General features: G+C 39.3%; 4 protein-coding genes across 4 annotated transcripts; 1 reads left to right on the forward strand and 3 right to left on the reverse strand.

The window, feature by feature from the left end:
• Positions 1-11521: 11521 nt before the first annotated feature.
• Positions 11522-77188, reverse strand: sik2b (salt-inducible kinase 2b). The gene is made up of 15 exons (XM_084716942.1): positions 76632-77188; positions 70586-70702; positions 62243-62306; positions 44947-45108; positions 35214-35338; positions 32531-32654; positions 27052-27278; positions 25909-26061; positions 25298-25456; positions 21484-21715; positions 20349-20642; positions 16840-16997; positions 15904-16017; positions 15603-15691; positions 11522-13924 (listed from the first exon to the last, which is right to left on the reverse strand). Exons 1-15 carry the CDS (start codon positions 76767-76769, stop codon positions 13279-13281), a joined length of 2802 nt encoding a protein of 933 aa, XP_084573068.1. The 5' UTR covers positions 76770-77188; the 3' UTR covers positions 11522-13278.
• Positions 77189-78481: 1293 nt separating this feature from the next.
• Positions 78482-90912, reverse strand: laynb (layilin b). The gene is made up of 8 exons (XM_084716943.1): positions 90541-90912; positions 86935-87241; positions 86529-86686; positions 84410-84454; positions 83798-83872; positions 83575-83692; positions 81432-81786; positions 78482-79111 (listed from the first exon to the last, which is right to left on the reverse strand). Exons 1-7 carry the CDS (start codon positions 90611-90613, stop codon positions 81471-81473), a joined length of 1092 nt encoding a protein of 363 aa, XP_084573069.1. The 5' UTR covers positions 90614-90912; the 3' UTR covers positions 78482-79111; positions 81432-81470.
• A 12703-nt stretch (positions 90913-103615) lies between these two features.
• Positions 103616-109631, forward strand: LOC146328097 (zona pellucida-like domain-containing protein 1). The gene is made up of 10 exons (XM_084716944.1): positions 103616-103740; positions 104224-104450; positions 104945-105135; positions 105282-105354; positions 107094-107191; positions 107326-107409; positions 107523-107694; positions 108314-108419; positions 108523-108546; positions 108658-109631. Exons 1-10 carry the CDS (start codon positions 103647-103649, stop codon positions 108813-108815), a joined length of 1227 nt encoding a protein of 408 aa, XP_084573070.1. The 5' UTR covers positions 103616-103646; the 3' UTR covers positions 108816-109631.
• A 1703-nt stretch (positions 109632-111334) lies between these two features.
• Positions 111335-113759, reverse strand: LOC146328098 (uncharacterized). The gene is made up of 4 exons (XM_084716945.1): positions 113674-113759; positions 113441-113499; positions 113264-113357; positions 111335-112416 (listed from the first exon to the last, which is right to left on the reverse strand). Exons 2-4 carry the CDS (start codon positions 113493-113495, stop codon positions 111564-111566), a joined length of 1002 nt encoding a protein of 333 aa, XP_084573071.1. The 5' UTR covers positions 113496-113499; positions 113674-113759; the 3' UTR covers positions 111335-111563.
• Between the last annotated feature and the right edge of the window lie 2419 nt (positions 113760-116178).

The following is a 116178-nucleotide window of genomic DNA, read 5'->3' on the forward strand; positions in this document are numbered from 1 at the left end:
TTTTGGCAATTTCTCTGCTACAGGATTAATAAATAATATCTACCCCCTTCATATCATAGTTTGTAGACAAAGGCAGTTATGGTAAATGCACTTGTACATTTATCCCATTCTTTAAAAAAACAGCTTAGATTTTGTCATGCCAACCATGAGTGCATAACTATTATTAAATCCTACCAAAATTCAGTATTGGCTTGGGGTCTGGACTCTGACTTGGCCATTCTCAGACTTAACATTGTTGTTGTGAAACCGTTTCTGTGCAGCTTTGGCTTCACGTTTGTGCTCATTTTCTTGCTGGAAAATAAATCTAGCCAGTCACAGCTGTCTTGCAGACTGCAGCAGATTTTCCTCTAGGATTTCTCCGTCTTTTACTGCATTCATTTTCTCCTCAATCTTCACAAGCCTTCCCGGGCCTGCTGCAGAGAAGCATCCTCATAGCAGGATGATGCCACCCCCAGGCTTCACAATGAGGATGATGTGTCTCTGGTGTTGTGCTTTCAGCAAACATAGTGTTTGTTACAGTGCAAGAAAAGCTTGTTGTTCAAAGTCATCCAGTATCAAAAAAGGCCTAATTATATCCTCTGTGACTTTGTGATATAAAACATGAAGTCCATGAATGGTAAATGCTCTATGGGCTTTGTAACAATCTCCTTTTAAGCCTAAAGTATAGCTTCTCAGCCTGTAGATGACTCAAGAAAATGTGGGATTAATTTTCCATGTTCCTGGTCTCATATTTGGTCAGCTCCAACCTGGCAGGCAGCTGCTGTGGAGATGAAAGCCCAGGACCTCCAGGCTGTTTTGGCCACAGGGAACCATGCAGAGAAGGGCAGGATCTGCAGCTGACACCTGCCCTCACCCAGACTACTGCTGGGGAGAGGAACCCTGCAAAATAAGGGCTGGGCTGGAAAAGCTTATTTGTCTTTCTCAAGCAAATGTAGTTTGAATGTAAGAAAACATGTTTACATCTTTTTGACCAACTTTTTAAGGGTTTAAGCAATGTTAAAGAGACAGTTCAGATACATTCAAGTGGGGTTACAGTAGACGGCGGGTGGCAGAAGGTGATGTAGGAAGCTAAGTAATGTACTGCCGGCAGGGTCAGCAGAAAAACAGAATTTAGCCACTTATAAACAGGCCACTTAAAAAAATGTAGATGGGTTTAAGTGTGCGCTGTAGTTTGAACATTTTCACCATTTTATTTTGCCCTCAGACAGCCAGACAGCCCCTGGCAAAAAGTAATTTTACCCCACACCCTTTACTTATTGTTTTTGTCTTAATTTTGGGAAAAATCAATAAACAGAATTTTCAAAAAAAAAAAAAATTACCCCACAGAACACAGGAGTTGCTGATCTACTGGTGCCTTGTTTGGTGAGATCGTGTATTTCATTATGTGACTTCTGTGAATCCAAACTAACTGTTCAAAACACAGAAGTGACACAATAACACAAACAAACTAACCAGGTGAGGCAGCAGTAGATCAGCAACTCCTGTGTTCTGCAAGGTTCTGGCTCTGGTTTTCAACCGTAACTCCTGAAACTCAGACCAAACAGCCAAACTAGGCAGTACTGATCGAATATGGCTTGGGATTCTGTTACTGTATCACCCGTTTCTCACCTAAAATGTTTTCTGAAACATTTTATTGTGTTCAGCTGTAATATGAGACATACACAGGTGTCTGTTCCAGACAAACGGAGAAGCTTGGATAGTAACAGTGTAATCTCATTTTCTGCTCAGGATGCCAGAACTCCACTATCTTTACATAGCAGTTAGTTGTTTGCAGACATACCCCACCTCAGAAAATCTGAACTATCCCTTTAACACTGCAAAAACTGAGCTGTACTTTGTTTTTTGCTGAGCAGATCTTAGATGCACCATGGTTTTTGGTAATTCCAAATGAGCAATCAGCAGAGAGGATTAGGGCAATAAATCACATGGCAGAGATCTTTATGAGAATCTCAACCTTCCTTTTTTAATCTCCTCAAATCTCCCATCATCCCTCGTCGGAGCCATGTGCCCTCCCAATCCTCCACCCGGCCCTTTGACTGTTTACCTCATAATGCACATACACTTGTAATGCACAGATTGATGTTGCTGATGTGTGTCAGCACATTTTGCTACAGCGAGACCACCTTGAGAGCTATTTAGAATATAGCAGCAGCTTCAAGGCAGGATGAGCTTTTCAAGAAAAGACAGAGAGAAGTAGGCGGAGGATTGATGGTCGATGGAACCTCTGGGACTGGTAACAAACCATACTTAATAAATGAGGAGCCTTTTTTTTTAAGCTGGTGATCTTGACGCAGGAGGAACATGCCAAGCTTTGAACTACAATTTTTCATACGACCTAAAATCTTCATTAAAACACGATTACTTGAGGGCGAGGGCTAATCCGCCCCCCCACTCTAAATCTACTAGAGTTCATGAGGCTGTAATGAAACAGCAGCAACCTATTTCTTTCTATTTAGATCCTGTTATTTGGGGGGATTTTCAGCAGCCAGAGCCCTTGACAGTGCTGAGAGCCCTGACGTCAATGCAGCTGCCTCCCAGGACTGTGTCATTTATAATGAAAGGAGTCAAGCAAAGCCCCCACGCAGCACGGCACACACACACACACACACACACACACACACACACACACACACATGCACACAGTTAGGTCAGATGCTCTCAGGGTGACAAATGACAAACATCAGTCGGGGAGAAGAAGAGCGTTGGCCCACTCATTTTCCTTAAGTCACCTTGTCACTTCAGACGCCCCCCTTCTCCCCTCCTCTCTTTTATTCTGTAATCCTTCAGCAATGCAGCTTGAGGTTTATAAACTGTACAAACTTTCTCCTCTAGATAATATCACAGCAAAACACTATCGCTCAAACAGAGTGTGTGTGACTCTTGGCTCGGCTTTAACATCCAGCTCCACAGCCTGCAGGAGCTGATTTTTTCCAGGCACTACTGGGTCATCTGTACTGGGATTTCTGACTCTGTCCATCTGCTGGCCAGCATGTGTGCAGCGTGGACTCAGAGACCAGGGACTGAAGCTGAATAATGGGGGGCAGCACATGCGTATGAGTGCAGTATGACCTTCAAAGAAGAGGTGATTTCATGTGAGAAAATCTTTTGTTTTGGTGGCAGCATTTGCGTCAGACTCACCTACTGCAAACCTACACGCTGCACTTGGCTTTGCAGTTTTTAAAATATTTTTTTGCTTTATTTATTGCAGGAAAGGTACAGCTTGTTATAAAAGTTATTTTTTTTCCATCTGCATTCAAGCATTTCCCTCTTTTTTTTTTTTTTTTTGCAGTTCTAATTCTGAACGGTGCTGTGATCTGCTGCTCTGAAAAGACGCAGTAGGATGTTGTCATCCACCCTCCTCCTGTTGTCATGGCAACCATTGATGTCATTACAGTATACTTTGGCCTGATGAGTGAATAGGGCCTCTGATATTGTGATATTTTAATGGGGAGAGAAAAGGAAGATTACCACTGTCTGTCCTAGTATCATCTTTCTTTTCTCTGTCTGTCTCGTCCCCCCAAAGAGTGTCTGTGACAGGCAGCCTGCTGAAGGTCTCAACAGCAGACAATGGCACTGAATGCATACTATAAATAACTGCATTTAACTGGAAAAATGCCAACGTCTCGCGTCTTGTAGGGAAATAATGCTACGAGGTCATACTTTTCAAGTATAGAATTAGAGCGTGTCAAAATACCCTTTATGTTTTATCTGTGTTTTTTCTCAAACCAGAGCAGGAGATGTTGAGCAGGGAGGAGAATGAGATTTATTTTTTATTTTTCCAGCAGAGCCACAGATAGACACAAATAGACTACATTAAAAAGTATCTTGTTACAAATTCTATATTACCAGTTTATAGGTTTCCTCAATATGAATCTGATCATAATCCACCCTACATAGAAAAAATGAGCTCTGCTGTTTCCCACATCATAGATTTGAAGTGGCCAGTCACAATATCTTGGAGGTGAGGCTGTGAATTCAGGGGTGCATGCTGGGTGCTTTCAGTCTGTCATTATAGACACATAAGCCTCTGGATTATACATCAGTGTCACTGCCATTTTTGTTAGGTCAACACTGATCTGTGAATAAATGCATATTAACGGGGCTGTGGTTGTTCTGCATAACAAGGTCTTTAGTTTTGTATAGTATTTCTCAACTGCTCTCAGTGAGCGGTGTTGTATTCAAGTATTTATGATCCAGATGGACCTACTTTGCGTAGATCATAAAACCTTGAGAATAACACCGTTCATTGTGATCGGTCAAGAAATAACGTAACGAAGCTTTTTATCCAGAAAGAAACACAGGTCCTCCATTTAAATGCATATGTTCACAGGTCAGTCTTGATCTGCTGCGTTGGTGTAATGCAGCAACAAGCCAAAATGGCCACTGTGGCATCTAAATATAACATGTCTATGCCTGCCCTCAACAGAAGAAAACAGCCATATAGGTCTTGTGTATGGGCATCTTATTTATGTTTATTGGTTGGCTGCACCTTGTAGCGACTGTAGTAATTATGACAGGAGCGGTATAAAACACAGGACTGTCACACAGGAGAACAGGCTTTGTGTCCCGTTTGGGACAAAAAGTCAACAATGACTTATTTAAACCCAAATCATGATGTTTTTGCTAAACCTAAGCAATACGTTTTGGTGCCTGAATGTAACTAAATTGCAGCTATTTCACAACAGTAACTATGTGAACATCCTGTGAGCAAGTCTAGTCTAGCCTGTCGCTGCTATTCACCAACAGTCATATACTGCAAGTCATTTTAGAATCATTGACAATTAATTTACTGTGCTGTTTAGGTATGAGAACGTGTTGGTGGTTTCTGTCCAGTAAATACAACCCAAACTCCCTTACAGTTGTGTAAAATGTAAATAAAAAACAAATCGTAGTGATTTGCAAAAACTTTATCAACTAATATTCAATTGAATATCGTACAAAGAAAAGATATTTAATGCTGATTAAAAAAAAAAAAAAAGATGAACTCAGTTGTTTTTGTAAATATACACTCATTCTGAATTTGATACCTGCAACACACTCCAAAGAAGTTGTGACGGGGGCTTGTTTCTCGCTGCGATACTTCACCTTTTCTTTTAACAACACTTAACAACACAAGTGTCTGGGAACTGAGGACACTAATTGTTGAAGTTGTAAAAGTGGAATTCTTTCTCATTCTTGCTTGATACACAACTTAAGCTGCTCAATGGCCCATGGACTGTTGCATTTTGTGCATCATAATGCACCACACATTTTCAATAGGAGACAAGTCTAGACCACAGGCAGGTCAGTGTAGTACCTGAAGTCTTTTACTGAGAACCCTCGCTGTTGTAACTTGGCATTTTGTTGCTGAAATAAGCAGGAACGTCTTTGAAAAAGATGTTGCCTGGTTGGCAGCATGTGTTTCAAATCCTGTATGTACCTTTCAGCATTAATGGGGCCTTCACAGGTATGATGTGATTTGTGAAAACAAACTGAAATGTGGACTCATCATGGCCACAGGACACTTGTCCACTCTGCCTCAGTCCATCTCCAGCTCAGGCACAGAGAAGTTGGCAGTTTCTGGATGTTGTTGATATATAACTTTCTCTTTGCATGATAGAGTCTTAACTTGCATTTGTTTATGCAGCAACAAACTGTTTAATGACAGTGTGTCACAGTGTTCCTTTATAGAGCTGCAGTGAGTAATTGCTTGTGAATCAATTATTAAATTAAAGCCAGTTATTTTGATAATTGATTAATCAATTTGAGTACTTTTAAAGAAAAAAGTAAAAATTCTCAATTTTTAAAATTTGGGTTGTGGATAAAATGTTTCTTTTTCCCCATATTTTTCAACATATTTGAGGACACCATTTTGGGTTTTGTAAAACGGCAAAATATCATTATCTTTATCAAATATCAAAATAATCAACAGAAGAATTGACAGTAAAAGTAATTATTAACAGCCCTGCTCCTTAATAAAATTGTTGGTTTTTAATGCAGTGCGACCTGAATGTTGGTTTTCAGCCTTTCTGCTTCTGTGCAGAGATTTCTCTGGATCCTCTGAATATTTTAATGATATTGTGTTGTCGATGGTGAAATCCCCAAATTTCCTCCAGTTCTGTGTTGAGAAACTTTGGGAGTTTTTGCCCATGCAGTGTTTCAGAAAGTGGTGAACCTCACCTCATCCATGCTTGTCAAAGACCGAGCCTTTCCAGGGTCCCCAATTATATTATAACCTGTTTCCAATAAACCTGTTTACCTTTTGAATGTTCCAGGTGTTTTTTGAGCATCTCACAACTTTCTCAGTATTTTGTTGCTGAGCAAAATACAAATTGCAAAATATTAAAAATTAATTTTAAATAGATTTAATTGAAATACTGCCCACTTTTGTGCAGAGCTCATGGGTGGTTCCATGGTCTCACAGCTCTTTTCACAGAATCATTAACTTTGCATTAAAGGCAACAAATGCAAAATGTGAGGCTCCATCAGTTGAAATCTGATCAGTATCAAGGGGGAGTTTTATGGACATGGTGGAGTGTGAGCCACCCCATGTTTCAGACTTATCAGTTTGGATCAGCCATACCAACAGTGTGGTGTGTACATGGTCTGATCCCAGGAAAACAAGTGAGACCCTGGTTTCCATGAACAGATTGCCCCCCCCACCTCTGGTGTGTATTAGTGGGATTAGCTGTTCTCTGTCTGAGTGGGCTGATTGGATTGACGTGTTCTCTCTACATGATCCTTTCCACACAAGAAGGACAAACCTCTGCTCTCACACAGTATTCAGAAGTCCTTTCATTCTCTAGTAACATATTCTGCCCTGAATGTATTTACAGAAACCTGCAGTCCTCTTCTTCTCTGGTGTGTTGCTGAGGTCAGCCAATCAGAGCTCAGCTCAGGACAAGCCCCCTTTAACCACAATTTACTATAAGAAAAGGTGTTTATCAATATTTATCAAATCAGGTGAAACGCAGATGATTGCCATGGTGATGGACTAAACGTGATGTCAGATCAGCTGCTGGTCAGAGCTTCAGTTCTTATCAGTCATGATAAATTATTCAGTCCCTCTTCTGTCTCAGTTCACACTGAGTATAAAAGAGTTCTGCAGAACACTGCAGTGGCTCACATCTGTTAGTACAAAAGAGAAGCAGAGTGAGTGGTTGTCTGCTTTATACGCGCATGGTGACGTGTGATTTTTATTTTTTAAATCGCAGACAGGTGTATTTTCTGTCTAGTAGTCAATTCACCCAAATTACAAAAACCCCTCACATTTCAGCTCTGCCCTCTTTAGTGTGCAGTCATCTGGTGGCAGAAGTATTCAGATCTTGTAATGTGATCTAATGAAATCTCAATGAGGCTTTTACCTTCTACCCTGCCTATATTTGATGGGTTGTGGGTAAAACAAGACATTTGAGGACATCATCTTGGGCTCTGGGAAACAGTGATCCACATTTTTTTTTTTATAAACCAAACAACTAACTGATTAATTGATGATGAAAATCACTGTCAGTAGAGCCACATATTGATGGATACACACATACACACACACATATGTATATACATATATATAAATATATATATAAATGTATACATGATCACTTTTTAAAAGCAAAATATGATATTAAGGACTCAGTTAGCGACTGAAATAACTCAAACATTCAATTTGCACTGAAAAATTCAACCTGTAACTTCAGGTGTCAAAAATGTGAAGTATAAAATACAGCATCTCCCTCTAAATTGCAGTTGAGTAGAAGTATAAAGTATCACCATTATATACCTTGAGTAGCTTCTATTGTGTTTTAATGTAAATGTGTATTAATGTGTCCTGTCTGGATGTAATGTGTTTTAATAGTAAATTTTTGCAAATGCAAGCAAAACAAAATTCAAGACTGAAGTATTTTCTCTTCTCTTCTAGTCAGAGCAGATGAGTTTACAACCTCAGTGGAATTCTGTCCAGGTACGCTGTCATTTACTGACAGGTAAGCACAAAGTCTTTTAAATACTTCCTCTGACTGCATTAACATGGTACTTACTCTTTTGTCATGAGTGGAAAACTGCTCATCTCCTGTTTATCTTTATTTCACGTTGTGACACCTTTACGGCTAGAACTCTATCAACAAATGTTTATGGTAGCAGTTTAACTCGAGCACGGCAGAATCTAAATATTTAAAAGATGCACCGGAACTGGTCCTGTGGCTGCTGCATGCTGGATTGGCCGCCTCGGGAGCTTTAGTTCTGGTTGAAATGATTTCAGGATCAGCTATGACTCAACAGTTTATATGAAGCACTCGGTGTGATTCATTTTTCCAGGTCATTAACCCACACCTACACCGTGCAACCCCAGGGTGCTATCAGATGGCTGCAGTTTGTAGTTACAGGACAATTGGATTATGTGGAGAAGATGGCAGAGTGTGTGGTAGAAAAGTGTCAGCTCTGTAGCCACGTTTGAATAACCGGTGTGAACACAAACAGTAAATAAATATTAAAGTAACACCACAACATACTGACGAGTACAAAAGAAAAAACCCACAATACTTTTTATGTTCAATAAACCTTTTTTAATCTCAACAGCAAGTTAGCTTATGTGTGGTCAACATCAATGAAGGTAAATATAAAACTGGATTTCTATTGATAGATTGATGTTTTGTTTTATCAGCAGGAGGTGAAATTATGATACTTGGAAACACGTCCACTAGAATCTTCATGACTTTAGTCTTCAACTAGAGAAATATTGCTATAATACTTTTAAATGGCATACACTGATTGACCAACAAGAAAAAAAAAAAGCACGGTAGAGAAGCTGATAAAGAAGCTCCAAAACTCCACACGGTGGGTCGTACAGGGAAACTTCTGAGGGACTTTGGTTTTGTACCTTTGTAAAACCTGGCTCTACTTTACTTTCGGAAAAATACAGAAAATAAAAGAGTAATAAAATAAATGGTAAAAGGGTCCAAACAGAAATAATGGCGCTATTCAAAAATCTTAATTTAGATTGAAAAAAAGTAAAAGGCACACTGAACACTTTTCACGTCCAACACAAAATTCACCTCAGTGCAGCTTGAGCGTGCACCGAAGCTTCACTACTCCTCTAATTTGTACAAAGAAAGTGTTACTCTTTCTTGGATGAAAATCAACAATCAGATAAAGTGTTACTGTGTCTGGTCTTTCTTTGAAAGAAAATGTGTTTTGTGTCCATTATTGGTGGGGAAGAGAGAGGAGAAAAGGTGTTTCCTACAGATTACGGTTCGTTTCATCTGCCAGGAAACAGCAGAGCAATACAAACCTTTTCCAACTCCACCACAGTCACCTCCTCCTCCTCTCTCGCTACATCTAGTCTTCCCCTTGTTGTCAAAGTGCTCCAGTATTCAACTTCAACAGTTCAGCCTGTAGCTCTTCTGGCCTGACCATTGACAAAATGAAACAATCATCAAAATATTCACTTAAAGGCAAAATCCATCCTGTAATGCTCTTACACTGCCATTCTATAAACTCCAGAATTATTTCTCATCTACTTCAGATCTGTATCTTTCTGAAGGACATTTACAACACGACCCACAAACTGGGTGTGAGCTTCTTCCTGTCAATAAAATGTGGGTGTATGACCACATAAACACATCCAGCTAACCGACTAGTTTGTAAATTTTAGGGTGGAACTATTAATGCAGCCACAGGACCTGTTTTGCAACATGTCTTGTGGCTGCAGTGCACTTTGGCCTATTGAGGCCATTGTTGCTGGAGTTATTAGTATCTCTGCTAAATGTCACAGATAAATCGTGACCTACTAGGCATGTGCTCCTAGATCCTGAGGGACTGACGTCAAAACTTGTTTTTGCCTCCATTTCAGGGCTGTAATTAAAGGATTTGTAATCTGCCCATTTTCTTCATGTATAATTAATTAGTCATTTAGTCTATACAAAGTAAAAAAAAAAAAGTGAAAACTTTTTCTCACAATTTTCCAGACTCAAAGCGATGTCTTCAATTACCTTCTTTTGTTCAACCAACAGTCCAAAATAAAGTATGTTGTCAGATATTTTTTATATGCCTTTTTTTTTTTTTTTTTTTTTTTCTAAGTTTTGCCTTTCATGTATATCTGATCTGTTTTCTTGCAATTCTTGAATGGATGTGTGTGTGTGTGTGTGTGTGTGTAAATCATATTGAAATAGTTACTACATTACAAAGAAAAACAGCAAATTATTTCTTTTAAGGAGCATTTTTGTTTGAAAAATGTCTTAAAACAATTGCTCGATTATTATAATAGTTAGCAACTAATTCTTTTGAGCAAATAATGAACTAATAATTCACTAATTGTTGCAGGTCAATGCCAGAAATATCTTAAGATGTCATATTGATCAGTTATACTGTGTATTGCCAACACTGTTAGTCTCTTCTTTTTTTTCTTTAAACGCAAAAGTAGCAATGAGTGACAGAAATTTGCCAGTTTGTTATTTTTTACTTTTTTATTAGAATGAACATGTTTGAGTTTTGGACTGTTGGTCAGACAGAACAAGCACTTTGAATACTTGGGCCTTAAGAAATTGTGATTGGTTTGTAAAATATCACAAAATAGTGACAAATGCTAAACAACCAATTGATCAGCAGATAATATGATCATTAATTGTAACCCTAATCTCTGTAAGAATATAATGTCCAGATGTAAGGGGGAAAAATGAGGAGAAAGATTAAATTAAATTTCAAATTAAATTGAAATGTCAAGAATAAAGTCAAACTCTGAGTATTAGTTGCAGGCATGAGAACATATAAATCAGAGCAGTACTGTCAACATTTCAACTTCATTATCAAAATGCAAAAAAAAAAAAGAATTTTTGTTATTTAGTTTTTTCTCATGCCAGGCACAAATACTAAAAGTCCAACTTTATTCTCAGGTTACTCTGACATCCTAGATTTATCACTGTTTATTGTTCATAATACTGGATGTAAAATCAAGACTTGCAATTTTTAATCCACTTAATGTGGCCCCAATACTCTCTTACTAATCTGTCGTGAAACAGTGTTAAAAATATTTTAGGGTGGATTTTTCCTTCAAGTCTCACACAGGACTGCACAGTTGGTCCATATTTCCTGGCCATCATTTAAGACAGTTAACTGCAACTGTAAAGACTCTGTAATCAAACCACTTCTGTACTTTAGAGTCTGAACTCTTAGATACATCTGCTCAGTCCAGCCTACGGACTGAGTGACTGTCTGAAGGCTAATCTGACCACAAACGCTGCTGCAGTTTAACCCTCGACCACCGAAGGTCACACAGTCCAATAATGTCATCTCAACGCTCTGATGTTTGCAGTTTTTTTGTTTTTAGATCATCGTCGTCTATCAGAGAAGTTACATCTGTGCGCTTCAAGTAGATTGAACACAGTCTAAGTGCTGTAAATAAAAAGATCTCTCGTCTTGTTGCTGGCGTGCTGTCAGTCAAAGAGCGGTGGTGAGCATGTAGTCAAAAATCCAGTGTCAGGTGACCGACGTTCTGCTGCTCTTCATCTCACAGCAGCGAGGAAACATTCTTTCATGAAACCTAATGCGGGGATCTTTATGGGGTCGTTCCATTATTATTATTATTATTATAAACAAGATTCTTCAATAAAACAACACAGAGGCATGACTGGAGCATTGAGGATGTAAACCAGAATTAATCTAAGAGCTACAACTGTTCCGTGAGAGGAAAAAAACGCAGTTTGTGTAATTCTGAATGGAGACGTCAATACAGTGTTTGTCTGTTTCAGTAATGACGACCAATGATTCGACAGATTTGAAGTATGAATTGTGCAAACAAACTTAATCACAGTCACACACACATCTACACCCGCTCACGCACACACACATCTGTCTCCAGGCTCGTCCCTGCATTTTCAGGGCGCAAGTGAGTGAGAGATTATCTCCTGGTTACATCATCAGCTCGAGTGATGTCACTGCTGACGACACTCAGAGGTCCCCGGGAACCAATCAGAGTTGGCTGTACAGGTGAGGCTTCCATTCATCATAATCCCTCAAACATTAAGGATTAATATTGCTTCAGTATTGCCACAAAAATAGAATAATATTGACTGTCTAACACCGCTACTTCTCAACCAAACACACGTTTAATTACATCAGCCCTCATTTATCAGGCAAACTCATGACCCACAATTCAACTGTTAAACAGACGTACAGCTATTTTGCCTGCAAAACTGGTAATTGTCCTCATCTTGAGTATAATGAGACTGGGCAAGTGTGTGCAATCGAATGAAAAAGATGGAATAGCAGTTCAGTAGTGTAAGAAATGAATGAGGATCAGTAGTTACAAGTCACAAAAAACACAAAGAAAACAAAAGAAAGTATTATTTATGTCACATAGCCTACAAAAAGCTTGCAGCTACAGATTTGTGTTGTTATCTATTATTTTCTTTAATCTTAGTCAGTTAAAAAAAGTAGCTTGGAGCGAGATTAGCGCCATTAAAAGCTCAACAAATGGTGCATTAGCTACTCACCACCATGGTGCTTCAATCAGCATGTTCAGGCAAATGACAAAAGTTCCCTGTTGTCTTTTTTGGAGGAATACTGTGTATGTTAGTGTTGAAATCTATTCACTCATGAATACGACCATCATGTTAGCCTTTGCACTCACATTAGTGCGTAAAGTGGACAAAAGAAAATCACTTTTAACACTTGAATTTGCAGTGATATTCATGGTACCGTGATAAATGAGGGCCATTTTCTCTTGTTCAGTTGTTTTTTATCTACTGAAATTTTAAAAAAAATGCAGAAAAGTGTTTTAAGAACCAGTCTATTGTTGTTGATGGTGTCCTATTTTAAATACAAAAAGAACTGCCAGCCATTGTCCTTTTGGTTGCCTGTCAGTCAGTCCTAAATTAGTTCACTTCCAAACCATTTCTAGGTGAAATGCTGCACTCCAGGATGTGCAGTATCCTCTCTCCCGGGCTGCACGGCGCAGTACTCACAGGTGGCACAACGTCCGTGACAACAGCAGCAGCCTCGCCAAGTCAGCAGGGCGAGGCTCACATTGTGCCACATATCGGACCTGTTCCTGCCTCACAGAGCGGATGAGAACGAGAACAGAGGAGAGGGAGACAGGGAGGTAGGCTAAGGGAGGATTTTGGTAGAAAGGTTGTCTGAGGTTCATCACAACTAAGAAATGAAGTTTGTATTAGTCGTACAAAAATTAACACTTCTCCTTCCCCGTTGCTACGCTTGTGGCCTCCACTTGTATCTCCACTCTCTCTGCTCTTAGTGCTGCATGGTTTCTCATTGCTTAATACTGCTTTCTATTTACCCCATCAGCTGGCTTTAGTTGACCAGTACAAAGCCATGCTGGGAGTCTACCGTCTCCATCATCTCACTGTCCAGGAGGGAGCTCTGCAACTCAGGCAGGCCCAGGCCCTCCGACTGCACCGCACCAGCCAAAACCCCACCCACAGCCCCGGCCTCAGGATCTCCTGGAGCAAGCGGGGGCAGCAGGGCAGGGTCCAGCGGGAACTCGTACTGGTCTGGGAGGAGACCCTCAGTGGAAGGCCCCAGGACCTGCTGCTCACAGCTTGCTTGGTAGCTGAAGCCCAGGCCACTGGCAGAGGCTTCATGAGGCTGGGGGTTGTGGAGCTGGTGGTGAAGGTGAGATCCAGGGGTGAGGTGTTGGGTGTAATGGTGGTGGCTCATGTAGGGATCATATACCAGACCCTCACCCGGTTCCATCAGTGGGCTCAGGCTGTGGGGGTGGCTGTAGGGAGGCGATGCCTGAGGGCTGCCCTGCTGCTGGGGCTGAGGCTGGTGGGTGGCAGCGGACATAGGGGGGCCCTGAGGGGAACTTTGAGATGCCGCCTGGTCCAGAGCAGGGTTGCCAGTCGGGTAGGATCCTTCTGCTATCTGCATCTGGTTGAAGTAGGCCTGCAGCCCCATGCCCTGTGACTGCTGCAGGTACATCCTCTTCTGGTGCAGTCTGTGGAGACAGAAGCAGAGCCCACTGAGGTCAGGACAATACATAGACTTTATTCAGACTGCAGGGAAATCAGATCTTTAAGACAGACTGCTTACACTGTTACTTGCAAGTAATCGAAGCAGATTTATGTGTCCAGATGTCACCAGTTTATCTGTATGGGTTGCTGTAGTACCACCATAGATGTCACTTGGGAGATATTTAAAGAGGAGGTTGTGGTGGATAAATCGATCAAGCCAGGAGTCTGGGCTTTATGTCGCTTGTGAAGCTAAATGTCAGTCTTATGTATCTTTAATGTAGTTGACTTATTATTTTCAGTTTTTTTGAAAAACTGTTTCCATTTTCAGTTACAGTTTGATTAAGTTCAGGAACAAAAACACTTAGGAAAGGAGGTTTAGGAAAAGATCATGGTTTAGATTAATATTATAGATGCACAGATTCTGATTTTCTTGGGTGTTTTAAGGGTCAGACATGCTGATTCAAACTTTGACTGATTTCGATTTTCAGTCTAAGAACTGTAATTGACAGCATTCACAAACATTTCTGCAACTTTTCTTAAAATTAAATTGGATGTTCATAATAGAACACTGACTATAAAATATTTAATAAATACTATTTTACATTTTCTCCAGAAGTCTCCAGGTTACAGCCAGGCCTTATCATAGTAAGATTACATACTAGAGGGAACGTGATCTTGTGAGATATTGTGGAATATCGTGGTATCTCGCAGGACACGATTTCACATGGTCTCATGTGGAAGCAGATGTAAACAAACTGGAGACTGATGCAGTTTAACAGTTTGCTGTAGTAAAACTTTGCAGTGAGAAAAACAGAAGCAGAAGTTAAACGAGTCTAGAAAGTGTACCGCTGTTTGGCAAAACCTTCAGCTGCTCTGTCTCATTGTAGACCGTCTTCTCTTTATCCTGTTCTTGGAATCTGTTGCTGACACCAACTTCATGCAAGCATGTGTCTGAGTGTGCGTCTGTGATCAGCGCTGTTGTGGGTGTAACATTACAGCCAGTTTGTCTGTGGGCATGATGTGACTATCATGCGGAGTATGTGTGTGAATATGACCACAACAGAATCAGATATGTGACGTCGCCTGAAAACCGTCCAGTTCTGGTTTCTGGCTGGTCGATCAGTGCATCCCTAGTTAAAACAGACCCTTTCACAATGTCAGAAAGGCTGTCTAGTCTTCCACACCATCTACTCTGATGTACTTGTCTCCATCTGTATTTGATATCATTGTCATGTTTTGAGTATCACAAAAGACACTTTTAAACTGGTTTGAGTGGCTGGATTGAGATGCATATATAGAAATCATAAGAGTCATATTTCAAACCAACTCCAAATGTGGCTCAGAGCAATGTGCAGTCTGAACAAGGACTTTGAATCAACACAAATGAGAACTAAAAGCTTACAAAATCTATGCTGAACTGATCGGCAAAATTTAGAATGAAAGTGGAATTGGGAACCCAAAATGATGAATTCAAACAGGTCTGTTATGCTCACTGATGGTTAGAAAAGCAGTCCACCAATCAGAGTTTAGCAGATGGGGACACCATCTTCCTACATAGCTAGCTTGCTACCTGGATACACCCATGAAAGTCTTTCATAAAATGGAGAAAAGAAGGGAATAAAAATTAAAATGGGTGGAGCAGACATTTACAGCATTATTTACCTGTGTTCCTGCAGCTGTTGCTCTAAACTTCGAGGAGTCTCCTTGCAGAAAAGTTGGCAGCTAGCAGGACTGTTAGCCAAGACGTTGGCCTTTTGGGATGAAGAGAGATTGGGTGTGATTATTGCCATGATAAAATTCATTGTTGTATCATTGTTGCATCTTTGGCTGAGCTGGTAATCCTTCAATTTCCAAATTATATCACTGAATTGAGGGAGGAAGACAATTCTGTATCATTAACTTGTATAAATCAGCTGAACATTGATCACATTCATGAGTGATTGTAGCTGGTGTTGGACTGTACCTGTAGTCTATGAGTGAGGTATTGTGTCTCCAAACTCTGTCTGCGGGATAGGAGAGGTGGATGTGGCCCTCCTTGGTATAAAGTTAGGCCCTCCTGCTGCTTTGAAGCCTCACCCTTCGATCAGAAACATAAAGCATTAGAACATTTATGCTCGCGCACGTACATATCCCAGATGCCCTCCCTCCCGTCGGTTAATAAAGCCATGTCAGGGTCTGGGTGCTTCATCGTGTGGTCTAACTGGATTATCCATGCTGTCTCCTGCCCAAATGCCTGTGTGGTGACTGATCAGCCAGATGCCTTTCTCTAAATGGCATGTACCGTAGGGATTACACAGTAGTTAAATGAAATGAAAGCAAATTAAAAGGATGATGGGGCCGGAGCATCATAACCAACAAAGAGCTGCATTATTGCATTATGAGAGATGGACAAAAGGAAAACAGCTAGATCTTGTCTGCTTCAGCAATTGATTTGGTTTGTTTTTCTTTTTTTATTTACAGGAAAGCCTTTGGATCTTTCCTCACATGGTTCCCCATGCAGTGTGTCTATGACTGTGAGATTATTTTGTCTATATGTGTGCTTGTCTTTGTGTGTGATTGCAGCTCAGGCCTATTGAGTGCCAGTCACTACTATGGTTAAGTCTGACTGACTTCAACAATGGCTGCATTCACTTTGGCCTAGGCTCCAGGCTCCAGGCCCCAGGGGGACGGGAGACAGTAAACAAGCCACAGTTGGCTGCCTCTCCTGGGGTTACACAACAGCCTGGGTGCCTGTTTTTTTGCTCTGGCCAACACGGGGTGAGGATAGTGGAAGGACTGAGGGCTGAGAACTGGTTTGGAAAGAGAAAGATCTTGAATGGGTTTGAGTGTGTGTGTGTGTGTGTGTGTGTGTGTGTGTGTGTGTGTGTGTGTGTGTGTGTGATTATGCAGTAGGACTGACCTCCAGGAGGTTGTGCAAGTGGTGCTGTGGTCCCAGGGGGCCCATTGCGGCCCCTTCCCCAGAGCCCATCTGCTCCACCAGCATCTGGACTTTGTTCAGCTCCAGGATGCCTTTGGTCCTCGCCAAGTTCTGGAGGTGCTGCCGAAACGCAACCAGACCTGAGAGCACAAAAGAAAAATCAAAACAATACTGAGTCTGTCTTGATTCTCAACAGCTGATCTATAAAATAACTTCTCTCTTCATCGGAGATGCAAAAACTGTTTTCATTACGGCCCGCTGGCAGACAAAAAATATAACACTCTTCAAAATGTACACCTTCACTGGGCAAAATAAGCAAACTGCTGTTGACGGTGGCTTTTATTGGTCCCAGACTGGCTTGTGAACACATACAAGTAAATGGGGGAGCTGTTGTTTTTTCTGGATAAAAAACACGATCATGTCACATTTCTCAACCAAATTCAATTAGTCATTTTTTTGTTCAAGGGTTCATGATCTACATGAAGTAAATTAGGAAAAAAAAAACTTTTTCCTTACATTTAGATAAATGATGTAATCTAACACAAGATGTTGAAATTTGGTTGAGAAATGTGTCATAAAACAACAGCTTCCCTGTTTACTTGTATGTGTTCACAGGCCAGTTTTGACCAGACCAATATGGAGGTGATGCTGGCGTATCACAGCAACAACCCGAAGTGGTCAATGTGGTGTCTGCATATTATATGTGGATGGATATTAACGTACATCCCTATTCTTCATAACAGGATGTCAGAGGCCCCATCCTGCCAGAATCAGGCTAAATCCACACTGACGTTAGCAAACTGGTTGACCGGTTAGCACTTTTCATCGCCTCTATTGCCAATGTAACTGGATGTACGTCATGAGTCTCTGTGGGGGTGTGTGCACATGTGACTGTATCTGTGTGTGTGTGTGTGTGTGTGTGTGTGTGTGTGTGTGTGTGTGTGTGTGTGTGTGTGTGTGTGTGTGTGTGTGTGTGTGCGCGCGCGTGTGTGTGTGTGTGTGTGTGAGCAGAACCAAGTGGCTCTGATAAGACCCATCCAGTGGTGACGAGCTGTGGCTGTGAACGACAAGACCTGACTCACTGTGATGGTGGGAGTTATTTAAAACAAGAGTCAGCAGTCTGACGCAAAAGAATCCACCGCATCAACACTCTCCAAAGAGGATTACGAAAAATAAATATATAAATAACTGCAAATACCAACTGGGAGTACACACACAGTGCAGGCTGTCAACGTAGAGCCAGGGAAGAGTAACACACATTTTTTAAGCTATAATTATAGTTTCTACTTGGCTAAAGCACAGGTGATTTACAACCAGCAGGCACAGAATAATGTAGCGGTGAAGAATAAAATGGAGAAAGTAGATAGGTTGGTTAATAGTCTCTCTTATATTTTGGCTTGTCTTTCTCTCTGATGTGGTGTAGAGACAAATCCCGCCTGTCGCAGACTGAAACTTTGAAAAGAGAAAGAAAATCAAGACGGAGAATGAGCAGTACACAGGGAGAAGAGATGGATAGAGACAGAGAGAAGGGGGAAGAGTGAGATATGTGGGCTGAAACCTTCAAATATCTGTGAATCATAACGTGAATCATCACTGTTGTAGTCGTCAGAGGGACTGAGAGGATGAGAGAAGGGAAGGGAGAGGAGGAATAGACGGGGAGAAAAGGGTGTGAAAAAGAGGAGGGGGAAGCAAATGACAGAGTGGGAATGAGGCACTTTTATCTGGAAAGCAGTGTGTGTGTGTGTGTGTATATATATATATATATGTATATACACACACATACATATGTGTGTGTGTTTGGCTGTGTGAAAGGGTGTGAAGGAGCAGCTGCAGCAGGGGTGTTGCATCTGTGTCATGAGAATCAATGCTCTTCCTCTTGACTGGTGCTCTAGTGCTCTGTAGATCGTGCAGCCTCAGACATATGCACTGTGACACTTTATACATCAAACTCTCCACAGCTTGCAGTGACCGAGCTTAAGGAGACATGTCGGATCTGGCATTTAATTGACATTTCACTCAACCTGTCCTGTTTACTTCCACTTCAGACAGTGATTTTCTATATGTCACAGCCATGTCTTTCAGTATTGTGTCTCAAGAGCACGTCTCAACTCGCTGCATTCATCTGCATAGATGGAACGATAGGGACTTTATAGCACCGCTGTCAAATGTCTCGTGACTGTATTCCATCATGAACTGCTGAGTATTGCACCGAATTAGCTTTGCAGTTCTGTAACACTGAAGTCAGTTTTAAAAGAAAATGATCCCACATGTATTCCATGTATTCTTCTTCGTCAGCACAGTTTGTATAAGAGTATTTTAATGTAGAAATGAAAGTAATGATGTAAGTAATTAAAGTAATGATGTCAGAATAAAATGGCCTATACCACATTTGGCACAGGCATGGACATGAACCTACAAGCATAGCAGGCTGTTGCACTGCTAACGTTGGCCACAATGTGTGGCAGCTAACGTCAGCTCCAGGTAAACAAAACTCAGACTGATCGTAGTTGGTCAAAAGAGTTGAAGCATTTTGTGAGTTTTTGTCATGTCAGGATAATGTGCAATGTGCAGAGTGCCTCACATATCAGAGGCATTTAAAATACAATTTGGTTATTGTAGGACATGATTAATAGCATCAAATGGTTCTGAATACACACAATATATTTTTGAACGATGATCAATAAATAAATTGTGCTCAATTTTAACCGTTTTCTGGTTGTTTTCTTACTCATAGACTAGTCAATCTGTACAAATTAAATTTGTTGTTTGATCTGCAGGGAAATTAGTCTCCAGGAACATCCCTACTGCCAACAATGCAACTCAACCTCCAACAGATCAGCAGGAAATCTGTATGCATTATGCTTAGGATTGGGTACCAAACCCAGTGCTAATATGGTCCCAGTTCCACGTCTGGCAGTTACCAGACCAACTTGAAACAGATTTTGGTGCTAAATGCCTGAGCTGTCTATTGAAATAGCTGTCCCCTGGTGCAGTTGTTACAGGCGATAAAAGCATATCACTCATAGCTATCAGGCAGAGATGAGGAGCAGATTCAACAGATTTCTCACTTTTTTTTTTTTTTTTTTCATCTTAAAACTTTTTAGTCTTCAGACCAAGCCAACACTGACTCAAGTGACATCACTTTTTCATCACAATTTATCAGACTTTCCACAACTCCATCTGGAGTCAAGAAAGGCTTTCTAAAATTATTTTTCACTTATGCAGTAAAACTCCTCAAACAGACTTATGTTATATTAGTGCAGGTTAAGGTGTATTTGTCTATTGCCAATGGTTAATGAGAAACTTATTTCCATTTTTCTTTGTAGTCTCCCATCATCTCATCTATTCAACTGCAGTGAAAATGTAATGTCACTTCATACCAGCAGTGAAATGTTCTATTAAGGCAGAAGGCAGTGCGTATTTTTAGAGAAGGTCCAAAGAGAAAAATGAATGAACATGGAGGAAAGAAAATTAACACTGGTGATTCTAACCTTGAGTGAGGGAGGTGTCAGAGGCACGGCGTCCTTCTCTAAAGCTAATGGGGGAGCGGTTGTGTGCCTCCCTGTGCTGCGAAGTCAGGGCAGCCATTGCTGGGTTGGCAGGCCGCGCGCTTAAGAATGGTGTAGGGCTGACACCGGGGGCAGAGCTGTTGCCTGGTACCACCTCACTGAGGGAGGGGGGGTCCTCCAGCAGGCCGAGGTCGCTATGCATGGAGCCCATGTCGTAGCCAATGTCCGAGTCCACGCTGCCCATGGAGGGGTTGTGGCCCAAAGTGAATAATTTACCTGCAAGACAAAATGTTTGTATTCAATTTCAAAGAAGTGATCCAGGAAAAACAGCATTAGATACTTCTTCATTAAAGACTTCTTTTGGCTGGACGAGTATGTGCTTTAGAAAAGCACAACCTTTTTTGTAGCAGATTTTATTTGTCAAGCTTGGGAGAGAAGGCAGAATATTCTGTTTAGGTCTGAGTTATAAAATGGACTGTTATTTTGTACTGAAAGGAAAGTATTTGAACACTGCAGCTGTATTTGGTGTTTTGGGCACTTTTTGTGCATGACACGAAAATGAAAGAAAATCAGCCCATCAATAATACAAACAATCATAATGATAAAATAACAACTTATAACATTACTCATAATTAGTTACAATTTCATTGCTTGTGAAAAATGAAGTAGCTATTAACTTAAATTTAATTAGTTTAATTAAAGCTACTAAAAGGACATTTTTGTATGTTGTGTATATTTTATTTATTTTTGTGACATTTGGTGCTTGCACCATAATAATCACAAAATGTAATGCCAAAAATGAAATTATCTAAATTAAAATTTCCTTATGCTTCTTTTTAACTGGCTTACACACTACTCACTGTAACTTAGCCTTGGAAAATGTAAACACAGACTTGTTTAATCTCAGTTCAGGGAGAATCCAACCTGCTGGCAGACATTAAGAATAACTATACAGAAATCACAGATCTTCTCTGGTCATATAGTGGCATCAGTATTAAGCTCTGACTGATTCATAACCTGTCAAAAACTCCTTGTAGCAGCTTTAACTATCAATAATGGTGTTAACAAAGCACGTGACAGAGTCTAAAGATGTGAGTTTGATCAGGTGACATCATACCTTGGTTCGAAGGCCCAGGCTGGTTGGTCACCTCAGAGAGGGTGTGTCGCCGCTGGCCGAACCGAGCTGTCTGATAGGCCGAGAGCAGGTGGGGTGGATCGTCCTCTGTGTCGGGCTCCTCGGTCTCAATGCCCTCATCAATCGATGTCTCCATCATGTTGCTAGGTGACGAGGTGGAGGACTTGCGGAGGACAGTCGGGGGAGGCAGGGGGTCCAGCAGGCAGCCGTTCACCTAGACGGGGGAGAGATCAAAGGGACAGAAAGAGAGAAATGAGAACCATACATCCAACATTTACTGTGTCAGGAAGAAAACAGCAGGAGTTAGGACACATTGGTAGTCAAATCAGGCATCTTAAACACTCATACACACAGAGGTTGCATACACACGAAACTAACAAAATCCATTCTCACTGGACCACTTGGACACAAGAAGGCAACCACCATACTGACAATCAGAGCTCCATTAGTCACTCTCCTCCCTCTGTTTTCCCTCCACTCACCACAGTTGATCTCATACTGGGTGTGTGTGTGAATTTATGTCTGTGTGTGTGTCAGTCAGTCAAAACTCACTTCCTGGCCCTGCATTCCTTTATCCCCACCCTCCACCTCTAGGCCAACACACACAGGCTTGTCTATATGCTGCAATACACGCACACATGATCATCTGCTTGAGTGACTGCAGTAACCGGAAAGCCTGGTGTTGGCCTAGAAAGAGAAACTTTGCCCAATTCCCCATCTGCTTTCTGTAGTGTGCTGGGATAGGAATGCTGTTACTCAACTCACTCACACACATATTCACACACAGAGGACAAGAGGGGAAAACGACATTGAGAAATCAATGATGAAAAGGAGTGGGTGCCATTAAAGAAGACTGAAGTTAAAGGAAGAGTTTATATTATTTGGCGTTGGGTTGTATGAGGTGCCTTTTGATAGCCAGTGTATTAGCTATAATAGATGGCAAAGTACCAGCATGAAGTTAAGCAATGAGGACAGGGTCAGCAGCAAAACTTAGTTTACTTTTCTTTTTTTTCTTACTTTTTCTCCTTTTTCTGACAGGAAACTGTCATTATATGAGCCAAGTATTGCTCTCTCCAAACTAACTGCACTCTGTAAGTGAAAGCAATAATTTTACCTTGCAGAACACAGGAGTTGCTTGACTACCATTTCCTCGATCGATTAGTTTGTTTGTGTTATTGTGTGACTTCAGTGAATCTGAACTATCCCTTTAAATCACCAAAGTCATATAATAACACAAACAATCTAACATACTGAGGCAGCAGTAGACCAGCAACTCGATTTTGCCAGTGGAGTTTGGTTAGTTTGGAGAGCGATATTTGGCTCATATAACAGTTTCCTTTATGAAAATGTTGTCTGATGGCGAGGTAAAGCGGTGAAAATATTCTAAATATAGTGTAGCATATAGATTTTTTTAAGGTGGAACTTTTTAATTTGCTAAAATACGTTTTGCTGTTGACTCTGTCCACAGCAGTACATTGCTTAGCTTCCATGATGGTGCCCCTCTCTGCTTCTCTAACCTGGGGGCATCAACCATCATCTACTGTAGGTAGTACTCTGACTATTGGTACATATCTCTTACAAATTTTCACTAAATGATCCAAATTGTCCCTTTGAAGGATACAGAACAGTGGAAAGAGAGGAGAAGAAGCTGAATTGAAAATAAAAAAGATAAAAGAACAGGAGAGCCAAAAACTAAAAAAGAAAAGATGAGCTGATGGGTAGGAGGGTCACAGCAGCGAGATCACTGGAGCAGCGCAGCAGCTTCCTGTCCATGTGTGTTCACTCAGCTTCGCATTAGGTCACATCATCATCATCACAGGACCGCTTACATAACCAGGCTCCATTCGCGCAGATAACGCACACTCTGTCTCCCAGTCAGTGCTAACCACACACACACACACACACACACACACACACACACACACACACACACACACACACACACACACACACACACACACACACACACACACACACACTCCCTCATTCTCTATTTATCTGCACCAACTAGCGACCTTTTCCTCCGGGCCTGTTGTTGAGTTGTCCGTTAGAGAACACAGACACCAGTGGTCTGAGCTGACGGCCTCACACACCTGCAGGACTACACATATTCTCACTTATACACACACACACACACACGTATGCACGCACGCACACACATACATATACACACATACATGCTGTATCATTCTTCAAGATTTCTTTTCCATCCCTCCCCCTCTCCTGGCTCCAATAAAGAGTGATGTGTACGCTGTTGTGTGTGTGTGTGTGTGTGTGTGTGTGTGTGTGTGTGTGTGTGTGTGTGTGTGTGTGTGTGTGTGTGTAAGCAGCGCAGGACAGGCAGCTGTCCTGTCTGATGTGAGTGCTGGCTGAGTTCTTACATAAGAGAACAAGTCAGCTGCACTCGGGCAGGTCGACGGAGCAAGCCAACACTCGAAACCTCAAAGGAGTCTGGCGTACACACACACAGACACAGACGCACGCATGCACGCGCACACACACACACACACACACACACACACACACACACACACACACGCACGCAGGCACACACACACACACACACACACACAGACACACAGACAGACACACACAGGCGTGCAGAGACATTTCTGATTCACAGTGAGTGGGTGCGCTTATCAAAACGAATCACTGTCAAGCTTATCGGGATCATTTTTCAGGACATACTTGTGCAAGCTGATAATGATCGTAATAACTACAACTTTCATAACCCGAAAGGCCAGATGTGAGTGAGCTGTCATGTGAGGGCAGAGGACAGACACACACATGAAAAGATACCCAGTCTGTTTTTTTCCTGGTATATTAGGGGTGCAATGGATCACAAAACTCACATGGATCATGTCCTGGTTTCCAGTCAATGATCTGATCATTTTTTGGAAAAAAGGGTTACAGTTAAATTCATTTTAAAATGCACTTTGGCTCTGATGTAGTTGCCTCTGTCCTCTGTAGTCACCACCATAACACTGTAATGCTGATAATAATAATAATGATAATAATAAAGCAGTATACTATAATAGTCTATATAAAATAAATAATTATATACACTTCAAAGTTTAATAATACTACACTCCAGTCTCGCGCACTGTCCTGCCTGTAGCAGGTTTGGTTAAACTTCACAAGTAATCGCCAATCAACAATGAAGGCGAAAGAGACTGCAACTGCTCTGGTGTCTAAGTTGCAATAAACATCATAATCTTAAGATCTGTTTCTATGATGACAAACATGCCCAATTTCCCAGTTAAACCATTGAAAATGCCTGAAGTCATGATTGGGATTCCACTTGATGGCGGTGAAAGAGACGTTACGTTACATTTACGTTAGCCTTTAACTAGCTTTAACTTCATGTGAAGATATATTCTGTATACTCTATTCTCATTTTTATCTTATTATTTTTCATCTATTTTAGTCATCTAATTTTACATTAATGATGGTATTCTGCCCTTGTTTTTAATGTTCATTCTGTCTTTTTATATGAAGCACTCGGTCCATGTAATTTCTTTGTTGTAAAGCATTTTGGGCTGCATTTCTTGTATGAAATGTGCTATACAAATTATTATTATCATTATTATAAAGTAACAGTGACAGTTAAGATGTATTTCACACCATGAGTGTTACATTTAGTCTACACATGTATATCGAACGGCAGAGAGTGATCCATATGGACCACAGACCAATTGTGTTCTGACCAAATATCTCAACACTGACATATTGCCAGCCCCCAGACACCCATGTCCCTGCACATCAACCTGTTCTTTTTTACTGGTATTGGACCTACTTTAGGCGTGTTGACGTCCTCCACCATGAAATTTTGCTCCAGGGGACATGCAGTCTGGGGGAAGGTGAAAGCATCGGTGGAAGCTTGGGGCACAGCAGGGGAGCGCAGCAAACGAACGCCCTGCGGGAGCAAACCCACCTGGGTTGAACCACTGGTCGACTGCAGAGAGAAGGGAGAAAACTGTCTTTGACATTACATAAAAAAAACCTGGTCCAGTTCATAGCCAATACTTAACAACTTCCTTGATAATAATAATGCAATTAGGACAAAATTGAGCTGCTGTGAATTTGACTTTGTAATCCAAATGAGACACAAAAGCCGGATCCTAGACGGTGAGGGAAATGAAAGAGAAATTGCAGGGTCGCTGAAGAAGAGACAGTTGGCAAAGAAAAGAAAATAATGAATAATGTAAGTGAGGGAGACGCATTAAGATCAAGGCTGAGGGGAAAAGACTGCAAGAGAGCAGGTGAAGACAGAACCTGGCTGGATAAATATATGAATGGGCCGTGTCTGTCCATTTGTTTGTTCCTGGGTGCAGGTGTGAATAATGGAGCTTTGATCAGGGAGGTGTGGATGGTAATCTCTGTACCCCTTCGTCACCCTGCAGTTACCTTGACGACAGTCTGCTCGGCGATGGTGCTTGGCCGTCGCTGGCGGGCGTCGAGCCTCTGTTCGACGGGGAAGCTACAGCGGTGGGCTTTGAGCCGCTCCACCAGCAGGTAGTAGATAGCAGCAAAGTGGTTGTAGCTTTTGTTCTGCAGAGACTGAAGGATGACAGACAGCATAAATGGTGGTATCTATAATTGACGTTATTACTGGAGGACTCCTCTAAGTTTGGATGAACTGTGACAGCTCTTAACATATGCTGAGATAATTCTTTATTTCTTTCTCCTGTGTGAAATTGGGTTATTGCAGCAGCTTAAGAGCAAGATGTAGATTAAAAATACAATAAATTGAATATATTAAATGAAAAGACAGGACATAGAACAAACTGCATATAAATCACAGCCTCTTCATTACACCCATAAAGAGCTTGAAAATATGTTTTCAATTAAATAGTGACTATATTTTCATTTTATTTTTCCAATCACATATGATAATGTGATTGGAAAATGTATTTTTGCTGAATATTGTAAAATAATTTTAGTGATAAATTAAGCACTGGGCTACCAGTTTCATTTATCATTGGAGTATGGTCCTAAATTAAAGCTTTAGATCAGTTTCTTGTCAAGATTTGAATTATTTTTGTTTTTATAATTCAATGTTCTTACAGTTTACCTCTTTGAGTGTCTTTTTGTTGCTTGTTTTGTGATTCATCTGTGACTTTGGTGATGTAATGAAGCAATTTTCCATTTGGATGAATAAAGTATATATCTATTATTGGGAAAAAATAAACATTTCACAGATGGTACTTTGTTACTTTCCCCCACTGGCTGGTCTAGACTGGGGAAAAGATAAGGCACAAGGAAGGCCCCATGCTTTGGTTTGCCTGGGGCCTCTACATGACTAAATTTGCAACAAAAAAGAGGACTTTATTCAACATGTTTTTTTCTAACTTTTATCAGTTTATATGTGGTTTAGTTGCACTGCTGGGCAATCACACCTATCGTTCTGCTTGGATGCACACAGTAAAGAAATTCTGCATGTGTATATTTATGCATAGCCACTGTCTGGTGTCTGACCTTTAACCTTCACCGCTTTTCTCCACACAGAATTAATAAAGCTAACTCACCCCCCCTCAGCTCCATCCTCACCTCTATAGTCTTGTGCTGGTCGATGCCAAGGCTGTGCATCAGGCGTAGGACCTGTTCACTGTATTCTCCCACGCCCGCCTCACCCTCAGTAGACAGAGGCTGTTGGTACAGAACGGGCCTCTGAACGGGAGCGTACAGAGCCATCCACTTGTGCTCCTTGATCTGGGCCACAGACAGACGCTTTGACGGGTCCAGGACCAACATCCTGCGGATCAGGTGCTCACAGTCTGCGAGAAGATGTGGACAGACAATCTCAGATGATGTGAGAAGGGTTTTTTATATTATTATAGCATTTAATGCTTCAATTCACCACTTTTTTAAACAGGTAAGTAGTTGTTTGTTTGATAATGCTCCACATTTCTTGTATATGCAATGATGAAGCAAACTGAGCCACAAAGTTCTCATCAAAGTAGCCTAGATGAAGTGGGGCAGAAGTAATACTCAGGAGCTTAAAATCTGCTAAATTCCTTTCTCAGTTTCCTCTGCCGTCACTTCTGAGCAGTGTGTCTACACTCTTTTCTACTTTCCTCTCCTCCTAATGAGAACTCCTCACCTCTAGTTAGTGGCTAGATGAGTTTGACGTCAGACACAGCTGGGTTCTTAACAGGATTACACTTCCCCTGGTCGTGCCGCTTTAGCCTGCCTGCACCCCTACTGCCTGCACTACATTCCTGCCTGCCACACGGCATCTTTACCCACATACCCTGCAACTGCTATGGTCTTAAAGCAAAACAGGTGTGATTTCAGGATATTTTTGAAATTAGTCATTAGTGAGCTCTAATTTGAACTGAAAACAAAACATGATTCATATACCAGTAATAAGTGACTTTAAGTTGTTCTACTTTTTGAAGTGCATTGTAAAATTATAGGCTTTCTTAGAATATGGGAGCTTTAGAAGGTACAGAGAATTAACTTCTCAAAAAAGATATGCCCCAGATTAGTCATCTTTGATGAATATGATTAAACTTTAGCTATTTTACAATTTTCAAAGAGTTGAAGTTAAAGGGATAGTTTGGATTATTTGAAGTTGTATGAGTCAGCTGTATGAGTTACTTATCAGAAGTCATCTAAGCCATCTAAAAAAGTCAGTATCAGTTTAAGTGTACGCTATATTTAGAATATTATCACAACTTTATCTTGCAGTTAGCCTTTTCGTACGGCAAATCGTTAAAAAACCCAGATATTGCTCTCTCCGAAGAAACGAGACTCCACACTCACTCTAATTATTATAGTACTTTTACCTTGCAGAACACAGGAGTCTCTGGTCTATCGCCTCTGTCACTGACTTTGTTTGTGTTATTGCATTACTTTTGGTTTTTTAAAACAGATTCACATAATTCACACAATAGCACAAACAAACAAACAGATCAAGTCAGCCATAGACCAGAAACTCTCATGTTCTGCATGATATAAATCAGTTGAGTCTGGCTGAGCAATAGAGAGCGCAATATTTGGCTTCTGTAACAGTGGTTCCCAGTCATAAAAAGCTGTCTGATGGCATGGTAAAGTGGCAAACATAATATATATATATGTATATACATATATATATATATATATATTAGGGATGGGCATTTTCGACAAACTTTTTGATCGATAATCATGAGAATTAACGATCAATTATCGATTTAATCATTAAGAAATGTCTGATAGAAAAAATGATTAAAAATACCACAGGCAGTCTGTTTTTTCTCAATTTAATCCAACAATCCTCTTGCACAATTTAGGCTACAGTTTAAATGTGCAACTGTTAAACAAAACACCGCAAGGCGTCGGGCTGAAACTCTTCACAAAATAAAAGCCAGTGACAGTACTATTTTCTCAAACAAAATACAATTCCGCCTCTTTTAGACAGAATAAAAATCATAATAAATAATAATAAATTAAGGAGAACTTTAGTCCACGTCTTGCGCGATTTACAATTTAAATGTGCAACTGTTAAACAATAGAAATATACCTACGCGGAGGCGTCGGGACTCGGGATCTTAACAAAATAAGAGCCAGTAGGCTATTCTCTAAAACAAAATAAATAGGCTACATTTCGCCTCTTTTAAACACAAAAATAAAACATCATATTATTAACTAATAGTCATTTAATCAAAGAACAAAGTAGACTCGCAGCTGACCTTTTTTTTTTTTTTTTTGCCAGAAGGCACAACTGAGAGAGGGAGATCCCACATAACAATAACACATTATAGGCCTATAGGTTTACATGAAGGCTACGGTGGTAACTGTCCTGGGCTATAGCTTACTTAACCTACTTGTATTTGTTCGCCGTGCACGCTTCATGTTTACTACCTTCAGATACGGCGGCAGGGCAGAAGTCAGCTCGCAGGCGGTTTTCTCTGCTATATCGCCCCCCGCTGGTGGGATATTTTACTACCGCCACATAGTGAAATTCATTACATTGCTTTCTCGACGCACACTACATGAACTCTGTTTTACACTGTTGAAAAATCGAAAAAAAATTACGTGATCGACAAAATTCTTAATGATCAATTATCGATTATCGATTAATCATGCCCATCCCTAATATACATATATATATATATATATATATATATATATATATATATATATATATATATATATATACATATACATATACATATATATATATATATATATATATATATATATATATATATATATATATATATATATATATATATATACATATGTATGTATGTATATACATATACATATACATATACATATACATGTATATGGGGCATGCTGACTGCCATCTTCTGTAGCTAATACACCAACAATAAGCATCTCGTTCAACCTCCCTTCAAATAATCCAAACTATTAATCTTCTGGACACATTAGCATCCTTCTGCAGGTCACCTTATTCTCATGCTCTTCTACCAGTGTTGACACACCCTGCAGTCCATAAGCCCAAGGACCTGACTGTCAACATTAACTCCCTGCTTCACATTTGTCTCAGTTGTCCTGCTGATCTACTAAAGTCTGCTTACATCACATTTTTTCAACCTCATTTTTTCCCCATTATGTGCATAACCAGTGTGCCCTTCACTGCGCTTATACACCATGCTGTGGCATCTTAGCAGCTTGTGCAGCTGCTAAGATACAACCTGCTTCAAACACAATACACTACAATTTGTTTGACCCAGAAGTTACTCAGGCGCTGCTCGTTGCTGCAGCCGTGTTTATAGCAACAGCTGAGGCTGAGCACATTTTTCAAAGCTAGTAACCACCAGGGAAGCTTGGACTATGTAAAGAGGCCATCTAGATTCTCTGGCTGATTGACTGACACACTGGTCTTAGCCAGTATGTTACACCACCATGACTTAACCACAGAACCATTCCAGTTAACACTCACAATGTCCCAGTGGTGTAGAGTTGCACCAACCAGGAGAAAAGCACTCTGTTATGAGAAGTTAAAAACCATGCAGTAGACGGACTTTGTTATATATGTCACTGATTTTATCAGACACAAGAGCTTAAAAATAACAGATCATAATAATTATATTATTGTGCATGACGGTGAACATGACCATAACCCTAAATGCCGACATTTATTAATGAAAAGCATGACAGGAATTAAACTAATATAGTAGTATTTTGATATTAGTCATAGTTGCAAAAAAAGTTTCATGCAAGATGGCAGAAAATGCTGTTTTCACTTTGCTGTTTTCTCAAATATGGATATTTCCCACTATTCTTTGTTTATTAACATATTAAACTTAATATCTTTCCATTTTAGACCAACAAAACGACACATTTAAAGACTTTGAAAAAATGGGATGTATATTTTTCACTATATTCTGACATTTTATATATGTTGTAGCCCTAGATTAATCATGACAATTTATTTAGTCTTTAACCTGATTTGGCAAGTGGAAAAAAAAAAAATTAATATTGGACTCCTCAGATGAAGATTTATCATGCTCCTTTCCCATTGGTCATATTTTGCAGGCATCAATTTATGGTCCCAAGCAAAACAAACAAATGTACAGCATGTACTGCCTCGTCTTGGATAAAGTCAATTGTCTTACCGGTAATTTTATTTTGTTGTACTCTGAGGGAATATGTTAATTTCTCCACTGTATATATTTGATGAATTATGTCGGTCTAATACTCAGTCAAGATAGCATGGGACTTTGTTATATTGTTGTTCCCTGAATGTCTTTGAGATGGCCTGACAAAACATGCCATTCGAAAAACATCACCTTAGACTCTGGGATCTTGTAAAGAGATTTTTTTATGGTATTCTGACATTTTATAGACCAAATGATTCACAGATTAATTATGAAAATATCAGGAGATGCTCTAACCTGAAGTTTGCTATGAGTTTCAGCTGCAAATGTCACGCACAGGTAAAGGATACAAACTCAGGGATTGGGCTGTTTCTTCTTCTGTATAACATGACTCTAAATTACTGTACTACTTCCTACCAGGCCTGTGCAACATGCAACAGCAGGGGAGACACAGGACAACATCTACTGTTGTTAATAAGTTAGTAAGTTGGGAGTTGACAGAACTGAGATGTTCTAGTGAGAGTTTACTGAGTGGTGTTAGGCTCTGCTGTGCACCACAGTGCTGGCCGATGAGAGAAACAAGAGGAGATGAGATGGATGAAGAAATCGGCACACTCTGTTCCCCTTGTTCGGGGAACAGGGGCTGGACTGGGGGTGGGGAGGCGGGTTTGAGTGTCAGCTTGGCCACGGAGCTGACATTATACTCCTACATTCTCCTCATGTCTTAATTGTTTCAAGGTCCTGAACAGAAAAAGCAAAGAAATCTGGTCAACTCTCTCTGCACACCCCCCGTGGAGAAAGTGCTACAGACTTACAGATGGGCTCAGAGAAACAAGACAGGAGAAACAGACAGGGCCACAGACGGACAGGAAGATGTCTCACAGATAGAGAGCATGAGTCAGACAGACGTACGAACGGACGGGCAGAGTCTCTCCGCAAAGAGACAGACAGGCGAGCTGCTGGAAGGCGTCACTGGCTCTTCCCCAGGTTACATAAACAGCTCCAGCTCTGGACTTAATCTGCTGCCAGCTAGCTAGCACAGCCGCTAACAGCAGGGCTGCTTTGAGACAGTTAGCCAACCTGACTCACCCTGCGGCCTGCGCACATGCACAAACACACTGACGCACGTACACACATTACAGGGGACAATGACAGAGTGTCTCTTACTGTATCCCCTTCAAATGAGAGTAATGTTCTCTCGTTAATGAAATGACCCCCAGACTGGCTGCAGCCACACGAGAGAGAACATTACTGTATGTATGGTGACTCAAAGAGCAAAGTGTGATCATCTCTTACAAGAATTTTCAAGCCATTTTCACCTCAGTTTGACTACATACTATGATAATAAAGACGAGAAGGCGTCTCACAAGTACTCTGCATGTGTGTGAGTTTACAGGAATGTGAGGTACCAAGGGAAGGGAGTTGGCATTGTCTTCCATCTTACTATGTGTTTAATATCCCAAAGAGTTTCCTCTTACCTTCAGTCATGAAGTAGGGGATGCGAAACCTTCCCTCCAGGACTCTCTGTCGAAGCACAGGCAGAGTGGGCCCATCGAAGGGCAACGCTCCACACACCAGTACATATAGCACCACCCCCATACTCTGTCAACATGAGAAGATACACACACATGGAGCAAGGTCAGGGCAGCAGATAAATCAATCAGAGGTGTCGGGATGTAAATAAGATTTTTGTTTGTATTCACAAACTCACATACTGTATACTGTGTACATATATGTATATATATATATATATATATATATATATATATATATATATATATATATATATATATATATATATATATATATATATGACCAGCATTTGGCTGGTGCTAGTTTTACTCCCTGCACAGAAACATGCAAAAATATAGCAAATGATTGCAATAGGCTGGTTAAAAACTGTGGTTGGGAAACCAGAGAGCAACATATGACAGGAACAAAAGCTGCTGACTTACTCATCCAGACATTGTTTCCACTGTTAGATAATAATTCTCACAATGAATTGCATCAGCTGATTTCCTGTGGCTTAGTAAACTAAATGTTACGGCTGTCCCAAATATCTTTTTTTAGGTTTCAAAGCTTCGCCAGTAATTATTTGATTATTTTCAAAGCCTCAGAGCCGACGTGCACACAGCATAGGGCAAAAGATATATGCTATATTCTTTCTAGATTATAAAATTTAATTGTTTTTTTCCATCAATTTACAAAATGCAAAGTGAGCAAACAGAAGAAAACTCTAAATCAAATCAGTATCTGGTTTGACCGCCCTTTACCTTCAAAACAGCATCATTTCTTCTAGGTACACTTGCACAAAGTCAGGGATTTTGTAGGATCATAGTCAGGTGTATGATTAGCCAATTATACCAAACAGGCGCTAATGATCATCAACTTCATATGTAGGCTGAAACACAGTCATTAACTGAAACAGAAACAGCTGTGTAGGAGGCTTAAAACTGGGTGAGGAACAAACTCTGCTACCAAGGTGAGGTTGTGGAGGACAGTTTCATGTCACAGGTCAGTCACAATGACAAGACTGAGCACAACAACAAGACACAAGGTAGTTATACTGCATCAGCAAGGTCTCTCCTAGGCAAAGATTTCAAAGCAGACTGAGGTTTCAAGATGTGCTGTTCAAGCTCTTTTGAAGAAACACAAAGAAACGAGCAACGCTGAGGACCACAGATACAGTGATCAACCAAGGAAACTTAGTGCAGCAGAGAAAAGACACTTTATGCTTACTTGTCTTCGAAATTGGAAGATGTCCAGCAGTGCCATCAGCTCAGAGCTAGCAGAAACCAGTGGGACCCAGGTACACCTATCTACTGTCCAGAGAAGTCTGGCCAGAAGTGGTCTTCATGGAAGAACTGTGGCCAAAAAGCCAAACCTCCAACATGGAAACAAGGCCAAGCAACTCAACTGTGCACGAAAACAGAGGAACTGGGGTGCAGAAAAATGGCAGCAGGTGCTCTGGACTGATGAGTCAAAATTTGCGATATTTGACTGTAGCAGAAGGCAGTTTGTTCGCCAAAGGGCTGGAGAGTGGTACAATAAAGAGTGTCTGAAGGCAACAGTGAAGCATGGTGGAGGTTCCTTGCAAGTTTGAGGCTGGCCCCAAATTTATTCTGCAGCAGGACAACCATCCCAAAAATACAGCCAATGTCATTATGAAGTATCTACAGTGTAAAGAAGAACAAGGAGTCCTGGAAGTGATGGTATGATCCCCACAGAGCCCTGATCTCAACATCATCGAGTCTGTCTGGGATTACATGAAGAGACAGAAGGATCTGAGGCAGCTGACATCCACAGGAGATCTGAGGTTAGTTCTCCAAGATGTTTGGAACAACCTACCTGCTGAGTTCCTTCAAAAACTGTGTGCAAGTGTACCTAGAAGAATTGATGCTGTGTTGAAGGCAAGGGCGGTCACAACAAATATTGATTTGATTTTTCTTCTGTTTGCTCACTTTGCATTTTGCAAATTGATAAAAAATAAACAATGACATTTTATGTTTTTGTTTGGGTAGGAGCGCTTCCTGGACTATTGAGTTTGTTTGAAGTGCTCTTGATGTTAGGATACATGTGTGCTTGAAAATCACAAAAAAAACTCCATGACACTCTTTGAAAAAATAATTAAAATGCCTTTATTGCCATAACATGGTGATGTTGGACCTTAAAACAAAAACTGTGATCCATTTTGGCATCAAGCCCTTGTCTGGGAGTCAAAAGATTCCTTGACCTGTCTTGCTGTCAAAACATGTCAATGTTTGTTTTAAGGTTCAACATGATCATGTTGTGACAATAAAGGCATTTTAATTGTTTTAAAAGAGAGTGCCTTAGAGTATTTTGTGATTTTTGAGTATATATATACATATATATATATATATATACATATATATATATATATATATATATATATATATATATATATATATATATATATATATATATATATATATATATATATATATATATATGTATGTATATGTATGGTAAAACTAATTTTGCTGTTTGAAATTCATGGCAAAGAAAGAAAAATTCTGTAAAGCCCTACTAAACAGTAAACAAAATTGCACTCAAGGCAAGAGATCAACATGTGAATTCAATGCATGTTTAATTATTTTAATTTTGAAAAAAATGTCTACTTCACACATTCAGATGTCTTACCCAGATGTCTAGCTGTGGACCCTCATACTGTTGGCCCTCAAAGACCTCTGGAGCAGCATAAGGCGGACTGCCACACCACGTAGCCAGAGGCTCCCCAGGCTGGAAGAAGTTCCCGAATCCAAAATCTACACAGGGCAAAATACAGGGACAGGAAAGGTTAAAATAATTTCAAACATTTAAGTTTGTTAAAACTGTTAAGACTCCTCAACAATCTGCTGTACACATGCTGCTGTATGCAAAAACCTAAGCACTAACTTTATATATTACAATGAGGAGTAGGAAAGGATTCTGAGGAGGGAGAAACATACTTGACAGAGGCTCATTCCCAGGTTGCCAAATACTGATGTTTTGGGAGAGAGACTCAACTATCTTCCCAATTGATTGGCCAGTCTCTCATGACAGGCTAGATTTTCTAAAACCACCAACAGGGGGAAAAAAAGGTTCCTCTAAGACTACTTGAGTTATGCTTAAAGATTATTATAAAAGCTTTGCTCACTGATGCCAAAAATAAACTGCCTACCAAAGCTTTACTTGTGACTGTGGAAAGGGAAGTGGTTAGGCACATGCTGAATATCTACAATAGAGCTGCAGTGATCGACGTGCTAAAGTGGTCAAAGAAAATGTTCAGAACAAAGGTGGGTTATGCTTTCTGATTGAGAGTTTCTAAGGGTCTCCATGGGGTCTGCAGGTTTTGCATAATGTAATATGTGATCCACATATTTGTACGTTGAGGAAATGAGCTTTTGTATGAGGTAACCTCCCCAGGAGACTGACATGAGGTCATCAATGCTGCTCTCTGATTGGTTGTCTGTAGAGTGACTAAAACTCTGATTTGACTCTGCAGAGGAACAAGACAGGGAAATCTAACTTACACACAAGTTGCTGAGGAGTTCATGTCTGCCTTTCATTAAAATCCAACTAAAAGCTGCAGTAATATCTGCCAAATTACACTGAGCCAACTAGCGTAGCTGCAATTACTCAGCCAGGGCCTTTTTTTCGTCTATTAGTTCGTATCATTCCTTCCCTCTCAAATGTTCTCCAGTAAATGATCCTTTGTCTACTCTCTGCATTTGGCTTTACGAGAATTGCTTCTCATTCTTACTTCTGGTGCTGACATCATTATAATTAGTGCATCCAAAAAAAATGAATTACTCACTATTTTGATAATTGATTTATAATTCTTCCATAATTTATCAAAGAATCTTCTTAGATATATGACAATTTCATGGTTGTAGCTGCCTCATTATCTTTGTAAATGGAGTCTCTTCAGCTTATGACCGGTGGTATCATGGCCAACATGATTAACTGATAAACAAACTGAATCAATAGATGATAGATGAAGTAAATAATTCCATGCTTAGTTAGTCCATTATCAGTGGAACCCTGTGATAGTGTCATGGGACCTGGCAGCAACAGGAGTAGCAGACAGTCAGGCTTACTGAACCCTCCACCCCCACCTTTTTTCCATAATTCGAAACAGTTACATAAACAGAAAATATATATTGCAAAAGAAATAAATAACACTGATTAAAAAAAATCTGTCTTACATAATGGGGCCTGAGGTGATGTGGGTTCACACACACAGACATACACAGAGACGAAGCAGTGTGTGTGAGACAGTAAGAATGTGTAACCAATTCCTTTTTTCTTCCCTTGGCTCTGAATCATGATCATTAGCAATTAATCTGAAAATGTCATAAAGTTGGTTGTAGATTGTGTCCTGACACACAAACACAGCATCTCACATCTAATATCTTTAAGTCACTGATCAATATATATATTTTTTTATATTTAAAATTATTTTTGCAACCTATAAAATGCTAGAACACAGTGAAAATGTGAGTTTCTTAGAGCACAAGGTGTCATCTTCTTGTTTTCTCAAACAAGCAAACCAGACTAGAGCTGCAAAGATTCGTCAATTACTGAGTTGAAAGAAAATCAGTAATTTTCATACAAAAATGTCAAACATTTCTTAAATGTAAGGATTTGCTGCTTTTCCCTGTCATTTATTTATCACAAACTATCTAGAAATTACATGTTCTCACACGCCATTAACAAAATGAAATAACAAATATTGCCCTAAAATTCGGTCAAAAAGGCAATCGTCAATAGACGATATATTCATCCAATCACCCAACCCTAGTAACCGGTACTGTTTATTTACTGTGAAAAAGCACAAACATTTTACTGATCTGTACAAATTCTGTTTACTGAACATGTAATAATAATATAAATAATAATAATAATAATACTACAAACAAAATAAAAACAAGCTTTCTTTATCTCTTTTATCCCGTCTTTGTTGGCTAAAATATAGCTAATAAATACTGCCCTCTAAAGAGAGGTGTAGTGTCTTATACAGTCAACAGGCAATGGATTTTAGTTAATAAGTTGTGAGCAAAAGTATGCACCACACAGCCAGAAAAAGAAGCTCTTAGGCAGGGCAAGTAGAAATTTAGATGGAGCAAGTAGATTTGAGTACTTGCTCTGCAAGGCAAGTAAAAAAAACCCTTAAAGTCAGACCCTGCACTGCATTAAAAAATGTGTGTGTATATGTTATTATTTTTAACAGCTGTATGCTACAAATCCTGTACAGGTGTAATATGATTGCAGTTATTGCTGTAAGGCCTGGCTCAGTTGCTGGGAAGTAACAGGGTCCAGTTTCAGTGCCAGATTTGAAGTAATTCCCTCAAAGTGTTCCTGAGATATTGTGTTCATGAGGTCACAGTGACCTTGATCTTCAACCTCTACAAAAACTTAATATTATAACCTTTATGAAGGCAGAATTTATTCCAGGACTACCGGATTAGAGTGCATTAGTTTTAGTTAGGTGTACCTAATAAACTAGTAACTGTAAAGCAAGTCTGTAAAGCACAAAAGCAGCCAATCCTCCATTTAAGAGGCTGGATGCAATGAATATGTCATGTCTCTTTGATAAATAACTTAAATTATTGAGCTTATCCATTGAATATTGCTTTATTTTACTATTTGTTTCAGCACTAAGATTTAGGGTGTGTGGCTGCCTGGATGCCTAATGGTTTAGAGGTGTACTGTATACTGTGATTGCAATGTCTATTTTCATCTGGGGAAGGCAGAATGCTTGAAAACTACTTTAAAAATGGGGCTGTAGATGATACAGTGATGCAGAACCTAGACTGCATGTTGTATTTTGACTGTACAGAAAAGAAAAAAGGTGCAGGAAAATCTAGTTTGTTGGAAAATGCATGTAGGAATCAGGTGCAAGAGATTAGCGCAGTGCAAACTCCAACTGAAAAGGAGGGAAATAGCAGGTTTGACACATGTACGTGCGTGCATGTATTCAAGCTATCTAATCACTGCAGTGCAGGTAGCTGCAGCAGGTGTGGCTGAATAAAGTGGAGGGTAAAGCGGAGCGCCACAGTGGGGTTTATAACAAGTATGTTTACTGTCTGATGCTGCTGTGAAGGTGAGATGTGAGATGCAGGCACAGCACAGCAGAGCGGAGCAGTGCAGTTGGTTTATCGTCAGAAGCTGTGACCCATTTCATGGAGCTGAATACTGAGCAGACTGGTTGACGTCAAACGCTCCGGCACGCTGCAGGCTACTAACAGCACTCATAGCTCAACAGGAAGGGTGGGGTGGGGGGTTCTGTGTGTGTCGCACACAACGGTATTAGCATAATATTAGCCTAAACATGTCACACTGGAATACACTCCAGCAAATGGCTTATAAAACTGTGTGAAATGATGAGTGATATCATCATGCTGCAGTAAGAGGACAGCATCCACCAGTCAAAAATGTAACTGTGTCATTTCTAATAAGATGTGAGCATTGATATAGTTCTGGCTGCAGCTCAGGATGTACTGCCCTGGATTCAGCCTCTCTTTCTCCTTTTGTTTCTTCTCCTCTCTTGTCTCACTCTTGTTATCACCTAGAAAGTTTTTTTCTCTCTCCTTGTCTTTATCCTTGTATGCCCCAGGTTTCCAAAACCTCTTTCCCTCATTTGGAAAAAAAAAACATTTCACTGTTTAAAATGAGACTTTAACTTTTGAAAGGAGAAATGCATTCTTCCTCTTACAAATGAAAAATTTGATTCACAAGCAATAAAACAAATTTGCACAACTGACCATTTGCTAAGCCACGCCCTCCATAGTTGCTGTTACTACACCTGTCAATCTTTCCATTCTCTCACTGCAGTTTACTAACAATGAGATTGGCAGTATTTTTTAAGCACTGGGTCTTATATTAATAATTACATTCATAATAATTAATATATAATTAGACAAGCTATTTACAGGCAGATATGGATAAGATTTAAAGGCCCTGAAAACTTACTTTCTCAATCAGAGAAACCATGAGCAAAGTCCAACATAAACATGCAACTTTCTGCCAAAGTTCAAACACTTCTGCTAAGTCCACATGAGACATACCTTTGTTCTCGGTGCTCTTCTAACTATTTTCAAGGGGGCGGGACTCTTCTGGAAAAAGGTGATGTCATGCACTTCTAAGCACCAATCAGAATTTAGCAACATTTGAATTAAGGGACTATGCTATAGTGACCAACATGATCATTATCATTATTATTGATAAAATGTGCTGCAAATGTTTAAAAATAAGTACTGACACATATTGAAATAATTTCACCAACTTTTCTATGGTCTATGTTGCAAATAAGTGGGCAGGACTTCTTACTGGCTTTATTTGAGTTGCAGGGTTTTGTGATCATGTTGTATGACCTTGATATGTCAGCAGTTCAATTTATTGAATGACCCTTTCACAAACATTCCCACTGAGCTTCAGAGCTGATTCTTGACCTTGGAATCAGCAGCTGACAGAAGCTGTTCCAGAGCTGTTGGTCATACTATGATCTTAAGACCCTTAAAAAATTAGACAGTTCTTTGTGACAATCATTTATAAATTGTGCATTAGTTCATTACATCTAGACTTACTGCAACACAGAGGTGAATAGATAGACTGTGTGCGTCTGTGTGTTATAATTTTAATGTTTATACAAAAAAGTGAACAGTGCTGCTCATTGTAATTACAGATAATGAAGGAACAACTACTAGGAAGAAGAGATACCAGCAAACAAGTCTCTCTCTTTTGTATATACTGTCCCACCCTTGTGGTTCCATTTGTTTCTATTATTATTATGTAAAAAGTAATTAGGAACTGTTTCTGCAACAGGTGTCAATGATCTGGAGATTGTTTGTACTTTCTACATCACTTAATTGAGCATGAAATACCTTTAGGGTTTCATTCACCTCCAGTGACATCACTTAGTGGATGGTTTGAACTCAAATCAAATAATAGTTGTTGAAGCTATAAACATTTAGGTAACATGAGAAAATGTAACATGTCAGTTTTAGTTTTTGAAAGTGGTTCTCTCACACAAGATTGCTGTTTTTGCTCCTCTGATCCAGCAACTCGCTGTTGTTTTTGTAATTTCTCCTCGTCTCTTTCCAAACCCTTCAGTCTGTCATGTTGAACGTAAAAAGGCCGTTTGAAGTGAAAACATGAAGGGCACCCCCCGCCGCTGCTGTTCCTCTGTCCTCTGCAGCCACCGTGAGCATGACCTTTCTTTGACTGACCGCTGCCTGGTTAAGCTCCATTGACTGACCAGAGGTGGCCTTTAGAAAGCAGGCAGACATCACTGGGCTGCAGGAAAAACCCCAGAGGCATAAGTGCAGTTTCTGGACATGAATATCAGATGAGTGGTGAAATGATTAGCGGATTTATCAAGGAAGAGAATGCTGTTAGCTGTTTAAGTCGTTCATCAAGCAAAAATGCCAAACATTCACTGGTTAACAAATGTGAGCATTTTCTGCTTCTAATCTTGCAGAAGGCTGAGTTAATATTAAAACTTTAAAATGTGTGCTACAAATAAAAAATATTGCTCAAAGTGCTTTACATCTAGAGATGCACCAATTTAAATTTTCTTGGCCGATTCCAATTTCCGATTTTTTTAAGGGTCTGACCTGTTGATTCTGATTTAGGCCGATTCCTGTTTTTAGTCTTTCTAAGAACTATAACTGACAGCATTCACAAACATTTTTGCAACTTTTTTTTTGAAAAAAAAAAAGAAATTGCATGTTCATAATAAAACACTCACTATTAAATATTCATTAAATATTATTTTATATTGTCTCCAAAGTCCTCCAGGTTACAGCCAGGCCTTATTATCGTTTTACATATGAAGATTATAATTAGGGGGAATGCGATCTCACAAGATCATGGAATCTTGCGGGATTTCGCAGGACGCGATTTCACGTGATCTGCTGTGGAAGCAGATGTAAACAAACCAGAGACAGACACGGTGAAACAGTTTGCTGCAGTAAAACTTTGCGAGTCTGGATGAGAAAACGTTTGAGGAGACACATCAACACAGGTTGTTTATTCTTCAGCCAGAACAGGAGGTGAGATTTGAACTGTCAGTCTGTGAACAGCAGTCTGCTGCTGGCTAACATTAGCATGAAGAGCTACAAAGTTTATGGCTGTTTTGTGACTTTGTCAGCTGCTCTGTCTCATTGTCTGTCTTCTGTCTTCTCTTTATTCTTCTGATGGAATCTGTCGCTGACACCAATTTCATGCAAGCATGTGTCTAAGTGAGTGTAGCTGTTATCAGCGCTGTGGTGATGTCACGGTCAGTTTGTCTGCTGCACGCATGACGTAACCATCGGGCAGAAGACGTGCGTGTCACTGACAGGCACAGAATCGGATATGTGACACTACAGTCAGGGCCGGTCACGCTGAAAACCGTCCGGTTTCGGTCTTTGGCCAGACCATCGGTGCATCCCTATTTAAATCTAATTTTATATACTGTGCCAATTATTTTCATGATTGAAAGGTGAATCGTTAAATCTATAAAATGTCAAAAAAAAGTGAAAAATGCTCATTACAATTTGCTACAACCCAAAGTCATGCCTTCAAATGACTTCTTTTGTCAAACCAACAGCCCAAACCCAGAAACTCTTCATTTACTATCATAAATGACAAAGAAAACCAGGAAATCCTGACATTTAAGAAGCTGAAACCAGCAAATATTTGTTATTTTTGGTTGAAAAGTGACTGAAACATTGATCAATTTGACAACAAATTTTTTTTTTTCACTAATTGACTATCAACTTAACACTAAAGCTTTAACATGTGTATGATGTAAAGCCTGTGCCAAAGGTGTAACAAGGTGACCAAAAAAACTTAAAAATACCATAAAATGAATTTAAGTCCAAATGAAACCAACTGATGTCAGACTGATAAAAGCAAGGAAGGATCCAGGCGACTAAAAAGCAAGAATAAAAAGGTCATTCTTGGGATATTTTTTAAAAGAATTTAAAGAAATTTAGAACCCTGATCCTAGTTTTAGCCTGTTACTGTGCTTTCACTGTGCATTTCATTAAATTCATTTCCATTAAATACACACAAATTACCTACACAATGCAAAGACTGTGGGGGAGCAAAAGGAGGTGGGGACCCGCGGGGGCTCATAACACATTTTGCTTTGTTAAATAGAACAAGTAATCTGAAGATGTATTGCTCTAGAAAACAAACATTTTAGACATTTCTTTCTGATACTTTATAGAGAACAATGATCAATTATATCAGTAATTTCTTGTTGTCAGTTACAGCCCTAACCATCTGCAATTAAAGGCAACCTGAGGAGTTTTTGAACTGTAGTGCAATCAATGAAGATGTTTTTAAGAGTGGGTCCCTGTTTTATTTGTGACACACAATCCTGTCACACTTTCTGGAAACATCGGCTTAGCAAAAGTGTGACCTCAAGGATACAAACAATGTGCTTTAGTGAGTAAGGTGGGGGGAATCTTTAGACATTTAAGGTCTAGACTAAATAATAGATTAATTAATAATGAAAATAACCACTACATGCACCTCTGTGCACACAGAAAGAAAAGTAAATATTACCTCTCTTTCATTATGGTTGGATGATTGTAACCGAAGCCAATGTTACTAAAGCTAAAGCTTCTTTCTCATGTACAGTACAGATCTGACATGTGGATCCATCTAAACTTCATGTACTGTTTATCAAACTTGTCTGAGCATGCTGCAGGTCAGAGCAGTACAGAATGTACCATGATGCTGATGTCCTCCCCAGAGACGTTTTCTCTCTAATCACAGGCCAGGTAATGTTCTGTTCATTGTTTTCCTGCTTCAAATCTAATCTGCCACGCGGACAATCGGCTGTGAGTCAGACCTGTTTGTGAAAATTACTGCTGGGGTAATAACATCTCCAGGTTATCATCTTGGACCCTCCTAAGAAACAGTGGACAGGATGATGCAAGTAATGATGCAGGTGAAACACTCTATTCTCTATCAGTTATTGTATAGTTCGGCCTAATTTGTTCTTGCCTTTTAGAACAAATAAAGGCAACTGAACACTGGCTGTATGACTTGTCTGAAGATTAATTCACTGGATGCTCATCTGTCATTTTGCCACATGAAGTAACATACAATCTGTTCTTCAGTGAGTTGTAAAAGTGATTTAGAAGAACAAACAAGTTTGGAATCCTATAGGATATACATGGGACTTAAAACTACACAATAATTTGACTGTAATTCAAATTACAATATAATCTAAATGTATTTAAAAAAACTCAATTTAGAACATAAGCATAATGCACATGTTAATGCCCGTTTCATTTCATCATACAGTTGGTCCAGCCATAAGGAACCTACAGCCCGGTCTTTGTTACAGAAGATCATAATGCTGAGCACTGGGTTTTAATTTTTTGATTATTGGCTTTTCTGCAACAGTTCCTAATTTTTAAAGAGAGAATCGTGATTCATCGCTAATTGTGCTACAAACCCCCTGTATGAAAAAGGTACAAGACAAGTTAAGATAAGAACACATAAGAATGTTTTTGCATGAGGCCCAGTGATTTTATTTTATTCCATGATATGGAGTCCTTTGAGGACAAGAGGCTATTTTCCCTGTAGCACACATTCAAGCTCAGTGTGTCTGGTATCCTCTCACACCTGTATTTTTAGCTGTCCTCATGTGATCAGCTCACCTAAGATGGATTTAAGTATCAGTATCTCTGAATAAATCCTGAGATAAACCTCAGCCTCTTTCAGAGCATTGTCACAGCTGCAGCCCTGCCACCCTGCTATGCACTGCTCCTTATCATTCTCCCTTCATGCTCTCATCTGCCACTCCAAAGTAGCCAATCCATATCATCTCCTTCTCCTCCTCGTCCAATTAAAGCCAAACTCTTCCCTCCCACCACCCCCATCCCCTCCCAGCCTCCCTCCTCCACTCTGGGAAACAGCGGTAGGGTGACATTCTCACTAGCTAGCTCTAAATGCCATTTGCTTAATAATCACACTTTGAAGCTTGTACTACAGACCTCCAGCTTAGTCTCAAATCTCTGCCTCTGGATCTGTTCCCCTTTCTGTCCTCTATCTTTAATGCTTCCTCCTCAAAATGAAAGCTAGGGGTCACTGGGGAGGATTTTTGATCTCCTCTGATAACGGTAGCACAAGCCTTTTGGATTCTTGCTGAGATTTTAAGACGTCTGTCGTGGCATCTTTCAGCCAACAGCTATCTCACAAGCAACCTCTGACCACTTCTCAACACTGTGCAAATGGCCCAGGCAGGTGGTTAAGACATTTCTGAACTACACCAGCACTGAGATCATGGCAGGCAATGGATCAAAACTAAATTATTCCATGCAGACATCCTGTATTTCTCATTCATAAATGAGTTTACGGGTCCTCCTGCACTACGTCAGCACGGTACCTGCAATCTTGATGTTCATGTGGCCATCCAGCAGCAGATTTTCCGCCTTCAGGTCCCTGTGGACGATGTTGCGGTTGTGACAATACTCCACCGCCGACAGGATCTGCCAGAACTTCCTCCTGGCCTCCAGCTCGCTGAGACGGCCGTGCTTTGCCAGGTAGTCTGCAGCCAGACAGAGGAGAGAGGTGATGTGTCATGTTAGAAGAAAAAGCAGATCATATTTTACATTGACTTATATAACATGACTCTGAGGGACTTTCAAACACAGTATTCAGTATCACTTTGTACAGCTGAAAAGAATGCATCTGTACAGATGTTTCATTCCCTGCATGTTGGTGTTTGTGTTGAAAGGATAATTTACTTTTGATGAGACACAGGCTTGGTGCCAGAAGTAGTTTACAGCTGCTCTACATTATAGCATCCTTTGTAAAGTGACTCAGAGCAAGATGTGTAACGTTCATTTTTCTTCTGAGAGTCCTGTTGTAACCCTGCACGGAAGTCTGTGTGTTTATGTGTGAGTAGACAATAGTTGACTGTGGAGAATCTACGGTGTTGTTATAGCTGAAGGACGAAATGGGAGGACGAGATTTCTGAGAACTGGTCTTTCACTACTTAATGTCCACATTAGTACAAGTTGGAACAGGGTGTGTGTTGTGGGGGTTAGTGGGAGGTGTATGATTGCAGTGAACACACACAAATGCACGATAAGTAGAGGGACAAATCAAGATACCAATGCAAACATGATCCTGAATTCTTTCCCAATGAGCTGCATGATATGGCAAAAAGCAGATATTTCCACCTGGGGTGGAATAGCCAAAGTTGCTATTTTACACCCAGGTGTATACTGCCTAGCATGGCAGAGACAGGCACTCAGGTGTCCATAGCCAACAATGCTATTTGCACTCACATCACAGAGACAAAGGGTTTTCCAAATCATAACCAAGTACTTTTGTTGCCTAAACCTAACCAAACTGCAACAGAAAACTGGAAATAAGTGAACTAAGTTGTCAATTTTCTTCTTCATAAGATGTGTGCAAGAAGCTGGGGTGGAGAGAAAAAAAATACTGCAAGAATTTTGATTTTGACCTTTTCTTGATTAAGCTCATGTCAATGGAGTTTTGATTCAGAATTGAAATCGTGACACCTAGTGTGAATGAGCTTTTTGCATCACAGTTTTTATTTTCACTGAAAATAACTGTTTAAATCATGATGATGTGGCGTTTGTTGGGGTGTGTACAAAACACCCTAACATACACATACATTTGGAGAACAAGATTTACAGGCCTGGGCATCTCTGCAGCACTACAGAACTTCACTATCATGTTGTCACACATTTTTCCATACACAAAATTGCAGCTGCTGCAATTTGGATATTGAGTTTTTGATAATATTTCCATTAATTGTGCAACCCTGCCAATGAGTAACAAAAACAAAACTGAGTCATCTGCTTATCTTACAACTCTGCTGAGTTTGAAGTTGTTTAGAATAATGCATGAAACCAGAGTCTAAACTGTCTCTGGGGGGCCAAAGTCATAAATTTTACTGTCCTCTTTCTCCAAGCATCCAGATCACTGACCTTTTTCTCATTGTCTGCTCTCACACCGCCCTCTCTGTTTTTCTAACCTTTCACTCTCAGTGTTCACTAATTTTTTACAAAGTCAGCCTGACAGACTATTTTTCACAGGATGCGTAATTTTTTGCAGCCCTGTGAACTTTGGAAAGTGTGGTGTTTGTTGCTGTCGGCAGGGTTCCTCTTCACACCTCTCTGTCCAGATAGCTTGCAAACTCTTCAATTCACACTCTGTGGCAAACAAGATAGGACACTCTGTGTTGGCTTTCATTCCAGCTGGCATAGATACAGACCACCGACCAAACCTGACGACAATGCACAACAACCACAACAAACCCAGCCAACAAAACTTCATATATGAGTGAACAGAGTCTGCAAAGTATAAAGAACACAATTATCTGAAGAGCACACAAGGTCAAGCTCATAAAAGAGCATTTTGCAATCACAAAGCAGACAGGGACTTGCAGCTTAGTTTGCTCAAGATATTAAAAACAACTTTTTTGCTTGGTCTTTGCATTTTATAGAAATACCTTATATCTTTGCATTTATTACAGAACCAATATTCCTGTCATTTCCCTCGTGTGCACAAAATTTACTTAAGATAAGATCAATGACAGATTTTCGAAAATAGGCCTCTGTCAAGCTGCACAAAGAAGTCACTCTAAGCCTATTTCACACTCCATTAACATCAAAAACATTGTGCCATCAACCAAACATGAGATATTTAAAGTATAGCGACACATATCCTGAGGACAGCGGCACACTTAACGTTGTAAACTCATCTTCATCTTAACAACTCAGAGTTGACCAAAGGGTCAGCTGTGTGTTGGGTAAAAGACTCTTCAATAAAAATGACTAAAGAACATAAGTTGCACAATTAAGCCTCAGGGAGATGCTGCTATTCCGTCATCAACAGCATGGTTGATAAATACCTACCATCTGACACAGTGAGAAAACCTGATTAGATAGTGGCTGACAAATTCCATAGAGGAGGCCATTCAGTGACCAGGGCAGCTTTCATGCAACGCTGCTAATCAAAAAACACACTGGAGAGGGGAATGTGTCGAGGAGGTCCAAGGATGCACCTGTGAAGAGAGCAGGGCTCGAAAGTAAAAAACGATCTGCCTCCGCAGGGCTCAAAAGTAAAAAACGATCTGCCTCCATCTCTAAAGGTGTCAGTATACTTAAACTGAAGTGCTTATCAGATGGTCAAACAGTAACTTGTTGTGAGAATTAGCTTGATTCTAGCAAAACCTGAACACTGTCCTGCCAGTACAGGGAGAGGCAAGACACGATGCACAAGGGAGGGGTTAAGAGAGAAATCCTGCCAACTTTCTCACCTCTACACACCTGGCCAATTACTGAGAGAAGTGGGTGTGCGTGTTTGCATTGTTCTTTTCTGAAATACTGAAATTACTGGACACAGCCCTGCCAAGTCTGATGTGGGAAAGATGTGGGGTTTGCAACGCTGAAAAACTAAGGCTGCACAATTAATAGAAATATTAACATGGACAAGTGCAATATCCAAATTGCAGGGAAAGTAGAATGTGTGACAAACAGCATTATTAAATTTGTATAGACCCCAGAAAATTGAGATTTTAATAGTTTTTTGCAGTGAAAATGAAAATTGTGATGCAAAAACGATCATTGTACCAATCATGAATCATATTGCAATTGCAATATCACAAAATGATTTTTTTAACCATATTTTGTAGCCATAGAAAAAAATAAAATTAATAAATTATTGGAAGTAGTCCTCCCAAGTCTGATGTGGGAAATAGGGCTGCACAGTTAATTTCAATATTATCAAAATGGCAGTATAGCAGTAAGTGCAATACTCGAATTGAAGAAAATTCTTTGAAAATGGAAAAATGTGTGAGAAAACTTATTATAAAATTATAATGAAGTACTGTAGTGCTGCAGAGATGGCCTGGCCTTCAAATCTTGTTCTTCAGATGAAAGAAAACATCAAAAGAATATCACATCATCATGATTTTAATAGGGTTTTTGTTTTGTTTTCAGTAAAAATGACAACTGTAATTGAAAAATGACCATTCCCACTAGTCAAATCACATATGGCAACCACAATTTCAGTCAAAATAATTGCAAAATGACTTTTTTACAATATTGTGCAGTCCTGGTGGGGGGTTTTAGATGCCGTTCTAGGGCTCCAACTGATGATTATTTTCATTATCAATTAAAGGAGAACTGCGTGATTTCCAGTGGCATCTAACGTTCAAACCTTAGATTGCAACTAAGTGGATTTACCCCGACACTGCCCCTCTCTCACCAAGAGTACGGTGGCCGACAATTATGTGTGTAGGATGAATTACCTGTCCAGCAGAAAACAGGCAATCTTGGCGTCACTGTGAAAACGTTTGTCCTCCATCAGCGATTTCCATCGTGTAAACGCTATGCCGATGTTGATTCGTGTTTTTGCCGTTTCCTGTCACGCTTGCGTTTACTTTCTTCGCGTCTCGGCTTCTTGGATGACGGGGATTCACTGTCCGCTGCTTTTTGTCCTGGTACAGTGTATGTATGATCCTCCATTTGTCAAAACGGTGCCAGTCAAGGTTCACAACGCTAAATGGTCTGCCAGCAATCACCCGCGTCTATCCTCCCCATCTACTTCCGTGTTTACGCTGCGGCGTCTACGTAAGGTCGCCATGGGCTTCCCAAGACTCACTGTTAGTGCAGTTTGTCCGCTCTGCGCTGCCGTAGACGGCGCAGGATGATGATCTCCGTAAGTCGACCCGACAGTATGTAACTAGAAATGGTTATTTCTAAAGTAACAGGAACATATAGATTATGAGTTTACGTTGATTGATAATAATAAATAACATACTTATATATAATATATCCCATTAATGTACATAAATTCCTGTAATTATTACACACTGGTCCTTTAAACTGCAAATTATTTTCTTGATTAATCCTTTGGTCTAATAATGTCAGCAAAATCACAATTTCCAGTTTACAAAAAAATGTTGCCTGTTGCGTCTGGCCAACAGTCCATAACTCAAAGATATTCAGTTTACTATTAATGAAAACTATGTAAGCCTCTAGACATGACTGTTGCCTGTCGATTGAGTTGATCAATCAACTACTGGTTTCAGCTGTAGGAAAAACACTGAAACACTTGAATGTTTTCACACCTAAAACACAAAAATGCTTAACACACCAAATGCTGAACCCCACAACTAATCTAAATTCTGTATGTGCTGCTACTGTTTGTTCTACAGTACCACTTGAAAAACAAGTCATTACTGTCTGAGCAATCAACACACACACACACACACACACACACACACACACACACACACACACACACACACACACACACACACACACACACACACACACACACACACACACACACACACACACACACACACAATGCGGTATGTTGCCCTGGTGGAAGGATGAGTAATCCACTGATACAATGTTGGCGAAGGCAAGGACCTCAGCACAGTGAGGCATACAGAGCTGCATTCTGGGAAAGCGAACAGAACAAGTATGAATCATAGGGGTATTAGGGAACAGCTCAACAACTACTGTGTTCCACTTCTGCTGAGAGCCGGGTGAGGAGCTAAATCTCTTAACAGCTGCTCAGGTTTGGAGGGGACAAACATCATGGGTACAAACTGGCTTGTTGGCGAGACCTCTGGCTGGACTTCAGATAACACAGAGGGGCGGACATGGAGAGAGAGAGAGAGAGAGAGAGAGAGAGAGAGAGAGAGAGAGAGACAGAGAGAGAGAGAGAGAGAGAGAGAGAGAGAGAGAGTGTGTGTGTGTGTGTGTGTGTGTGTGTGTGTGCGTGTGTGTGTATGGGACAAGGAGCAAACACACACTCTGTTTCCACATCAGAAACTGATACCCAAACCACTTAAATACAGCAGCCACATTAAAGTCACGTCTATGTGGGTGTTGATAGATGCTGGTGTTGATTTAATACTGGCACCCTGAGGGGTTAAACTGGGCTGGAGCCAGCTGGAGCTCAGCACTGCCCTTTCATCCAAGTAATAACCCGCCAAAGATCAGCTGCAGCTACTGGCTGGGACTTCTCTAACAAGTACTCATGCAGGGGGTATTCAAATAAATAAAAATCTTATTTGTTTTGCCTAAAAAAACAACGCTCACAACCTACTCCTACACCCACTTAAAATACCCTTTCTATTCAAGCTCGTGGGTTATTTCGCCCAGTCTCTAGTCAGGGCAGGGTTGAATGGAGTTGGGCAATATGATAAAAATTTTCCTGTCCCCCGCTGTCATCCATTCAACCAGCAACTGCCTTTGTATTTATGGCCAAATTACTCCAAGCAGAGTTCTGAATTTAACTACCAGGCCTGTGACAATCATGACCAATCACACTTTCATTTTCTTCAAATATCTAGTCTATTTTTTGCATGCCGTTTTGTTTTCATAAGTTTAATTCAGTTAGACATGACTGTTTCACAAGCTAAAATAATTGGTCAAATTCTGGGGATGAATTTATTGCTTCTTTAATCTTTATATTGTGATATAAACCACAAATAAATTAGTATTTTTAAAACAATCCACTCTTGTTTCTGGAAACATCAAAATGAAATTTTATCACAGCACTGCTTGTATGTGTTAGGGCATATGGAAGGAATGTGCTTGAGAATACAGTGTTTGTGGCCACGGGCCATGACAGATGTGGTTGTGATAGAGCTTCTGTGATTGGTCACACCAGAAGGGGCTTCTCATAGTGAGATACCCCACTCACTTTTCAGAGAACTGGGGTTACCCTGCTGGTAAGAAAACGGCTTTTGCAGCCCTACAGAAATATAGTAGATGTTAGTGCCACTTTTTGAAAGTCAAACCAAGATTACAATGGATTACATTCACAGAAGAAGGATCAAATATACATAAAATGCTGCCTGTTAAAGGCATAGTTCACTCAAAAATGAAAATTCATTCATTATCTACTCAACCTCATGCTGATTGAAGGTCGGATTTAGTTTTATAGTTCACAAAACACTGCTGGAGTTTCACAGGAAAACAGCACTGCGGTATCTCCCAAACAATGGAAGTGAATGGTGACCAGTTTTCAAACATAAATAAACAGAATAAAGACATAAAATGCCTCCATACTGCTCATCTGATGTAATCCAAGTCTCCTAAAGCCCCGACATGCCATGCACACGGTCACACCACACACACCCAGTTCAGATGTTGTGCACATGAATGTGGCTCCAAGCTTAAAATCTACATTGAAGATTTAGGCTAAAAACCCAAGTCAACTGAAGTCAACTTGGCACATCAGGACTTTAGGAGACTTGGATTACACCAGACAAGCAGTATGGAGGCATTTTATGCTTTACTGGGCCAGTGGGCCATTCAGCAGACAGGGGTCTGCAGTCTAGTCCTGCAGAGACAGGCTAGATTGCTCGTCGTGTTTTGTGTGTTGTGTGCTTTGCTGGCTTGCCCAGTTGGCCAAGGCACTTGTATTTTGTGTGTATTCTGCGTGTTGCTAGCTTCCACAGTTAGCAGGATACTCGTTGGGCGCCTCATGTGCTTCGTAAGCCTCTCTGGCTTACAAAGTCACTTGTTGTCTTCTGTGTCTCTGTGTTTTGCTAGCTGCCCTGGCTACCAAAGACACATAAAAAGGTTAACTTAATTTTGCACTTAATTTGTTAATAAAAAAAAATCTCTGTAAACCTCTGTGTACACTTTTGTCTCAGTTTTCCCTTATTCCTTTTTCACCCGGTTACATTTATTTATTGTTACACCCCTCATCCCCTAGCCCAAACCTGGGCGTCATAACAAATATGGATGGGCTGACTGTGATCGTTTGGAAAAATTTTAACATATCGCTCAACTCTGCTACATAGGAATGGGCTATTGGTCAGGAAACATTGAACACTTCATTTATAAATGATATTATTTCTCTCTATAGGTACTCTGTCATATAGCCTGTGTACTATTGTTCCCCCTTCATTATGACGAAGCCAGCATAAATCATCATCATTAAATAAATGCTATCTATTCATCTGCTTCTTTAGTTTGTGATCAGGCCTGTTTGGATTGGAGTGAACAGCTGCTCATTGATGGGATCACAGAGTAAGACAATTTTCAGACACAATAACAGGTGCTGTGATGCGTCACCAAACAATGCCAGTGTGTTACTGGCAATTAAAAACAGTGGGTGTGTTTTGTAATTAAGAATGACGTATGTCAAACTACATCTCAGTGCATTTTAGGCTTTCAATCATTTCTTAGCTTACAGTAAATACTTGTGCATTTATTTAATAATCAGCATTTTGCATGGAAGTTTCCTTCAAAAAGGATTTCACAGGATCAACTTCTGATTTTATATATGCGTGTGAACATGTTTTCCTGGTGAAAAATTAGGCTTCATTGAGGTATGTTATAATCTCCTCATCATGTCTACTTTGGGTTTACAAGAGAGAGTAAAGTGATGGCAGGACCTGAGTATTAATCTAGTATAAAAGATGCCTAATAAACACATAAAAACACACTTAATTATGTTATGACTCTTGAAGATGTTTGACATACAAGATAATGTAGATGACATTACCCCTGTTATCTTTCCTGTACTGGATGATTAATGCCAATGCCACTTTTTTAGCTTCATCCAATATGAGGTGAATGCAGGTGGTTAAGATACACAAAGAAGTAAATGACAGGTTACAATTGAAATTCACTGATGGCAATACCTCTGTTTACTTATTTGGTTTAGTTTACTCATGTGTCGTGCAGATGCAGACATCTAAAAACAACATGTTATTTGTACATGTTCTGATTTATTCATTAGAAAAACACTACACTGTTCCCAAATGTTTACAATCACTGATGAAGATGAGCACAAATTACCTCAACTCAAATGTAGAAAAACATCACGTCTGGTTTATTCTGGCAAAACATTTTCCTTCTTGCAATTTATCCTTGAGCAGGTGGATCCTTGAAAGTTGCCATGTAAGATGTTGCCTGTCACTCAACTGAAAAGACTTTTTATAAATATCAAATAGGAGGAAATCTGTTACCATCCAGAATCACCACAATCCTGCACAGAAAGGTATTAACTTCATCTGCTGGAATTCAGTTAGAAATTGATGCTTTTATACTGACATAGTGGCTAAAATAAATTGTGCTGTTGTAATTATCAAATTTAGCATTCACATATGAATTGAACATATCTGGCTAATCACTGTGGTGGTGATACATGTCACTCCGACTCATATATGCAATTGACTGACTGAAATATAAATTGCATACACATTTCTAGTGTTGACCAGATCTGCTAGTCCTATATAGTCTGAACATAGGCCATTCTGTGTAATGTTGGTTTCCCCGAATCATGTAGCTACATCAGTACTGGTAGCTCATTTTTAAAACATATGGAAAATTATTTCAGCAAAATGTGCACTTGAACGACTGCTTGCGATTATCTCTGACCCATCGAGGCGCAGTATCCAAAGGACCTCTGAACATGTCCTGTGGTATCGGACACCAAGGCATTAGCAACAGATCATTTAAAGGCTCATTCATGCTTAACATTAAACAAGCATATGGACACAGACAGAGCCTCCTGTCCATACTCTGTGTTAATTTTGTCTGTATTTCTGCACATTTTCTCAAAGTTTACAGATACTGACAAAACAGACCAGTACCTCTAACAGTCATGGGGGCAGTGAGGCCAATAGTTCAAGCCTGACACACGACAAGTAAGTTTTAACAATCTTAAAGTATGGGAAATGACGTTGTCAATTAAAATAATTCTCTGTCCACATTTCCTGATATATTTAATGGCCACATGGATTACCGTCGTCTACTCCGCTTTCTCCTCCAGCATCACCATGTTTGCTTTTGTCTTCAAACTTTTGTCTCTTCTTCCTCTTCAGGGTAACTTTTGACTCTAGAGTGACACTCTAGCAGATGTATTGCTTAACATCCAATCCAACATAAAGGACTCATGAAGTATGTGGGAAGTGATGGTTATATCATTTGAAATTGACATATCTATTTTTACACATAAAGGGGGCATAAATGGCCCTTCAGTCCTTTAAGTTGCAAAGCGGGACCTCTGTGGATCAGACTTGTTCCAGCACATCCCACAGATGCTTAATTGGATTGAGGTCTAGTAAAGACGCACGTTCCCATTGTATTTACTTTCGGTGGTGGACAGGGGTTGGCATGGGTACTCTAATGGGTCTGCAGCTACACAACCCCATGTGCAGCATGCTGCAATGCTCTGTGTTCAGAAACCTTTCTGTCAGAGGTAGCGTTAACTTTTTCAGCACTTTTACAACAGTAGCTCGTCTATAGGAACAGACCAGACAGGCTAGCCTTCATTCCCCACGTACATTAATGAGCCTGGGTGCCTCTGACCCTGTCACCAGTTCACTGGTTGTTCTTCCTTGGACCACTTTTGGCAGGTGTTAATCACTGCATACAGCAAACACTGCACAAGACCTGCTGTTTTGGAGATGCTCTGACCCAGTCTTCTAGCCATCACAACCTGGCTCTTGTCAAAGTTGCTCATATCTTAAAGTCGCCCATTTTTCCTGCTTCCAGCACATCAACTTGAAGAACTGACTTTTCATTTGCTGCTGGATGTATCCCACCACCTTAACAGGTGCCACTGTAATGAGATGATAAATGTTATTCACTTTACTTGTCACTGGTTTTAATGTTGTGGCTAATCACTGTAAATATATAGTTTAGTCGTTTAGGAGTAATCACTAAATTAGGGGGACTATGAGTGACTTCATTTTGAGTTGCAGGTTTGTTTGTTTTTTGTAGAACAAGTTAGTGTTATTTGGTACTAAACAACTGGTCCGACTTTGGGCAGTCATTCCTCCATTAATTTATGTTTTTCCACTTCTGGTCATCAAAGTCAAAGCTGCCACACCCTGGCTGCTGACAGATCTGTAGAAAACTGGCAAAGTAAATATGAAAGATGCTTTACATTCAAATACAAATTGACAGCGTAAGTACATAAGATGTGTCTCAAAAAAACAGAGTATTTCTTTGAAGTCAACTGTCTCCCTGTCTCATTGCCTCTCCATCAGTCAGACAGGAGATCTGCATGAGTGATTCTACTCACTGCCAGCTATTATACTTCCCTCTCTCCAGCAGTGCTTTCTTAAATATGCATGCCCTACATTTCCCCACCACCTTCCAAATTCAAATGGATGTCCCCTGCTCTCGCCTCTATTCTCTTCTGCTTCCTCTCCCCTCCTGCCTCTGCTCTCTGCAACTCCGCTTTATTTGTGGCTGACCCAATTTCCAGGTTTGATCCATCCTGCGGTTTTGAGGCAGACTGTGGAGCATCAGACTGACTGACTGACTGACTGACAGACAAGACAAGACACAAAGGCACACCAACAAGCTGGCATGGATGCCTCTGCTGTGCCCATTACCGTGCCCACCCACCCCTCAGCGAGAATGAACTCATCACTCTCCGCCTCCTTGTGCCAAACCCAGCTCCGCTTCTTTGTCTTTACGGCTCCAGACGCGCACACACACACACACACACACACACACACACACACACACACACACACACACACACACACACACACACACACACATACGCTACACCCCTCCTGCTCCTCCACAACACCATTTACTGTTTGGTCTGAAGAGAGAATCTGAGGCTCATCCATTGTCTCATTGATTCGCCATAACAGGGTGGGCTGCTAAGCAGCCACAACAACTTCACATCTTCCGCTCTTTGTAACCTGTGGCCAGGAGCAGATCTGAGAAATTCATCTTGTCAGAAAAGCGGAGGCAACTCTCTGGAGGGTGACAGTGGAGGGAAGAGGCTGTAGATGTGGCCTGGCAGCTTATCCATTTGTCAGAGTGCATCATGACTGAATGACTTGATCCATCTCCAGAAAGCGTATTTAGAAATCAGAAATGATTGTTCAATTTTGTGAGATTGAATACTGTAATACTAGTCTATTGCTGCAGCAGCTACCAGTCGGTGTCTGTCTGCCTGGCTGAGTCAACGGTGCTATTGCTGCAGCTGATGATGACATATCTGTCTTACATAACTATATTACATTGTGCAATCAGGGCAGAGGGGTCTGAGGAATCAGGACACAATGGTTTTATAATACCCTGAGATCATCCATGAGAAGATCTATGGATTATGGAAAATAAGGTTGACCAATCATGATTGGTTACATTTTGCACATTGGCATTCTTGCTGAGATTTTGATGAGAAGATCAATGGCACTCTTATAAATGTCTGTTAACTATGAAGCTACAGACATGGGACAGACAGAGCTTAGCTTAACATAAGAAACCTTTTTCACAGATTGTTCCCAGTACATTGCTGGAATAACCAATGAGGCACCACTAGCGATTTTCACTATTCACACATGCAGCTTCATTCAAAAACATTTTAGTCCTGCACCTTTTCACACACGGCATGTATAGGAAAAATTACCCACGTTTAACTCAGGGAAAATTAGCTAAGTTTGGGGAAGACTTAAGTCAATCTTATTCTCATTAATAAGCATACTCTGATCACTTGTCCACTGATGTAGTCTTAGAATCGCTTAATAATACAGATGGATGACTCTCTTATTGATTAGATTAGAGAGTTTATAATGTTAAAACAATCTATCTTTGGGAATTAAATCAAATTCAAAGTAGAGCAAACAGAAATCACGCAATCACAATAAATTGTGTAATAGTTGTGCACTTGAATGACTGGTTGCAATTTTTTTCTAGCCTTCTGCTTTCAGAGCTAGTTAGCAATTATTAAGTTATGACTAAAACCATCAATAATCAAATGGAGAGACAATTATGTCATATGATAAAAAGTAGGTCTTAAGTCTAGGTTTGACACCCCTTATTTAAGTGATAGACCACGTGTGTGAAAGGGCTTCAACAGACTGAGAATATGGGGAAATGGCTAGCATAGCTCTGCTCACCCAGTAACAAATCTTCACAAAAACAAAAGTATATAAACAATGGTTGATTTTATTTTTTCATTTTATTTTTTCAGTGGACAGAGTCAGGCTACCTGTTTACCCCTGCCTCCAGTTTTTATGCTAAGCTAAGCTAACCAACATTTGGGCTGTAGAATCACATTTAACAGACAAATATGAGAGTGTATGGATCTTCTCATCGAATCCTCTGCATGAAAGCAAATAAGCATATTTACCACAATGTTACCTAAGTGTATACAGTACACTGAAGGGGTTGTCATACTGCTGTTACTACCTAGACTGACATAGGCTAACAGAAGTTACTGTTTGGTCTAATTACAAAAAGCTACAGTGGCTATAACAAGTGCACTGACACAGAGGACTCTTCCTGTTCTCTCTGTGCACTTTTGTACTTCCTTCATATTTTTAACCTCACTCTTTTTTCATTCATTTTTTCTTGTGTCTGCTTCCCAGCTCTCTGTAGGTCACAGGAGCAGGCGTTGCTGCTGCTGAGTCAACATCACAAGTGGAACACTGGCCTCAGAATTACAAAGACACACACACACACGTGCGTGCACACACACACAAGTCACGACTATTAAGTTTAGCGAAGACTATCGCTAGAGTAATCCTCTCAGCTACTGTGCTGAAAGTAGGCTAAGTGCTAAACATTTCCAGACTGTCTAATAGGTGAGGCCAATAATCTTTCTGGATCATGATCCACTTACAGGTTGTCCACATCAGACAGGTCTGCACTTGTGTTAGAAATTCTCAGAATATTTCAATGTCTGGATGTTCAGAACTGGAATAATACTTGGATTTTTTGCTTTTGAAAAAGTAATCCTGTGATATTTGCATTTATAATGCTGCAGCAAATGCAAAAAGTGCAATAAATATGCTGTGCTCATTCTTTAGACCATCATCCAATGTGCTAGACTGGAATGTGTATGCTGTAGGGCTCCAACTAACAAGTACCATAATTATCAAATAATCTATTGTTTACTGTGATGATTGATCAGTGAATCTATAACAGAAAAATTGTGAAAAATGCTCATCACAATTTCCCAGTGCCCAAATCTTCACATTGCTTCTTTTGTCCAACCAATAGTCCACAACCCAAAGACTCTTAATCTACAATCATAAATGAAAAAAATAAAAGAAATGAAATGAAATGAAATAATATTCTTTCAATCAACTAGTCAATTAAATGCCTAATTGTTGCAGCATGCCCCACAATGACCTGCCAAAAACAAGGCCATCTTCATTTTTGCATCTTTAAAAAACAAATTCCTACAGTTCTACACAAGGACACTACATTTCATTCAGCCTATACACTGCATGTCTCTATTTTAACCTTGTAATAATACAAAATCAAGAAATTTACTAAACATTTAAATAAATTAAATGAATTTCACCAGGCACATTAATATTATGAAATCAACAAGTTATATAAAATAGCTGTTTCAGTGCCATACACATGTGCAGTGACGATAGAGGGCATGTGGTGCCGTGGCGGACTGAGATAATTTCTTATCTTCATGTACTATTCTTTCCACGCTCCGACTTGTCTATCCTTTCCAGCACAAGTGTCTTTATGTGTGTGTCACTCTAAAGCAGTGTGTGTGTGTAAACCACCTCTGTTGTAAAACTCATTACTGTACCTTGTAAGTTCAGACTGTCCGCTCGTTTAATGATTATATGGAAAATCTGACAGACAGACTTCCTTATTGGTCACTTTAGTCTCTCAAAAACTTGGTAAATGACTGATGGAAACTATTGTCTATACCAAGGGAATTGTTCTTTTCTATCTGCGTCAAAAGTTCAAAGTGAATTAGGCAGGTTGAGGTTTTTTTTTTCTCTGTGATCTGCCTCCACCACTTGTTGCAAAGGAAGGAATCCAAACTTCAACATCTGGTCCTTTTTAGTCTTCTAAAATCATTATGAAAGACCTTTAGGCTGCCAAGATGAATCATAGATGCTTTGTTTATTTGACATCTATTTAGCCCCTATTAAGATTACTGCCTTTGAAGTGTTCACTGTTAATACTGTGAATTTAAGAATGCTGTTTAATGTGACTTTTGCATTTCTTAAAATTAAGAGTCATGTATAAGGTTTGCATGCCTTTAGTTTGTTTTGTGGTGTTTTCTTCTTCTGAAAGAGAAAATCTTAACAAAGCTGAAAGGACTTTAAGACTAGTAGAGCAAGTGATCAACAGAAAAATAATTGGCAAACATCTTAATATGCAATTCATTATTTAAGTCAGTGGTTCCCAAACTGGGGGGCGCAGAGCCACTGCAGGGAGGGCATGGATGACCAGGGGAGAAATAAAGAGTGAAACAAAGCTGAAAAATGCAATTTATGTAGGGAAATAAACAATCAAGAGTTTGCTGATGCTATCCTGCTTTATTTCACTAAAATTCAACTTTAATAATTTTATCAGTTACTTCCCAAATTATTGTTTGATCATAATTGTGGGGTGACTATCGTTGGAGTCTTGAGTGTTGGTTGAATAAAACATATTGTGATCTTGGCATTTTTTACCATCTTAATACAGTTTGAAGATCAACTGAGATCATTTAATAATGGAAATCAGTACTTGCAACCCTTAATTTTAATTTAAAAAATAATTTGACCTTGATAATATTTTTTATATCACTAGAGGACCTCATGTGATTTAGAAATTACCACCCCATGTTGGCTACCTGCAGAGAATTTGCACGGGATAAGCAAAGTCTGAAATTTACACAAATTTACTGACATTATCTGGTGGATATGATATCAAGGTGCTGCGTAACATCAAGTTTTCAAAAGCAAAGTTGTTTTGCCCACTTTGTGCATGTTTTACAAGCATTAATACACATTTACAGCTAACGTTCTCCGTCATCATCACTCATTTTAATCATCAATATAGCTGATCTCACAGCACAGCTGTTTGTTCAACTGCTGTTGTGAGTCAGGATCAAATTTCACACTCTTTCAGTCATCTAACAACAGACAACAGATATTTAAAATAATTACCCCAAATCATCAAGCTGTCGATTCACACAGGACTAATAATACCACATGATCTCCGTGTTTTACATAATATAGTAGATGATTTGTATTCAAATATCTTCTGTACAAATTACAACATGGCAGATTCCACTGCATTAGGTTCACAGATGACCTCGGCAATTATTACAAAATTACTACAGGACACAACATTTAAATCATGGCGTGTAATTAATCTTGATGATGTCTACTTCAAAAAACTGGTGCAGCATTGCTCTGTTTATACTGTGTCTCATGTGTTCCTTCCTTCCTACTAGGGGTGGGGGAAATTTCCGATTCTTAGATGCATCGCGATTCGGACGTGGACGAATCTGAATTGATTCACAAACGTCCAAATTTCGATTATTTAAATCTGTTAATTAAAGTGATACAGAAGCTTCTAAATAATGTGGAACTAAGAAGCGCGGTACGCGTCATCGCCGGGACACTTTGGGACGCGCACCTGGAGCGACACGCGCACAGCGGAAAACAAACATGGCCGACCGGCAGCCACCTCGCCATGAGGTCCGAACAGCTCCTTCTAATTTAAAAGCAGCCGCGTGGAAACACTTCGGCTTCTACAACGTCGACGGTGGAAGCGAACTGGACAAGAGCCACGTTATATGTAAGCTGTGTCAAGCTAAAATAAAATACTTTGGCAACACAACAAACATGAGAAGCCGTAACTCGATTCCACCCGACGGAGGAGTCGGGGAGACGGCAGGCTGCTGTTGCTGCGGCTACTAGTGGCTACTGTTGGTACTTTCCAGTTTGCACATATTTCCAATAGTTTAATAAAATATAATCGAAATGAATTCTTATTACAAATGCGCTGTTTTTAAAAATTGCAAGTGACGAATGCTTATTCAGTGAGACAAAAAGAAATGTGTTTGTGAAAAAGTGCATCAATATACATAAAGATGCATCAATAATCGTTTTATAATCGAATCGTAGCCCCTGAATCGTAATCGTAATCGAATCGGCAGGTGCCCAAAGATTCCCACCCCTACTTCCTACTTTGCCTTTGTATAGATTTTATTTTGTTAACTCATGTTGGGGAAAGGTCCACTGTATAAGCCTACAGTTTTTTGACCTCTCCTGTCACGTTTAACTTCTGTTATCAGTTAAATTGCTGTTTGTATAGTTCAAATAAAAATAAGCCAATAGTTGTACCTGTCCATGTTAATGTCAAATGTGTGTGTGTGTGTGAGAGAGAAATAGTGGCTTAAAAGATGGTCCTTTTTATTGCAGATCTACTCTCATAAACATCCCAACAACTCCCAAGTTAAACTGTATTCAGGATGTAATGTAAGTGCCATGTCATAGTCATGAAGTAATCTCGGGTCTCTTGCAAAATATCGGAGTAGTTAACTGGGGAGCAGAGATTCTGCACCACATATGGTAATAAATCAATCATTTTCTCTTTGAGGCCACCAATCTGCGGCCTTCACAGGCTGTCAGTGACGTCATTTTATACAAGAAGAAAACAATGTCAGCACATTTAGTGCTGCAATCACCAGCAGCACATGACCAGGGCCAAATCAGGACGTTGTTCTCAGATATCCATCAATCATGTGACCTTTGAGATCGAGGCTGGGATAAGTATGAGCCCAATGCAAACCCAACAAGACTTTGATACTTCCTTGTTTGTCAGAAACATTACTGACGCAACAGTGCAGAATCTTTGTGCAACTGATGAGGGGGAGGACATGGATTAACTGGGTGGGACAATGTTTTTAAAGATACTAAGGTCAAATTGATCACTCACCGAATATCTCCCCATTCTTGGCATACTCGGTGACTAAGTAAAGCATGTTCTTCGTCTCCATCACCTGCGAGAGGGAGAGGACGAAGGAGGAGGGGCCGAGGGAGGGGAGAGAAGAGAGGGAGAGTGAATACACACTGAAGACCACTTTTCAACAGAAATTATCATCATCAGATAATCAAAATTAACAGTCTGTTGCAAAAAAATAGAATTACAAACCTCAATTCCAAAAAAGTTGGGATGTTGTGTAAAATATATATAGAAATGGAATGCAATGATTTGAAGATCCTTTGACCTAAATTCAACTGAATAAAATACAAAGACGGATAACTATGATACATCTTCCTTTAAAACAACATTCAGTAAGCATCTGAGAAGTCAGGACACTAAGAAAATGAAATTCTTTGCCATTCTTGCTTCATATACGACTTCATGTACTCAACAGTCCATGATTTGCATTTCCATTCCACTTCATAATGCAGCACACATAGGGTTGTGTATCGTTGTGTATCGTCACATGAGTGAATCGTTACACCCCTAGCCACACATTTTCATTGGGAGCCAGGTCTGGACTGCAGGCAGGCCTGTCCAGAACCCGTACTATGAAGCCACACTATTGTAATATGCATAGAATGTGTCTTGGCATTGTCTTGCTGATATGAGCAGGAATGTCCCTAAAAAATGTGTTGTCTGGATGGCAGCATATGTTGCTCCAAAACCTGTATGGCCAGCATTAATGGGAACTTCACAAATGTACAAGTTAGCCATGGGCACCAACACGCCCCCATACCATCACAGATGCTGGCTTTTGAACTTTGTGCTGGTAACAAGCTGGATGGTCCTTTTTCTCTTGAACCCAAAGAACACACCATCCATGATTTCCAAAAAACATGTAAATGTGAACTCGTCAGACCCCAGCATACTTTTCCACTTTGCATCAGTCCATCTAAGATGAGTTTGGGCCCAGAGACACTGGCAGTATTTCTAGATGTTGTTGATATCTGGCTTTCTCTTTGCACAGTAGAGTCTTAACTTGCATTTGTAGATGCAGCAACAAACTGTGTTTACAGACAACAGTTTTCTAGAACGTTCTCGAGCCGATGCAGTATTCTTTATATCATATAATCATGTTGGTCTTTAATGCTATACTGCCTGAGGGGTTGAAGGTCATGGGCATTCAATGTTGGTTTTCCACCTTGCCCCTTATGTGCAGGGATTTTTCCAGATTCACTGAATCTTCAAATGATATTTTGGATTGTAGATGGTGAAATCCCTGAATTCCCTGCAGTTGTTTGTTGAGAAACATTTTTCTGTAAACTGTTTCAAACAATTTGCCCACACGCTTTTTGGTGAACCTCGCCACATCCTTGCTTGTGAATGACTGAGCCTCAGGATGCCACTCTCAAAACCAATCATGGTACTATCACCTCTTATCAATTGACCTTTTTTGCTGTGTTTTTGCCAAACAGGGTTCTTTGAGAGCACCACAACTTTTCCAGTCTTTTGTTGCCACTGTAGGAGCTTTTTTGAATTCCGCTGCAGGCATAAATTCAGAATGAGTGTATTTTTACAAAAAAAAAACAACTGAAGTTTACCTGTTTGAATAATAAATATCTTATTTCTACTGTATTTGATTGAATATAGGTCAGAAGAGTCTTGCAAATCAATCCATTCTGTTTTACTCAGTGACCCAACTTTCTTTGGAATTAGGGTTTCTAGAATAAAGAAAAAGAAAACGAACACAAGTGACTAAAACATCACACAATTGTTCAAATGGGTTTTTCAACCACAGTGTCTGGCATCCATGGAGTCAAGAGCAAAAACAAAACCCATGAATGGCACAGGTCTAAATATGGTATCCATGTAAGAGAATGGAGGTGGACGGTTGGTGTTGCCGAGTATATCTGAATGGTACTTAAAAACCTCTCAGTCCTCACACGGTGCCGTGTTGTGTAGGAGGGGAACCGATTTAGAAGCAGAAACACTCAGGAGATGAATAGCATTAAATGCGGAGGGGAGAATCAGATGGAGAGGGGAGGATGAATCAGACACAGTGAGCCAGACATTCACACTAGAAATCCCACGCTCATTGTTTATGATCAATTTTCCATCTGTTACACTGACCGATTCATGGATTTAGGAAACGAAAGCCAGGTTTGTTTGTTTTTTGGTGGCCTTGGTTGTGTAACAAACAACATTATGTCCTCTCTGTATTGTTTTTGAGCTGGAATACAACTGGTTGATGAATTAAGTCCATTTATTGGTGCTCGATTAATCAAAACAAGGAGCATTGAGAGCCCATACGCAACCTAATCTGGGAAAAAAAACATTCTCACAGCAGACATTTTGACTTGTCACAGCAGGAAAAGCACAGGTGTAACTAATAGTATTAACGATGGCTCTGTTTCATTTAGGTGTGCCAGTAAACCAGCATGTACAATAGCAGGGCCCTGGCACTGGTGCACCTGAGTGGAATGCAGCCATTATTAATGTTATAAGTTACACCTGTGTTTGACAAGATGAAACATTCACCATGATAGAGGTCTAATTTAAATTTATGATGGATGTGTTTCTGTTGTTTGCTGTTGCTGTTGTTGTTGTTGTTGTTGTTGTTGCTGTGATGGGATGCAGCAGCAACACACTAACTAGCTTCATATGTTGTCCGTCATGGATCTTATTAACAATCTAAATCAGTCTGGAGGAATAACTGGACAAAAAAATGGGGAGACAAAAGCAGATGTTTTGTGCAGATTTTCAAAGCTAACAATAGTCTTCCAAATAGCGCTGAGTGTTGTTTGACATTTTTTGAGAGTTTCTGTACTTACCTCTACTTAATTCATATTTTTTAATTAGGGACAACACACATTAATTAACATCAATATCCATACTAGCCAACCTTAGGCCTCAAAAATAGAGAGGATTTCAAAACCAAAGCATGAGGCTTGCGGTTCCTCCAACCAGAAAAATGTAGGTTCCACAGACTTCACAGACAGGCTTTCTACATTCTGGTGATTTTTCTCCTTCTTGGACTTTCAGCTGTTCCCATTAGAAGTTGCAACAGTGGATCATCTGCTCGCTGGCAGAACGGGCCCAGCCAAACCCGGTATGGTTCTGTATATTGGATTTGGCACAGGCTTTTTATGCCGGATGCCCTTCCTGACGCAACCTTCTCTATTTATCTGGGTTTGGGACTGGCAATTTGGTAATGCACTGGCTTGTGTATCTCCAGTTGCTGGGGAACTGGGGAAAAGTGTGTTGCCCAAGGACACTTCAACAATTACTGGCTGGAAAACACAGCATTTAGCCTAGTCCAATTTCAATTTTTTCTTTACCCCTTCCCTTGAAAACTTTCTGTAAGGAACAGGAATTCCTCTTTCCTGAACATTTGATATTTGCTTGACTATTTGTCAATATTATGTAACTGTATCAGTTTTGTAGAATTTCTTTGCAGGCTGACACAATGTCAGAATTTTAAACTTTGATGCAATACTAGTATTAAAAAACAATACACAACACCTTTGTCCTTGGCAAACAACTTCTACTAATTTCTGTTCTTTTTTATTTAATAACCTTCACATAGTGCTGGTACAGAAAAAGTCACTGAACACTGTCTGGTTTTGCAAAGCAGTAAGACAAATTTCAAGCAGGACCACAAAGACTAAAAAGAGGCCTTGAATGAGCACCAGTTATTTTTGGGTGGATCTTGTATCATTTCTAATTGTGCTGCATTGAAAAAGCATGTTAACTAACAACCTTACATTACAGATATCAAAAACTCTTTTGATACCTTACCTTGGGAAATAAAAGCTTTTTTCCCCAGATGTTAAATAAAGTCAAAAGACAAGAAGCTGCACAATATTTCTGAAAAAATAGGATTATCATTTTAATCTGGAATTACCCTATTTAAAAAAAATAATAAAATAAGTATTTGTTTACAGATTCAATGGCAGATTTCAATACATGCCAGGTGTCAACACGAAAAAAACAAAACAAAAAAAACCCCAAAACGCTGAGCTTTGATACTCAGCCTTGCTTGCAAGGCCAGATGTCAAGACAGTCTGATACCTTGTGTTTTGGTACAAAATGAGTAAAGTTCAACAGGATGTTAATACTGTGTTACAAACTTTCCTACAGCAAGCCCTGTGGTTACACTTTAACACTTCCAATTATATTACATGCCTTCAGCTGTGCAACAGTAAAAAGCCTTGATTCACTGCCAATATTCACTGTACAACACTGCTTCGATACAGTGGACAAAGCTGACTTCTTGATGTGAATAACTGCTATGGGGGAAATATCTTTAACCTAATCTATGTCAACTAGTAAGTTATAATACTAGTGAAGAATTCATAGACTGAATTTAATATCAAGAAATGCAAGCTGCACTTTGTGTTTAATGCTTCATGGAACTGATGTTGCCCTTCTCAGAAGCTGATCTGTAACATCACTGCTTGTGCCAACAGACAGACTAACTGATTGAGGCAGTGGTAGACCAGCAGTTCCCATGTTCTGTGTGGTAAAATTACAATTTTTTGCAAATGGAATCTGGTTTGGTTTGGAGAGAGTGATATCTGGCTTATGTAATGGCTATTACCCATCAGAAAAGTACTCCAAACTGGAGGCATGCTGACTACCGTCTACTGTACTGACTATGGAAAAGTGTCTCATACAACCCCACTTTAAAAAACCTGAACTATCCCTTTAAACATTTCTTTTAATATGACTGATATACAAATGAAGTACTCATTTTGTATTGGCAATTCTATCAAAGTACCGATGGACAGAGAATGGTTTTGTAATTTTGAAAAGAATTTCCAGTGGTAACTCTGATTGCTCAAAATCTTTGTACTTGTAGAGAGACTCCTGGCAGTCTAGAATAAGACTGCAAGTGAAAGGATGGTGAGACGCAAGACGGGTACAAGAAGTGAATAAAATGGTGGCAAGCTGGGGTCAATAGAAAAGAGGCCACACAATACACAACAAATTAGAGTGGGGTCCACAGTTGGGTTGACTGTGTGCGTCTCTACATGTCTTCATTAGCTTGGGCTTCCCTCTGGGCCACAGGGCCAACCCTAGTTTATGAGACTGGAAAGGAAATCACTAATTGACCTGAGCTGATTGGATGGATGGACCATTGGAAATAATGATACACACCAAAATAACACAGCAGAAAGCTGGAACAGCGCCACATGGTTGTGTAATGATAATGAACACTCATTTACTTTCCCTAAACAAACTAACAGGACCCAAAGGCTTATGTAATGCAACTGAATCACAAAAATTGTTGATTTATTGGTGGTTCGGCAATTTTGTGAACGAAAGCAGGCATCATAAGTTTCCCTCTGCCTAGATAATGTACAAACAAAGTGCAACAGACAGAACAAATCATTTTAGAATATACAATTTGTGTCTCATAAAAAAATTATGTGAACTTCCCTTCCGCACCTGGACATGCACACAGCGGCTATAAAAGGTGCCATGAGGGACATGAAATTTGTGGGATTTATTTCTATAAAAATGCTTTTAGCACACATCATACTATTGATAGTGACAATGGGCTCTATTTCAACTGCACGCACGCAACGAAATAACCATGAGGGACATTTACAGCTTGCAAAGAAAACCATGGTGTACACTTTTTTGGATAAGAGACAGAGACAAAGATGTATGGAATTAGGCCTTTTTTCACGCAGATATTTTGACTTGTCATGGAAGGAAAAGCTCAGGTGTTACTAATAACATTAACAATGGCTCTATTCTATTATGGTGTCACTCTAAACCATGACCGTGAGCCAGCATACACAACACCAGGATCCTGAAAATGAAGCAGCTAAATGGAATTCAGGCATCATTCATTTTATTATTTACACCTGTGCTTTTTCTTCTGTGGGATAAGGTTTGGCCAATCACAGATGTCTGACAGTCATTGACCACTGAGCCCTCTACCATCATAACATTGTGATTTATAGGCCTTCAGTAGTTGAGGCAGTCTGTCCTTGTTGGTGGTCAAATTACATTTTCAACATGTGGGAGAGAAATAGAAAGCTGTCGCTGCTGGTGATCATGTTAATCTTACATTTACATGTCCCGTTTAGGATTCTTTTTATTAAACCTGTCAAACTTCAGAGGCTGAACACAACTAAATTGCAGACATGTGATACAGAGACTGTTTTACACCCGGCAAGGGGATGTATGTCAAACGCTCATAATTTTGCTTGCTCCCTTTGCCGGTGATGTAAGTGACAGTATGAATCGTTGGTGACCGCAGTGGTAAGCCGGTGAGAATGTCGGCTTTTATTCTATGGGACAGCCAACCACACAACAATGATGTCATCATGCATATGCTATATTTCACTGTGGACATTCTCAGTCCAGCTTGGTAGGTATCACCCAACTCTACAGTGACATGTCAAAATGTCTTCCATGAAAAAGGCCTATGAGAACACAAACAACACAAGAGTTCATTATTAAATATGTGATTTTTAATCACATTTCAAATTCATCAAAATATCAAAGACTGGCTCTACAATGATTCAACTGCATGGAACTTCAGTCTTGTTACAGCTCAACTTGTCATGCATGCTGTGCAGATAAATACCAAAGGACAAAGCTCAGGCTTAACACTAGCATTGCTAGTTGCTGCAAAAATAAAGCCCATAAATTCAATGCATATTAGATATTATTAAATATTTAAAAACTTATACTGTTGTTGAAATCCTCTAGCCAGCTGTGGATCGTGTTTGCTCTGGGTCTTTTTTAGCTAAATCATTGTGTAAATAAGTACTGACACTGTGTCCCAATATTTAATTAAATTGTTATTCAAGGTCCAATAAAGTCAGGGGGGCACTGACAAGAATTACTAATGGTTTTAACAAGTAATGAATCCATTCTGGCCTTAAGTAGATGTTTTATAAGAAAGCTCTCAATAAAAAAGTGTGAACGTGAAATAAATGGCAGCCTAAATATAGCCTGACACACAGTGTGGATCAGATCTGATGTCCCAGCACAATAATAAAACATTATTATACAATAAACCCCTCAACTATTAAGATTATATAGTTTAAATCATACAAGCAGCACCTTCACACAGTGCATAATACACACCATGCACACAGTAGTGCAGAGTGTCAGTCAGTCATTAACTACACTCTCATATCTTAAACTATCTAGCGGTGACAGGTTCTGCTTGGCAGCACTTGTTTGCTAATGCATTAGAAAATGACCTGGATTGGTTGTGCACTTTAGCACGCCAGACTGCGAAAGAATCTGAATAAAAGATCCACAAGGAGCAGCAATGAATTCTGCTCCACGAAACTGTCTTGTTCACAGATTAGCCAGAAGCAAGGAAAGTTGTAGACCCCCACAACAGATGTTATGTTTGGTCCCCACTGCAATGCATGTTAGACTAGGACTTGACAGACAAACTTCTAAATGAATCCCTGGCACAAACCTGTCTCGTTCTTAGTAAGAACTACTTACCAATAAATATGGGGTACATTAATACTTTTTTCAGACTAAAAACTGTGTCAAACCACTAAGCTTTGTTCACTACATCATAAAATATTTGTCACATTAATTACGTACTCACTAAATGTTGTCTTGGTCATTTACAGTCAGACTCAGACAACAGTAAATAGCATAACCAGCTTCTGTTTCAGAGAAGAGGACAGTGGCTGGACACAACATTGAGAGGACAAAGGGTGCCAAATTTTTTCTACTGAATAAATAGCAAGAAAAACAAAATAAACAACCACACAAAACCATTGAATCTGTATCCACTATAATAATGAATATTTTAAGCATTGTTATCTGTGCGTCCCTAAAAAGAAATCAAGTTTTTAATGTTTGTGAAACTGTCTAACCTGCATTAAAAGCAAAACAAACTGACTAAAACCAAAGACCAGTCTAAAACATCTCTGTGAAAAAGGGCCCAGGATCTTACAGTGCCTCTAACAACAGTTTCTGTATTAAATCTGACCTAACCCTAACAAACTAACAAAAGGTGAGGCACAAATAAGTTTGTGTGGATTCAGGCTCATGTAGAAGACATTACAGCTTTTACTAAATTTAACAAATATTCCTACTGTATGTGTGCAGTACTGACTGGAGGTTAGTAGCATGGTATTGATGGTGTCATTCTTCAAATATCATGGCTACAGTGACAGATTGCTTGAAGCTGAGATGGGTCAAAGGAAAAGTTAGGTCAAAGCACTGACTGACACAGCTTGTCAAGCAAAAGACAAATAAAAGCAAAAATACCGGTTTCAAAAGAAAACAAAAACCAGATTAATTTGATTAATTTTGCATGCTAGGCAGTAAAACGATGTTGAACTACTTGAGACTCACCTGGTAGAGCTTGATGATGTGGGGGTGGTCCAGCATCTTCATGATCTGAACTTCCCTGTAAATCTTCTCCAGGTTGACAGCATCCAGTTGGGTCTTGTCAATGATCTTAATGGCCACCTGCAGAGTGACAAGGCATCGACAACACAACTGTAATGAGTCGACTTCTCAATAACAAACAGCTGAATCACTGTAATAAGATTGCAGTAAGATACACCTCCCCATACTCACATAAACACTAGTACAGACAGCCATTTAATATTCTCCAGGAGGCAAAAGGAGACACTGTGTTCTGAGACACAAGATAAATACTTAAATACAGCTCATGTTGAAACCTCCACAAACAGCCTCAAAATTTGAGCCAAATAGCGTGAAAAATCACATGAAGGTACAGCAGAGGCAAACACAGGCCTCGCTGGATATACACACACACCCTCAATAACACGTACATGTTTAAATCACACACTCACAAGTTCAACACACTTGGCCTTTATTAATGATGTCCGGTAGGTAACAAGGCAATATTAACATCGCTCCTTCAGACTGTCTCATAAACAGCATTTCATCAGGCTGATCTGAAGTGTTCTGAGCGTCTGTGAGCCAAGCTAGAGGAGTAAACAACTCGAGAACCCAGTTTGCCTCTCAGCAATCACACCGCTGTTAGATTAAGCTAGAAAGACTATTAATGAAGACAGGACAGCATTAACAGAAATGCAAGGGACTCTTGTTTCAGGTACAAAGGAGACTTGAGCTGAAACCATTACTTGTTTAATCGATTAGTTGATCAACAGGAAATGATTCTGCAACTCAGTACTCAACAATAAAGAATGCTGGCTTGCCCTGGGCGAGAAAAATGATATGTCGGTCTAGTAAATCTAGCAATTCACTTGCCTAACCAGGCAAGTGGTAACAAAGAATTTAACTATTTTGATTAATTGTTAAAGTAATTTTTAATACCAAAAAAAATCTCCATACTTTAGAGGCTAAAAAGAGCATTTTCTGCTTTCCTCTATACTTACTGTTACATTAAGCTGAATATCTTAGGTTATGGACTAACAAAACAAAGATTTAAAGTCATTACCTTGGACTTTGAAAAACTGAGAACATTCTTCTCTATTTTCTGACATTTTATAAACATTATAGCCTCGGCATCCATTATGCCAAGTGAAAGAAAAACGTTGAACCTTTCAACCTTTTCAACTATTTTGATATTTTGATAAAAGGCCTATGTCATTTTCATTCTTATTTTGGAGCCAATAAACAGACTGAAAACATGAATATGACTTTGGGGAATTTGTGATGGTAGTTTTCACCAAATGACTACTCAATTAAATGAAAAATTACAGTATTAAATCATGAGAATAACTGTTAGGTGCAGCCCTTGGTGAGAGAAACAGGATCCAGAAAGGCTGGTTTGAGTTTGAAGGTTTACCTGACACCAAGCACTGTACAGCAGTACAGTAATAATACTGTCTGTGACACAAGTTCTTCCTCTATCACACTGCTGATCCTTTTATCCTCCATCTTGACTATCATCAGGTAAACACCAGATATACCCTGTTCAGGAATGTGCGATTGCCTGTATTTGACTAGCAATCTCACTGCCAGCTGACGTCACCCTGTGCTGCTGCCGCTGACACCCATTTTAATCCTCTTTAGCATATTTGCAGTTAGCACTTACAGTCAGATGTGCAGAAATGGATGTTTTAATATGTTTAACGCTCTCCTTTATTATCTCCCTACCCACAGCACAGACAGGTATGCAATTTGGTGTTAAACCCTATGAAGAAATCCAAATCTTTTAATGGCACTCCGATACGAGCCGAGCCCTCCAGGGCATAAAATTTAAAATGACTGGCCTTGTACAGAGGGATTACAGGGTACTTAGCATGGAAAGATCTGAGCTAACTGATTACATTGTCAGCTATACTCATACACACACACACACACACACACACACACACACACACACACACACACACACACACACACACACACACACACACACACACACACACACACAGCACAAGACTTCTTGCAAACTCTGCTGGCACAAGGTCATTCGAGGACAATGAGCTACAGGGGAATTTATCTTACACACAAAGTAATGGGAGCAGAACAGGCAGGAATGTGCTGCTATGATCAGAGATGGATAAATGTACAACAGGCAGGACCACATGGGAATGGGCAGGCACTGTGTGAACCCACAAGCTGCAATATGTACATAATGGGATGAATGGGTCAGTATAACACGCGCAAGCCATGAGTAGAAAAAGTAGGTTATGCACACACAGGTACGCCTATCTAGGAATATGCACACAGATGCATCGGATCTGCTGTTTCATGTGTCATTACACTCTGGTTTTCTCTACACATGCTCCAGGCTAACATCTCTTTTGCCCTGGCAAGTGCTCAAGACAGATGGCATCACATAAAGTTGATAGCTCGCCTCTCCAGCTGACCTTGGCCACTCCAACAAACAGCCCAGCTCTAGCCGAGCCAAGCAGCTGCAGTGCTGAGTGACCTCCACCAAACCAGTGGCCTGAAAAACAGTAACAACCATGCATGTTTTCATTCAACTCCAATATCGCACCGGCTGAGGGATATGTGTAGACATCTAGTGAAATCACCTGGTGTAGTGTTTAGCTGAAATTAAAACCTGCATAGCTGTTAGTGTTACACAGTGGCAGATTACCTGGCTAGACTAACACTGCGCCACTCTACAGGCTTCAATAACTAGATTAGCACGATAAGACTCTTAAGAGCCATTTTCTTGCCTAGTTATTCATTAAACCTACCAAGGGCCTCATCCCAACGATGTAAATCTGTTTTTCTGTACAGTGTGATTACTCACGTTCAACGACAAACAGTTGGAGGCTCTAGAGATCAAAGATCAAAGTGTGCAAGTGGGTTTTCATAAGCCTCTCAGGCTATTTTTCTAACACTCCCCCTGCCTCAAGCAACAAACCATCTTCACTCACAGACTGGATTTTAGGGCTGTACAATTATTTGAAATATTATCAAAAATGCTATGTGCCCAAGTGCAATATTCAAATCACAGAAGCTCCAATTTATTGATACAGGGTGTCTGCAAGTTTCAATAAGTTCAATTTAAGACCTTTTAAGATTATTGCGAACACAGGCTAATGTAAGACGTATTCCATGTCCATACTAGCAAAAAGTAGGCTACATGCACAGTTAGCATTAGTGTTTGTTTATTCAATGTTGTTTTTGTTTTGTAGTTGTTACAGTGCAATCAATAAGGCCACAGCAACAATTGTTGATAGATTATTGTCTAACTGCATTTTTTTTAAACCATGTGTGTCTCACACAATGCAGGTTCTTCACACACAGATTGAAAACACTTTACATTAAACGCCTCTGTGTCTCTGTCATTACAATAGAAAGTCATGGCACTTGGTGGTACTGCTCAAGAAAGGCCTCACTGTAGTGAGCTGACATAAAACTATTAGTACACTCAAACAAACCAAAGCCCTATTTCCTCTGCGCTCATGCTGCATCGCCTGAGAGAGTGCAGTGTTATTTGTGATGTCTCTCCAAACTTAAGTGAAGACCCCCAGAGCAGTGCCAGTCAGTGGATTGCTGTCTGCTGCATACATGCGTGCAGAACACTTTGCTTTCCAATTACAGAGCTCTCTCTAGCTGGCTGGCATACCCTGCTCCTCACAAAGCTCTCAGCACTGCTGGCACAAGAAACCACTAAATCACATCATTATTTGGATTACATAATGGGACCACCGACCCATGCCGCATGCCCCAGATACTGGGATGTTTACACCAGGCAGCCAGACTGTTAAGTTGGTGCGCTGTGGTGCTACTGTCTGGGTCAGTATTACCACAAAGGAGTACAGGTGACAGAGGTGGTAGTAAGTCACTTATGTGCAAGTCACAAATAAGTTCCAAGTTACTGTAGTGAAAATCAAGCAAGTCTACTCGAGTCATTGCTCAGGTCAAGCACAAGTCAAGTCATTTGAAATTCTTATTATCTATCTCAGTACCCACATTTCAATCAGTTAAAAGACAGTGATCACTGAATTTTATTTCCAACACTAATTGCTAATGTTGAAGCCTGCTTACACCTTATAAATCTTACTGATATTTGCCATTTTGTTGCAATCAATAACAAGCCTTACATGAACAAGGAGAGTGGGGCTCTGAAATTATAATCTAGATCTTAACTTAAAGTAAAGAAAGGAAAAGAAAAATGGAACACTGTGTAAAATTAAGTAATTATGTGACCAAGATGATCGTATGAAATTTTGTTAAAACACGTGATTCCAAATAAAGAAAAAAAATAAAATAAAAATTAAAAAAACAACTGAAACCATAAGTAAAACAAAAAATGTACATCACAGTGTTGAGCGTCCTCCTCTGGCTCACCTTTAGGAGGATCACACCATTTCTCTTTGGCCTATTAACACATCTGTCTAAGGTGCTTCTCATATGATAAGGCATCCTGCTTTTGTCTTCTTACTACCATTAACAATGTAATCCTTGAATCCAAATTTTATTATTTTTGGACTAGCCCCCTCTACTATAGCTGCCGTGTGTGTTGGCTTCTGCTGGTCAAGCTAAGTCAAGTCCTCTCAAGTCATCTGTCTTAAGTATAAGTCAAGTCTCAAGTCATAATTACTAGGGATGCACAAAAAACTATCAGGGCTGAAAAATTCTTTTAGCATATAGTCAAGCATTTAGTTTGAATTCCTAGGGCAAAACGCTCTGTACAAGCAAAGTATGTTTGTGCAGTTTTTAAACTGGTGAGTAAACTCATAAATGTAATATCAGAGAGGCTTAAACACGTAAATTGCTACGAACACAATCTTGACAGCGAAAGGGGTGAGGTAAAGGCAGGAGACAGCCTTCATAGGGAGGTGACCCCAAAATTGACTGTAGGGATACAGACACTGAGTCTCAGCCTTCCACATATTGACTATGGATGCCTGTACATGTTAGATTATAAGTACTTACACAGAGTTTGTGTAATTATAACAGTATGTGCAGGGCTGGGTATGAAATTTCTTCAGTACTTTCGAGTATTGCAAAATGTCTTGTCATTTTATCTCAAATTTCAACACCTTAGGAATGAATCTCCAAGTTGTGGTTCAGATTTTATGTTGCAAAATTGCTCTGAGTAGAAAAACACCAAGCGAGTTGAGCTAGACATCTTAAATTTAACCACTTATGGTACATATGATTAGCCAATATTTTTATGCTACAAAACTGCTTTGAGTGTGCAAGAATGAGATGAAAAATAAAGCAAAAGATTTGTACCATAATGTGTAATGTTATTTCCATTTTGATAAAATGGTTATTATAAAATTGGTATGGAAAAAGGTATTGTTTGGGAACCAGTACTGAAGTAAAGCTATTGCTACTTTTAATTTTGTTAATGACACTCAGTCTTCACCACATATTACAAAATTTGACTCTGTTAACACATATTAGTGCTGTATAATTGATTTTGTTACATATGGTATACCAAACCATCCATCTCTGCTCTCTACATCTTAGAGATAAGAAAGCCTGCAGTATATAACTAAGTCAAAGTCAAGTCTTTTATCAGTATTAGTCAAACAAGTCTCAAGTCCTCAAACTTGCGACTTAAGTCAAGCCATGTGACTCGAGTCCTCCACCTCTCACAGGTGTGTGTATGTTGCTATTGTCCAAAGAAAGCATGCATGTTTACAGTTTGTGTTTCCCAGCAGCAGCAGCAGCAGCAGCAGCAGCGTCGGTGGTCAGACCTCTTATTACTGGCAGTGATGGTGTTGGCTGAGGGGGGGTCATTGCTCCTGCTGTACCTGCAGCAGGATTCAAACACACTACCAGCTGTTGCTCCACACACACTGGAGCAGCCGGGGCAGTTCAGTTACTTGATCCAAGTTTTTATTAGCGCATGATGTGGACAGCATTTTAGTATCTCTGCTTTGAATGTCTGGGGTGTCAACTAGTGCATAAAAGTTATGTAACTCCAGCTGAACAGTAGCATAAGTTAGCTTTGAGGCTAACTAGTTCACCCACACTGACTCACCTCGGTCTTGGTAATGCGGTGTCGGGCCAGCTTCACCACAGCGAAATTGCCCTTTCCTAAAGTGCGCTCGATGTCGTAGAAGCCCACTCGGACGGGACCCCGTATCTGCGGCTTTTGGACACTGTCAGCCATGACCATGCTGTTCTGGACTGGGACTGTTTGTGGACGAGCAGAGGAGGAGGAGGAGGTAGCCAGACGAGCAGAGAAGGGGACACACGGGGGGCTCCGAACCAACGGCTACAGATAAAGACGAAAGAAAAACAAACCGCCCGCCGCCGTCGCTTCAACCGCCGCCGCTGCCGCCGCTACCGCTGCTCGAAGCGCGTCCATTAAAAACAGACAAAGTTGATTTCTGTGTCGCCCTGCCTGCCTGCCAGCTTGAACGCCAATGTGGCGACACTGTCCGTTACGATACGAGGCAGGCCATTTGCTGCTCCGTCACACCACGTTCTCCGGTACAATAGAGCGATAATATTTCAGCTTTGAGCTGCCTCTATCAGCCACACAGCAGCACACGAGTTGACTTGCAAAGAGGCATCATGTTCTCTGGTTGACGTGTATTGACGTCAAAGCCATAGGGGTATTTGTACAGGGGGCGGGGCCACCGGGCTGCTCCACACTTCAGTGCCAATTGGTTGCCAAGACAACCAGACCCACCTCTTACGTCAACCGGTAAAATTGCTATTCTGAAATCTGTTTGCTCGCCTGCCCTCCTTGATTGCACGCATAGGTAACTTTGAAGTTTTGCCCTGCAGGTGTTTAATAACGCTTCTGTCGGCTGCGGGTGAAAAATGCAGACAGAGGGTTTAAATTCAGGCTAAATCAGCCTGAAACTGACCCCTTTCTTTATTTGCTCATTCTAATATGCTCTGCGAGGATGCATGGAAAAAATAAACAAAACAATTTGCTAGGTTTTAATGTAAAAGAACGAAAAAGAATTAAACCTTCCACAGCATGTCTACTTTTAGTCATATAAACCAGAAAAAAAGGCAATATACTTAACAAATATTTAATATATTATTATATATAACCTTATGTAATGTGACATGCAGGATTCTCATGTGAAACTAGACATTTTATCAGCCACAAAAGACACTTTGGTCAGCTGCATAACAGCACCATCTGTTGGCGAAAATAGAAAATTGAAGTAAGGCTTCATATTTCCTTTTTGCTCTTCTCGGTGCAGTTGTGTTTACATAATTTTAGTAACAGGCATTTTACATTCACACACATCCACTGTAGTTGTTCTTACAGCCACTGCAGGTGGGGTGTGATCAGAGGATCATGGGAAAAATATAAAGTTGAATGAATGAAATTTAATGAATATGATTTAAGTAGGGAAAATTAACAAACAAACGAGCTTGTTGATGCCATTATGCTGACCTTTATTACTCTAAAGGGACCATGTACTTAGGTCCCAACAGCACTCGAATTATTTTTATTTATTAATTTTAATTTGGGTTAAATATTGACTAAACTCTATTTAATTTCAGTTTACATCTACAAACCTGGGTTTACTAAACAGAGATTGGTTTGTAATTGTGCAACAGAGCTCTGCTTAATTTGTCAGGATTGACTCTGAACTCTGATTAAATTTAATTATATTAAATTAATATTTGTTGGTGCAACCAAGTCTATAATTCAACTTGGATCAATGGATCAGTTGCTTCCCGTCATTGTTAATGAATGAGTGTGTGAACTTTTTTGGCATCCAAAGTGATGGATGCCAGAAAAAGTTTGAGAACTTCTGGTCTAATGTCCCACAGACACTCTCCTACACACTTCCACAAACACAAGCACACTTGAATTTAGCCCTACTGTTGTGTAAATTAAATAATTCAACCACAATATCTTAAAACCAAACTTTATTTGACAACCAAAAATCTTGTCATGTTTGAGATACAGCCCACATTCACACCCAGCAGTTGTTCTCGTCAGCTCATGCAGTGACAGCCTAACACAGAACAGTGGTGGGTTACTCAGCGGGCAGAGCGCAGAGCTTTTGCTCCGAAGGCCTCTGCTGTCACGCATAGACTTCCTGAATGTAAGAGTTCCAGATGTGCTTTTGGCATTTCCTGTCTAACATTCTCCAAGAACACACTCAGCCTCTCCTTACTGGGCTTGCAACATCTTTCCAAGACACCGACCCAACGGCCCACTCAGTACACACTCAGAAATAACAAAGGCATTTGTGTTCAGTAATTTATATCCATGATTAGTTTACAAATATACAAGATAGGCATATGCTTTTACAAGAAATAAACTGATGAATGAGTCCACGACATGTTCCAAAAAGTCTCTGTCCTGTCAGATCAGTGGGAGGGTTGAGTTTCTCACACAGTCAGGTGGAGTCGGGAAAGCCCAGGGCTTTGAGGTTTACCGGGGTCAGCAGAGTTCTGTCATCAGTGTTTCCGCCTGTACTGTCCTGTTCCCTGACATCAGAGTCCAAACAGGAAGCTTTACACAGGGCCGACACCACGCTGCAGATTTAGAGAAAGGGTCAGAATAGTCCCTGAATACACAGCCAACAGAATCTTTTTGTCCTTGTGTGTCATAATATGATGACGTGATTGGAAAAAGGGTTGAGTAGTTTAATTTTGGATTGGGATTGTTTACAACATGAGTAACCTTGTGTGAGTCCTCAAAACTTGCACTTACTGTATTCCCAGGGTTAAATGTGCAATCCACTGTGCCAGATATAGCAGCAATGACCTGACTCATTTCCACTTATTTTGAGTTCATCAATGCCTGTGAAACCTGTGAAGTTACATAATTTGTCATTGACTTTGTCTAGATGATGTATCACAAAGACAAAGCGCCACCATGAGGTTGACATTTGTGGTTTGAGTGAAATGTCTCAACAACTATTAGATGGGCTGCCAAAAAAATTGTAACACACATTCATCTGCCTCTCAGGACTATTATAACTTTTCATCTATTTAATGCTTTAGTTTATGCCTGAATACCTGCAAAACTAAGTCTCATCAGCCGTAGCTGTACTTGAAATTTCAAGGGTGGCTCCATCTGTATTGTTTTTCAGGTTTTTCAAATGGAAACTCTCTCTCAGCCGTTAGCAAAAACCAGTGACGTTGGTTAGAGCACTGATGCCCTCCCCTCCCCTCGCTCAATCTGAGCGGTTTATTAGGAGCAAAATCATCATGCGAAAACCTGTGTCAGGTCACTGGAGAAAATGTTTTTAGAAGAAAATAGCATTTTGACAGTAAAACATACATACTTCAACCAAAATTTGATTGGTCTGATCTGAATACATAAAAAACACTGCTGGGAAGCAGAATGATATAAACAGCTGTCCAAAAACAGTAACGCACCCACCCTTTAAATGATAGTATGCTAAAAAAAATTAAAATAAAATAAAATAATATGGTAAACATTGTACCTGTGAAGTATTAGCATGTTTGCATTGGCCTTTGTGAGAACGTTAGCATGGGGTCATTCTTGTGTTTCAAGGGTCTTATGTTCCGCATATTTATGTGGCACATACTGTGCCATGACAAATGTTCCTGTGTTCCCCAGTTCCATATAGTACATAATGGTATTGGGTTAGGGGTTAACATAGGACACAGGGAACAGAGATACTCTCCTGTTAGCCTGCTGATGCATTAAGCGCAGCCTCATAAATCTGCTAGCATGGCTGTAGAACCATTTTGTTTGATAATAAAATGTATTAAAAAGATGCTAAATATATTATCATTTTTATATAATCTATCTATTACTCTTGTATCCAAAACCTGCTCAGATTAAGATTGATAGACTATTTGAGAACTCTCTATTAGTGGGGTTCTGGGAGGTTCGGGGCCTAAATATGGAGTCACAATTGACAAAACGTAAGGAAACTCCTAAACCCTAAAACTATATATATATATATATATTTCATTTTTTAAGGATTTTTAACATCAATATTGCAGTAAACTATTTGCTGGGTAAAGATAGAGCTGCATGTATTGTAGCTGAGCTTCTCCGTTCTTTGTTTTGGTAATTTGTTTGGCCACACGTGCATGTTAGTCCCTTCCTGTGAAAATGTTCACCCTCCTCGTGTTAATAAAGACAATTAAGAAACTGACCTCCCACACAGCATTGTAAAAGCAAGATGGCAGAGTGCAGTTCGAAGCATTCACCTGAAGGAAATTACATTCAGTTGAAACCGTAAAACTTGAGCTACCTGAAGCATATTTGACTTGTTGTTATCTTACATGGATTTGGGTCACTCAGATAGCTCTTCAACAAGCTGAATAGGTTACTAATGTACAGGAATACTTTTACATCTAACTCTGTGATTTAAGGGTTTATTCTGACCAAACCAAAGGTGGTGATTGTCGGAAAAGTGGAAAGACTAACCAAGACAGCATTTGTGAGTTTTATATTGTTTCTGTCGAGTTTGAATGAGGTGGGTTTAACAGTGATCTGTGAGGTGAAATGACAATGGTCATTGGTCAATGGTTGTCAGTCGAGTCTGGTGTCTTTGAGGAGAGTGATATAACAGCTGTTTCTGGTTAGATCAAGTTGTGACCGACACATTCATTTGTTTTTGTCTGAGATGCTGTGCTCTAGTGTGACATCTAGTGACAGTGAATGTCTTATGTACAATCTATAAGCATTAATATGACTTGAATCTTTGAACGCTGGATGTTCATGATGAAACACTGGAGACACACACAGGAGACATGCTCAAATAACCAGTCCAGGCTGCCGCAGCCACGTTTGGTAATCCTGCACCACAGAAGCAGCCAGTGAGGCGTACACGAAAAAAGGGACGGAGCACATTGTGTTCCTCTGATCTACCTGGGTCAGATTCATCAGACCACATGGGCATCAACAGTGTTATCCATAGATCTCATTTTCCACCCAACCAGTCTGTCGACTTGGAGCCTTGCAGGTCTCATAGATATCATTGGTCACAAAGACGCTCTCCCTGTCCACACATGACACATTCTCATAATCGTCACCCTGGGAGTCCAAGGCAGGAGCGCAGGGGTACTTTGTCATGATGGCTGCTGGCATGCTGCTGCCCAGAGCAGTGTGATGCAGTCTGGTAACGTCACTACAGGCGTAAGGTCCTGGTGTAGCATAAGGAGAAGCTGTTGTTGACTTCCAAGGTTTTGATCTGCTGGGGTAGCTTTGTGTCACTGTCTTCCTCCTGGATACAATAGAAAAACATGAAAGAGGACTGTTGGACAATCACAATATGGTTTAAAAGGAGAAATATCAGTGAAATGACCACATTACAGGCCACATAAAGTGAAATAACACAACAAACTGTTCAAAGACCAAATATAAATATATTATATACATTTATCTGCCATACTGATGAATACATATTACATAAATGAATTATACATAGATACAATGTATTAACTTATTCTGAAAAAAACCCATCAACAATTATATCTTCTAAAATGCTTCTGAATGTGTCATTTTATTCTTCTGCATCAAGTGTTTCATATTTGATGTACAAACCCCAGTTCCAAAAACATTTGGACAGTGTGTAAAACATAAAAAAAAAGACAGAATGTAATGATTTGCAGAGCCCTTTCAATCTATATTCAACTGAATTCAGTACAAAGACAAGTTATTTAATGTTCTAACTTATTAACTTTATTGTCTTTATTCATTCTGAATCTGATGCCTGCAACACGTTCTAGAAAAGTATGGACAGGTGTCATGGGTAACTGTCCTATCTGTGACGGCACACTGATACTGAAAGGCGCATATTGGTTTTGGAGCAACATATGCTGCCATCCAGATGATGTCTCTGCTTATTTCATCAAGAAAATGCCAAGACACATTCTTAACGTGTCAAAGCCCTCCAGCTTCGTAGTGAAAGAGTTGGGTTACTAGACTTGCCTACCTGAAGTTCAGACCTGTCTCCAATTGAAAAAGACATATGTCAAGCAACAATGAGAGAATTACACTTTCAAAATTTCTACATTTACTGAGTGTTGTTAAAAGACAAGGTGATGTACCAAAGTGGTAAACATGCTCCATGGGTGTGAACACAGCCCCATACTATCACAGATACTGGGTTTTGAACTGGTGAGAATCTGGATGGTCCTTTACCTCTTTAGCCCGCAGGACACAATGTCCATGATTTCTGAAAACAGTCTGAAATGTGGACTCGTCATACCACAACACACTTTTCCACTTTGGGTCAGTCTATCTCATATGAGCTCAGACCCCAGAGAAGTCTGCAGCATTTCTGGATGATGTTCATATAGAGTATAGCTTTCTCATTGCATGGTAGAGTTTTAACTTGCATGTATAGATGCAGCGGCAAACTGTCTTTACTGTTGTTTTCCAAAGTGTTCCCAAGCACATACAGTATCCTTTATATAATTATGTTGGTGTTTAATGCATTTTAATGCATTCCATATTCCATCCATAGATGCTGATATTTCTCTGGGTTTTCTGATTCTTTTGATGATAATATGGATTATAAACATGAAATCCCAATCTCCCATTGCTATTACGTGCTGAGAAACGTTCTTAAACTGCTGGATTATTTGTTCACATAATTTTTCACAAAGTGATGACCGTCACTCCATTCATGCTTGTGAACAACAGAGCCTTTCGAGGATGCCCCCTTTTACACCCAGTATTGACACTATCACCTAACCAATTGCATTTGCCCTTTGAATGTTCCAAACAGGTGTTTTTCAGCCTTCCACAACTTTCCCAGTCTTTTGTTGCTCCTGTCAAAACTTTTTTGAAATCAAATCAAATTCATACTGAGAATATTTACAAAAAATAAAAGTTTATCTGTCTGAACATTAAATATATCATCTTTCTACTGTTTTCAACCAAACAGATGTCAAAAAGGATTTGCAAGTCACTGCATTTCATTTCTATTTATGTTTTAAACAGCAACAATTTGTACAACAATATGTTATGGCTTTAAGTGCAGCATCTTGTACTTTTCTGTTTTTACCTCTTATTGTGCTGTCTGTAGCAGAAGAACCCAGCAGCTGCAAACAGCAGCAGCAGCAGCGCAGGAATAGTTGCATAAAGGATGTAGGAAACATACAGGGTGTTGTCTGAGAGAGACACTGCAAAGCATAAAATATTACTGTGCATAGCCTCTTTTGAGATGACTTTTTGGTATTAACTTAAGTATAAAGAATAAAATATGAAGATTTTTCTTCTTTTCTTACCTGATGACTCTGGTTCTATTTTTATCCCCTCATCACTTTCTGTTGTTGGGACTATGTTTGGCCTCAGGGATGGAACTAGAAAACAAACAAATCATCAGTTGATTATGACAAGAAAAAAAATACCTAACCATTAATTGAACTTTTCTCCTTTTCTAAGAAAACAATAAACAAAATGTGAGAGTATGACTTGAAATACTGAAAGTATCATCTATAATAAATGCATTATATTTTGCCTACTTGTTTAAATTTAGCAACACTAACCTATTTTAAATTACACAGAATGTATGTACATTTATGTGTATAGGTTTTTAATATGTGTTTTAATTCACTTATTGTTAAATAAAAGAATGACTATTTTCCTGAATTATGTGTTTATTCTTCACCACATGTGACCTGCAGATTATACAAAGGAGACAAACCATAATACACTGTAAGGTCTTCATTTACAATAAAGGAAAGCAACAAAGTAGGCATTGAAAGTAGACCCTATGTGTTAGAAAGTAGTTTTCTTGATCTAAAAATAAACACATCTGCAGTCACTTGTTATCTGTATCCCACAGAAACTATGTATACATGGAAAGTATGTGTAGCATAGTCAAGTGCATGTTGTACCTGCATGTACTGTGTTCCCTTCCCCAGTAAATACTGGTACTTTTTCTACAAAAGACAGGGAAAAGAAGTAAGTAAGTTAACAAAACAAGAAGCCATTCAATCCAATCTATATATAAATCATGTTTTAGTAACATTAAGTAATCAATGCTGCCTCTGTCAGCTAATACACAAAAGAAGAAACACATAAAGGTATGCATTCAAAGAATGGTTCAGATCTGAAATAGAAAAAAAAGACAAACAACAGGCAAAACGATTGGAAAAGGAAATAAAATTAATCAACCAACTAAAAGTGAATAATGTTCAGGGGAGTAAAATGGTTAAAGTAAAATATCTGCTTAAGGTTGTTAACCACAAAGTGTAGACATCAGTCCAGTGAAGGGTTGTTTCAGTTTTTAATTCCTGTAGAACAGTGGTTCTAAAACTTTTTCAGTAATGTACCCCACTTGGAATATTTTTGACATGATTCCCATTAGAACATATTCTTCCTGTTGATGCTGGTATTTTGATGACTCTGTTTTTGTTTTCTTTTCAGTCCTTAGTTGGTGTTTTCATTTGTAATACTGCTATGTTTCAATCGCAAATCCATTTTTTTTATTTTGTCTGTCATTCAACACTGAATTGACAGTGTACAGCAGTTAACAACTGCATTGAAAATAGGAATATTGAATGTAAAATGTGGTTTAATTTAAGTTACATTTTTATTGCACTTGGAATTATGCATGACTGAGATTTCTAAATCATCCATGCATTGTCTAAAGCCACTTATTGGACTTGACAGGTCTCGGTGGGGCTGGAGCCTATCCCAGCTAGCATTGGGTGAGAGGCGGGCTACACCCTGGACAAGTCACCAGTTCATCACAGGGCTGACACAGAGACAGACAACTACTCAAGCTCACACCTACAGGCAACTTAGAGTTATCAATTAACCTATTACACTGCATGTCTTTGGACTGTGGGAGGAAGCGAGAGTACGCTTAGAGAACATCCCCAGCCCCCCAGCTGACTGGGGGATTTGAACTCGGAACCTTCTTGCTGTGAGGCAGCAGTGCTAACCACTGCACCACCCTCTAAACCAACATTTACCCCTGAATAACACTTGTCTAGCATAGACATACGTATAAATATATATAGACGCCACATTGGACTTTGTTGCCTCTATACTGGATCGGGCAAGACTGGCCTGTAAACAAATACAAGCTGCCCTTTTCCTGGATAAAAAGCACTATAACATTTATATCTCTCAACCGATTTCAATGAGTCATGTTATTTTCAAAGGTTTATTATCTGCATTAAGTATTAAACAAAGGGTTTTTACTGAACTATTGAATAAAAAATGACTTGAATAAGAAAGACTTTCTCTCCCCTGTTTACATGTATTTGTTCACAGGCCTGTCTTTCCCAGGCTACTATTGTGGTGATGTTGTTGAATCGCAACAACAGGCCGATCCAATCAATGTGGCGTCTACGCGTGTATGCGTACTTGCAACTAGGACTACACAATTATTTGCAATCGCAATAAAGTCGCAATATGGTGAAGTGTAATATCCAAATTGCAGAAGCACAACCAAATTGCAATTTTTTGAAAAAGCATTATAATGAGGTACTGCAGTGCTGCAAAGATGTTCTGGCCTAAAAATCTTGTTCTCCAGATGAAAGAAAACAATATCACATCATCATGATTTTAATTTGAACATTTTTGAACATGAAAACTGTAATGCTAAACTGATCATCAACAGCAATCGCAATTACAGTCAAAATTATCACAATATGACATTTTCTTTTACCAAATTGTGCTGCCTTGAAAAAAGCCACTACGCTCATTTAAAGTTTTGCATTCAAAACATTAAGTGTACCTGAAACATATGCAGATATGTATTTTCTGGTTGCCTGGGGGCAGAGGATTACAGTAATCCAGACCACCAATATTTAAATTACACATTACTTGTTCAATGCTAGCTGTTGACAGAAGTGGTCACATGTCAGTAATGGTCTTTGGAAGATAAAATTCTGATTTTGTTGATTCAAGAGCCAAATAAAACCAAGAGTGCCAAAATGTCAATAGTTCCCAGCACTGAGCAGCCAGATACAACAGCACAGTGTCTGTGATCTACGGGCTCACCTTCTGGATATTTGCAGACAAAGTTGTTCTTGGAGTTGCAGTTGTCATCATTCCAGTGGAACAGGAAATGACCTTCTTCATCAGGTGGTGCAGAGGGCTGGTGGTACAGAACCGCACACATTTCACCACCACACGATGGCTCGTCCCAGTGCCAGTTCCTACAGCAAACAAGATGCACAAGTTTAGAGTCGTATCATAGTTAAACTGCACTGTTTAACTTTATATTTGGATTTCTCATTTTCAAATTCTTGAAAAGGACTGTAGACATTCCATCACGCCCACACAAACATCCCTTAATCCAATAATCTTTTCTACTACGGCCTTTTTCCACTGGTATTTTTAGTGTGCTGTGTGCAGCCAAAACATTCATATATAAAGAGTGAAATGTTAAAAAAATTATAAAGACCTGAACTTGGCCTTGCTTCCATCCAGCCAATAGTATTGTGAGGGGCAACCTGGGCTCGTGGTCCCTGCTCTGTAGCGCTGTGGGCTTCGGCGGAGCCCTATCCAGAAGTCTCCATCTCCGGCCTGCAGCTGTTTTATGAATCTCTCCATCAGTCGCTGCTCACTTTCTGTTTCAATGCTGAGCAACTCGCCTCCATCCAACCTGCAGGCCTGCCTAGCATCCTCAAAGGTCAGCCTCCGCCTGCTGTCCTGGATGTAGGACACCTTGTAGCATGGGCGCTCTGTCCCGCGCCGACAGATCCTTTGACCTGGACGCACCACAGTCAGAATTAGAGAGATAACAAAATGATAAATGCACAATTTTTAATGTTTACTGATGGCTTCCTGTGGTGTCCATGTGGCAGGATGGTTATAAACAACCTACAGTATCCAGATAAATTAGGAACCAGATTTTTTTTTTGCCAAAGTCTGACCACATTTTCCTGCAGCATGGGTAGGTTAAACCATATGGCAGTGAAATTACAGTACAAAACCTATGTTTTAAGGTCCCTAAAAAGATTTGTATTTTTCTGGATTTGTCCTGCGCCAATCAAAACAGTTTCGAGGCTGTGGTGCACTGTGACAGACAGTGGAAAGAAACATTTTGAATATGTGGGTCTGAAACGCAGTGGTTTGCTGAGAAGGCACAATGAGTAGGTTAAATATTGACTGAAGTATGTTAATAATGGCTTTTCACGATGGATCTTTACTGCCTTAAGACCTCTTATCTCTGTGACTTCTTAAACTTTTTTCTGTATGTTTATTTCTCTTATGTATGTCTGAAGTATTTGGATTGTTTATTTCAGTAAAGCTAATAATACCACAATGTATAAATACTCCAATCTATAGTTAAAGGAACTGCATTCAAAACGTTACTTAAGTATGTCAATACAATCAACAGAATATCTGTGTCAGTGTTTTACTACTATATATGATGTTTCTGAATTAATATTACTGCTGCAGATATTTTTAAGTATAGCTAATTTTAACTACTTTACATACTGTTGTGCATCATATTCTATACGATCATCACTTGAAGCATTGCTGTCCTGTGAGAACCATGTGTCTCTAAAAAGTCAAATTTAAATAATGCCAGCAAAACAGCCTGGTTTCAGCTCTGGAACAATATATTTTCCAGCTAATCCACAAGGTTTCAAATATTTGATTTAGAGGAGAATTTTCTCAACTCAGAAAGGGACACGTCATCCTTCAGTTTATGGCAAACATTCACATTCAAAATGACCAACTCTGGAGATACATGGTTTTTCCTTGGACAGAAAGGGCATGAAGATTGTAATCTGAAAAGTATCTAATAACCAAAACTGTCCAACAAATGTAGCATGGTTGTTTGCTTTATTTATTAACCTGATTATTAATTTTACAATTGGTCAACTGTTCAGTCTATAAAATAAAATAAAATAAAAAATGTCTACAAAGTTTTCTGATTATTTCCTTTGTCCAGCCAGCAGTCTGAAACCCAAAGACTCTTCATCTACTGTCATAGATGACTGGGAGGAGCAGTAAATCCTTGCATATGGGAAGCTGGAGCCAGTAGATGCTGAAATTTTTTGCCCCAAAAATGACTGACTATCAAAATGGTTGTCAATTAGTCTTCTCCTGATCAACTAATCAATTATTCTACTAATCATTGCAGCTCCACCACCTTGGTTCATCATGTCAGGGTTAGAGGGTAGGGGTGAAGTGGACTGGAGGGAAAGAAACTGTTGTGGTATACAGTATTTCCCCTGTTGTCTTGTGTCACTTTGGTGATTGTGATGGTGCCTCCCCTACCTTATATAATCAATAAAAAAAGAAAACGATATAAAAATATAGTGCAGTAAAAAGTACCTTATTTACCTCAAGTGTTAGCAGTTTGTCTGTATAGCTTAAGTTGGCAGTTTGTATGTGTAGCTAACGTGTGTAGCTTAAGTTAGCAGTTGGTCTGTGTAGATTAAGTTGATGGTTCGTTTGTGTACCTATTGTTATCAGTTAGTGTGGTTAGCTATCTTTAGTGGTTGGTCTGTGTAGCTAAAGTTGGTGTTTTGTCTGTGTAGCTAACGTTAGTGGTTGGTCTGTGTAGCTATCAGTTGTTCCGTCATGCTAACTTTAGCATATGGTCTGTGTGATGTTACATTCAGTGTTCACATCCTGTTGTATTTTGATGTTGACCCTGTTGCTGACCCCTCTAGGTTGATCACCAGCAGCATCACTGTGGTGCTACGCATCTGTTTTTCTTTTCAGTTCATCCACTTATTTCAATAAACTTTAATGCAGTAAACGTCTCTCCTGGTGTTGTGTCCATTGTGTCCATGTTCGGTGTTGAGCCAGCTGTAACAGTGGCTAACGTTTGCCGTTGGCCTGTGTAGCTATCAGTTGTTCTGTCTCGCTATCTTTAGCAGTTGGTCTGTGTAGATAAAGTTGGCATTTGGTCTGTGTTGATAACTTTAGTGGTTTGACTGTGTAGCTAGCGTTAGTGGTTGGTCTGTGCAGTTAAAGTTGGCAGTTCTGTCTAGCTATCTTTGGTGGTTGGTGTAGCTAAAGATGACCTTTGGTCTTTGTCTGTAACATTAGTGCTTGGTCTGTATGGCTAGCATTAGTGATTGGTCTGTGTAACTAATGTTTGCCATTGGTTTTACCTGCATATGTTTCTTTAAATTAGATGCTGAGACAAGATAATGGCAAAATCTCCACCTAGTGAAAGCATTTTTTCCAGTAATAATGAAACTGGCAACTGACAGACTAGTAGGTTTCACTGAAGCTACAGTGGTGTTGGGACTCATGAAGTGCTGTAATCTGTGCACACTGCACATGATAGTTTATCTTTCTTGATTTTAAAATGTATTTTAAAATTGTAATCCTACTAATAATCCCATTTTAATAAATGTAAGAGTAATTTTACGTCTGTTTTTGGTAATGGAATACTGTTACCTTTAAATTATGTCCTAATTACATAATCTCGTTACATGTAATCCCTTACTCCCCAAGCCTGAATACAATGGAAATACTCAAGTAAAGTACAACTGTGTAAGTGAATGTACTGAGTTACATTGCACCACTGTGTGCGAAGCGCATGAAGTTGCCTCTGTGTCTGTGTTACATAAATAAAACTGCCCGGCCGTATAGAGAATAGATGTGGTCGGTTGCATAATGGTTTCGTTAGTAACGGACACATGCTGTAAATACTTCTGTTATCGGTATAGTAATCAGCACAGCACAGCGACCTCCTGACGGCAAATCGTTGATGTGAATCTTTAAACAGTCTGTTGATGTTGATTTTCCACCACATCACGCGCGTGCAGCTCTGCTGACTGCAGCCCGATGGTCGTTATGATGCACACAGACTACTGCGTGCTTTTCGCTCATTTACGATGGTTCTTCTGCTATCAAACTCGTTAAAGCACTTAAGAAAACACAGAAATCATAAATGTCAGCCTTGTACAGCGCCGCATGCACACTTGGAAAACTTTATCGGTGAAAACAGACATGTCGAAATCTTTAGAAATAAAGTACACAGTGTTGCAACGTTAAAGCAATTTAAAAAGGGAGTTTTCCTTCGTTTAGTTCTTACCATTTATTTTAGAAGCGGATCCAGGGTGGAACAACACGGCGATAACGGTGCCAAACAGCTTCATTAAATCCATCTCTACATGTTCACCCGCGTGTTCTGGACGGATTACCTTTAAAATCAAGTGAAAACTAGTTTGTTAAGAGATAAAAGTCCGATTTCCAACCCTGTGATAAACACAGACCAATGACACAGACAGCAGAGTCCGTCCAGTCAAAAGTGGGTCGAGCAGAGAAGGCGTGCATATGGCGTCTGTCTGAGGGAGAAAAAAAAAATCCAGAGTGAGATGGTCCAAGATTTTTTTCTTTGGAAAACACAAAGAATCGTTGCTTTTTCTTTTTGGATGTAAACTCAAACCACTGAGGTATGAATGTACAGTCAGAGTATCCAGAGTGTGTACCCTTTTACTAAATGAGTAAAATCACATTTCACATGTAGTAATGTCATCATAATGTCATGAATAGAGTTCTTTGTGCACACACTGTGTATCATGCTCCCTGTGTTAAAGTAAAGAATGAGTAGGGGAGACTGGGGACAGTTGCAACACTTGGCTTTATCTCAGTTTCTTAGAGACTAATTGGACTGAACTCACGAAATCTTTATGTATTAACCATAAATCTGTCTTCCAATTACCCATACCCTCTAAAGATGATTACTTATGACCCAGTATTTATTTGAATGGAAGAAGTCGGATGTTGCAAGTGAACACAACCCTGGCTGCAGTTGCAACATGATCAAGGGATGGTTGCAACATGTTAGAAATACATTAAAGAAGGAATTTGTATAAGCACTTGTAACAAGTTGTCGAAATTGTCCGCACATTATCAGCCATGACAGAATTTCTTGTGCACATTAACCCAGACACATGCTAACCATGTGACTCAAAAGTTATCGAAAAAATGATTCACACTCATTAAGTTTTGACTAATTGATACAAAATATCAAGACAGCTCATGAAAAATCTGTTGTTTTTTTCAATAAATGCAGCAGCAAATTTTGAATGTGTCTTGTTTTCCTGGTGGGGAGAGGGCCTAACCCCCTGTTGCAACTGCCCCTAGTCTACCCTATCATTCTCATTCGACTATACAAAGACGGTGATTGAGTGCTGTCTGGGGAAAAATGGCTCAGAGGAGAAAATGAAGCGAGAAAACAGAAACAGACACACTTCAAAAACCTTAATGGTGCGTGTCAAAAGTACAACTCACTTTTTCCTTTTCTGTGCCTGGTAAACATGCTGATCTGATGTGGCAGTGAGCCTCAACTAAATAAAAAACAACATCCAAATCTTCAATAAAGCAAGCGTAAGCATTTCAAAGGAAACTGACTCACAATGAAAACACCCTGCAAAGACACAAGGACATAAAAGTGACATAGTGACTAACTAAGAGATAAAGAGGAAAGAGGGTGAGAGGGAGAGATTGCCCATGGAGCAGGAAAACATGCAGAGGAGGAAGAGGAAAGGATTTTTTTTTTAAACTGTACTTCCTGTTCATTGCTTTGGTTGAGTTTCCAGGCATTTGCTCTTACAGTAATATCCAGACTATGAATGATTGTGAAAGTCTGGAGAAAGTTGTGTGGGTTACGCAACAATAATAAATCTTTAACACTTTGCTTATGCCAGAAAAATCCTCAGACTGAGACTTCCCCTGCAGAGGCTTACAGGTTAAATGGTGGCCTGCTTCAGTTATGGCTGTTTTTGCTGTGGTTGTTGCTTTAGACAACACTGTCAACAGCACTGACCAAAACTGCAATAGTTTAACTGTGTCTGTTTAATTTAAATGAAGCTGTTTATATTATTTATCTGTGTTATTCATTAGTTAAGGTTTGGGATTACTATCTCTGTTCAAACAGTAAATGGCTCAGTAGCAGCTGCAGGCTTCTCTTCGCCTGGGGCTGTATTAGATGTTAGATCATATTTATGGGATTTAAATTAGTTTTCTTTCAGTGTGTCCAGTGTGTAAGAGTTATCAGGGTTTATTGTCAGAATATAGTAGAAATTGAATAAAATATTCATAAGTATGTTTTCATCGATGTGTAACCACCTGAAAAAAAAAGAATGGTTGTATTTTCATTACCTAAGAATGATTTGTTTATATTGACAGAGGCCACCATGTTGCATTACCATGTTGTTTTACAGTAGCCCAGAATGGATGAACCAAACACTGGCTCTACAACAGAGTTTCTGTTACTTAGTAGCTGAAAAAACAATATTCGACCTGTTATAGTTTTTTCTTTATCTCATTACACACATTTGTTGACACTGAAGTTTCCAACTGCATTCACACATTTCACCAAACTATACACCTAAATTTCCACATCAAAAATGAAACACTTGTTAAGACTTTCCAAAAACCCTAACTCTCACTGAAAAAAAAGACCTTAACTTTAGAAATGATAACAAATAACATAAAAAGATAACAATGCAGCATCCATCCATCCATTATCTATAACCGCTCATTCTATTGGAAGGTCAGGGAGGGTTGGAGCTAAGGCAGGGTACACGCTGCTCAGGTCAACAGATTAACACACTGAGACAAACAACCACTCACGCTCACATTTACACTGCAATTTATAGTCACCAATTAACCTAAACTGCATGTCTCTGGACTGTGGGGAAGCTGAAGCACCAGGAGGAAACCCACACAGACATGAGGAAAGCATGCAAACTCCTCACATAAATGCCCCAGGCACTGTACCACTGTGCCACCTATTATGCAGCAAAAATAGTAAAAACCTATCATAGAAAATTGAAAAAAAGAGACGAGAAATAAAAAAAAAGATGCTCTGCCATGCTGCCCTCTTTTTTAGGTCTCTCAAACCTTCCCTAGTTTGATTTTTGCAGGCTCATACCATATTGTTGTAACAGAATGCACAGTATATGATGATGAGATATGTTAAAATATTTAAATGCGGATAAATCTTATGCACACAAAGAGCCACAGCCGCAGCCTGCAGTTTATCCTCCTCTGGTGTTGTATGATTTTTAACAACATCCATCATCAGATGACCTTGGCAGCGGAGTAATAAACAGCAGCTCCTCTCTGTGGAGAGCTGAGAGACGACAAACAATCACAGGCTGTTTTTCTGTCTGTGTGTAGGCCTGTTGTCTACCACTCCACAGGCTCCAGGCCATCTCTCTATCTGTGCCTCGCTGCTGCTCACACATGTAGAGTCCTGCTGTCAGATGCAGCCTCTAGATGCCTGTCATGTGTGACCTAGAATGATTTCTCCTTGTTTTGGTCTCTCAGAGCCTCTGAAGTTCATTTGATTACTGCTCGCTGCACGCTAATGTTTGTCATGTGACGAAGAGCTGTGACTGCGTGTTACAAACACGGCCCCTGTTCAGCTTTTCTCACATCATCAGTGTGTTTACTGCCGGGCAACAGGCTCAAAGATTGTTTGTACTAAACAGGAATTCACCATGGATCATTTCACACCACAGCTTTAATGTTGGAGTGTATATGCAGGTGTTACTGTGTCATTAATCATTTTGAATGTCATGTCTGCATTTGAAAAATTGTTTTTTGATTGATTTGTATGTTTGAGCCCATATGTATTTACAAGACTCTAGACAGCAACAACAATCAGCATGATGACCATGTAACAAATCAAAAAGGGAACGTTTCATAAAGATCTTGTATAAATAGATGTATGAACAGACTTGACAGACTATGAGAAGGGATTTTTGTGATAAACAGCCCTCCTTGATTGGAAAGAGTGTGGTGTAGACCTGTTCTACAAGGGTGGAAGTAACTCATTACAAATGCATAAATGTCTGTAATTTTTTTTTTTTTTTTTTTTACAGTTGAATGAGTTTGTCAGTCTTGACAGTCTTTTGAACGACCTACAGCATCACCATAGACCAGCAATCATTGCATTTGTTTATTATAAAAACAGAAGTAGAAGAAGAAGTTAGTCATTTAATTGAATAAATCTTAATCATTTTTGTAGTTAATGTAGAATACGCAGATCATTTTATAAAATCTATAAAAAATAATATTTGTTTTCCCAATTAAGTTAAAGTGCTTCTGGTTTCATTCCTTAACAAAAAATAAACGAAAGTAGCCAGCCATGACCTAAGGATGCAAATATAATTTGTCTTTGGCAATAAAAGCTTGAATTATATATGTAAACTACAAGACAACAACAATGCAGAGTCACTGGTAGTCCTTAAATAAAGATAAAAATAATAAAATAAAATAACTATAACCATAAAATGTTGTCACAGTCCAGTACGACATTTTTTAACTGGGGTATCATGATAAGGCTTCAAGATCAAGGCAGAGAAATTGTTAGAGTAAACTGCAAGAAGTCACTGAGTCAGTGAGCTAATGACTTTATTTTTGGATCTTCTTTTCTTTAGTGGAATGGATGTTGGAGTTTATCTGAGAGCTAAATACACAATGGCTGTCACTGTTCTGTCTGTTCATTCTGGAGGAAGCGAGGAGGTTGTGTCTCTTGGCTTGCACTCCTCGACGCTGGTGAATCGCGAGTATTAGACACAGACAACAACAAGGCATTTGAGCTCAGTCTTCTTTTGGCCAGCAGAGGACACCAAACTACTCATGAAACAATGTTTGTAACTACAGGCATTTTTAAGTCTCATGTAGGGATATTAGTGGATTTATATAAAAATTTGTCTTATGATGCATGATGAATAGCTACGCAGTGTTATTAAACATCGTGACACAAAAAATAATTACTATATAATGTGAATTAATAACATTTATGAAGCAATTGTAGAATTAAAGTGAAAAATACAGATTAGATGAACTTCTTCTAAAAATGTAAACGTGAAATAATCAGTTATCTTATTGGTATCACCCATGTGAAGCAGGTAATTATCGCATTGGCTAAAAAAAAAATCCACAATGTGCATCCCTGAATACAGTATAACCTGCAGTTTACAGACAGCTGAGGGAAATAAGGGCCAAAATGTAGAGAACAACAATCAATGATTTGATGTTCAAAAGTTCTGACAACAACAAAATCAAACTGACATCACTATATGACAGCAAAATCAAAGAGCAGTTCTGACTCTTCTAGTAAACTTCATCATAAAACTTCAGAAATATATTTTACCTTACATAGAACATTTCCCCAAAAAATCAAATGAAAAGCTTTGGCCAATATGTGTTGATACCAATATAGACATTCAGTGGAAGTTTAATCTGTGTATTAATCATCCAGCTTTTGGACAAATACACTTTTAGTTCAAACTATTTAAGTATTTACAAGCTCTTTACAAGCTCTTATTTCTTATTGTTTTACAGATTTATGTTTATATGTGACTCCTATGACTCCGTATACGAACACACTGAGCCAGAGATCAGGAGAGTGAGCGAGAGAGGAGCTCAAACTGTTTACATATTCTCTTTAAGAACGTCTCAGTGTGGAGAACCAGACAGAAAGAGAGAGACAATCTCACTCACACTTTGTGAAGATCCAACCCACAGGAAGTTTCAAAGTGAGAGCGTCACTGTAACCATAGAAACTCACTACAACTGACCTTCCTCTGCTGCAGCGAGCCTGTCCTCCTGCTCATGTTCAGAAGGGAACCCTCGACTTGCTAAACTCTCCCTAGATCAGTGTTAAAGGGATAGTTCACCCAAAAATGAAAATTCAGTCATTATCTACTCACCTTTGTGGTAGAAAATCTGAAAATGAAGACAGGCACAACGACTGAGTTTGTCTTTGTACTGATCCTTTGCAAAGTTCTACTAAAATTACACACAGTCACACAGAGTGTAAGGGAACCGATAATCAGTAAAGAGTACACATTGTCTTTCATACGGTATGGAAACAGAGATTGGGAGAAGATGAATCTGGTTGGGAAAGAATGAATCTTAAGTGTTTATCAGGAGGGTCAGAATGTACTTGTGTTATCAGAAATTGTTAATCCAAAGGGACAGATGTGTGTTCAAGGACAGGTAACCGGTTAGAACATGACAGAACATGAGAAGCAACTGTGAGGAACAACAGTATCAGCATATAATTTTCCTGCTACACCCTAATGCCAACTGAGAGTTGGGTTTATTTTGTTAGTCCACAATGCTCCACCTGCTTTCACCAAGTTTGAGTTTGCATTTTCAGAAGCATCTTCAACCAAACAAGCTGCAGTGATCTTATCAGTTTTTGCCCAGAATAGAGCAACAGTACATTCATATTTCTCATTCAGCAGAGAAATGAAACTGAGAGTTACTGGGCAGTTACTCTGAGAGAACAGTCAGATTCATGTTGATACCCTACAGTTTCATTACACACTTATCAGTAAGAAGGTTGCCCTAAAACTGAAATAAGAACCCCATCTAGTGGCCAGAATTAAAAACTGCTCTAGTTTATCATGATTTAGGTGAAACTGTTCATGCTGCAGGTACTGTCATCGCATATAAGGCCACTTCACCATTCAAGTACTACAAGAAAGTCCAATATTTCCTAAAATATGCTTCTTTTTTCCATTACTAACATATTTTGTCACACTTAAAAAAATTAAACAGCAGTTTCTGTCATTTTTAGTTAGCTGAGCACTGGCCACAGACTCAGCAACTCTTCTGTCACATCGAGTTGGTCATTGAATGAGTTTCTTGTTTCTTGTTGGACGATGTTGTTCGCCTCAGAGGCCTTCAGGTCCTCCTGGACACACACATCAGTGTCTTTTTGTGCCAATGAATCTGTCTCCTTGAGATCACTGTTTTGTTGCTGTGTGCTGAACTTTGCTGCCATCTCACTGAAATGTGACTTTTGTTTTAACAAATCAAGATTAAACTTACTTGAACTTAAAGTAATTCTGATAGTAAGAAAATGGTGAAAATGCACACACACACACACACACACACACACACTTGCGCCACTGTGATTTTTTTTTTCATTAAAAAAAAAAAAAAAGTTTTTAAATTTTTTTAGAGAACAGAGTACAGTAAAAGACAGAGGACAGAGGAGAGACACTAACATCCAGCAGAACAAAGACATAGAACACATGGAAAGCGACTCAAGCGAAATGGAAACTTCACATAATTTCAACCTTAGTTTGATGGAAGCACAGGTGAGATGTGAGCTGAAGGACAGCAGGGCCACACTCACTGAAAGTAGATCTGCAGGGCGAGTCCACTTAGAAATCCAAGTGGACTCACTGGCTCATTTTCTCAATAAGCTACAGGAAAACACTGAAGCTAAAAAGATGCAGGAGAAACTGAGCAACTTGGAGAAAGAGCTCCTTGAACAGAAAGAGAAGGCTAAGACAAGACTGGAAAAATGCAAGGGCTCCCATTGCGCCGAGCTGGATGAACACAGAGCTAGCATGGACAAGATCATAGCTGCTCTGACACAGGCAAAATCTGTGACGGAAGCTGCGCACCACAACTTCCAGAAGAAGATTGCATCCATCCAAGCTGCCTGTCTGGCTCAGATTGAGGAGCAGAAAAATGAGAACAAAAAGCTTAGGGCTGAAAGTCAGAAGGAGAGCAACCATTTCCAGTGGCAGCAGGAGAAAACCTCACTGCTGGAAAAAAAAAAAAAAAAAAAAAGCACTAGTCCTAGTGTTTACGTGGGTTTTCTCCAGGTGCTCTGGTTCCCCCACACCATCAGAAACATACATTCATTGTCATAAACATGTCTGACATCTTCATGTTTTACTGTGACTTGTTGTAGACCAAACTTAATAAAACTAAATAAACAGTAACTCTGCCAAAGTGTCTCTTTTGGGTCACTTTGCCAGTCCCAAGCCCGGATAAAAGAGGAGGGCTGGACATAGAGCTAGCAGGTCCACCCCACATAACAATCTTTTTTATTAAATTTGATGTTCTAACATTTAACAAAACAGGACAAACTTGATTTATGTAATGTGGGTCTAGATTTAAGCATTTAAGCCATGATGTTATTTTGAGAAGTGATGTCTTATTTCAATGATGAAATTAAAAAATACAAACCAAGAATCAACAGAAGAAAGTTCATTTGTAGTTCTAAACATATTTAGGGTGTTTTTTACTCACTTTTTTTCTCTCCCATGATCTTATTCCTCTCTTTTACAGTGTTCATTACAATTACATGCAAATTGCCAATTATGCAGATTAGTCATTTAGTGATTTCTGGTGACTTTTAGGACAGCCAATAGCTACTTTCCTTACTGAGGAGTTGGCAGCACTGTATCCTGCTTGTTACATGGTTATGCACTAAACAAAATCAGTAATTTGACACAAAAGCTTCTTTTGTGTTTGTGAATCAGAGAGATTAAAAGGATTTCACCTCTTCCATTATGCAGATTACAGACAGCGATCACGATCCTGTCAGTTTACATCAGATGATTCTGATTCACTAACAGTTAACAATTATTTTCTAAATTGACCGATTAGTTGTTTGGTCCAAGAAATGTCAGAAAAAAGTGAAAAATGTCAGTCAACACTGAATGTCTTGTTTTGTCCACAACTCAAAGATATTCAGTTTACTGCAAGAGAGACGTACAGAAAATATTCACATTTAAGAAGCTGAAATCAGAGAATTTGGAGCTTCTTCTTAAAAAATGACTCAAAACTATTGTCTACTAATTATAGATTAATCACTGCAGCTCTAAGTGTATTAGTTTGTCCAGCTGTTCCTTCATTTACAATTGATTGATTGATTGATTGATTGATTTAAAGACAAAAAAACGTGAAATTTCCATCCAGTGAAACATTTCTTAATCATAATGAATGTGTGTGCACTGAGCATGGTAGTATGTTGTCCTTTCCCCATTTTCTACTAAATGTATCTGTAATCTGATTACACCTTTTTTTTATCTGTAAATGTAATGGAATACAGTTACCTGTTACATGTAATCTATTACTCCTTGAGTCTCGGAACGATGCTGATCGTCGATCCACAAAGACATGACGCAATTCGTCTGACAAGCCAGAAGATCTGAGCTCCTAAAAGCTGAACAGTGCGACAGTTTTCTTATCGAATGTATTTAATCTGACAAAGGCCTCAGACTTCGTGTTTCACCAGCAGTCAAATTAGAGGGGTGGTTGTTTTGACCCAGCAGGAGGTCGGGGCAGGACGCAGGAGCAAAGTAGGCAGATGTGTTGCTGTCATACACAGCAGGATGTGTCTGTGTGGAGCCAGACCTGTCTGTGTGGACAGACGTCTGTCTCTGTTTTGTCGGGGCTGAACGCAGCCCTGGCTATGTGACACTACTTGTCTTATTTTGTTTCTGTTTTAGCTTTTTTATTTATATGTTTTACTCTGAGCCCTATTGTCTTTTTAATTGGATTTCAGGAGTCCTCCTTCATCACCAGCATCATCATCATCATCGTTGTTGTAATTCTTATTGAAGATGTTCCTTTCCATTCTTCCATTTGACAAGCTTTCAGTTTATCTACACACTCTGTCAAATGACTCAAAATACTCATTTTATTATTTCTTTTAGTGTTTATATAATGCAATATCTGTATTGGTATCAAACATTAAAAAGTAATATTAAACCATCCTAATTATGTCACAAGAGGGAATATCCAATAAACAGTGTGCACTTTTTTTGTGGGCAGAATAGACAAAAAATCTCGTGCAGTATTTGAGTTTTGCAGTCAGTTGTCTGTGTGATATGTGATATTCACACCCTGCGGGGTCATTAGCTGCACTAATGATCTGTTTTACTGTACATGCCCACAGAGTACAGTACTATCTCCTCCCAAGCTTCCCAGTGTATCCTCTTTCTTCCAAAACGAAATCCGTGTCCTGCCCCGGGACTTGTTTTCATTGTTGTCTAATGTGTGTGTAATGTCAGAAACCATTGTCGCTCTTGGTGAAAGGAACCAGTGAAGATGAACACTAGTCATTATCGCAGCACGCTGTAATGACAATCCAGGCAGTATGGGCTTTCTAAATTTAGCCTCCTTATATGAAAATGGTTGCTTTATGGCTATTTCTATGCTGTATGCTTCAGTGCTGTTCTGTTGTATTATGTAACAGTATTGTGGTTATCTTGTGCCATTACATATTTCTGTGATTGTTTTCACATCAGTGATGGCCACGTACTCTTGCCCTCATATGACACCCAGCCCTGTTTGAAGTGTCGTAACAATATAGTTTTAGTGGTGTTGAAAAAAGTTTTCACATTTTATTTACAGTACACTATGAAGAGATAACAAGGTATACTTTTTATGAAGTTAGAAAAATAATAGAAATAATACGTGCTTCATTAGACCTTGTAAGACCATTTATTAAACCATACTTAGCCTCTAATAAAGTATAATGAAAACAGAGAAACAGTACCCTTTAATTTACAAATATCCTCAAGACTTTGTCTGTTCTGAGGTCCACAAAATCAGATTTGCACGTCAACTAAAATCACAGTTTCAGGATTCATACATCTTTTCCAAAATCAAATTCATGCTCCTTTCAAACATTTTCAACGCCACTTTCAGGCTTTTCCGGCACCCGACAACTGGTAAATGACATATTTATATACAAAACGATTATTTCACCTCTTCATCACATTAAATCAGATGTTACTGTGCAATTATCAGCCAAAATTATGTTTTGTGACAGAAAGTTTAATGTCAAAATGTGTCACTTGTCTATAAGTAGACTTGGCTCCCTACAAGAAGGGGGGCAGCAAAGAGAAAATGTTCAGAATCACAGTTCTGTTCTGTTGTAATGTGAATAATACAGAATACAGAATACAGAATAATACACTCTAGTTTACAGTGGAGTTCTCTTGAACTGTGTCCCCAACTACCCTCTAATAATGCCCAATAAGGATCTTCTAAAGGGTCTAATTCTCTCTAATAAAGAACATATTTTTAGTATCAGAAGGAATAGTTTTTTCACCTTAAAACAGGACACTTAATCTATTGATTAAAATCCAGAACACTGGAGATGCATTTCATTGGGGAGTGACAATTTCCTTTTTAAAATCTTCTCTCTTTTCTCTTCTCTTTTTTAAATATTCAACATGCCATAAACTACATGTCATTAGCAGCTGCCGTGATTATAATGTACAGGTTATTTCCATCGACCAGTTGAGAGCCGAGCATCATTTTCCAGACATCTTGATCCAGACATTAACTCTGACCCTGCAGCTAGATGGATTAAAGTAAAATGAAATGGAGACAGAGATTAGAGTGCAGAAGAATGGCCAGTGAGTTGTTTCCAAACAGGTGTCCTGGGAGGTAAAATCCTCAGACGCAGGCGAGGACTAAAGAGATTGTAAAAGAGTGACGCATCTGTGGATGGATAGTGTAACAAATGTCCTCTCTCACCATGGGGCAGTCTGGCAAAAACACTGATGTTCCTTTTCATTCCATATTTCTGGAGAACAATGGCCCTTCTCAGTTGAGCAGTAACAGTCGTGGCCTAGAGACTCTCCGGCAATGCAAGTCTATATGGAGACAATAGAGGAGAGGTTTGACTTGCAAGGGAAATTAATAAAGGTTGGTTCTGGTTGGCTGAGTGCTTCATAGCTTGTGGCGAGCGTGATCACCTTTCAAGCATTCAAGGTGTTTCATTCACAACACATGAATCCACTCAGTGTAGTTAATCTCTGCACAGTGATTTTTCTTGGAAAATGCATGTTCTTTTGACAGTTTTTGATCATTTTGGTTCTGAATAAATATAATTATTTGTGATGCACTACAGTCTGGTTTATTAATTAAATTGTTAAAACAATGTCATCAGAATTGTATGTTGTTGTATGTTATGCAAGAACCATTCACAAGAACCTGCAGGATTTTAGTAAACTTCTGTGGTCACGGTGGAAAGTACCTAATGTACAATATGATGCTTGATTGATTGAATATTTCAACAGTACAATCCTCTGGATTACATTAGCATCAACACTGCTTTTATTCATTTATACTGCACATTTCAACCAACCAGTACTCTTATTTCTAATATTCTTGCATCTTACACTTATTGTTTATGTCAATTGTTTATGTACTCAACAGCTGCAACAATATATTGAATATCATGATATTGTTATAAAAAATGCCTGACACCATACTGGACTGAGACGATGTCTACTATGATATTATGCGGTTCATTATTTTATTTTATAGAAAGACTGCTACTGACTGCTGCATTGTATTTTATAGGCAATTGTACATACAGAATTCAAACATTAATTGCCAAGACAATTCATGCCAATTCTTTGCACATCCTTAGACCACAATTGGTTATATTGATTTTATTTCATTAAAGGAGGAAAGCAGAATCACTAAAAGATTTATTACCTCATAAAGGACATATTTTCAAGCATGTATATATATATATATATATATATATATATATATATATATATATATATGTATATATATGTGTGTGTGTGTGTGTGTGTGTGTATAGAGAGAAAATAAAATGTAGATGAATATCAAATTTACTGTTATTTTGTAACGGAGGATCCCAGTCAAAGTTTTTCACACGATTGCACGTTGATTTTTATCTTGAAATCCTGAAGTTTAAAGCTCTTTTGCTTCAGTACCCAGCTCTGTTCTTCAATGATTTTTTCTGATGGAGGGAAACTGGAAACAGCAGTTGTAGTTAACCTGAGGGACCTGTGTTGAATCCCACTGACACATTAATCTGCTTCATTCAGATCTGACAGTAAACCCCGCCAGGAGCTGCTGCTGAGAAAGTGTGTGTGTGTGTGTGTGTGTGTGTGTGTGTGTGTGTGTGTGTGTGTGTGTGGAGTCTATAATTAGTTGAAGGGAGGGCTTGAGAGTCACACCTCTGTGGTTTTGGGTGTCTTGAGGCTGTCAAACACTATAAAAGCCACATTGCACAGGTGCCTTTGTGACACCTGCTCAGGTACCAGCTAAGGTAAGACCCTCCTCAGATTGTAACAAACTGCAGATCTCTGCTTGAAATTTCTTGATTTTGAATTGCATTAAAAAGGAAATTGTGAAAAACTGAAATATCAGCAGTTTCAGTGATGCAAACTGCCGATATTTGTGATGTAATCTGACAATGAGATTTATAGTCACATTAAAAAACTTTAACTGATTCATGTTTTGGGTAAATAATTACTGGCATTTTGTGCTTCTGCTTTGACTCAGTTGAAAATGTTGTGTTGTTGTTGTTGTTTTATTTTTTTTCTAACTACAGCACTAATCAGTCTGACTGCGCCTCCTCCAGACAGCATGACTCTTTACCTTTGTCTCCCTCTGCTGGTCGTGCTGCTGCAGCCGGCTCTGTGTCTCTACAACTGCTCGTCTGAGTATCAGAGGACTCCAGGTGGGTTAACTGTGAGCCAGGGCATATTTTTTGTTATTGCTTAATGTTATGGACATCTTTGCATCTTTGTCTTTGCAGCAGCATTGAGAACATCAATAATTTTACCTCAAAATCTTTGTCTGAAACATAAATCAGTGCTAACCTTTAAATCACTAATTGTCAAAGTGGGTACTCTGCCAAGGACTCATTCATTTAAATTGTCATGATATAAAGATGAAAAGATAAAAAAGATAAGAAAAAGCAAAAAATATTTAAATTCATGATCTAACAAGCATCAAGCATGCATCATGGCTATTCTGTGCTGAGATAGAGCAATTATTTTTAATACTTGTCCAATGTCTTTCTAATATATTTCTCTTGTGGTGTTCTTCCACATACCTAAGACTATATAAGTCTAAGAAATATATTGCGGGGGTCCCCAATAAAGTGGACCATGATTGACAGAAACTGAGAACCTCTGCTTTAAATGTCCCTCATTCACAGACAACACGGACCTGACAGTTGACTGTGGCACCAGCATGATCACCCTGGAGGTCAACTTGTGCACGGCTCAGTGGGCAGGCTTCAATACCAGCGACCTGGCTCTGAATGGGAAACACAACATTACGGAGTGCCTGGGCTCTATCGACACCAGTGTGGACCCTCCAATCATCCGTTACCAGCTCCCTGTTAATCACAGTCAGGAGAACCCCTGCCGCCACTCTCTGCAGGTCAAAAAGTCTCAAATGATATTGAATTATGAGACACATTAGGGATATATTGACATATATTCAAACAGACAAGTAGTTCCAGTGGTTTTATTGCAGCAGGGATGTAAAATGTTTTTGAATGGAATTTTTATTCAGGGTTATTACACAGCTCTCTTAAATATTTGATGCTGATTTGTCAATTATGGATTTTTAAAGTCTGTATAGCAGACCGTTGTATAAGAAGGACAGACCGTCAGTATGGATGCAGCTCTGATTATAGGCTCTGGAGGAAAAAATAATTTTAATAATTTTAGTATTAGTAAGTAGCTGTGTAATAGGTAGAAAGTACAGTGAATGGGTTATTATTGCAAAATAAATTCCTTCAGGGAGATTCAAAATTCCACCCTGTCAGGGTTTCTTTCGAAATGATGGCCTGTTCACTGTACTTCATCCCTTTTACTTATGTGACAATGTAGATGAAGGTCATGTAATGATTGTGTTTTTTTGTTGATCAGATTTTAGATGAGGCTCCAGACCCCGCAGGTCCCTTCAGCAGCTTCTCAAGTATCCAGTCAGTGATCATCACAGGGTACATAGACACACCCAGATCTGCCCAGGGAGTGATCAGCTACTCCACAGACCTCTACTATCACTTCTCCTGCCGCTATCCACTAGAATACCTGATCAACAACACACAGATTGTAGCGTGAGTAATTGTCAATGTCAAAAAAAAAAGCCTATATTGTGTAAGTGAGACTTTTCTATGAGAATTGTTTTAGCAAGGAAATGGAAGAGTCAACAACATGGAGTTGACACATACATATAATAATTCTCTTTTCCATGATTTTATAGCTCCTCGGTCTCTGTGGCAACCAGCGATAACAATGGAACCTTCATTGACACACTGAAAATGGGTGTTTTTAATGTAAGTACAAGTTGGAATTTAGTTGTTCTAGACTACATCTATACCGAATAGATTGTGCATAATGTTGACATTTGAATTCTAAATCAACATTTGAATATTGCTCTATACTCTACTGCAGGGGTTTAAACTTACAGGTTTGTCTCCCACATCACTTTTTTATTTCAAAAAACAGATTCATTATGTGTCACAGCCACTGAAGGAACATTAGCTAACTGATTGTGATTTTCAGACATTACTTAATTGAAATTATGGATTTAATTTGACGTGAATTCTTATACACATTTAAATAGAAAAATAACTTTGTAAATTCCCAAAACATTTTTTTCATTTTAATGGAAACATTTGGCAGCACCACTGCCTCTGGGACCCACTAGATGGTGCTCTGAGGCTGCCCAGGTTACATATCCGTCTCTCTCCTCTGCTCTTTGTCTGTGTCATGGATGGATGAAGAGCTGCAGGTCTGTGTCTGTTTGACTGATCCGAGATATCCATCCAGCAATGCTTCCATTCAAGGTTGTGCAGAAGCGTGGCCATGTTTCTCTGTGCTTTAGAGTGTAACCGCTGTGAAACAACCAGAAAATAACTGCTGCTCCCCTTAGCCAACTTTAAATGGTCTTCAAATTTGTTGTTTTAAAGTGCATTAAAAAGCATTTATTGAATTACTGATATACCAACAGTTTCATCTAAACAACACAAAATTTGCAACATAATTTTGTCAAGGAAGTGTTGTGCCCTGATTTAGGTTAACCCTTCACATAAACCAGCAGCACAAGTAAGCAAAGTTCAAAATAGCAGTTTTTATTTTGCTCAGACGGAAGTCCAATGCCAAAACAACAAACAAAACTTTCTAAATTAAACCTATTCTGTCTAAATCTATCCTAAATCACGAGAAAAAACACAGGGAAAAGGGTGATTCCAAAAATCAACATTAGCAGAGTTCAACAAAATACCTCCTTCAGGCTCTGCTAGGAGGCTTGCAACTCAACTTACACATATCTTCACAAACTACAGCAGAGAGCTGGCACTTTCTTGGGACTGGAAGGCTGAAGGGAGACAGAGTGCTGCCAGCTGGAGGTTCAAATAGGCTGCGGCCCTCCACCTGGCCAATACCGTGGCAGCAATCACAGTGGATGAGCCAATCACAATTTCACAATTTCAATTACTCCTCAGCAGAGAGAGAGAGATTGCTCACACACTGACAGGAGAGAAGAAAAATGACACACAAACTCACAAACGAGCGAAAGGGTCATAACAGAAGTTACATAAAAATCATAATTTCTGTTTTTGTGTAAATAATCACTGGCAATTTTGTGCATCTGCTTAGTTGAAAATGTTATTTTAGAGTTATTTTGTTGTTGTTGTTTTTTTTTATTACTGTTGATAGTGTTGATACAACTGAGAAGTCCTACTCATTCTGCCTTAAGTTATTATAAAAAAGATCATTTCTAATTGTGGCTCATTTGATATTGTTTTTTTGGGAAGAGGCATTTGTTAATTAAAGAGGCTTTAACTTAAATGAGGAAAAAATGAGAAAAAGGGTGTTTTTTAAATTGTATCATTTATTTAATAGCATTTAATAGCATTTTCTTTGTTTAAGAAAAAATGCACAAAATTTGTAGTCCTAATGATGACAGACATTCAAAACCCTCAAGAAAAAACATTTGGTACAGCCCTTTCTCAGACACACTATAGAGCTATTTCCCTTGATTTATTTCAACTCTGATGTCTTATTCCTCCAGGACTCTAACTATGGCTATCCTTTAGTGGTACCTACAACAGGACTTGAGCTGAGAACCAGGGTCTATGTGGCGGTCGAGGCTGTTAACCTCACAGGAAAGTAAGCAAAGCCCATTTGGACGAGTTGATGCTTATAGTAACTTGTTTTATCTGAGAGCAAATATTGAAATAAAATTGAGGACAGTGTATTCTCATGGCAAACAGTAACTCATTGGCTTACTGTCCTGATTTCAGTTTCCATGTACTGATGGATCACTGCTTTGGTACTCCCACGGCATACAACATGTCGCACAGTGAGCAGCATAACTTCTTCACCGGGTATGGAAGTGCTCAGCATCAGTAAATCTTCTGACATAAAATAAATAATATAACTTGTTCATCATATTTTAGAGTGACCCATATCTAAATGTCTTTGCTCTCCACTGCTGTAGTTGTTCAGTGGACCAAAGAACATCCGTGACAAGCAACGGCCTTTCCAAGGTCGCCCGATTTAACTTTGAGGCCTTCCGATTTGTTCAGCACCGTGACCAGCCGAAGTCCAGCATCTTTCTGCACTGCATACTGAGACTCTGTGAGCCCAGCAAATGTCAAGAGCTGCTGTCTGTAAGTCGAGAAGTCAAGAAAACGACCCTGCTTTAAAGGCATCAGAGAAAGTTGTGGTAAAACAACTTTCAAAGCCATGGCAATGTTTCCAGGGCAAAGATTTGAATGGTATAATGTGTTGTCATTTATATAACTGTTTTCTGCATCTTATGAGCTGATGAAAATAGATATATCTATATAGAAATAGTTTATTTAAATCCTCAGTATTGAGCCACATGAAACACTTAAAAACTTAAATATTTGGCTTATTTAAGGTGGTTTCCGACTAGAGAAGGCTGTTGACAGCAAGGTAAAGCAGTGAAAAAAAATCCAATTATAGTGTGCAATTACACTTTTTTTGGTGGATCATTTTTTAAGTAACTTAAAATGACTAACTAAAATGTTTTTTGCTGTAAACACCAGTTCATTGCTTAGCATTCTGTAGTATTTTCAGTATAAGTACTTCATACAACTTCAAAAAGTCCAAACTATCCCTTTAAACTCCCAGGTCACCGCAGTTTGTCTTCACTGTGATTTATTTTTCAGTTTTAACATAAAACATAACAAAACATAAAACTGATATAACACAGCATATAACACAGATCAAACTAAGCCCAGCTGGATGCCTGCTGTTTTTCAGGCCTGTAATAATACTAACAGAAGAAGAAGATCTGTGACTCCTTTTGGAAAAGAAAGCGACGATTCTGCCACTGTCTCACTTGGACCTCTTTACACTGCCAGTGAAGGTTAGACCCAGTAAAAAAAATACACAACACCACTGTAGTGAACCGTGAACCATAAAAAATTGACTTTTTAACTAACTGTCTTTCTTATGTCTCCCTCCTAAAGAAAGGCCATACGCAGCTGCCTACAGTAAGTTGACTTTGATCACATTGATTATTCTAGAAATGCATATATATATATTGGAAGTTTTAATGACAACCCATAAAGTAATCTCCATTACTCTGCCCTTGCGTGAATCAGGTAACGACGCGGCATCAGACAGGGATGATGTGGACGTGACGGGCCTGGTGGTGGGGGTAGTGTTTGGCTCGGCCGCTGCTGTCTTGCTGGTTTTGGGTGGCTGGTTTGTCCTGAAGAAGTTTTACTGGATGGGAGGATTGCCTCATGCCTTTGACTAACAAATGAACTGTCTTTGCCTAATTACCAAATACTATATTGTAATTTTTATTGTAAGAACATGAAATCTGATCATGTTGTGATTTTTCCATGATAATCAAATATTCTTGTCAGGTGACGATGGAAACCAAGCAAATCTGGTGTCTTATATAACTTTCTCTGTACTTTCCGGTTATGAAGGAATGGTTAAAGCTTAATTTTATATACAGTATATATGTGTAAAGCAGCTAAGGAAATTAATCATTTTTATATTTTATGTTATTCTAAGTTTGTTTTGACACTGACAGTCTTACCAGTTCACACGTGTACCAGTTTTTGGAGTATCTTGTACAGAATCGATTGACCTTCCTGAGTCCCGCCTCTTTTCACTCTGTGCTCCAATGACAGTTAAGCATCAGTGAACTTTCTCCCTTCCTGTTTCATGTTGTTAGACATGCTACGTGCTAAGCCTGAATGTTCAAAAGAAAACCAAATGTCGAAGATGGTAAAAGACCTTGCTGGAGGACCCGTAAAAGCGACATATTTCCATCTTAAATTAGCTAATGTTGCCAAAATGCTAGTTAAGTAACTAGCTAATTTACATCAATCATTAACTAGCTAGTTAGATAGCATTTTGCAAATATTAGCCAACTTAAGATGTGACCCTTCACTATGCCGCTTTTATGAGAAAGGAGAAAGTTGACTGAGTTATCAAGTTTGATCAGCTGTTGGAGCACAGAGCAAGGAGAGAGATATTTTTGAGCATATTAAAATCTGCATTATAGAGTTCAGACCTTTTTCTATGTTTTGTACAGATTAAAAATAAAGTATGAAATCAAGTTGGTATGTAGTCTGTGGTTGATATTACATATCTGAAAAATGACAACAGGTTATTTGTATCAACAACAACTTTACTCTCCAAAACAACAGCATCTTTTTAACATGTATGCAGTATATACTGACGTACACTCATTCACAGACAGAAAGAAACAACTACATCAATCATGCATTCATAAATTTGCATTTTCAGTGGTTGTTTCTTCTGAACATCCCACTGTCTGACCTGTTTTTACCAGTTTGTGGGGAATCTTATACAGAATCTCATTTCAGTTGCTTAAAACAATTAAAAAAGTATCTATTGCTGTGTTTTGTACAGAGGGAAGATAAAGTTTGAAATCGGGTTGGGTGATATTACATAATTTATCTTTCCTAAGTCCCACCTCTGTGCTCCAATGACAGTTGAACAACCCTATTACCTCTGTCAGATTTCTCTTTTCCTGTTTCCTGTACTAAGAGATGCTATGTGCCAGGCGCGTCTTCATTGAAAAGGAAACCAAATTCTAAAGATAATTAAAAGATGTTGCTGGGGGATCAGCAAAACGATATTCACATCTTAAATTAGCTCATGTTAGCAAAATGCCAGCTACTGAGCTAATCTACATCAATCTTTAGTTAGGTAGTTAGCTGGTATTTTGCCAACATTAGCTAACTTAAGATGTCACCTTTACAGGAAAAGGAGAAAGTTGACAGACATATGTTTGCTCAACTGTTATTGGAGCACAGAACAAAAATGGGCGTGTCTAAGGAAGTATACTATACAGTTATATTTACTTGCCTTTTCCGAGGCAACCAGTTTCATAGATTTTTTAAAAGTAATATTAATTTGTCAGATTTTAGATTGTTATAGTGAGCGGGTCGTTGTCGGTCAATGTAGGACATCAGAACCCTGAAGCAGTTTAGTTTTTTTTTTTTTTTTTGCCATTTTAACCTGCGCATTGTACATTATCCCTCCTAATACACTTACTAAATAAAGAAAATCTATAATTTGACAGAAAATATTTAAATTATTTTATTGATTGAATAAATTATTTTATTGCTTCTGCTAAGTACTCCATGGTTACAGTTATGTTAGTCACCATGGCCTGTTATTCATAGCAACAGTCTGCTATTCAGGAATAACAGACCATACAATGTCACAACTGACTCTTCCTAAGTGCTGTCCTTTTTGCAACCTTGGTCAGTTTTTTCCTTTCCTGGTTCCTGTACTTACATATGCTATGGTTAAAGCTGTTGCCTGTAAAAGGAACACATATATGTAGGTACATCTTAAGTTAGCTAATGCTAAAGTCAAGTTAGCTAAAGCTGGCTAACTACCAAGCTAATCTAGGCCTACATCAATAGTTAGCTAGCTAGTTAGATCTGATAGATAATGTTAACAGAACACTACCCAGCTAGCTAATCTACATTAAACAATAGCCAGTTAGTGAATGCAGTATTTTGCTAACAGTAATTAACTTAAAATGTGACATGTCTCTTTTACAGGTCTAACATTTATCACCCATCTTTAAAATCTGATTTTCTTTCCAACACAGATGAGCCTAGCACATAGCAATTCTAGGAGTGGAGAAGGTTGACCTAGCTTGCTCAACTGCTATTGGAGCTCAGAGCAAAAAGGGGCAGGACTTGGGTGCAACTGATCAATCAGAATCGAGTATTCAAAAAACCCATGTAATAATACATGATTGAAAGAAATGACAAGAGGTAATTTGTATCATCAACAACTTTACTCTCCAAAAGCAGCATCTTTTTACATGTCACAGTAAATATATACTTTCATATATACACTCATTCACATACAGAATTAAACAAATACATCAATCAAAACCACGCATACATAAATATTTACATGCTACTTACTGTGCTTGTATAATGGCAAACAAACAATTCACAGGAATACAAGGATCACTTTAAGGAGTATTTCATTGTCTTTGTCACTCCACTGAGTGCAGAATGTCCTGGATCAGAGCAGAGAGTTTAACACTGAAGTCCTCCTGCAAAGAACTTCCTGGCTGTATGGACAAGGAAAACGAAGATGGAGACAGGCTGGCGGTTCCCTTGATCTCCTCCTCCAACCCCTGAAACAGCCTCTCCATCAGGGCCTCAGACACTTGGCTCTGCAGGGCTGCGTTTTGGCAGAACTGCTCCATGCTGGCTTTCAGTTCAGCCCTTTGAGGCTCTGCAGTTTGTAGCAGAGCAGCGAGCTCCGCTTTGAGAGCCCCTACCCTGTTCTGTGCCTCCACCCTCAGCGCACTCACTTCCTGTCCCAATCTGGAGCTAATTTCCTGCCAGAGCTCCGACTTGGCCGCCCCCTCATCACTCGTGCTGATCTCTTTCAGATGTTCAATCACCCTGACGGTTTTAGTATGGAAATCGCTGATTATGTCAGCCATCTTGGAACTGCTGTGCTCTAGGCTTTGGCTCATCCAGTGAAAAGCTTCCTGATAGAGAGCTGGACCGGCCTCCGCCTGAGCCTCTGCTACCTCCAGGCTCTGCAGATAGAGGCTCAGCTGGCCGCACAGATCCTGGGTGCTGCTGCTCAGAGAGCTCTGGAGCTGCTGTGTGAGGGGAGCCAAACGCTCCCTCATGCTGGCCAGGGTGGAGCGGAGATGTTCTGGAGATGGGGAGAACCTCTCCTGCAGCTCCGCCAGCTCTTGGCGCAGACGGACACGCAGACGCTCCGACTCCATGTTGAGTTTGCGTTGCATCTCTTCTGCAACAGGGCTTTTGTTGTGATTGTTCTGGTTGTAAAGGCCACTGCTGTCTATGTGGATCTTGTAGATTTGACTGAGCAAAGAGAGACAAAGGAACTCGATTAGAATTTGTTGACTGAATTTGAAATGACAAGTTTAATTTATTTTGTAATGAATAAAAACAACTTCTGGTCAAATAAACTTGATAATAATTCAGCTGTACAGTTGTAAACATGTTCAATAAGCTTAAGATATGAAGTTGAATCACTGTTCAGTCACACTGACAAAGTGGGGCACCTGCAAAAGTATATTCACTGACACATACCGACGACATAAACAAATCAAACAAATTTAATTTCCTTTTACATTTTTGAAAAGTCAGTCCTTCATTTTACTCAAATACCTTGCATCTGCAGCTGCTCCTGTTGGAACTACTCTGTTCCAGCACTGACATAAAGAAACTCTAAAGCACTCTTAGAAGAGTTTTAAGTGTAAAATAGTGCATACTTGGAAATCTGCTAACATACTTGAGTGTATGGATGCAAATTTATTTCAGGTGTTTTACTGGTTTCCATTTGGGCTAGAACTAATGATTATTGTCATTGTCGATTGATCTGTTATTTTCCAGATTAACTGCTTTGTTTGGTCCATAAAATGTCAGGAAATAGTGAAAACTGTTGTTCAGTGTTTCTCAGAGCCCAAGATTATGCCCTCAAAGGTCTTGTTTTGTCCTCAACTCAAAGATATTTGAGTAAAAGAGTACAGAAACAAGAAAATATTCACATTTAAGAAGCTGAATTCAAAGAATGTAATTTTTTTTTAATGACTCAAAATGATTACTTATAAAAAAAAAATAGCTGGCAATTTAATAATTGAATAATAATAATCAATTAATCATTCTCTCAGCTCTAGTTTTCAGTACAAACATTTGGTCAACTTACTCAACATCCTTTGTGAGTCCAGTCTTGTCATGAGCCTGGTTGGCCTTTAAATCAGTCCAGGTTGCCTCCCTGGTATTACGGTGGAGCGGGTGTCCTATAGACAAAGAAATATACATTAAGAAAGAAATATTTTTCAAAACTTAAGATATTAAACAGTATTTGAGGGATAATCTATACCTGAGGTTGTCAAGAATGACAGGGCGAAGATCACAACTTTTAGGTGCATGTTCATGTTTCTGTGGAGGGAAAGATGAGAGGAATACGTAAGAATTTCATGTTAGAACAAACAAATGGCTGAATACTGAACATGTCATCCACAAATGATCTATAGCTCTTTTTTAAATACAGTCACTGCTCAGTCCAACAGAAGACAAGAGAATCAATAAGTGAGAGAGGAGTCTGGCCTTTACCTGAGGATCAGGGGTCTGCAGAGCAACTTCTCCTCTCATCTGACTTATAAAGGTCCTTGTTATCAGAACGGCTGCCCAAACTCTGCCTGTGTCAACATTCAACACGTGGAGGGTCACAGAGATGACAGAACACAACTTGTATGATACACACAGAGCTACACACACACACACACACACACACACACACACACACACACACACACACAGACACACACACAGAGTGCCAATAGCATCCACTGCTGAACCTCCATAAAACTTCTTACAGCGTTATGTCATGTCAACAAGGATGCATCTCGTAAAGATAAAGAGTCTGAAAGGTGGATAAAGTATTATGATAAGTAGTACTCCCTGTAAAACAAAGTATGCATTAGTGTATTATAAATAAAATTTAAGAATACAAAAGTTAACACAAGTATAGAGACATAGATGGCATCAATTTCAGCTTCAGTGTGCTTAAAAGTCATAGTGTACTTTACTGTAAGTGTACTGTAATTTGCATATTAGTGCACTTTTGAGGACAAATTTCAAATACTTATAGTGGTAAGTTAGTTTACTTTTAGAAAGTATAATTATTTTCAATTTGATGTATAACAGCATTCTTAGTGCAACTTCAGTTTCAATGTAAGTTAATTAAAAGCTGAACTTCAGTGTATTTGGAAGAAACAGACATAAGGTAAACCATAATTTCATTAATAAAGCATATATATTAGTATATACACAGCCATATACTTTAAGTGCTCTTAAAGGATTGAAGTTGCTCCACTTCAGCACATAAAAGTACTAAATACACTTAACAAATTGTGTTGTTTTTTCTTTTAGAATTTAATTACAGTTGTATGGACACACGTCTTTGTTCCAAAGTAGCAAACTTAAGTAGCAGTGGTAACTAATCATTAACACAATGATGATTAGTCTGAGTACATCAAATCGAGTATGCTAAAATGTAATATATTAAGCATATTTATTTTCCACCTGGGATGATAGACTAAGAAAAATAAGGAGAAAAAATAAGATAAGCATACAGTCATGCGTTTTTTATTGTAGTGACCCAGAAAGGTTCAACAAGTTCAAGTTTTTATGTCCACGGCCAGATAAAAAATGTGGCTGATCTTTTTATGTCAAAGGAATGAATATTTACACATATTTGATCAACTGCCTTGTTTAGTTTTTTTTAAAACATTATGGATGATTTGAAGATTTTTTTTATGTTCATCATTTTAAATTGTTGAAGAATCCAGTTTTGGAGCAGCTCACAGAGCTTGATTATCAAGGCTTGTTTTGGATGCTTGACAATCAACAGTTTACACATCAGTATCTGTGCTGCCAATCAGGACAAAACAACACGAGTAAACACTGCTGATTGTGCTAAACTCTGTTTTCTATGTTCTGTTTTTTTTTTGCCAAGAAAACAAGAAATAAGTCAATTTTTTGTGCATTTCTGAGTCGTCTGCTCATTTGCAGTGTATATGTTTCTGCATTTCTCTGCATTGATGAAAAAATGGCTTCATATTTCCAACAATCTCCTGTCTAGGATCTTATTAACCTGTAGTGCATGTTTAAATTGTAATGTGGAGGGTTTTTGCACCAGTGACATGGATATGTAGGTGAAAGTTGAATCCATTCCAGTTAGGTAAGTTATGAGACGTCATTGGAGGATCATAGTCCATGGCTACCATGATGAAATATGTAGGTTATTCCAGTTATCCAAAGTCCAACATTTGTTTCAATACAATAACAGTGAAAAGTGAGTAAGACTTTGGATACTGTAGATAAAAACAGCGCTGCTGACTTTGGAGTCAGACCAGTCTTACAGGATGATTCACAAATGAATTACAGGATTTATACATAGATGATTCTCTCCGGATACATATTTTCCCATGCACACAAAAGTACTTATTGCTGTAAATGAATATAAAACAAATTAACATATAAAAAGCACATGCAAATATTTCTTGTTTCTCTGCAGGTGTACAGTTGACTGTTGAACAGTGAGCAACATTAACATGTTGTATAGGAGCAAAGGTTAACAATCTCACTTTGGATAGTGCACAGATTTTTGCAGAGATAAATATGTAGGTATTTTAAATAAATAAATTAGCTTGTTTATATCAGATGCAGGTTACTTACATAGATAAATGAATGCATGAAGTATTTTGTGAGCTATAGTTCATTTTTACTCTTGCAGGTAAAGTAAATATTACTTGTCTGTTGTGCGCCACACAGACCTTGACCATAGTCCTTTTCTACTTTCAGAGATTCCAAGCCAATATCAACAAGTAAGCACAAATAAACAACATCAATAATTTACATTATGGGCAGTGGTGGACTCTGTAGACCGGGGGCAAAATAGATAAAAAGGGCACCAGCGTGCCAAAAGTCGAGATGCATTTATGGTGAAATAGTTCTTATCCCAGGTTTAGATGATTTTTTTAATATCATGTGACTCAAAGTACAACAACTACTACACTACTGCGATAAAAACACACAGTGAACTCTTTAACCATT

The sequence above is a fragment of the Lutjanus erythropterus genome, chromosome 4 (assembly GCF_056507025.1).
Source record: "Lutjanus erythropterus isolate fLutEry1 chromosome 4, fLutEry1.hap2, whole genome shotgun sequence".
In the NCBI taxonomy this organism is placed as follows: Eukaryota; Metazoa; Chordata; class Actinopteri; order Lutjaniformes; family Lutjanidae; genus Lutjanus; species Lutjanus erythropterus.

Bases quoted from the DNA above. Each gene is read 5' to 3' on its own strand.
- laynb (XM_084716943.1), bottom strand. From the start codon at position 90,613: ATGGATTTAATGAAGCTGTTTGGCACCGTTATCGCCGTGTTGTTCCAC. The intron at 86,687-86,934 runs GTCTTTATAATT...TGTTTGCTGTAG, and splicing joins GGAAGCAAGGCCAAGTTCAG to GAACTGGCACTGGGACGAGC. The intron at 83,873-84,409 runs GTACAACATGCA...TTTGTTTTCTAG, and splicing joins AGGGAACACAGTACATGCAG to TTCCATCCCTGAGGCCAAAC.
- LOC146328098 (XM_084716945.1), bottom strand. From the start codon at position 113,495: ATGAACATGCACCTAAAAGTTGTGATCTTCGCCCTGTCATTCTTGACA. The intron at 113,358-113,440 runs GTATAGATTATC...CTTTGTCTATAG, and splicing joins GTCATTCTTGACAACCTCAG to GACACCCGCTCCACCGTAAT. The intron at 112,417-113,263 runs GTAAGTTGACCA...CTCTTTGCTCAG, and splicing joins GGACTCACAAAGGATGTTGA to TCAAATCTACAAGATCCACA.
- sik2b (XM_084716942.1), bottom strand. From the start codon at position 76,769: ATGGTCATGGCTGACAGTGTCCAAAAGCCGCAGATACGGGGTCCCGTC. The intron at 25,457-25,908 runs GTAACTGCAGGG...TTCTCTCTGCAG, and splicing joins CCGAGCAGACTGTCGTCAAG to TCGACCAGTGGTTCAACCCA. The intron at 13,925-15,602 runs GTAAATAATGCT...CTGTCTCCACAG, and splicing joins CAACAGCTGCAGGAACACAG to ACTGCACCAGAAGAGGATGT.
- LOC146328097 (XM_084716944.1), top strand. From the start codon at position 103,647: ATGACTCTTTACCTTTGTCTCCCTCTGCTGGTCGTGCTGCTGCAGCCG. The intron at 105,136-105,281 runs GTGAGTAATTGT...ATGATTTTATAG, and splicing joins AACAACACACAGATTGTAGC to CTCCTCGGTCTCTGTGGCAA. The intron at 105,355-107,093 runs GTAAGTACAAGT...TTATTCCTCCAG, and splicing joins TGAAAATGGGTGTTTTTAAT to GACTCTAACTATGGCTATCC.